This window comes from Vulpes vulpes, chromosome 14, assembly GCF_048418805.1.
Source record: "Vulpes vulpes isolate BD-2025 chromosome 14, VulVul3, whole genome shotgun sequence".
NCBI classification, from domain to species: domain Eukaryota; kingdom Metazoa; phylum Chordata; class Mammalia; order Carnivora; family Canidae; genus Vulpes; species Vulpes vulpes.
The window spans coordinates 42465426-42588548 of NC_132793.1; the positions used below are offsets into that span (position 1 = coordinate 42465426).

At 44.7% G+C, this 123123-nt stretch overlaps 2 protein-coding genes and 1 non-coding gene across 7 annotated transcripts; 1 reads left to right on the forward strand and 2 right to left on the reverse strand.

The window, feature by feature from the left end:
* Positions 1 to 66261: 66261 nt before the first annotated feature.
* Positions 66262 to 91568, reverse strand: SNX5 (sorting nexin 5). 5 transcript variants are annotated; one of them, XM_026002374.2, is made up of 14 exons: positions 91410 to 91568; positions 91085 to 91163; positions 80400 to 80504; positions 78833 to 78943; positions 77723 to 77844; positions 76439 to 76562; positions 74521 to 74616; positions 73229 to 73334; positions 73068 to 73143; positions 72120 to 72159; positions 71948 to 72034; positions 70085 to 70244; positions 68210 to 68295; positions 66262 to 67087 (listed from the first exon to the last, which is right to left on the reverse strand). In XM_026002374.2, the coding sequence occupies exons 2-14, from the start codon at positions 91133 to 91135 to the stop codon at positions 67037 to 67039; spliced, it is 1215 nt and encodes a 404-aa protein (XP_025858159.1). In that variant the 5' UTR covers positions 91136 to 91163; positions 91410 to 91568; the 3' UTR covers positions 66262 to 67036. The 5 variants fall into 5 exon arrangements, with proteins under 5 accessions (XP_025858159.1, XP_025858158.1, XP_025858156.1 ...); XM_026002373.2 differs by having other exon boundaries at positions 91085 to 91167; XM_026002371.2 differs by lacking the exon at positions 91085 to 91163 and having other exon boundaries at positions 91410 to 91541.
* LOC112922784 (small nucleolar RNA SNORD17) lies at positions 85052 to 85289 on the reverse strand. Its single transcript, XR_003235525.1, has one exon. It is a non-coding gene; the product is annotated as a small nucleolar RNA SNORD17 (small nucleolar RNA).
* A 14-nt stretch (positions 91569 to 91582) lies between the features above and the next one.
* MGME1 (mitochondrial genome maintenance exonuclease 1) lies at positions 91583 to 107351 on the forward strand. Its single transcript, XM_026002375.2, has 5 exons — positions 91583 to 91835; positions 92437 to 93013; positions 97255 to 97471; positions 105528 to 105660; positions 106237 to 107351. The coding sequence occupies exons 2-5, from the start codon at positions 92503 to 92505 to the stop codon at positions 106408 to 106410; spliced, it is 1035 nt and encodes a 344-aa protein (XP_025858160.1). The 5' UTR covers positions 91583 to 91835; positions 92437 to 92502; the 3' UTR covers positions 106411 to 107351.
* Positions 107352 to 123123: the final 15772 nt, after the last annotated feature.

Below are 123123 nucleotides of genomic sequence, written 5' to 3' on the forward strand. Positions count from 1 at the left end.
CGTGTAAATGTCCATCACTGTGGCTGTGGCCCCTTCTGCAGCCACAGGCAGCTGAGACCTGGGAAAACCCGGTTGACAAAACTCTCTGACTTCTCCACAGAAGAGAGCAGCAAGGAGGAGTGGCATGAGAATCAAAATCCACCTTGTTTCAACTTCTTGGGAAAGGCAGGGCAGGGTGAGCCTGGCTTGAGGCAATGAAGCCAGTTAGTCCCTTCCTTCCTTATATTGTGAAAAGCTGGGTTGCCCTTCCCATAGTTAAAAACTCAGGCCCAGACTGCCTGGGCTTGTAGCCCCATCCTCCTACTTCCTGGTTGCGTGGTCTCAGACAAATTACTTAACCTCTCTAAGCCTGAGTAACAGCATCAATAAAATAGACATAGTAACAGTGAGCTCTTCATACTATCATTATAGTCAGCTGAGATGCAACATGTGATGTTCTTAGCATGGTGATGATCACATGGTAACTCAAGTTAACATGATTTCTGCTGCTATTATTTTATTACTAATGATAAATATCGTAATAAATATCTATTATGGCTCATGAGCTGATGAGTGGAGCCTGATACAAATTTTCACAAATGAATTTCAGTCTGAGGTCAAAAGGGTCAAAAAAACCAATGAGAATTTTCTGGTCATTTGTATAATATTCTCCTTCCCCCCTCCTTACTGACATTCCATGTTGGAAAATAAAAGGATTTTTTAAAAACACATTTAAATGGTGTTTTAGCTCATCTGAACAGCTAAGACATGAGGGCCATGTTCTCGGTTTAGGCTCTTTTCCAGTTGCGGTGTTTTTCTCATTGATCAGAGAGAAATCCCCAAGGTCTGGCAAAGGAAGCTTTTAATTGCTCTGGATGGACTGATTTTTGGCATAGCTGCTCAAGCATATAATTGAATGAGAGAGAGAGAGGGAAGGAGAATGAATCACTTCGAGATTGCTTTGAGATAAATACATAGTCAGATCTCTCTTTCTGACCAGACCTAAAAGACACCCCAGCCCAGCTCCCAGGAGCTCTGGGGAACACGAGTGAGCTAGCACAAAGAGGGAAGTGCATTTTCCTGATTCTTATCAAAACAACAATGGGTGGTAGCAACTGTAGCTATCCTTTGTCATTTGTCCTTGCCATTCTTGGATTTCCCCAGAAGCAGACCCTGAGACAAGTGTTGCGGCCAATCTAGTTGACTTGGAGGGAATCTTGGAAGCACCAAGAAGGGAATAAGAAAGTGATGCAGAGAAGGAAAGTCAGCCAGTAAAGAATGCGTTATGAAGCAGGTTACTGCCAGGAACCTGGACCTTAGTCCCCTAGGAACTGTGGGGGCCTGCAGGATTTATAACCCAAGCCCTATGAGTCATTGAGTGAGGGCTGCTCCCAAAGGGTATTTATTCCAGCCATCACAGCACAGAAAGCCCTGGGGTAAAGAGTTGCAAGGAATATCAGGGCCTTCTAGAAAGGGGATGTTGCAGGGGGAGGGCACCAACAGTGCCCAAATAAAAGACAGTCTCCGAATGAGATGACTCCCCAATATCCCCATTCAAACTATCCAAAGGATTTATGACCTAATTGAATATATAATCTTTTTTAAAGTAGATGGAATAGTTAAATACCTGTCTTTTTTTTTTTTAAGATTTTATTAATTTATTCATGAGAGAGAGAGAGAGAGAGAAGCAGAGACACAGGAAGAGGGAGAAGCAGGCTCCCTGGGGGAACCTGATGTGGGACTTGATCCCAGGACCCCAGGATCATGACCTGAGCCAAAGGCAGACACTCAACCACTGAGCCACCCAGGCATCCCTAAATATCTGTCTCTAATAATTAATTTATTATTTACTGTGCATGCCTACGATCACATATGTTATAATATGTTAATTTACAAGAGTTGCTTCCTTCACCGTCATTCTCTGACTCTATTTTTTGCCAGCTCCTCCAACCTGTCTTGGTGCTCAGGGTCTTCATCATCATCAAAACTCCCTTCTGAGTCATCTGAGTGTCTGAGCACATCTTCCCTTCCCTCTTGGCTCTTGGCAATACAGCATTTTTGGAATCTGGAGGATGCTTTCAATGAAATTCTTTTTTTTTTTTTAAGACTGTATTTATTTATTCATGAGAGACACACAGAGAGGGGCAGAGACACAGGCAGAGAGAGAAGCAGGCTCCCTACAGAGAACCCATGTGGAACTGATCCTGGCACCCCAGGATATGGCCTTAGGCAAAGGCAGACGCTCAACAGCTGAGCCACCCAGGCGTCCTGAAATTCTTCATCCTAAACCTAGAGCACCTCTTTGCACACCATTAGGGCAGTTGGTTGTTCCATTCATCCTGGAGATGTTAACACGCCATCTTCATAATGTAACCACTGACGGGATGGCTTTCCTAAGTGTCCTTAAAAGACTTGTTTACACTCCCCTTGCAAAGCTATGATGCACCTTTAGGAATTTAGGAACTAGTTCCAAATCTGGGTTAAACTTCTTAGCCTCCTTTTATCAGTTCCTTCAGATGACCTCAGTAAGAGGCCAGAGCGACCACCAAGGGAGGTTGATTCAAGTTACATGTCTCACCCAAACAGCACATGGCTGTTCAACATAAAATAACTGAGAGCACCCCATGACATGAAAGACCTTGTGAGATAATTTTCTAAAGTCAAGAGCTTCTTATCCCAGGGATCATCCGAGGAGTGGGGAGCTTCACAGAGAATCCAAGAAAGTGGTCTTGGTGTAATGCATAAACTCATCCAATCTTTACAACCACACACCAGGTGGGCTCTTTTACCATCCTCGTGTCACAGATGGAGAAACTGAGGCTCTATGTGGCTCAGACAGCTGTGGAATGACAGTGGTGGATATGACTCCAGCACATGTGTGCCCTCCCTCTCACTGCACTGCCAGCCCTGCCAGGTGAGCATAGCTACACCCGTGCACTTAACTAGTAGACTCCCTTGCCCATCAAGAAACCCTCAGCAGACACAGCAGTGTGGCAAGGTCCTCTCTCTCTTCTCCCTGGTCTTCCAGGGAGAGCTAGGGAAGCAAGAGGCAACTTCCACCACATCAGCTGAAAACTTCTGTGAGGAAATGCAAGGATGGTTTTCTATCTGCAGGGATCTGGGTCTCCTTCCAAAAATTAGGCCCAAGACCATTTCAAATGGGCAAGCAAATGTCCACAAGGGTTTTAAAAATAAGACAAAACAGAAAAACCTCGATTCCCCCTTTTGTTTCTGTCTTGCTGGTCAGTCGGTCACTGAGTGACAGAGTGACACTCTGTGACAGAGCAAAGGACAGGGAAGGATTGTGACAGGGAGATGGAACTCAGCATGATGTCATAGGAAGACTGCGGGCCTTGGAGCCCCACAGGGTTGGGTTCACCACGTTCTGGCTCGCTCAGCTTTAGTTTTGCCATCTGTAAAATGGGTAGTAACCCCTACTTTGAAGAGCATGATGACTATTAAAATAGAAGGCAGGGACGCCTGGGTGTCTCAGTGGTTTAGCGCCTACCATCAGCCCAGGGCATGATCCTAAAGTCCTGGGATCGAATCCCATGTTGGGCTCCCTGCATGGAGCCTGCTTCTCTCTCTGCCTATGTCTCTGCCTCTCTCTCTCTATGTCTCTCATGAATAAATAAAACCTCTAAGACATGAAGGAATTTTCCTGGGGTCACACTGAAGTGGCAGTGGGGTGATTTGAACCCAGGTCTGGCTGGAAACAGAAGAGAGAAGGGAGGGATAGTGAGGGCCACCTACAGGCTGCATGGCACAGGCTGGGTCCCTTGAGCTGGGGGGTCGGGAGGTGTGCCTAGATGGAGTGAAGAAAGCCATATCAGGAGTAACAGGGAGCCAGACACCTGGCTTCCTGCCCATGGCCTGGCAGGGGCATCTCTGCCAAACCCCAAGAGTCTCCCTTGGGTGGCCGACGATGTGCCTGTCTGCCAGAACTCCTCCTCCTCACTCCGCTGGGGAGCAGTCCAGTCCAGGCTGGGTACCAACAGTCAGGTTGTGTGTGTGGCGTGGGGGAGGGGCACCCTGGTATCCCCAGGCCTGGGGATCTGGGATGTCCAATGGACTCACTTGCACCCCCAGGTAGAGCTTCTCACCTTCTGGAAACCGAGATGCATTGGGGCCACAGGCCGAAGAACCCCCACACAGAGCTGTGGGCATCCCAGGGGACCCGGAGTTCCCACTGGAAGGCTGCCCTTCGCCTTGCTCTCACATCTCTTCACAGCTGTGATGTGCAGAGGCTTCTTAAGGGCAGGGTTTCAATTTTGCAAATGGATCCTCAGAAAATTGTTGCCTCCCAGCTCCCCACAGCCGGCCACGTCAGCAAAACATACCCCTGAAAAGCGGTCTGCTGCCAGCAAAGCTGGGAAGTGGCCCAGAAGCCGAAGGCGACTCAGGCTGCTCTGTTTTAAATTAGCCGATGGCCGTGCCCTCCCCCTGGTGACAATAACCAGATTTGAGGGGGAGCAGGAGTGCCCTGTTTTATGAACGACTTAAGGGCAGTCCCCAAGGCACACTGTGAGACCGGGACCGTCTCACAGGCCACACAGAACCTGAAGCTCACACAGCTCAGTGTCCTCAAGAGGAACCTAAGAGGATCATGTGAGGTGGCTTCTGGGACCCTGCCCCCTTCAGACACTCTCTACTTCCAGCTTTTCCCTCAGCCTCCTTTGTACTATCTCCACAAGGTCTGCCAGGCTGGGCCCTCAGAGACGCCCTCGCCATCTAAACAAAGGAGCCTGTGTACTTCACGGTGATGGCACTTAGGGACGTCATGATTTGGTTTCGAGTAGACAGCTGTCATCTGGGGCAGCCTTTTCCTATCTGGGGGAGAGGGACTCTCCCATCACACAGATCTGGGTGGGAGATAGGCTCCTGCCTCCTCCCTTGGCAGGCCAGGCGGGGCAAAGGCATAGGTTTTTGCCCAGATGCTTGGATAACCCTGGCAGGCCTTCAGATGTTGAGAGATGAAAACGATCGGGAGCCGATCAGGAGCCACTCAGTGTTCATTTCATGGTGGTGGCAGCTTGTGGCAAAGGTCATGGTCGGTGGCCACGGGCAATGATGTCCAGCAGTGGTGGGGTCCAGAGATGGTCTCCAAACGGGCCCATCCTCTGCTTTCACCTGTAGTCCTGCTTTAGCTCTAGTCCATTTCCCAAGTCCACAACTTTGGGCTCTCTGTAAATTCTGTAAGCTACCCGATAACCTCCAGTATATTCTTCTTTTTTTTTTTTTTCTTTTGCTTAAAGTTAGCTACCATTGACTTCTGTTGCTTGCTCCCTTCCAATGCTGACTGATGCAGTGTGCCAAACCATTCTTTTTTAATTTGAGTTAAATAATGTCAAATAATAATTTGGGGTGGGGGGCACCTAGGTGGCTCAGTCGGTTAAGCATCTGACTCTTGATTCTGCTCAGGTCGTGATCTCAGGGTCCTGAGATCCAGCCCTGCATCAGGCTCCCTGCTCAGGGGAGAGTCTGCTTGAGGATCCTCTCTTCCTCTGCCCTTCCCTCTGCTCATGTGCCCATGCACTCTCTCTCTCTCTAAAATAAATACATCTTTTTTTTAAAAAAGAATCATTTTGGTGAAAAAAGGAATAAATTATGACTCTCATAAAAGTATGAAAATTTTATTTAATTCATTCATGAATGAGGGATTGAGTTGAGGTGTTCTAACAGGCTCAAAGGGTATTTCCAAGAACCACACACATACAGGTAATCAGAATGCTGACATGACTTTACAACAGATGCAGGAGTCTGTCCACAGGGCAATAATCAATTGAGTTCCACTGCACGCAATTAATTTCTATTTCTATGAACACATATCATTGGCATCATTATTTGTTTTCTATGACTAACAGGGTTGTAAAAATAGCTTTTCAAAGACAATGAAAGGCTGAGATAACCTGGAAGGGTGCCCAAGACAGGACATCCAGTGATCTATTTCTCCTGTCCATTTGAAAGTCTTTCGCTGATTTTCCCTGACAATCATACAGGAGATGACCACATGGATGGAAAAGACAACGAAGGCAACACTCAGAGGATCCCAACCACTTCAGGGTAGAACAATGTGGAAAATTCTTGGAGGAGACAGAAACTGAACTGGGTCTTCAAGGCTGACCAAGAGTGAAGGGAAAGGCATTCTGGGTGGATGGGACAGTGTGAGCAGGAGTCTGGGAGCAATAAGGAGCCTGGCATGTTCCATTGGCAGAGTGCACCCGTCCCCCCAGAAAAGCTGCTTTATGAAGAAACTGGCAGGTGACAAGTTTCAAAATATAAATCGGAACATCCTTGGGGCTTATTACTGTGGCCCTCAGAGCTTATTCATAGTCTTAGGGTAAGATAAATAAGGTGATAAAGTTAAAATAGTGTGCAAATATTCATTTGAAAGGGATGTTTGGAGGTACCCTATCCCTTAGTTTGCCCATAATACACAATTTTGAGGTGTCTTCCTAATGACTGTCTTTTGGGGGACTTTCCCCCTTCTTTGCTGAGGATGAAGCAGCAGTTGAAGCAGATGACCCCACTCTTTGGAGGGGAGGAGGGGGAGTAGATTTAAACTCAGAAAGACCCAACCACCCAGTCAGGTGATGCTGACCCAAGAACATATAAAATTGGGGCTCCAGTTGTTACCATGGCAACCCAGAGCCTGTCATACACAGAGTTTGGGGGAACAGAAGCACAGAACCTCGAGGATATAGTCAGTATGTGGGGAAATGGGAGCAGGTTGGCAAAGAAGTGACCACAGCCCCAAGTTATCTGGCAACCCCCAGTCATGAGCCAGCAAGGCTCCTCCTCCATTCCAGGTGCCTACAGGGGATCATTTCTCCCTTGACTCCACCTGAAAACGGCTACCCCTCTTAGCCCCCAGTCTGGCTTCCAGGAGTATGCCAAACCCAGAGCCATTTCTCCCCCAATATCCACTCTCTCTGTGTTGTGGGCAAAGTATGCAGGAGCATTATTGAATGAAGATCGAATGAATGAATGGACTATAAATTGTACAAAATTCTGTAATTTCACTTCTTTAGGAAGACCGAGGACATTCAACTTCACCTTTTTCTTGTTCATTAACAAAACATCAATGGTGACCTTTCACTGGGCACTTACTATGTGCCAGGCACAATGCTAAGTTCTGCGCATCTCAGAGGCAGCAGGTAATGACAGGTTCAGAGCTGAGCTCTGAGCCAACTGCCTGAGTTTAAAGCCTGGTTCTGCCTCTTTACCAGCTATGTGACCTTAGGAAAGTTACTTAACCTCTCTAGTGTGGGTTTCCTCACTCACAGAATGGGAACAATAACTTATCTGCCTCAGGCTGTTGTGGAGATTCAGTGAGTGAAAACAGGCGGAGTATCGAAAATGACACCTGATACAAAGTGAATATTAATATAATCTTCAAAATACTCTTCAAAGGTAAATACTCTTATTATGCCCATTTCAGAGAAAGAAAAATTAAGTTTAGAGAGGTGAGCTCTTTTCCTAAGCTCTGACTAGCAGTAGAGCTGAGATTCAAACCATGGCTGATTCCAGAACCTGTTTACAGAGCAATTGTGTTGTGCAGCTCCAATGTTTATTGTGTGTCTACGAAGTACACAGCACAAGATCATAGAGATACAGATGTCTCCAAGACACATCCAGTCCTGGCCCTCATGGAACCTGCTTCTCCAGCCCCCAGTGCTCACTGGAGGTGGAACCAGCTGGACCTTCAGGGCAGCCTTTGCTGGAAACCTGTGCTCCCTTGATGTGCCACAATGTGCACCCAACCCAGCCCCCTCTGAGGACCCAGGTCTGTGGTAACATGTCAAGGAAGGAAGGGGAAACCCACTGCAGAAGGGAACCTTCTATGGGTGACCAATGTCTCCATGAGCCCACTGCCTCATTCACTGAAGATGGCAACATTCTTTTTTTTTTAAAGATTTTATTTATTCACTCATGAGAGACACAGTGAGAGAGGCAGAGACATAGACATGGGGAGAAGCAGACTCTCTAGGGGGAGCCCGATGCAGGACTCGATCCCAGGACCCCAGGATCACGACCTGAGCCAAAAACAGATGCTCAGCCACTGAGCCACCCAGGCATCCTGGCAATGTTTAGATCTTTTAGTAAAATATGGTCTGGCCTGGAGTCAAACTGGTGGGGACCCTGAAGTCCAGCTGCATGGCCCTGCCTGTCTCCCAGCTAGTTGGTAGCAGAGGCTTAAGGCCAGCAAGATGCACGTAGCATAGCCAGCCTCCCAGTCTCTAGCCCATCCCACCTCTCAATCTGCTTCTCATTAGCTTCAAAAGTGAAGCCTGGCTCCCTGCAGGGCTGGGAGGGACAACAAGGGCTTGGCCTGGCTGTTCACTATGAAGATGGACCAACCCACCAACTGTCTGGCCTCCCTGGGCTTGGTTTTCTGCGCCCAACCCAGTCCATCAGCACAGCCGACCGCTTTGAGGCCCCTCTTACTCCCAGGACTAATTGGAATTTAGAGCATTAATCTTCCCAAGGAAGGCCCTGTTTTCAGGGACAGGAATTATGGTTTCGTTTTAGGATAACACAAGGGAGTAGGAGGCTGGAAGGGCCTCTCTAGATATTCTAGATGCCTCAGAGGCTGTCAAATTCCGCAGTTTACATTTGTTCATTGAGCATTAGGGAGCACCATCCCCGTGCCAGGCGCTGTACGGGGGACCCACAGCCTCTGGCAGATCTAGGACTTCTCAGAATCCAGAGGCAGAAAGACACGTAAAAATAAACAATCGCTAAGCAACAGATCGCTGAAGGCAATACGGAGGAGTCCAGAGCGCTGCAGAAAGGGAAGAGGAAACAATTCCAAGCTAATGGCGGGGTGGTGGGGGGGTCAGTTAGGGGACCTCCCTGGGGTGACGGGGAGCTGGGTCTTAGAGGAGGCCCCCCGCGTGGACCGAAGGCACCCCTTTTCCTTAGCTCTGGGGTGGGTGACAGGTCTCATTTGCTCTGCAAATGAAGCTCCATGCGGCTGATGGAAAAGTAGAGGCCCTGAGCGAGTGGCGCCCTCCCCAAGAGCTGAGTAAGGGGTGTTCCCTCCCATCCCCAGCCACCTCTTTCTGCTTTCAAACTGGGTGGGAAGTTTGCCAGGAAGGGCAAGAAGACGATGGGGAGGAGCAAGGCTAGGACGATAAGCGTGGAGCCGAGCAGGGGACCTGAACTTTGTCCCATGCAGGCACAGGGAGCCTGCGTGGACTTGCCCACACTGCCACACTGCTCCCACAGTCACAAGGCCAGATTGTGTCCGTGTCATTCCCGTAACTGCCCCGAAGCAGGACTCCTCACCACTACATATAGTTTAAAACCCTGTGATTTTTAGAAGGAGCCCGCTCAGGGAGAGAGGGGGCTGTCCCCTGCCTGGCCCCTTGCTGTGCCAGTGAAGGGAGTGGCCGGGAGGACCTAAGGGGCGCTACTGTTTACTGGACACTGAGCTACCCAGGCCCCCTGCTGGGACCTTCGCAAATATCCATCCCCTTCGCCCTTAAAGACCCCTGGGGCAGGCATCATCAACACCAAGCAGAATGAAAACATCGGAGGCAGAGTGGCCTGGAATGACAGTAGCACAGAAGCCCTGCTCTGTCTCAGCCATATGGACATCTCTGGGGTGAGGGAGGTGGATTTTACCCCCACCCCTCTGCTCAAGACTGCAGGAGGGCAACATGGGGAGGGCAGGCTAGAGAGGCACAGGGTCCCCTGCTTTACTCTGACCCAATGGGTTGGGTAGCAGGGCAGGAACCTGCTTGGTAAGGTTAGGGTCAGATGGAGTGGGAGGCACTGACCAGCTGCAGGGCAGCCGGACTGAGCAAATAAAAATAGAAGATGCCTGACTACATTCGAATTTCACATTAACCAGAAATGATGTGTAGTATAAAGTGTCCCACAGTCTAGGCCATGGCAATAGAGATGAAGAGAAAAGGCAAATATTAAGATCTGGTTTGGAGGTAGGCTCTGTGGAGACTGGCCGTGAATGGATGCAGATGATGAGGATGTGGGGAAATCAAGGATGACCCCCAGGCTCCAGACTGGAGCACCTAGTGGCTGATGGGGCCACTGGGTGAGAAAGGGAAACAGAGCAGGATCCGATTAGCAAGGTGGGGTGCAGGCCCTGTTTCTGCTGATGTTGAAAAGATATCTACCCAAGCTTTAGTGGAGGTGCAGGGCTTAAGGAACAGCTTGTCTGGGAGCTACCTGCCGGGGATGGCATTCGAAGCCAGGGTTCCGGATGTGACAGCGTGCAGAGTGAGAATTCAGACAGCAGAGACACGGGTTAGACCCCGGCTTTGAAGATCCTCTGTGGGTCACTCAGAGGAGGAGCACAGCCATGGAAACTGAGTCAGAGCAGCCAGGGAGGCAGGAGGAAAATCCGCAAGATGGGTAAGAAGGCAACAGAGCAGGAAGTTTCTAGAAGGCTGACTGTGTCAGGTACCTCAGGCAGGCCTGGAAAGAAAGGGGAGGAAACCAAAGACAGCCTGCTGTGAATTGAAGAAAGAATTCTGGACAAGCATGTAGAGACAGGAAATGTCCCCGCCATCCATCCTGAAATCCTGCAGCGCAATGGGGCTGAAGGCAGGGTCTGGGCAGGTTTCCATTTGTGACCTTTGGGGGCACTGCCCTGCCGGGAGACGTAGAGATGGCTCTTGACCACCCTCTAACCAGCGGTGGGACCCCAGACAAATCAAATGGAAACCATAAACAAGGGCCTTTTAAAAAGTGTATCTGGGGCACCTGGGTGTCTTAGTCGGTTAAGTGCCCGACTCTTCATCTCAGCTCAGATCTTGATCTCAGGGTCATGAGTTCAAGCCCCGCATTGGGCTCTGTGCTGGGCATGGAGCCTACTTTAAAAATAAAGGCAGTGGAGGCAGGGGGAGCCTATTAAGTGACATAGAAAGATGTGAGGGAAAAACCCACCATGGTACCCACACACACAGTATGCCCGATATCCACAACAGTATGGATGGATTTCAAAACCATTATAGGGAGTGAGAGAAACCAGACTCAAAAGAGCATCTGTGGTATGAGTCCATTTATAAGAAGTTCTAGAAAGCAAAATTAACTGATGATAAAATAAAAATCAGAAGAGTAGCTGCCTCTGGGGGCAGAGTGGAGATGGATTGGGCAGGAACATGAGGGAAACTTCTTCGTGATGGTAGTGGTCTGTATCTTTATAGGGACTGGATTCACACAAGTGTGTGCATTTGTCAAAACACAGTACATGGTGCGTTTTGTTGCATGTGAATTCTACCTGAAAAAAATGAACTACATTTATTCAACTCTACCTAATGATATATATGTTGAGGTGTTTAGGGGTGAAGTGTACTGAAGTTTGCAACTCCCCCTTAACGGAATAGAAAAATAATCTTGATTCTTGGGTAGACAGAGAAATGGACAGATAGACGCTGAAGCAGAGTAAAACGTCATCCAGGTGGTGGGTAGAGAGGGTGTTCACGCAATTCTTTTCAAAATTCACTCAAATTTCCTGTATATTTGAAATTTTTTACAGCAAAATGTTGAGGGGAAGTAGAAAAAAAGAATGTGAGAATACTCATCATCTAACCCAATGATATATGTTGACAGAACAGTTGGTGGTTGCCCAAGGTGGGGTGTGGGGATGAGGGAAATGGAGGAAGGGGGTCAAACACTACCAACTTCTAGTTCAAAATTAAATAAGTCTCAGGGATGTCATGTACAGCATGGTGGCTGTAGTTCACAATATTTCACTGCATATTTGAAAGTTGCTAAGAGAATACAAATTCTCATCACAAGAGACAAATTATAACTGTGTATGGTGTTGGATGTTAACTAGACTTACTGTGGTGATCATTTGCAATATATACAGATACTGAGTCATGCTGTACACCTAAAACTCATATAATGGTATATGCCAATTGCATCTCAATTTAAAAAATAAAGATACACGTTGAGTGCACACTGTGCATCAGGTGCAGCAGAGAAGTGGTGCTGACACAGATGCTCAAAGCTGTGCCACGAGGTGCCACCTGGTGATGGCCAGCTGAGCTGACTCCTTAGACCAGAGAAATGTCATTGTCCCTTCTCAAAGGAGAGAAGCAGGGCCAGAGGCCCAGGAGTGAGATTAGGGTAAAGGAGAAAAGTACACATAGGTCTGCCAGGAACAGATTTAAAGAAATAAGCCACTGGATCCTGTGGGGAGAGCAAAAAGCCATGTGGCCTGACCCCCGGGATAGGGGATTGGGGTGTTCGGCACATACTAGGAAAGTTAAATGCACTCAGGCTTGGAAACAACAGCTTAAACCCCACAGTAGAAATATGCCCCTATCTAATTTGCCTACTGCTTGGGGTTTTGAAGAACCTTCCGGCCCTTCTCTCTATACAACAGGAGAATAGGAAACCCAGAATCTCCCACCACCCCACCAGGTTGTGTCCTTAGAGATGTTTGTCACAGCACTGTTTTAAGGGTGAAAGTTTGCCAACAGCCAAGGTGTGCATGGTGGGAGCCACTGGTTAGTTCCTTTATAATGGTTTATAAATGCAGCGCAATTCTATACAGCTATTGGAAATGAGTGAGGTAAATCTATATATCCTTCGAATCTTAATGCGAAAAAACAAATAAGCATATATATATTATATATATATTAAGATATGTATATATATATGTTTTTATTTATTTATTTATTTGAGAGAGAGAGAGAACGAGCGGGGTGAGGGAGGTGGGTGGGCAGAGGGAGAGGGAGAAACAGGCTCCTCGTTGAGCCTGGAGCCCCATGCAGGGCTCAATCCCAGAACCCCAAGATCATGACCTGAGCTGAAGGCAGACGCTTAACCAACTGAGGCACTCAGGTATCTCTATATATTTATTTTATGCTTAATATATATTTTTTTAAACAGCGCAGATTTTAAAGTTGTATATATGTGTGTGTATGTATCCCATTCATATACAAAATATGTGGCTAACTATGTATGGATATTAATATAAATATAAATTAATTAACTATAAATTGCATGTTACAGACCCCAAATACATATGCTAAAACCCTAACCTCTAGTGTGATGGCATTAGGAAGTGGGAACTTTGGGAGGTAGTTAGGTTAAGACGAGGTTGTGAGGGTAGAGCCCCCAGGATGAGATTAGTGTCCTTGTCTGAAGAACAAGAAACTAGGGGCTGCTGGGTGGCTCAGTACATTAAGCGCCTGCCTTTGGCTCTGATCATGATCCCAAAGTCCTAGGGTGGAACCCTCCATGGGGTTCCCTGCTCAGCCATGAGTCACTTCTCCCTCTCCCTCCCTGTGCTCATGCTCTCTCTCACTCGCTCTCACTCTCAAATAAATTAATTAAATATTAAAAGAAAGAAGAAGAAGAAAGAAGAAGAAGAAGAAGAAGAAGAAGAAGAAGAAGAAGAAGAAGAGACTAGAGCTATCTCTCTGCCACGTGGAGAGAACACAGAGAAAGAAATCAGGAAGAGGGCACTCACCAGACATCAAACTGCCCGTACCCCAATTTTGGAAAATACTTCTGGATAGAAGACAGCTAGCTCCATTCGACCTAAGGAGAGTCCGAATTAGTATCAGAATTTAACTCTCAGCCTCTGGATCTGTGAGAAATAAACATTTGTGGTTTAAGCCACTCAGACTAGGGCCTGTTTGTTACAGCAGCCCAAACTAAAAGTACATAAGTGCACATGCACAGCACCATAGCAATGTGCCTCGAAATGCTAATAATGGATTTATATTATATGTTGGCAAATTGAATTTAAATAAAACATTTTTTAAATAATAAGATTTTTAAAAATAGTTACTTTTCCACAAGTGAATTTGAATCATTTTTCTTCACTTTCTTCTTGATGGTTTTCTTACTGTTTAAAATTTTCACAATCAGCAAATTTAATTTTAATGAAACCATCATTTTTAAAGATAATTTGGCAGGAGCTGTTAGAGTAAACAGATGTTTGTGACGTGAAGAGACTGTCGCTTAACCTCAAAGGTTGACAAAGACCTCCTCTAGTCCTACCCTGAGTCAGGGACTGGGGCAGGTAGTGACTTCACAGATGGTGGGTGAGCAGAGGACTCTTGCTGGGCTGTGACTCTGCTCCCCATCCGTCCCTGAGCCCTGAGACAGGAACAGCTACATATTTTGTGGGACCCAATATAAAATGAAAGTATAATGCCTCTTGTACAAAAAAAAAAAAAAAGAATTTCAAGATGGTGACCAGTAAACTAAGCCAAATTAAGCCAAGTGCGAGGCCCATCAGAAACCAGGGCCCATGCGACTGCACAGATTGCAAGCCTGTGAGGCCAGCCCCGCCTCGTGAGAACTTCTGAGCAATTACAGAATATTTGCTGCCAGAGAAACAGCCAGAGAGGAGGCCAGGAGACATGGTCAAGGAGGAGCTGGTCAGGGCCTCAAGACTCTGTGGCCTAAGTGAGAAAGAGTTCCACACAGGACACTTCAACTCACCAGGAAGTCACCGGAGCTAGCAGGATGAATATTCACAAGGTGCATTTGGAACCCTGGCCTTTTGAGATGGGTAAGGCTCCCAGGCCGGCTCCATGGGCCCTGGGTGCCAAGTCATTGTAATTAGTAAGGGGGCAGTCAGGAGAGCCTTCAGGTCAGGCGAGGCATGTGACAGCCACCCCCCCTGTGGTGTCCCCTGGCTGGCCCCAGAGAACCTTCTCCTGGGACGGCCCACACCCTGGAAGTGAAAGGCACTCCTTCCCGCCCCAGCTGTGTGGGGCCTCAACTCTGCACACCGCTGCTCCACGGAAAACCTGTCTCAGAGCCTCCCATCCTCCTTCCCCACCCCCGCTCCCCAGCTCCTGGGTCCCACAAAGAGAGCCTGTGTTGGGGCCAGCGGCGCTGAGTGCGCAGACAGCCCACACCTCCCCTGTGCCACTCAGCACAAAGGCCGGTCTGTGCGTCCAGCCTGGAGGTCCCACCGCCTCCCTTCCTCTGCCAGGCACTGGGACACCGCCACGGGAGTCTCCCAGGAGGCTCAGCTCAGGGTCTGCAGCAGGCCAGGTGGCCCAGGAGACAGAGCCACGCCCAGGTGAAGCACACCGGATGGCCTGGTGGGGCTGGTGTGCTCGGAAAGCGGCAGCGGGTTCCAGGCGGGCTGGCAGAGTGTGAGCCGCCTCCAGCCTCTCTGAGACCCCTTGCTCTCTCCGGTTCGGTCCTGCTGGCCGCGGAAGGCTTCTGTCGAGCTGTCCTGTCCGCTAATCGGGATCCCCACCGGCAGCCTTCCCACATCCCCCCAACCCACCCTAAATAAGAGAGCCATGAGGGATACAGAGACCTGCAAGGCCCCCACTGTCTGCGGACAAAAGCCAGCACGTCCCCAGGACACCGCAAGTCCTCATCTCCAGCAGCACTGCCTCCTGCTGCCCCCTCCCAGGCCCCTGCAGCCCCAGCCCCGTTTGACTTGGAGCTCCTAAGCTACCTGTGCTTAGGGGGACCTGGGGGCCTCAACAGCTCTTAAAGGCCTTCCCAACCATGTCAACCATTCAAACCCAATGCCCCCCAGTATTCTCAATTCCCTCCACCATGAGGAACATCCTCTCAATAAACCTTTACTGAGCACCTACTGTGAACAAAGCACAGTCTCTTCTACAAGGTCCAAGAGCGCTTTGCATCTCTGCCTTAGCACCTCTAGGACCTGGGTGGGTGCCTCGTCCTATTCCCTTCTGTGCACCCACCAGGTGCTTGAAGGTGGGTTCTCAACTGAAGACACCATTTGTCCTCCATGGAGCCTTTGGCAGCTCTTGGGCACCCCCCACCCCTCAGCCCTCCTGTGTGCTCCCTGCGCTTAAGCAGACAGTTTCCAAGGAAGAGTGTTGCTGTCACCTCCGGCGCCTGCATGGCTGTCCTTCTCCAACTAAAAGCCTCTCTCAGCTGTTCAGCCTGTGCTCAGAACAGCCCAGAGGCCGGGGATTTAATGCTGTCAGGAGCCTGCCACCTCCCACAAGAGTGAGGAGTTGGTGGATATATCCTGCAGCTGCCCCCTCCCAATGAGACCATCCTAAGGTACGTCCTACCTGCTTCCTCAGGTGATCCCAGCAGAATGGACTCCCAGGTGCGACGCTGGTAACTGCCCACGAACGCACCTGCCATCAGCCTCCCCCTTCCTGTCTCCTTTCCCCACTCATTTCCCCATGCTTCTGGAATCTTATAGCAAACACACTGCCTGCACTCAGGTCACTGCTAGGGGTCTGCTTTGGCAGAATAGAATAGCATTCCAGGCCTTCCCCAGGCCCCCAAACTCCCCCTCCCCCTGCCTGGTTCACATGGACTACAAACATTTGTCACCTGCCTGTTATGTATGAGGCAGTAGTGATTTGGGGCAAAGAAAACATTCTGTGTGCCCCCTGTCCCCTTTCCCCTAGCTCTCATTGTGAGGGGAAGGGGGGGACAAAGAAAACAGAATCTAGGAGAGGAAGATGGGGAAGAAAGGGCAAGGGGAAGGGGAGAGAAGGGCCACATGGCAGGGCGCCACTTCTTGGGGGACAGGTAGGAGGATTTCTCCCTGGGGTGAGCTGCTGGGTCCTGGCGTTCAGGCACCCTGGCTGCCTCTCCAGAAAACCCCTCTGTCCTTGCTTGTACTCTGCCTCCCAGATCACTCCCCGCCCTGCTGGCACCCTGGAAAGCTGAGGCTGGGGGATTGTGTGACCTGGGCATCCTGTTGTCTTGCTGTTGGATCCAGCCTGCAGGACACTCAGGCAGGAGATTGGCGGGCAAGGTGGCGGGGAGCCTGCAGAATCATCCCGACCCCCCACTCCTCCGTCAGTCCCCACAGCCTGGCAGGGGCTTTCCAGCCCCTGACCCTTCAAGTGCAGCAGGTAACATCTCCCACAGCTGCTGGGGCACTCAGTGCCTGATGCTGGTTCCCTTCACTCAGCCCACCGGGCTGTCAGCCGCCCCTCCTTCCTCGTCCCTGCCGAGCTGCTGTGCCTGTCCTGTTGCCCTGAGCCACAGATCTGGGCGACTTCTGTCTCCAGAAAAGTGGCAAATGTTCAGCATCCAACTCAGGTGACCTTGGTTCGAATCACCACTTACTTCCAAGGTCTTGGCTTCTCTCCACCTGTATTTCCACATCTGGAAAATGGTTATGATCAGAGCAGGGCTAATCGCCTCAGCATTCTCAGTGTGGCAGATAGCAGCCCGTGAGAGAAGGAGGAATTACGGGAAGGCACTGGGCACCCCAACAAAAATAAGGAACTAGCTCGGTGCTCACCCCTGGTTCTTTTTATCTCTCTGCGTCCACATGTCTCTCCTGCTTCCCTTTCTGTTATGCCTCGCATGGGGTCAAATACATCTCAGCTCATGAGTTCCTATATTCTAAATAAATACAGACTTTCTGCGCAAAAATGGGCTCACTTGTATACCGCACTGCAACCTGCTACCTTCGCTACCGGCGCGAAGCGGAGCACCGCATCGGGCAGCCCCCTAGGGTTCCTCCGACTCTGGGCCTTACCTCGGGACCTGTTCCCTAGCCTAGCACGTTAGCATGTTTGTGTGGCAACTATCACTGGCGTCCCTTCCAGAGCCATCTCCCAGGATCCCTTTTAAAGCGGGGGACCCACTCACCCTCCGTCTCCATTCCCCCTTCCCACCCCCAGCGCTGATCTGGCTTTCGTTGGAAGCCCACCCCAGCCAGTGCGGGGGCAGACAGGGCATCCTCTCTTTCCGTCCTGCTTGGACTCACTCCAAGCTTTCCGAAGATGTCCCCCTCAGGGACGAGCCCACCGTGTTCCCCGGCAGCTGTGACTGAAAACGCAGTTGATTCCCGCACTGAAGATAGGCACAAAGCCACTCTTCTCCCCTTCTCCCAAGGCCAGCTCTGCTTTTTAAGTTCAAAAAACAGCAATTCTATTGAACACACACATCCACTTCTCTCCTGAGGCCTTCGAGAGAGGGAGAGGATACCACAGGGCTTTCTAAAACACTGCACAAAGTATGACTTCGAATATCACGTCAGTCATGGTCCCCGGGGACCCAGATGGCGGCAGTCAACCTGGACAATTTGAGATGAGTTTGAGAAAGACACCATTTAACAAGGTGCAGGGAGGATTTAGGGAACCAATGCAGGGACTTGCAGAGCCCGGTGCCAGCAATCCAAGGGTGAGGGAGTAATCACTGGAACCTGGAGAGGATGGCAGTGGGGAGGGGGCTCTGGACGGGAGCTGGGGCCTTCAGAAGACAGGTGCGCCCAACCTTGGGGTCCCAGACCCTAGCTGGGCGCTGGGGCAGGGGGGTAGTACAAATACCGAGATGTCACTTTCCTATTCCCTCCAGATACCCTCCTACTGGGTGGACCCAACTGGAAGCGAGATGTGATGGCTGCCTTTGATACAAGCTATGTGTCCAGGACACAAGTCAGAGCAGACAGGGACCAGGGAGGGCTGGGAGAGGAGCAGGAAGGGAGAGCTATGGAAGATAATTTTCCACATATGCTTTGAAAGTATGCAATTCAATTAGAAAATATGAATTTAGTGAGCAGAAACTGGGGAGTGATTATTTGTGCAGCTAAATGATTTTTTATGGGGATCCCTGGGTGGCGCAGCGGTTTAGCGCCTGCCTTTGGCCCAGGGCGCGATCCTGGAGACCCAGGATCGAATCCCACGTCGGGATCCCGGTGCATGGAGCCTGCTTCTCCCTCTGCCTATGTCTCTGTCTCTCTCTCTGTGTGTGTGTGACTATCCTAAAAAAAAAAAAAAAAAAAAAAAAAAAAAAAAAAAAACTAAAAAAAACTAAAAATAAATGATTTTTTATGGCTTTACAAACATTTTCAACTAGTTGCCTTTTTTAAAAAAAATTATTTATTTATTGATTCAGGACAGACACAGAGAGAGAGGCAGAGATAGGCAGAGGAAGAAGCAGCCTCCATGCAGGAAGCCTGATTCGAGACTCGATCCCAGGACCCTGGGATCATGACCTGAGTGGAAGGCAGATAGATGCTCAACCACTGTGCTACCTGGGTGCCCCAATTAGTTTAAATAACAAACTTCCCTCTGCATAAAATATGGTTCCACTTCTGGAAAATTCAGCTTATTCAGAGCTGTTCAGGACTCCAGACTTTCAGGTAAATGCAAGTATGGCACAAATTTGGGTTGGATTTCAGTTAAGGACATTTCCTGCAAATGTCCCCTCCAGCCACCTCCTTAATTGCCAAGTTGAGGAGAGCAGATAGTTCCCAAGAAGGACATGCAAGGGGAAGCAGACTCTGGAAGGCCACAGAATGCCAACCATCCATTCCACGAAGGCACAAATTAACCTGCAAAGGTCACCCCACTGTCAGTGCCTGAGCCCCGATCGAAAACAACAAGCTGTTCTCCCCAACAATTCTCACAGATATTCCAGGTGGCCTTCCACATTGAACTGTGATCTTTAAGCACCCAATCAGCAGGGGCCTTTCCCAAAGATGTTTTCTCTTGATGTTCCCATCAAGAATACCAGATCTACCATATGCACCCTCTGCCTTGGGTGACCTGGTACCCGGCAAGTATTTTCCAAGGCAAGTCTTTCTAAGGGGATATTTCTTTGCTCTGCTCTCAGAGTCCCAGACATGAGACATCACTGCAAAGTCATCCTTCACTGGTAATAACTGAGCATATGACACCAATGGGAATAGACTCCTCCTTCAGCTGAGCCTTCTGCTCCCATCCAAGACCCGAGACACCCCTAGAGCCGGGGCTAGCAGACACATGGCTGAGCCCGCACCCCGGCTCCCAGCCCAGGACAGCATGTCAGCTAGCACTGTGCTGGACACAGGATCTCAAGAACAGAAGTCAGGAAGCAGACCAACCTCAGCGTGCCTGCCCAACTCCTTTAAACACATCATGCTCAGACCCACGCCTTCTGGTTCCGAATCTCTTCTGGCCTTCTGCTGATGGAGAATGATGGCTTTGTAAACTTGGAAAATGGATCCAACAAGTGCTGCCCTGGACCCAGCAAGGACAAACTGCAACCAAGGTCAGAAGACACTGTGTGTTTAAAAAGCTGTTTTGAACAATTGACCTTTTCTGACAAATTCCAACATTTAAATGTCTCCCTTGACATCGTCTCTGAGACAGTAGGTCAGGAGGGTGTGCAGGGCATGGTGGCTTCTTGCTGACCCGCTCAGCAATACCTCCTGTGCCCTCTTGAAATATCTATTGTTTCCTGACGTGGTGGCCATGGACTGGCTGGTCCATTATGTCATATTTCCTCAATGGAGACCATTGTCTCCTGCCGGCAGCTCCACGGCTTTGGTCTTCACAATGCACTGCCCTCACCCCAAGCCCTGCTCCATGGGCAGTGTAATGTGATCCTGGCAGGGCTCAAAGGAGGCCTCCACTCCCTCCCAGCACGTGCAAGAGTGCCACTGGCAGGACCAAGGATGGGAGATCTCTGTCCCGGAGATCTCTGGGCCCGAACTTGGCCAACTTGAGCGAGGGCAGATTTCACCACACCCTCCAGCTCTGGGCATTCCTGATTCTCTTCTGGCCGCCTCACACCCCCACCCACTGTTCCTGAGATAGCAGGCTTCCAGATGGACCCCACCTCCTGGCCATCCGGCCCTCCTGCGGTCACCTCCCACACCCCATAGGGCTGGCCTGTGTGATGGGCTGTGGAAATGCCAGCATGTGACCAGGTTTTAGCAGCCATTGAGGCTGCCAACTTGTTCTCCCGGGGGAGAGCCAGCTGCCAGGTTGTGAGGACACTCATTCCGGTGGTCCTTAGGGTGGAGAATTGAGGCCTCTTGCTAATGGCAGGTAGGAAAAGCCGTCCATGGGAGTGAGCCATTTTGGAAGCCGATCCTCTGGCTTCAATCAAGCCTTTGGATGAGTGCAGAGCTACTGCATCTTGATGTCAACCTCATGAGAGACCCGGGGCCAGGCCCACCCTGCAAAACCACTCCTGGATTCTGGACCCACAGAAACTGAGAGACATTAAATGATCATTGTTGTTTCAGGCCCCTGTGTTTTGTTACAGGGGATGATTTCTTTCACAGCATTGGCTAGCTTAATATTTCTGGGTGATAAAGTCCAAAGAGGTCAGCCTCTAGAGGCTCAGAGCATAGTGAAGATGGCAGAGAGCAGACATAGAGGGGCAAACTAATTCAGCATGCTTGGTTTCCTGATCTTTTACCATGTGCCTCTCATTTGAAAAAAAGAAAGAACGTGTTAAAAACTAAACAATGTTGTTCAACATGCTCCAGCCAGCGGTGAGTATATACGACCATTCCCTTCTATGAGCCAGGCACTACCCTCCCCACAAAGAACTCCAAATTACGTCCTTATAAAAAACAACCCCCCACCATGGACCACTAAAACCATTGACTAATAAAACCTTTTCGTGTAAACTACTGCCAGGCCAGACATCTTCCACCAGTTCTGTGCGTGGGCAAAGGATTTCTCTTTAAAATCTAGCTTTCTTGGGATGCCTGGGTAGCTCAGTGTTTGAGCATCTACCTTCTGCTCAGGTCATGATCCCAGGGTCCTGGGATCGGGTCCCACATTAGGCTCCCTGCAAGGAGCCTGCTTCTCCCTCTGCCTGTGTCTCTGCCTCTCTCTCTGTGTGTCTCTCATGAATAAATAAATAAAATCTTAAAAAAAGAAAAAAAAACATAGCTTTCTCTTTCATGAGTTTCATCTCAACTTTATTCTAAAGTTCCAACCTCTCAAAATAACTTTCATCTTGATTCAGTCAGTTAAGCGTCTGACTCTTGATTTCAGCTCAGGTCATGATCTCAAGGTCTCGAGATCAAGCCCCACCTCAGGTTCTGTGCTCAGTGGGGAGTCTGCTCGGGATTCTCTCTTCCTTTCCCCTCTGCCCCTCCCCTCACTGAAAAAAAAAAAAAAGTCAACTGAAAGAGTGACCTGGACAGAGCTAATGCCAGAGCCCCTTTGGCACTCCTCTGTGGACTCTGCCACTGCCCAGGTAACAGAGACCCCTTAATGATGTACACTTTGTACAGAGTTGTGGAGCCTGCCATAAATCTCCTGGAAACACTCTCATTATAAATGGGTTTGCCCAGCCTTTTTTAAGATGCGTTTACTCATCCCATCCACCAGCACTGTCTACAGAGGAAGTTCCCTTGGCTGGTGTATTAGCTTCCTTCCATTGCTATAACAAATGACCACAGACTGAGTGGTTTAATACAGGAGAGATCCATTCTATCACAATTCTGGAGGTCAGACATGTGAAATTTAAAGTGTCTGCAGTGCTGTGCCTCCTCTGGAGGCTCTAGGGGAGAATCTATTCCCGCCTCTTCCATCTTCTGGAGGTCACTGGCATCTGCTGGCTTGTGGCTGCATCTCCAACTTGCAAGTCCAGCACCTTCCAATCTTCTTCTGCTCTGTCTTCACATCACTTTCTCCTCTGCCTGAGTGTCAGGTCCCCTTCTGCCTTTTTCTTATAAAGATACTTGCAGTGGCATTCAGGGCCCACTCTTATAATCCAGGATAATCTACATATTTCAAGATCCTTAATCACATCATCAAATATCCTTTTTCCTTACATTTGCAGGATTCAAGGATTAGATCCTGACACCTTAGGAGATCATTATTTAGTCCACCACAGCTCGGTACGGCTCACCACCTCCATCAAGCTTTCCCACGTGGGCATGGTGTTCTTCTCTAAAGGTTACAGATAAACTATGTCATGCTCTGCTCTATCATCTTCCAAAAAGTTAACATATACATCACCTGTCTCTGCCTCTTGGAATCCACTTGAGATCTGTATTTCCCCCAGTCACATCAATGTAAAAATGAGAATGGGTTCATAATAAGCAAAACCAGGATTTCTCAAATTTACCATTATTGCTGGCTTTCTAGCCTCCTAGAAATGTCAGGAACCCTGGGTTGCCTGATTGGCTCAGTTGGCAGAGCATGCAACTCTTGATCTTGGGATTGTGAGTTCAAGCCCTATGTTGGGTGTAGAGATTACTTAAAATTTTTTTTAAAAAACCTTTAGAAATGTCAGGAACCCCAGGATGTATCTCTTAAGAGGAGGCAGCCTAGAAATTGAGGTCACAGTTTCTCAGCTCAGACTGCCCTGGTTTAAATCCTGGCCCCGTCACTGTGGCCAACTGTATTTTCCAAAGATGGCCACAAAAATATCTCTCATCCTACACATTCTTCTGCATCAAGCAGCAGCACCCATTTCTCCACCCCCTTGAATCTGGTGAGCCTCTAAGTGCTTTCTCCAGTAGAATATGATGCACTTGACATAGCCATGTCCATAGAACATGATGCACATGACACTGTGCCATTTATAGGCAATGCTTTTAACTAGCCTAGCATTTTCCTATTCACGCCTTTTAGAATGTTTATTCTTGGGATGCTGCTCTCTAAAGCCAGCCAGCATGCTGTAAGAAAGCCCTTGTCACACAGAGAGACCACTTAAAGATCTCTGGCTAACAGCGCCAGCTGATCTTCTTGCATGGGAGTGAGCCATTGTGGGTGTCCCAGCCCAATAGAGCCTTCAGATGCCTCCAGCCCCACCAACATGTGCCTGCAACCACACAGATCCTAAGTGAAAACAAACAGGCTGAGCTCCATTGATCCACAGAATGATGAGTGATAATAGGGTGCTGTCTTAAGACATTGAGCTTTGAGGTGGTTTATTATATAGCAATCGACACTCAGATGAGCCACTTAAGAATTTTGTAACCTGAAGCAAGTGATGGGCGTTAGTTAAGAAGCAGACCTGGCAACAAAGACTTGGTGTGTGTCATTTATCTGAGTGGTGGTTACTGGAACTACAGGTGGGAGAGTAGGGGAGTGAAAACAGAAAGGAGGAGGCAGGAAATAGAAAGAGAACATTTACGAGCAGGTTACCACTATGATCAGTCCTTCTGGGGACCCTCTGAGAGAGTTCAAAACTCATCTCACAATTGTCTCATCAAGAAAATGGTGCAGCCACCATGGAAAACAGTATGAAGGTTCCTCAGAAACTTAAAGATAAAATTACCATAGGATCCAGCAATCATATTTCTGGGCATATATCCAAAATAATTGAAAACAGGATCTCAAAGAGACATTTGCATACCTATGTTCACTGCAGCATTATTCACAAGAGCCAAGAGGTGGAAGCCACCCAAGTGTCCATCAGTGGATGAATGGATAAATAAGATATAGAATTTGCCTACAATGGAATATTTTTCAGCCTAAAAAAGAAGGACATTCTGTCACATTCTACAACCCAGATGCACATGGAGGACATCATGCTAAGCGAGATAAGCCCATCACAGAAAGACAGATACTGCACGATTCCACTCATATGCTCTATATAAAGTAGTCACATTCATAGAAACAGAAAGTAGAATGGTGGTTGTTAGGGGCTGGGAGGGAGGGGGAAAAGGAGAATTGTTCAATGGACACGGGGTTTCAGTTTTACAAGAAGTTCTAGAGATCTATTGCACCAAGTGCATATAGTTCATACTTCATACTGTAAAAGTACTTAGGATGGTAAGGCTTATGTAATGAGTTTTTTGACACAATAAAAAAAGTAGTCTTATCAAGGAGCAAACAAGTTGGGGTATCCACCATCAATTCCCTAGTTGAGAGTTGCTCTTGGGTTATTAACTCCTCACACCCCAAAGGACAGAGAACATCCCTGAAAAGAGATGCAGGAAGCTGTCAGCACAAATGGAGATCTTCTAGGGTGCCCTCCAGGGGGCCGAGGACATTGGGTGAGACAGTGGTGGGATCTGCAACATCACTTAGGTTGGAGTCTTGCTTTGTCTTTAAAACAGAAATGAGAAATACCCACCTGGACAGACAGTTGTGAAAGCTATTTTGGGTGATGCATGCTCCCTGCCTGCCCCTGCCCTGTGCCCCCACCTCAGTCTGAATCAGGAGCCCACTTGGTCTCCAGCTGCCACCTTCCCACAGCCACACACCATGCCTTCATCCTCACTCTTATTTTTAGAAATCAATAAAATATTGCCCAGCTCCAAACTTCTGGACCAAGCTTCTGATTTCTGAGTTTTGCAGAGATTGGGGCAGTGGCTCTGGGCCCTCCAATCCACCCCATGGGTCCTCCCTGGGCTAAACTTTCCCCTTCTCGGCTTACAGACGTTGTCCTGGCTGAGTGAAGAGGACACACAGGCAATCCTTGCTCCCCAGCCTTCGCTAGCATGACATCACCTTCCCCAGCGGAGAAGACTTAGCTGTCCCTTATTTTGTTTCGTGCTCCAAGCACAACTTTCAAAGCCCTTTCTGGAGGCTGAGAGGAAATGTGCCAAAATATTAGCAGTGATTACAGCTGGTTGTAGGGCTCACAGAGTAGGTATTTTCTTCTTTCTGCTGTTTGTGTTTTCCACAATAGACACATTCTATTTTTTATTGAAGGAAAAACACATTGGTGTTTTTTGTTGTTGTTGTTGTTTTGTTTTGTTTTTTTACATTGGTGTTTTTTAAGCAAGCAATTTAAAAGCTTGTGCAGATGTCTTCAGGAGGTTTCATAGCCTCCACTGATTCTGGGCATCAGCTTTCCAGACAATACTCTCTCCAATGTTTCCCTCTCTGCCTTGAGTCCTCCTCTTCTGCACCTTTGCTCCTGTCCTTTGAAGATCTGAGCTCATTGCAGCTGCTCATGCAAACCACACCAACCTCCCTATATGCTTTTTGATTTTCCTCCTCGCTGGGAATATTTATTAATCCAATTTGTTTTAAAATCTCCTCAACTAAGAAATTGACCTCATTCTCCTGATATGATGATGTACAGAGAAGAACCCAACACCCCTGTCCTATTATTCTTGCCAAAATATGCAACGTGGGTGTACTCATGAGGAAATGTCAGACAGATCCACCTGAGGGGCTCTCTTCAGAAACACCAATGTACTGAAAGACAAGAAAGTCTGAGGACCAGTTCCAGCATGGAGAACAGAGTGGACAGTAAAGTGCAACATGTGATTAGGAATATTGTTTACACATAAAGGACATTATTTAGACCCTTAGTGAAATCCAACCCTGAATAAGGTTTATAGATAGTTGTATTGAATTGACATAAGTTTCCTGAGTTGGGTAATTACACTGTGGTTACATAAGAGAATATCCTTTATATTTTTAGGAATTATACAGTTGGAGCTTTGAGAGGTAAAGGGCATCACATCTGCAAGTTATTCTCATATGATTAAGAAAAAAAATACACACCACACAGAATCTGGGTGAAGAGTAAAAAAATTCTTTGTTCTATCCTTACAGTTTTCCTATAAGCCTGAAACAATGTGAAAATAAAAATTTAAAAGATGAAAACAATTGGGCAAACCTCAGGCACCAGTGGCTTTCACCCCTAGGGACTGTCCTATCTTCACAAGTGCGAGGAACTCCATGTCAAAGACATCTCTGTCCTGTCTGGAGGCTCATCCTTCTCTCACCCACCACTCCAAGTCCCCACTGAACCTTCAGAGCTTCCACTTGGGGCTAAGAATCCCTTTCTCTAATGAAGACAAAAAGGCCTTTCCCATCCAGCTCTAAAGCAGGAGTCCCCCGCTGGCGATCCCCATCAGCTGAAACTGTGGGTCTCAACCTCTGGAGACGTTTACAACTCCAAAGCTGGAAAACACCCTAGATCAAAACCTCTGAGGGTAAGGCCCCAGCACCAGGGCTTTTTAAAGCTCTCCAGGTAATTCGAGTCAGTAGGCAAGACTTTAAAAAATTGACCCTTCATCCCACCCAGAGAGACTTAAAAATGTCTGGGCAACATTCCAGATCAATCAAACTGGAAGCTCCAAGAACAGACCTTTTTTTTGAACTCCCCAGAAATTATACCTTAATGATGCTGACTCTGTTTTTTTTTTTTTTTTTAATGATGCCGATTCTTAAAAACAAACAAACAGGGGCACCTGAGTGGCTCAGTCAGTTAAGTGTCCAACCCTTGATCTCAGGTCTTGATCTCAGGGTTGTGAGTTCAAGCCCCCACATTGGGTTGTTCCACACTGGATGCGGAGCCTAATTTAAAAAAAAAAAAAGTAATAATACATTTCATTTAATTTTAAAAAAGAAACAATCAAAAACAAATTTTAAAAGGTAATCAACTAGAAACAGATGATTCCAAAGAGCAGATATGGGGATCCCTGGGTGGCTCAGCAGTTCAGCGTCTGCCTTTGGCCCAGGGCGCGATCCTGGAGTCCCAGGATTGAGTCCGGCGTCGGGCTCCTGGCCTGGAGCCTGCTTCTCTCTCTGCCTGTGTCTCTGCCTCTCCCTCTCTCTGTGTGTGTCTATCATGAATAAATAATTTTTTTTTAAAATCCCAAAGAGCAGATATGTTTTTGAATCAGTGATTGAGAACAGTGATTCTCAAACATCATCTGGCATCTGAATCACTGGCAAGGCTTGATAAAACACAGATCACTGGGTGCCACCCCAGAGTTTCTGATTTAGTAGGCCCAGGATGGGGCCCAAAGAGTGGGCTTTTCTACAAGTCTCCAGCTAAGGGTGTAAAGCTGCTGGTCTCAGGACCACACGTCAGAACCACTGATGAGACAAACTTGCTATTTAAAGTGCGGTGCTGGGACCAAGCAACATCAGTCTCACCTGAAAGAATACTAGAAATGCAGACTCTCAGTAACACCCAGATCTCCTGAGACAGAATCTGCATATTAACAAGATTCCCAAGTGATCTGTGTCCACAGGAAATTTTGAGGAGCCCTGCTTTAAAGGAAATCCACATCATCTCACACACATGTGTATTAGAGACTCAAGTACTTAGGAATCTGGATGAAATGCATGCAGGTAGGGAGAACCCCCAGGGATCTCCCAAAAAACCCTCTTTTCAAAGAGGTGACAAGTGGAAGCAGCCAATCCACTGCACCCAGAATGGGAGTTTTAGCTGGTACTGTTTGTCCGGCCCTGATCATGGTAAGGACGCTGATGGGGAAGGAGAGGATAGAGCCTTGCAAGGGTCCACTATCCAGAGAACACAGGTGGGGGTGAAGACCCTGCCCCCTTGGAAGACAGCTCAGCCCCCTGGCTTGCCCCTGGATTTTGATCTCTAGATGAATGAATTTACATAGCAGCCTGACTCCTAGGTGACTCCTAGCCAATATTTTTGCTTGATATTCTTCTTTTTTTTTTTTTTTAAGACTTTATTTATTCATGAGAGACAGAGGGAGAAGCAGGCTCCACACAGGGAACCCGATGTGGGACTTGATCCCAGGACTCCAGGATCATGTCCTGGGCCAAAGGCAGGCACTAAACCACTGAGCCACCCAGGCTTCCCTTTGCCACCCAGGCTTCCCTTTGCTTGATATTCTTAACCTTGGATTGTGTCCTTACTCTGATATAGCCCCAGTAGAGACACTTAGCAGGAAGACCACCAGTTCAGAGCTGGGTGGTCTGTCACCATGCCATCATTACCAGCAGGGGCATCTGACTATGTGCTGGTGCTGCCCTAAGGACTGTCCTTCACTCACTTCTTGCTGTAATCTTTTTTTTTTTTAAATCTTTTATCTATTTATGATAGTCACAGAGAGAGAGAGAGAGAGAGGCAGAGACACAGGCAGAGGGAGAAGCAGGCTCCATGCACCGGGAGCCCGACGTGGGACTCGATCCTGGGTCTCCAGGATCGCGCCCTGGGCCAAAGGCAGGCGCCAAACCGCTGCGCCACCCAGGGATCCCTTCTTGCTGTAATCTTGAGGTTGGTGTCATTATCCCCAATTTACAGATGAAGAAACTGAGTCACAAAGAGATGAACTCATATGCCCAAGAACATAACAGCTATTAAATGGCAAGGCCAGAACTGACTCCCAAATTTCTGTGGCTCCACAGTCTTACACTAAACCACCCTGAAGTGGAATCGTCATCAGAGATATTGTTGAGAAGAGGATTTATTGGACTCATCTGCCCTGTTTCTGCATTTCCTCTCTTGTTTTTCCTTTGCCAAAATGATGGGAACAAAAATTATTCTAAAGCTGTGCTACCTGATACAGTGACCACTGGATGCATGTGCCTATTTAAATTTAAATTAATTAAAATTTTAAAAGTTTAAAATTCAGTTTCTCGGTCACACTAGCCATATTTCAAGGCCTCTGTGGTTACATGTGGCTAGTGGCTACTGACAGTGGACAGCTCAGATTGTAGAACAAATTGCCAAAAGTTCTATTGGACAATGCTAGTCCAAAAAAATGTCTCTCACCCTTCCCTACCCAACGTCTCTTCATTTAAAGTTACCTCTTTTTTTTAAAACAAAACTTCAAATCCACAAAATATACTTTTATACTCTTCTCATATGTCCCAAGGAAACCAAAATTTTCAGCAGTAGGAGCATCAGGTGTTAGGAGGGAGGCACCTACTGGCAGCAAGTGGGATTACAACCTAGCACAATCAGACACTGGAAACTGGCCAGAGATGGGGTGGGGGTGGGGTGGGGGGGTCTGATAGCCATTAGCCAGAGAATCCACAAGTGAGGCCGGAAACCTATGCCAGGAAAGGACAAAGATGAAGTGCTGGGAGGAGAAACTGAGTCATAAAGTGCATCCACCAGACTGAAATCCCCAGTATTGTATCCCTCATGGCTAGCACCAAGGACATACATAATAAATGTCAGTTATTTAAATAATTAATTGATTTGTTGATTGATTGATTCTGGGGATTCCAGAACTGAATCACCGTGCATCTTATCCTCAACATTTTATTTATTTTATTTTATTTTATTTATTTATTTATTTTTTTGCCAGTTGGACACATCTCTTATTTTGAAATCAACAGAGAAATAGGATTTACTGGGGGTGCCTGGGTGGCTCAGTCAGTTGAACATCCAACTCTTGATTTTGGCTCAGGTCAGGGTCTCGGGGATGTGGGATCAAGCCTGTATAGAATTCCATGCTGGACATGGAGTCTGCTTGGGATTCTCTCTCTCCCTCTATCTGTCACACACACACACACACACACACACACACACACACACACATACACACACACACACACTCATGTGCACACATATACACTCTCTCTGGCAATTTCTTCTCTTTTTTTTTTTTAAGATTTTATTTATTTGTTCATGAGAGACAGAGAGAGAGACGCAGAGGGAGAAACAGGCTCCATGCAGGAAGCCCGACATGGGACTGGATCCCAGGTCTCCAGGATCACACCCTGGACTGAAGGCAGTGCTAAACCACTGAGCCACCGGAGCTGCCCAGCAATTTCTTCTCTTGAAAGAAAAAGAAAGAGGGGATCCCTAGGTGGCTTAGCCCTTTAGCTCCTGCCTTTGGCCCAGGGTGTGATCCTGGAGTCCTGGGATTGAGTCCTGCATCGGGCTCCCTGCATGGAGCCTGCTTCTCGCTCTGCCTGTGTCTCTGCCTCTCTCTCTCTCTATCATGAATAAATAAATAAAAATTTTTAAAAAAAGAAAGAAAGAAGAAAGGAAAGAAAGAAAGAAAGAGAAAGAAAGAAAGAAAGAAAGAAAGAAAGAAAGAAAGAAAGAAAGAAAGAAAGAAGAAAGAAAGATTTACTGTTTCAAACAACTTAGCTGGGGATCCCTGGGTGGCGCAGCGGTTTGGCGCCTGCCTTTGGCCCAGGGCACGATCCTGGAGACCCGGGATCGAATCCCACATCGGGCTCCCGGTGCATGAAGCCTGCTTCTCCCTCTGCCTCTGTCTCTGCCTCTCTCTCTCTCTCTCTCTCTCTCTCACTGTGTGCCTATCATAAATAAATAAAAAATTAAAAAAAAACAACAACTTAGCTGACACACAAGTGTTCAAGACACACAAGTGTTCAATCGTTAAGGGGGATTAGGACTTCATGAAATCATCAAGAACAAGATGTCAAAATTTTCAAGTCTGGTAAAACATGAAAAGATGGTCCTGTTTTTTCCTTTGGCCCAAGGTGGCACTAATGAGAGACAGATTGTCTGATTGGGAGATGAATCAGGCCCTAAATCACTCATTTATCCATTCAGTTCACAAATCCTGATTGGTCCACTTGGGAGCCAAGTGTAAAGCAGCCTCTTGCTTTAAAGCAGCCTCCTGTGCACACAAATGAACATAATGCATCCAGAGTTAATCACCAGTCTGGAAATCACTCTGGGAAGGGCAAATGTTTACAAAGACCTGAGCTGGGGAGGACAGCCTGTGGTCTCTGAGGAGCTGTTTGGGGATCCAACCATCTAGATACCAGGAGACTTGTGCGTTTGGATGCAAATCTTGACTCTCAAGAAACTGGAGTGTAGATAGTGATACAATCCCAGGGATGTGGAGGACCCCTGTTACTGGGGAGGTTGTTCATGGGACCCAAGAAGGCTGATCAACAGATCTTGATAGCAAGCTGGCAGCCTAGGGCCCAACTGAAGAAGGATAGATATATTGTCTACAGCACACAAGGAAAATGAGCGACTTGCTCTTACACACAATAATAGGGATGAATCTCAAAAACAATGTTAAGAGAAAGAAACCAGATATGAAAGTTCACATCCCGTATAACAGTATATATGAAGTTCAAGAACAGGCAAAACTCACATATGGTGCTAGAGGTCAGAATAGTGGTCACCAGTTGGTGCAGTGGGAGGTAGGGATTGACCAGAAAGGGACTCAAAGGAACTTACTGGAATGAGGGAAATGTTCTCTATACTGATCTGGGTGGTGGTTACACAGATGTATGCATAGGTAAAAATTCATCAAACTGTCCACTTGAGATTTGTGCTGGATGTAGGCTAAGCCTCAATGAAAGAGGAAAAACAATTAAAAGCTTTGGGTGACCACGCTTGATAGAAGCACAGCTGGACACCAAAAGCTTGTGTGTAATACAGTGGACATGGTCATCTGGGGATTTAATAGAACAGTCTCCAATACAATCACTTCCCAAAATCTTTGGCCACAGTTTCAATCCTTACTGCTCTCTGGCACCAAAAGAATAAACAGATGCATTTCTTTCCAGGCAAGGAGGGTATGGTCCTGCGCAGAGCTTGTGAGGGCCTCACTCCCCTTGAGTTGTCCTCTTACTGCTCCCACAGCACCCAGGGCCAATCACATGCTGCCAGCCTGGCCTGGCATTCCAGAAAGCCAGGCCTGCCCAGAGCTCCCAGGAGGGCCCCACAGGTCTGTAGAGGGAATTTATGGTGATGTGAGCACATTGGGCACACAGAGCTAGCATACAAGAAAAGACCAGATGAGGAAAGAAGCCCTGTGGGAAGATTCTGTTTTCAGGGCGCCACTTATACCACCAGAATTACACAGGTCAGCCCGTGGACCAGGAGTTACTGATCTCTGCTTCACATCAGAACCCCCGGGGACCTTTCAAAACATAGGCTTCCCCCAGGCTCGCCCACCTAGTCCAGGCCAAAGGAATCAGGACCGCCAGCACAGTGCTTCTCAAAGTAGATTCCAGAAACAGGAACTTGTTAGACCTGCACATTCTCAAGCCTACTCCAGACCTGCTGGATTCTGGAGCTGCCCCAGGAATTTCTGTTCTAATTGTTCTGACAGGCCCTCCAATTTGATGCATGCTCCAGGGTGAGGCCCACTGCTGTGGTCAGAAATCTGCATTTCTAGTGGGCTTCTAGGTGATGCAGCTGTTGCAGCTCTGGGCACCATGCTTGGAGACCCACCACCGTCTCATGGGCAGAGGCAAGCTTGCGAACAGAAAGGGAGAATTAAAAGCTACCCAAGTAAGTGACTCCGATGCAGACGAAGGCAAGCAAGTGCTTCCCTAGACTTTCATCCTGTAATCTGGCAGGAGGCCCACATCTGGGCAGGAAGCCCATAGAGGTAAGAATGCTACAGGAGAAGAAAAATGATTTGCTGCTCAGCGTGACCTATCTGGGGCCTCTTTTTATCCCATAAAACTGCAATGTGGGGTTCCTGGTGGTGAAGATTTACTTTCTAGGTGTCCATCCCTGAGAGTTTGTCCTGACACTACTGGACCTAGAGAAATTTCTGGTAGGAGACTTCACAGAAAAGTAAATTTGCCCCCAAATTGGGAAAATTTCCCCTCAAATTGGGGAAACACTTGATTTTACCCTTAAAGGTTAATCTGTGGTCCAAGATAGATGGAAATCAAAAGCAGGGGAAATTAAGGAGGAGCAAAGGCAGTGAACAAGAAGAGATTGTGTGCAGGACTGGGTGAGAGGCAGGGAATGAGCGGGAATGGAAGGAGAGAGAAGACATAGCACCTCAGGTGAGAAGGGCAGAAAGCTACTCTTCTTTTAGAAGAGGCCTGACTCGGTCTTTTTTTTACTTGAGCACTGAGAGAGGTTTTGTGTATAAGTGGATAGAGGAGCTGGGCAAGCCAACCTGCAAAGTAAGAAAGGAAGAATGTGAAGTCAATTGAGGGTAACCATCAGGAGTCAGGGGGTCAGAGAAGCCAGCATGCCATGGAGGAGGGTCAGCCATCATCAGCATTACAACTTCCTGCTCTGAAAAGGCACACCAACTCCTGGGAGAAAATATTAACAATACATATATCTTTAAAAAGAAGAAGAAGGGGATCCCTGGGTGACTCAGCGGTTTGGCGCCTGCCTTTGGCCCAGGGCACGATCCTGGAGTCCCGGGATCGAGTCCCGCATCGGGCTCCCGGCATGGAGCCTGCTTCTCCCTCTGCCTGTGTCTCTGCCTCTCTCTCTCTATGTCTATCATAAATAAATAAATAAATCTTAAAAAAAAAGATTTAAAAAAAAGAAGAAGAAGAAAGGGAAGAAGAAGAAGAAGAAGAAGAAGAAGAAGAAGAAGAAGAAGAAGGAGAAGGAGAAGGAGAAGGAGAAGGAGAAGAAGGAAGGAGAAGGAGAAGGAGAAGAAGGAAGGAGGAGAAGGAGGGAGGAGAAGAAAAGACACCTGGGTGGCTCAGTGGTTGAGTGTCTGCCTTCTGCTCAGGCCGTGATCCCAGGGTCCTGCCTGGGGTGGAGTCCTACATCACGGTCCCCACAGGGATCCTGCTTCTCCCTCTGCCTGTGTCTCTGCCTCTCTCTCTCTCTCTCTCTCTCTCTGTCTCATGAATAAATAAAATCTTAAAAAAAAAACACATGTTATCTTAAGAAATAAAAGGTTTGTCCAAAAATGTGCACTGCAGCTTTATTCACAATTGCTAATAACTGGAAACAATCCAAACATCCAACTAAGAAATGGGCAAACAAAATTTGGTGTATCTACAGAAAGGGATCATAATATAAAGGATGAAATTACTCACAGATACCAGGTGCCTGGGTGGCTCAGCCAGTTGAATATCTGACTCTTGATTTTGGCTCAGGTCACAAGATCAAGCCCCAAGTCTGGCTCCAGGCTCCACAGGGAGTCTGCTTCTCTATCTCTCCCTCTGCCCCTCCCACCATGCGCTTGCTCTCTCTCTCTCTCTCAAATAAATAAATAAATCTTTTTTTTTAAAAAAGGACCAAAGAAATTACTCATAGATGCAACAACACAGATGAATCTAGAAATCACTGTGTAGGATACAAGAAGCTAGATGCAAAAGAGTGCCTACTCCATGATTCCATATAAAAATTTTAAACAAGTAAAACTGATTTAGAGAAAACAAATCTGGGCTTGCCTGGAATTGAGGAGATTAAAAAAAGAAACTAAAGAACTTTCTGAGATGGTGGACAGGCCCTTTATCTTCGTTAGATTCTAGGCATTGGTCAAAATTCATTGAACTGAATACGTAAAATGCATAAATGAATCACATTGCAAGTAAATTATACCTCTAGTGAAATAGCAAAAAAATTTAATGAGGCGTACCTCAGTTTATTGCACTATACTTTATTGTGCTTCACAGACACTGCATGTTTTTGCAAATTGAAGGTCTATGGCAACCCTGTGCAAAACAAGTCTATCGGTACCATTTTTCCAACAGCATTTGCTCACTTAATGTCTCTGCGTCACATTTTGGTAATTCACCCAATATTTCACTTTTTTAATTATTATTATATTTGTTATGGTGACCTGTGATCAGTGATTACAACTCACCGAAAGCTCAGATGATGGTTAGCATTATTTAGCAACAAAGTATTTTTCAATTAAGGTACTTACATTTTTTTAGACATAATGCTATTGTTTGCTTATTAGACTACAGTATAGTGGAAATGTAACTTTTATGCACACTGGGAAACCAAAATATTCATTGGACTCGCTTTATTGTAATATTCACTTTATTGCAACAATCTGGAACAGAACCTGAGAAATACGTCCAGTGGTATGCCTGAGGAATTGTCCTTCATTTCTGTAGAGTGGTGTTAACTATAGTCATCGTGTTGTACATCACATCCCTAGAACTTATTTATCTTGCAACTGCAAGCTTGTATCTTTTGACCACCTTCACCCATTTCCCCTACGTCCCACCTCTTGCCTCTGATAAACACAAACTTGGTCTCTTTTTCTATGAGTTTGGGGTTTTTTTAGATTCCACATAAAACTATTGGAATGATACAATTTTGTCTCTCTCTTTTTGCTTTATTTCATTTAGCATAAAGTCCTCAAGTTCCACCCATGTTGTCACAAATGGCGGGATTCCCTTCTTTTTTATAGCTGAATAGTATTCCATTATATCTATAGTTTTATCTGTCATATTTTCTTTACCCATTCATCTGTCCATGGACACTTAGGTTGTTTCCATTGTAAATAATGCTGCAATGAGGAGTAATTCTTGAGAGAGATGGGCTGACAAGTAACGATGGGGGAGAAGGGAGCAGGGAGTGCACCTTAGCCAAGCAGGTTTTGTCAGGATGCTTGAGGTAGGAGAGAATGGGATCCTAACAGAGCTTGCTATGAGAGTCCCCAGGAAAACCCACCTGGTAGCCTGAATTTCCCAACATCTGTTATGTATCAGTTCTTAATTTCTACAGAAAGATGGACCTTATTTTAACTGCCACTCTGGGGCAAAGCATGTCAAAAGTCCCCATGCCCTTCCTCTATAAGGACTTGTCCTATATTTGCTCTGAGAAAGGCTGAAGAAACTAGGTGAATTGTCCCACCTTGAGTTCCAGGGTTAAGACTGCCATGCTCATCTAGGTCTCCTTTCCACTCATTTGTGTTGCTGGTGGGAATATATACTGGTATATACTGGTATGGCCTCCATGGAAGACAGGTTGGCAAAAATCTATCCAAATTACACATGCATATACCTTACACTTCTACCTCAAAATATTTATTTTGCAGAAAAACTTGAACACATGTGAGACCATGCACGTCCATGGTTATTTATTGCCTCACTCTTTGTAACACTGCTTGGCCAGCAACAACAAAAATGCCCTTCAGTAAGGTCATTAAATAAACACTAATATTTATATAATATTGAATATATTATAATTGTATTCTTATGTTTATATTTATTATATTTATATTTATTTCTTATGTTTATATTTATTATTTAATATATTTCTTTTTTAAGTATGGAACATACCAACAATGGATACAATTCTGGTTACCAAAAAAGTAGTAAAGATGCTCTCTATGTACAGACATTGAGTATTTCCAAGATACATTTTTAAGTGAGAAAAAAAGCAAGATGCCTAACAGTTGTACAAAACCATTCACATCTAAAAAATAAATAAAAGGTACATAAGTCATGGAGCACCTGGGTGGCTCAGTTGGTTAAGTGTCTGCCTTCAGCTCAGATCATGAGCTCAGGGTCCTGGAATCAAACACTGCATCAGGCTCCCTGCTCAGCGGGGAGCCTGCTTCTCCCTCTCCCTCTCCCTCTGCCCCTCCCCCTGGCTCCTGCTTCTGCTCCCTCTCTCTTTCTTTCTCTCAAATAAATAAATAAAATCTTTTTTTTTTAAAGGGTGCATAAGTCAGATTCAGAAGAATATATCTCTTTATAAATCCTCCCAAAAATATCATGGTCAGAGTCCTTTAACAAACTCTTAGGTTTAGTGCATGGGGGCCTGCATATTAAACTGACGAGAGACATATTAACAAGAGAAAAGATAGCTTATTAACACATGCAACATATATATACATGCATTACTCATTACTCATGCTCATTTCCCAATATGAGTGCCTTAAAGTGGTCATTAGACTTTGAGCCATATATACTTATATACCTAACTTCATAGGGAAAAGGAAAGGAGAGAATAAAGGCTTCTATGAGATGAGCAAATAGGTTTCTTTAAGAATGACAAATGGGTTTTGAGAACAAACTGGAGATCAGAAAGTTTGTGATGTTTGTTTATGCAGGTGCAGGTGGTCTTTCCCTGTTCTTCATGGCCATAAAACTCTCCCAGAGAAGGGACTTATGACAGGCTTACTCTTGGTCTCTCTCCTGGACATAGAAACTGCTCCCAAGAGAGGATTTACAGCAGTCCTCCTTTCTCAGAAATTTCTACTTTTAGTCAGATAAGGGAAATTCTGAAGGCTTTTTCTGCATCTGTTGAATCTCAAATGCCTTCAGCTTAAAATAATCTTTATAACAACTCTGGGATTCTGAGTGGGTCCTCGCAAAGCTACACCAGAAACTGATAACAGTGGTAATGCCTTTGTAGGGCAGGGCAGGGCATGGCGGTGAATAGGAACTGGGAGGCTGGGGACAGTGGTGTGGAGAAGACTTTTTGGGTACACTTTTTTATCTTTATTTATTAAATTTTAGCAAAATATGAATGTGTTGCCCATTCAAAAAAAAATGAGTTCTAAGTATGTTTCAAATCTATTTAAGGAGTGGTTTCCCACACACACTCTCTTTAGAAAAAGATAAGATTTTTGCCTCATTAGCAAGGCCTAATGGGATCCAGCCCTGAGGGAAATGCAAAGATTTTTATCATCATTGGCTGCAATTTCTACCCAGAAAGGTTATAAAACAGAGTCAGTGCACCCTTTCCACTTTGCTGAGAGGGACCTTACAAGCTGAAAGTCCCAGGACCCTCTCACACTGTCCCACTCCAGTCTCCAGGAACACAAAGGCAACTGCGGAGGATGGAGGGTGGGAGGGAGCTGGCCGTAGAGCCAAGACCCAGTGGACAATGGAAACCTGCCCCCTTCAAACAGATGTCAGGATTATTACTGGGGCTTTGCACGTGGTGGAAGACAAAAGGACTGTCAGGGTTCTGACAAATGCCTGCATCTTATTCTAACCTTCTGACTCATTGCCCATAAAAGAATCAAAGTGCTTTCTAGCTCAGAGAGGAAGACATTCCTGATCTGAAGATTCCAAAATAAGAATTCGAGGTCAGTTGAATGTTTTTCAGATAGAATTCTTGAGCAGACACTATGACCCAGCAATTGCACTACTGGGTATTTACCCAAAGGTAGATGTAATGAATGATGGGACACCTGCACCCCAATGTTCATAGCAGCAATGTCCACAATAGCCAAACTGTGGAAGGAGCCAAGATGTCCTTTGACAGATGAATGGATAAAGAATATGTGGTGTACCCTCTCCAACAGAAAGGACAAATACCGATCATTTACATGGACGTGGATAGAACTGGAGGGTATTATGCTGAGTGAAATGAGTCAACTGGAAAAAGACAATCATCATATGATTTCGCTCATATGTGGAATATAAGAACTAGGGAGGGACGCTTGGGTGGCTCAGTGGTTGAGCGTCTGCCTCCAGCTCAGGGCATGATCCTGGAGTCCCGGGATCAAGTCCCACATTGGGTTCCCTGCATGGAGCCTGCTTCTCCCTCTCTATGTCTCTGTCTCTCTCTCTCTCTCTCTGTTTCTCATGAATAGATAAATAAAATCTTAAAAAAAAAAAAAAAAGAACTAGTGAGAGGGACCATAAGGGAAGGAGAAGAAACTGAGTGAAGAAAAATTAGAGAGGAGGACAAACCATGAGAGACTTCTAACTCTGAGAAACAAACAAAGGGTTGCAGAAGGGGAGGTGGGGGGGGGGGGATGGAGTAACTGGGTGATGGGCATTAAGGAGGGCATGTGATGTGATGACCCCTGGGCATTATACTATATGCTAGCAAATCGAATTAAAAAAAAAAAAAAAAAAGAATTGATGAGCAGATCTTAAATGCCCTAAAATTCCAAAAAACAAGCCAAACAGGGAAAGGATCAAGATTCTGTTCTGGGGGCACATCTCAGTTGCAGAATATTCCAAGCACACTCCCACCTGAGGGCATCTAAACCAGCTGTTGCCTCCACCGAGAATGTTCATCTCAATCTTCCCACCCTGGCCTCAGCTTCTTATCCTGATCTCAATTTACACTCCCTCTCCTCAGGGAGGCCTTCTCTGATCACCCCAAATATAAGTCCACCAAACACTCTCAAACACATACATCCCCATTTTCACTTATTCTCTTCATAGCCTTTACTACCATCAAATTCTATATCTGCTTGTTGGCTGTTTCTCCCAGCTGTAATGTCCTCCAGTGGTATAGCCATAAGTAGCTCATTGTCCCCACATCCCTAATGTTTAGAACAGTTGCCTAGACCATAGTGGGTGCTCAATAAATATTTGTGCAGTGATAAAATCACTGAAAGTTAACTTGAGATGTCTGTGTAATATCCAAGAAAGGATGTGAAGTAAGGGAGTTGTTGAGTTGTCAGAGTGGGGAAGATCCAGGCTGGAGGCTCATATTTGGACATCATTAGAACAAATTCAATTTTTAAATCCATAGGAATTGATGAACTCTCACCCAAGGAGAGACTTAAAAAAAAAAGGGGGGGGGGGGATCCCTGGGTGGCGCAGCGGTTTGGCGCCTGCCTTTGGCCCAGGGCGCGATCCTGGAGACCCGGAATCGAGTCCCACGTCGGGCTCCCGGTGCATGGAGCCTGCTTCTCCCTCTGCCTGTGTCTCTGCCTCTCTCTCTCTCTCTCACTGTGTGCCTATCATAAATAAATAAAAATTAAAAAAAAAAAAAAAGCCAAGATCCTGAGCTCCAAGGAAGCAAAAATTGAGAGGTTGGAGAGAAATGGGAGCAAGCGAAGAGTGAGAAGAGACCAGCAAGGTAAAAGGAAAACTAGAAGCAGGTGTCCGAAGGCTGAGAATCCAGGGTTTTTCGAGACAAGGAACCAAGCCATCTGTGTGGAACGCTGTCCTCCCAGCTGCCAGCATGGATGCTCTCAGGACAATGAGGAGAGTGACCAGTTTGGGTGCAGTGATGGGAGAAGCCGGCCAGAACAGATTGAAGGATCACTGGTACATGAAGGAGTAGAAGTGTGGCTGAGTTGGATGGCAAATATGCCCCATGTATCAAGAGGGAAGCAGATATGGATCAAGGGAAGGTTCTTAGTTGCTCAACTTTTTATTTTGAAAAATATCAAGTCTGTAGAGCAGTTGAAAGAAGAGTACCATACACACCTCTTCACTCTTTCTCTTCATGCATCCTTTGTAAAGACTTTGCCACATTTACTTTCCACACACACCCATATATATTCATTTAAGGGTGAATCATTGGAAATAAAACTACAAATACCTCTAAATACTTCAACACGCTTTTCCTAAGAAAAGAGCCATTCTCCTGTGTGACCTCAGTGTCATATCCCATCTGAAGAAATTTAACATCGAATCAAAAATATCATCTAATAAACCATATTCACATTTCCCCAACAGTTTGGAAATGTCCTTTTTAGCCATTTTCTTTTTCCCTGGCCTATGATCCAATCAAGTTTCATGCATTCCATTTGGTTGCCACGTCTCTACATTCTCCTTTAATCTGAAACAGTTCCCAGGGTTTTTTTTTGTCTTTCATGGCACTGACATGCTTAAAGAGTTCAAGCCAGTTGTCACGTAGCATGTCCCACATCCTGGATTTGTCTGATTGTTTCCTCATGATTGGATTCAGGTTAAATACTTTTGGCAAGAATACCTCACAGATGATGTGAACTTCTCAAAAGAGAGGGGTTTTTGTTGTTCTTGTTTGTTTTTGTTTTTGTTTTAAGATTTTATTTATTCATTAGAGACACAGAGAGAGAGAAAGAGAGAAGCAGAGACAGAGGCAGAGTGAGAAGCAAGCTCCATGCGGGGATCCCGACATGGGACTCGATCCAGGATCTCCAGGATCACACCCTGGGCTGAAGGAAGCGCTAAACTGCTAAGCCACCCAGGCTGCCCAAGAGAGAGGTTTTAAAAAGGTGGAAAATACTCAACCTACTTAAACTCTAGTGGAAATGATTCAGTAGATGCAGTAGATCAAAGATGGATGATGGGGAAGGAAATCAGAAAAATTAATGAAATTTTTGAATTGACAGGAGGGGGCTCAATTGGTTAAGCATCGGGCTCTTGATTTCAGCTCAGGTCATGATCTTGGAGTTGTGAGATCAAACCCCATGTTGGGTTCCATGCTGAATGTGGAGCCTGCCTAGGATACTCTCTCTCTGTCTCTGTCTCTGCCACGACTCCACACCCCTTCTCTTATTTTTTTAAAAGACTTTATTTATTTATTCATTAGAGACACACAGAGAGGCAGAGACATAGGCAGAGGGAAAAGTAGGCTCCCCGTGGGAAGCCCAATGAAGACTCAATCCCTGGATCCCGGGATCATTCTCTGAGCCAAATGTAGATGCTCAACCACTGAGCCACCCAGGTGTCCCTCATACCCCTTCTTTTAAAAAAGATGAATTGGCAGAAGGGTAGTAAGTGGAATTAGATGAAGAGATTTGTCCAGACTGGCAAATGACATGTCTCTGTGGTTATAGAAAATAGAAGATGGTGTAAATGAATAAATGCAGTCAGACACAGGGAGAATGAGTGTGTTTGGACTTGATGACTTCTAGTCTCTCAGCAAAGTGAAGCAAAGCCAGCTGTGGAAGGGGAGAAGGGAGCTTTGAGGAAGGAAGATATAGTCTGATAAGGTCATTGGTGGAAGTGGCAAAGTAGGCTTTCCCAGGATCCCAGTATTACTTCCCAGAAATATCAGAAGTTACGCAGTACTGTTGTGACATGGACAGATCCAACAGGACATATCCGTATGTATGTCCAAATCAGTACGGGGATCCCTACTGATCCCCACGGTGGTGCAGCGGTTTGGCGCCTGCCTTTGGCCCAGGTCGCGATCCTGGAGACCCGGGATCGAATCCCACGTCAGGCTCCCCGTGCATGGAGCCTGCTTCTCCCTCTGCCTGTGTCTCTGCCCCTCTCTCTCTCTGACTGTCATAAATAAATGAAAAAATTAAAAAAAAAAACAAATCAGTATGGATATAGTTGGACCAATAGCACCACATATCAAGTGGATATAAATGACATCCTTACACTACTTCAACCAACAATAGCACAATACACATTTTTCTCAAGCTCACAAGGAATATTCACCAAGATAGACCATATTCTGGGCTGTAAAATACACGTTAACAAATTGAGAATTGAAATAATAAAATGTCTGTTCTCAGACTATAGTAGAATTAAACTAGAAATCAATAATGGAAAGATAACTGGAAAATTTCCAAATATGTGGAGATTAAATAATACATTCATGAATAACAATGAGTCAAAGAGGAAACCTCAAAGCAAACTTAAAAATATTTTGACAATGAAAATACAACTTATTAAAATTTGTGGGATATAATGAAAGCAGTACTCACAGGGAAACTTATAGAATTGAATGCATATATCGAAAAAGAAGAAAGATCTTAACAATCTAAGTTTTGGGGCACTTGGGTGGCTCAGTCAGTTAAGCATCTGCCTTCAGCTTGTGTCATGATCCTGGGGTTCTGGAATCAGGCCCGTGTTGGGCTCCCTGCTCAGTGGGGAGTATGTTTCACCTTCTCCTTCTGCCCCCCCCTCCATGTTCTCTCTCTCTCTCAAGTAAATGAATGGAATCTTAAAAAAAAGAACAATCTAATTTTCTACCATTAGGAAACAAGAAAAAGAAGAGTTAAATTAAATCCAAAGTAAACAGAAGGAAAGAAATAAGAGAGCAGAAGTCAATGAAATTGAAAACAAGAAATCAATAGAGAAAATCAGGGCAACCGAAAGCTAGTTCTTTGAAAAGGTCAATAAAGATCAGTAAGATCAATAAAATAAAATCTAGCCAGACTAAGGAAAAAAAGGAAGAAGACACAAACTTCTAATATCAGAAATGAAAGAGAAGGGCAGCCCAGGTGGCTCAGCGGTTTAGCGTCGTCTTCAGCCCAGGGCCTCATCCTGGAGACCCGGGATCGAGTCCCACGTCAGGCTCCTGGCATGGAGCCTGCTTCTCCCTCTGCCTATGTCTCTGCCTCTCTCTCTCTAACTCTCTCTCTCTGTCTCTCTCTCAATGTGTGTCACTCATGAATAAATAAATAAAATCTTAAAAAAAAAAAAAAGAAATGAAAGAGAAGACACCACTACAGATTCCATGAACACTACATGGATAATAAAGGAATACTAGGAACAACTCTTTGCCCACAATCTAATAACCTAGATGAAATGGACCAATTTCTTTAAAGACATAACTGCCAAAGCCCATGTAAAAAGAAGTAAACTATCTGAATTGGACTATATCTATTATAGAAATTGAATCAATAATTAATACACTGCAAAGATAGAAAGCATGAGGTCCAGATGGTTTCACTGGTGGATTCTATCAAATTTTTAAGTATGAGATTATACCAATTCTCTACAAATCTCTTTCAGAGTATAGAAACAGAGTGAATATTTCCAAACTCATTCTATGATACCAGTCTCCTACCAAAACCAGATACAAATATTTCAAGAAAACTATAGTCTCTCGTGAACATAGATGCAAAAATCCTCAACAAATAGTAACCAATTAAATTCAACAATATATTAAAAAAACTATACACCACAAACAAGTGGAATTTATCACAGGTATGCAAGGCGTGTCAACATTTGAAAATCAATTGATGTAATCCATATATCAAGAGATTAAAAAAGAAATAAAACACATAATCATATTAGTACATGCTGAAAAAGGCTTTGACAAAATCCAACACCCGTTCATTATAAAAACTGTCAGTAAACTAGGAATAGAAAAGAGCCCTCAACTTGATAAAGAATATCTACGAAAAGACCCACAGCTAATATCATACTTAATGATGATAAACTCAAAGATTTCCCACAAAAATCAGTACAAGGCAAGAATGTCCACTGTCACTACTCCCTTTCAACATTGCGCAGGAGGTTCCAGCTAACACAGGAAGAGCCAAAAAAAAAAAAGGGAAATAAAAGATATACATACTAAGAAGGAAAAATTAACACTAAAACTGTTTGGGGATGACATGACTGTCTACATAGAAAATCTGAAATACCCAACAAAAAGACTCTTGGAACTAATAAGTAATTATATAAGGTTACAGGATACAAAGTCAATATGTAAAAGTCAGTTGCTTTTTTATACACCAGGAATGAACAAGTAAAATTTGAAATTAAAAACACAATTATCGGGATGCCTGGGCGGCTCAGTGGTTGAGCGTCTGCCTTCAGCTCAGGATGTGATCCCCATGCAGGGATCGGGTCCCACATCAGGCTCCCTGTGAGGAGCCTACTTCTCTCTCTGCCTGTGTCTCTGCCTCTCTCTGTGTGTATTTCATGAATAAATAAATAAAGTCTTTTTAAAATTTTTTAAATAAATAAATAAATAAATATAAAAACACAATTATCATTGGAATTCTAGGACAGATCCAGGTACTGGGTGGGCCTCCAGTTTGAGCCCATCCTCCCAGACATGTATTCCCCAATTCTGGATCTTCTCCAGCCAATTCACAATCAACAAAGAAATCTCACACCCTCTTGTTCCTTCCCTGTCCACTCCCTGCCTCTGTCCCTGCCCCAGTGACCACTAGACCACTATCACTTAAAAAATGTTAAGTCTAAAAAAAAAAAAAAAAAAAAAAAAAAATATATATATATATATATATATACTTAAAGAGTGGGGGGAAAAAAACAAAAACAGGAAAAATTAATCTGGAAGAAATGAACCAGTGTAGGAAACAGAAAAAAATTTCTCTATTATTACCTGATTAAGCATCAGAGAGATAAGGAAATAATGCAGGGATGCCTGGGTGGCACAGTCAGTTAAGTGTTCAACTCTTGATTTCAGCTCTGGTCGTGATCTCAGGGTTTTGAGATCAAGCCCCTTGTTGGGATCCACACTCAGCATGGAGTCTGCTTATGTTTCTCTCTTCCTCTGCTTCCCCCTCACCACACTCACATGCACGTATGTGCACATAATCTCTCTCTCTCATTAAAACAAATAAATAAGTCTTTTAAAAAGAAAAAATAAAATAATGCATCCAAGAAACAAGAACAGGATATCAGGGGAAAAGGTAGCCATTAGAAAACAAGAAAGAAATTAAAAATATTATAGCCAAAAGGGTTTTTTTTAATATTTTATTTATTCATGAGAGACAGGCAGAGACACAGGCAGAGGGAGAAGCAGGCTCCATGCAGGGAGCCCGACGTTGGACTCGATCCCGGGACTCCAGGATCACGCCCTGGGCTGAAGGCCGTGCTAAACCGCCGAGCCACCCGGGCTGCCCTAGCTGAAAGTTTTAAATTCAATAGAAAAGACTTTTGTTGCCAGGAAGATGGAGTAAACATAATTCTCCTTATTCTTCCTTCTGCATATAACTAAAACTCCTGAACATTAAATATAAAAGAAAACTGTGAAAGGTAGAGAGAAGAAGGCACATGATTAGGGGACATGGAACACAAAAAATGACATGGCAGTAAGTTTCTTGGTTTTTCTTTTTGCCTTATATATATATAGCTTCCTGAGAAGCCCACAACCCAGAAATGCAAACAGGCATACGCCAAAAAAAAAAACAAAAACAAAAACAAAAAACAAAAAACAAACAACAACAACAGAAAACCTCTGTTCTTTAGCCAAAGGACTGGGGGAAAGTAGCCTTGCAAGAAATTTGGAAGATAGAACTGTAGAAATTACCCAATCTGAGGCACTTGGGCCCTCAGTTGGTGGTTGAGTATCTACCTTCAGCTCAGATCATGATCCCAGGATCCTGGGACTGAGCCCAACACTGGGCTCCCTGCTTGGTGGGGAGACTGCTTCTCCATCTCCTCCCCACTCATGCTAACTCTGTCACTACCTCTCTCTCTTAAATAAGTAAATAAAATCTTTTTTTAAAAATGCTATAAATAGGGACATCTGGGTGGCTCAGCAGTTGAGTGTCTGCCTCTGGCTCAGGGCATGATCCCGGGATCCAGGATTGAGTCCTACATCGGGCTCCTTGCAGAAGGCCTGCTTCTCCCTCTGTCTGTGTCTCTGCCTCTGTGTGTGTGTGTGTGTGTGTGTCTCATGAATAAATAAATAAATAAAATATTTTTTTAAAGTAAATAAGTCAAGATGTAATTCAAAAAATGTTCAAGCATTTTGAACATTTCAAGGGGAAAGAAAACAGGAACAAAAGACAGAGATAGCAACAGAAAATAAAAATAAGACGGCAGAGTCAAACCCTAGCATATCAATAATAATATTAAATGAAAATCATCTAAATATACCAATTAAAAGACAGAAATTGGTAGAGTGGATCAAGAAATCTGACCCAACTATATGCTATCTACAAAAAAACTCATTTCAAATATGAAATACACAGAATATAAAAGAATGCATACATCAGATAGTTAAGGAAATGGTAGTACACCCCTATCATGGAATACTACTAAGCAATAAACAGGAATGAACTATTGGTACAATCAATAACCAGGATGTGATTCCCCATTGTGTGATTCTATTTATAATTCCATTGTTGAAATGACAAAATTATAGAAATGTGTTAAACAAAAAATGGTTGCAAGAAGCAAGTGGGCTTCAATAGTGCTACCAGAGAGATCCTTATGGTGACAGATGTGTTTTGTGTCTTAACTGTAAAAATGTCAATGTCCTGCCTGTGATGTACTATAGTCTTGCAAAACAGTGATGTGGGAAAATACGTTATGGTTCAAAGCCGACGGCCAAGAATGAGTTCTTGAGATGTGCAAAAAGATGATTTTTGGTGCAGAAAGGTGATTTTATTAAAGCACAGGGATTGGTCCCAGGGGCAGAAAGAGCTGCCCTCCAAACGAAGAGTGACTCCTTTATACTTTCAAGTTGGGAGGGGGTTAGGGAAAGAGTAAGTCTCTAAGGAATTTTGGAAGCAAGGTTTCTAGGACCTTGAGGGGACTGGCTCTTGTTGGGAAAGGGTCATTTATTACTGTCTACTAAAACCTAAGTCATGAGACCCTTTGGATGTATGTCGGTGGGTCATATTCCTGGGGGATGATTGCCAACACGTATCTTGGGGGGTTTGAGGATAAAGGAAATTTCTCAAGGAATTTGATACTTCAAAGTAGACTTACAGGGGGCAGCCCCGGTGGCACAGCAGTTTAGCGCCGCCTGCAGCCCAGGGTGTGATCCTGGAGACCCAGGATCAAGTCCCACATCGGGCTTCCTGCGTGGAGCCTGCTTCTCCCTCTGCCTGTGTCTCTGCCTCTCTCTCTCTCTCTGTGTGCCTCTCATGAATAAATAAATAAAATCTTAAAAAAAAAAAAAAAAAAAAGTAGACTTACAGGATCCCAGGGGTCCAGCTAGGGTTGCCTGTTGCCCTTAGCAAAGTACTAACACTGAGGCAGTTGCCTCCCTAGAGGTAGGTCAGTCTGCCTGTTTCAAGGACTCTCAATGGGCTGTAGGCAGTAAGGAAATTTAATAATTTCTCTTCTGCCTTTGTTTCCTACATCAGTTACCAGTAGAGAGAAGGATAAAGGGTACACAAGATCTATCTGTATTATTTCTTACAACTACGGGTGCATTTACTTGAAAAAACAAATCCAATAGAAACATTAGAAAATGAAGTTGAGGAACACCCCAATGGCTCAGCAGTTGAGCGTTGGCCTTCAGCTCAGGGGGTGATCCTGGGATTCCAGGATAGGGTCCCACATCAGGCTCCCTCCAGGGAGCCTGCTTTTCCCTCTGCCTGTGTCTTGCCTCTCTCTCTCTCTCTCTCTGTTTCTCTCTCTGTCTCTCATGAATAAATAAATAAAATCTTAAAAAAGAAAAGAAAAGAAAATGAAGTTGATGGGCCACCTGGGTGGTTCAGCAATTGAGCATCTGCCTTTGGCTCAGGGCATGATCCTGGGGTCCTGGGATCGAGTCCCACATTGGGCTTCCTGTGGGGAGCCTACTTCTCCCTCTGCCTGTGTCTCTGCCTCTCTCTGTGTGTGTCTCTCATGAATAAATAAATAAAATTAAAAAAAAAAAAAGAAAATGAAGTTGATGACATACTCCAAAAAATAGAAGAGCAACAAAAAATGATAACCTAGAAACCAAAAAGAAAACATAAGAAAAATACAGCATTAATGCAGATGGTCTGACATCCAGCTAAGAAGAGTTCCAGAAAAAGAACAGAGAAAACAGTGGAGGGAGATTATCCAGGAAATTATACAATGTAACTGCCAGAATGGAAGGAAGTGATTGTCCATATTGAAAGATTCACATAAAGGTAAACCATCACAAAATGTCACAACTCTAGGGTCAGAGAACCCAGAAAGGAGAAAATAAAGGAGCCTTCTGTGGTGTAAGTCATGTCACTTGGCAACCCCCACCGCTGACTGGGGATCCTGTTGTCTCCTGTCCACTGGGTCTGTCAGCGACTCCTCCATGAGCCTTCCAGCTCCATTCTCTCCATCTTTGTTGAATTTTGTCTCTCTTCACCGTCATTTGAATCAAGATTCAGGAGGGAGCTACGACTGGATGGATACCTGTGCTCAATCGACCCTCAGCTCAGAAGTCAGATGCTAGAGTTCTCCTTTATGTTTGAATCTCAAAATCCAAATTCTCTTTTCTGCCTCTGACCACCTCACAGGCGGCTCATATGCAACCAACCACCCAGTCCCTCTGCCCCCTCGCAGGCTACAACTGGGCTCAGACGCCATCTTTTTCATGTGAGTTTGCCCTCGATACTTACTGTTCGTTCAATCCATATCACACCCACGTAGCAGAGTGCATCGTGTGTCCCTCTCTCGGGGGCTAGGGAAGAATTCAGGACATTTGGTTTCCAGTGTAACTTTGAGGGGTGGGGAGAGGCTTTTGCTTGCCTTAGATCAACCTTGCCTGGATGCTAAATTTGTTTTCATTATGCAAGTAATATTTAAATGCATTATTTTCATAAAAATTAAAGCATTATGAAAGATTCCCTCTCTACCCACCACTCCTGATAACCAGCAGCATGCATTTCCAGTCCCTTTCCGTACATTTTCCTACATATTTATGTACCCATAGAAAATACCGAGTGTTGTTTGTTGTTGTCTTTTTTCACTCAATAATAATGTGTGTCAGCCACATTTCCATGTCAGGAGTCGTGTCTTTATATCTTACTATTGCGTGGATTTTATAGCATGGACATAAAATGTTTTATGTATTGATAAATATTTAGGTTCTTTCTGATTTTGTTTGTTTTGCAAGCAACACAGCAGAGCAGCCCTACTCAAAGACTGGGGTCCAGCACCTGGTGATAGCCCCTGAGCTATTAATTAGCAGTCTATGATGGGATACGAATAGAAACTGAAGGCAAGGGGTGCCTGGGTGACTCAATTGGTTAAGCGTCTACCTTCAGCTCAGGTCATGATCCCAAGGTCCTAGGATCAAGTCCCACATCTGGTTCCCTGCTCAGCATGCAGTCTGCTTCTCCCTCTGCCCCTCCACTGCTTGTGCTTGCACATTCTCTCTCGCAAATAAATAAAATCTTTTTAAAAAATGTTTTAAAAAAAGAAACTCAGGGTAAGCACTGAGAAACTTTTATTTGACAGAGTGATGTTATGTTGAATCCCATAATAAAAATCGCAGGCTTGTATTTTCTAAGCCTTGAATTTTAAAATTTCATTCTCTAGCAATTCATTGTTATTGTAAAATAAAAAATGTACATGTTTGCAACCAATTGGAAATAAAAAGCCTACAGATGGTTGAGAAGTGCTGCTTTGGTGAACAGCCTCATGCATACCTACTTCCTTATGCTAGGTAGTGTGCAAGGGTCTCTCTGCCATAAATTTGAAGAAGTGATTCTCTGCATTTTGGATATGAACATTTTTTTATTGTACAGGCATACCGCAAAGGTATTGTTGGTTTGGTTCCAGATCTCTGCAGTAAAGTGAGTCAAATGAATTTTTAGGTTTCCCAATGTATATAAAAGTTATGTTTACAATATTCTGTAATCTATGAAGTACGCCATAGCAGTATGACTAGAGAAATAATGTACATGCCTTAATTTAAAAATATTTTATTGCTAGGGACGCCTGGGTGGCTCAGAGGTTAAACATTTTCCTTCAGCTCAGGGTGTGATCCTGGAGTCCCAGGATCAAGTGCTGTATTGGGCTCCCTGCATGGAGCCTGCTTCTCCCTCTGCCTGTGTCTCTGCCTCTCTTTCTGTGTCTCTCATTAATAAATAAATAAAATCTTTAAAAATAATAATAATAATAATGAAAAAAATTATTGCTAAAAAATGCTAACCATAGGAAAGTTGGTTAGAGGGGATGAGTAAAATATGGGGATTAAGGCTATGGGGATTAAGGAGTCCACTTGTGATGAGCACTGGGTGTTCAATGGAATTATTGCATCACTATATTGTACATCTATAACTAATATAACACTGTATGTTAACTACACTGGAATTTAAAATAAAATCTTTAAAAATGTCAACACTTAGGGATCCCTGGGTGGCGCAGTGGTTTGGCGCCTGCCTTTGGCCCAGGGCGCGATCCTGGAGACCCCGGATCGAATCCCACATCGGGCTCCCGGTGCATGGAGCCTGTTTCTCCCTCTGCCTGTGTCTCTGCCTCTCTCTCTCTCTGTGTGACTATCATAAATAAATAAAAATTAAAAAATAAATAAATAAATAAAAAAATAAAAATGTCAACACTTAAAAGACTAACAAAGGTAGGGATGCCTGGGTGGCTTAGTGGTTTAGCACCTGCCTTTGGTCCAGGGCATGGTCCTGGGATCCTGGGATGGAGCCCTGCATCAGGCTCCCTGCATGGAGCCTGCTTCTCCCTCTGCCTGTGTCTCTGCCTCTCTCTGTGTCTCTCATGAATAAATAAATAAAATATTTTTAAAAATTAATAAAAGTAAAATTTTAAATGCTAACCATCATCTGAGTTTTCAGCAAGTCATAACCACTGACCACAGATCACTCTGACAAAGTATCATAAAAATGAAAAAGTTTAAAATATTGCTAGAATCACCAAAATATAATACTGAGACACAAACTGAGCAAATGCTTTTGGAAAATGTTGCCAATAGACTTACTTGACTCAGGATTGCCACAAGCCTTCGATTTGTAAAAAATACACCATCTGCGAAGCGTCATAAAGCAAAGCACAGTAAGACGAAGTATGTCTGTAATACCTAGTGTCAACTTGCTAGGTGGACAACTTCCCCCAAACTCCAGCATGTTTTCTTAATTCACCTGTTCCTGAATACCAGTGAGGTGGGGCTTCTTTTTATATGCTTATTGTCTGTTTACGTGTCTCTTGAAGCCTCAAGCCCACCAGCCAGGCCCTGGGTGGTGACAATCCTTTTGTAAACTCATCTGCTTTGCTGTTCTGGGCATTCCTAGGAGGTGGGCTGGGGAAGGGGAACTTCTCCTTCAACACTCTCGATTCCTCCCGGGGGAAACGGAGGCTGGGGCTGCACATGTGTATCTATCGGCAGAGCCCAGGTCCCCTGACCCACATGTCTCTCTCCAGACTCATAAGGATGGCCTAGGTGCAAAAGTTCACCAGGAGAACAGGCTGGGAATATACAGATGGTCTGGCAGTCAGAATAAGAACCAGAAACAGATCTGTGAGGGAGGAGGAGGAAGGGGGACAGTAAGAAATGGTGACACACCCCAGTGGATGTACTGGGAAATTGTAGCTTATGGAGATGTCAGAGGAACCCTGGGACTAGAGATTAAACAGGTTCTCTGTCAGCCCAGCAGTCTAAGCAAACAGGAAGCCAGGAGTTTCTTTTGTCTATTTGCCTAATCTTTTAACACAGCTTATTGGTGGGTTGATGTAACTCAAGCCTCCTGAAATAGTACAGGAGCTTGTCCCCATCCAAGCTAAACAATGCATGTACGATTACTAAGACATTAAACCAAAGCATCACTCATTCTGATGGGATGTGACATTGTGCAAATGTGCACCCATTTCCTAGCCGGTCCACCTTGCAGCAAGTGAGCAGGCAGCAGAGGAAGAATTTGCCAGAAGAAGCCAAGGGAAAGGGAGATTTCAGTGTTGAGGGGAAACTTAGAACTATTTAAGCACAAATCACAGCTTTAGGTACCAGCCCTCAGTACCATCTCTGTGAACCTCAGTTTCTCCATCTGTAAAATGGGGATGTGCTTGTAGTGGGCGTTACTGGTGCCTCACCTGTGTCCTGGAGAAGAAAGACCCTTACCATCTCCAAGCACAACTTTGCCACTCTTGCCTGCATCTTAGAAGTGCTAGAGAATTATCATGCCCAGGAAGAGTCCTCAACCAAAACCTAATGGGAGTTGGTGGGTTCCTGGGTGGCTCAGGCAGTTAGAGTTTGCCTTTGGCTCAGTCATGATCCTGGCGTCCTGGGATCAAACCCCACGTCCTGCTCCCTGCTCAGTAGGGAGTCTACTTCTCCCTCTGCCCCTCCCCCAACTGGTGCATGTGCTCTCTCTCTCTCTCTCTCTCAAATTAATTAATTAAAAAAAATTAAAAGTGGATATCTATAGATTTCAGGGGCTCTCATCACACACACACACACAAAATAACAAAAACTAACAGGAGTTGGTATATAAATACCCCAGCTCCTGAGGGACAGGATTACTCTTAAACACGTGTTCTATACTGTCTCCCTCCAGGTTCTACAGCTCCAGGGATGCATAGTGATAATATGCTTGATACTACAGTGACAGCTGCCCTCCATTCCCTGTCTCACTTCCCCACTCCCCACTGAGATCACATCCCAAAGCAAATACTTGCACTTGAATCCTTATAACAAAATCAGCTGAGAGAACCCAAACTAAGAAACGTCCCAGCTTTCTCAGTTGTTGGTAAGAACAGGTCTTAGACAAGGGCCAAGGTTATCATCATAAAATCTTGACCCTATTCTATATGCCAGGCAAAGGGAGCTAAGGGCAGTATGAGTTGGGTATTCTGGGGCTTTTGAACTCTAGGCATTCACTGTGGAGCAACATCCAAGCTCCAAATGGTGGGAATTTCTTCCAAAGAACCTGCTCTGCCAACACATCTCTCAACTAAGGAGTAGGTTTTGAACACAATCTGGCCCATAATTGATATCAAACAGAAGATGTAATTTGTGGCTGCAGTAGATCACGATGTATGCAGAACACCAAGAAGGATACTGAACAGGGTCACCTGGGTGGGTGGTACAGTCAGTTAAGGGTCTGACCCTTGGTTTCAGCTCAGGTTGTGATCTCAAAGGCATGAGAGATTGAGCCCTGTGATGGGCTCTGCTGCCCGCATTCAGCATGGAGTCTGCTTCTGCCCTCCTACCCCGCTCTCTCAAAAAAATAAAAATAAAATAAAATAAAATACATCTTTAAAAAAAGAGAAAGAAGAAGAAGAAGGATCTCTAACAGCTGAGTGAGGCCAGCAGCAAATCCTGGAACTCTGAGTGAAACCATATATTGAAAGAACACAGGAGCTCTCAGCAGCCAGGGTTGGAATCATCTGAACAATAAAATAATGATAGTATTAGAGTATAATCTACAGAATAAAATATCCATGAGTCCACACTGATCTAAATAATTGCTGAAATAAATCGATGGAGAAGTGACAGCTCTTTCTTGCAATGGAAATGAAGAATAAATGTGGAAGGAAGGAGAAAAGGTTAAAGTCAGCACTGGGCAAAAAGATGACTGCTATGGACCAGATCTGCTGATAGATGCTAGAATCTTTGGAAGGTTTAAGAAGAAAAGGGATTCGAGTTGCCTCAAGACATCTCTCTTAGTTTGTTAACTAGTCAGGGAGTGGCAAGTAGATATAATCCCACAGAAGAAAAACCCATCAGAGACCAAACTGACCGCAGATCCGGGCCATCAGCGCAGAAGACACATCAATGCCATGACCCCACAACATGACACATTGAGCTGCACACTGCCCTTGCCTGGGATGCACGACCTCCACCCAATTGTGAGACGACCCAGACAGGCCTGTACTGAGGGACATTCAGCAAAGTAGTTGATCAATACTCTCTGTGGGCATCCAGATCCTGAAAGACAAGGAATGACCCTTGCAGACAGCAGCACAACAGAGGGAAAAAAGCCAAGTAATTGCAAACATGGGTTCCTGAACACTTCCCTGGAACAAAAGGAGATTAGTGCAAAATCATGGGAGGTTCTTACAGGGGCTTTAGTTTGATTAAGGTGTTAATACCAAGGTCAATATTTTAGTTTTAATTGCTATGCTATGGTTTTGGAAGTTTGGGGGGAGGTTGTGGGCGGGACACAGGGTAACTTGGATTTTTGTCAATAAATACAGTACAGGACCGTAAATGTATTTTCTCTTCCTTATGATTTTCTTAATAGCATTGTCTTGCCTCTAGCTTATTTTATTACAATAATACAGTATATAATACTGTATATGTATAACCTACACAATGTGTGTTAATCAACTGTGTATGTCATTAGTAAGGCTTCCGGTCAGCAGTAGGCTATGAGTAGGTAAGTTTTGGGGGAGTCAAAAGTTATATGTGGTCCTTGTGAGGGGGTTGGAGCTCCTAATCCTCCATTTTGTCCAAGGGTCAACTGTATTTTGAAATCCAGGAGTGGGGAGGAAAGAGCCAAGGCATTCTCTGAAACATGTCCCTGAGGTTCAAAGGAGACAAAAATTAGAAGATCCCTTGGGGCACCTGGGTGGCTCAGTGGTTGAGCGTCTGCCTTTGGCTCAGGTCATGATCCCAGGGTCCTGGAATCAAGTCCCACATCGGGCTCCCTGTGGGAAAGCTACTTCTCCCTCTGCCTGTGTCTCTGCTTCTCTCTCTGTGTCTCTTATGAATAAACAAAATCTAAAAAAAAAATTAGAAGATCTCATCTGAACAGATTTGGAAAAAATCAATGTTCAGTGACATGTCTAAGGGCTTCACACATTTATCAGTGGCTCTGTGGCTCGAGTTCAGGTCTTCCTGGCCTCACCCAATACCAGGATCTGATTTCACAGAAAATGATGCTCCCATCTTCCTCAAACCACACAGCCTTTCACCACAACGACCTCCCCATGGCTTGTTCAGACTTGGATCTGGAGTCATGCTGTAAGCCTGGAGATTTGGGGAACATTTAGAATGTTCTGAGTTCTGGGCCTGTAGTCCAGATGTGATGTGTATGGAGCCAGAGGACAGGTTCAGGGGGTCTCTGAGGGGAAGTGGAGTCAAGGGTGATATGAGAAAGCTCTCTTCAGGCCTTGAGCCCCATGCTGGAGCCAGGGGCAGAGGCAGGAGGCCAGATGATTCGAACATGTCAAAGACCAGGTGGCCCACACAGAAATGCCAGGCAGGAAGCAGAGAGCAAAGTTGGCCATGTCTGTTCCTGCCCTTTAAGCAAATACCAGGCTGCTGGAGGCTGGTAAAGAAATAAATATTGACAAAGGTGAGGAGCAGCAGGAGGCCTGGTGGCCGAGGCTGCAGAAAGAAGCTGGCCTAGAGAGGGTCCCCTGGAGGGAGCTCCGAGAAACGCCCAGGCCACCGAGCTCCCCTTCCCTTTCTCCCCAAGGTCCTTGATGCCTTTCAGCTGATGCTCCTGGACCCCTGCAGATTCTGAATCAGGCCTCCAGGGTGGGGGGCCCATCCCCCAGGGCTCCGCAGCTTGTGTTTGGCAAAGGTGTAGCCCCAAGGGGCCACCTGTAATCTATGACGAGTGCCAGGGTTGGGAGGTCCTGGGTAAACAGTGTCTCTGCTTCAGTGGGTACTTGGTGGGTCCAGGTCCAAAGGGCCTGCTGGCAATCTCAGGGATTCAGGAGGAGCTTCTCAGGGCATGGGTGCCAGGTGGGCATGCACATTCCTGGGCTGCAACTACCCCACACCCACCCCTTGCGACACTCCAGGATGAAGCCCAGGAAGGAACCTGCAGTTCTAGCACCTTCCCTGGTGATTCTGATGCCTACAGCTGTGAGGCCTATTAGACCCATTTGATGGAACAGTAAGCCAAGGCCTACAGGGAGTGATGGCGGTGAGGGAGGAGAGCCCCAGCACCCTGGCTTCTACTTCTCTCCACAGCCCCCGGGGAAGGGAGCAGTCAGACGTGCTTCTGTCACTTTGGCTGGGAATGCTTGCTCCTGCCTCCCACCCAGACTGTCCAGATAACCACTGCAAGCCAAGAAAGTCTCAGTCCCTTCCCCTAGGAAGGCTTCCCTGGATCCTGCCCCACCCTCTAAGCCCTGGGCTTCCCTCTCTTCTGGCACTGCAGTGTGACAAGCCAACCACCCGTGGGTGCCCCACAGCAGCATGGTGCCTGGTACATGGACACAGGTGCAGGGGCAAGGTCATCAGGGGTCTTGCTGCAGTGGCACTCAGGTCAATCTGGGGTGATGGCGCTTACTTAGGGTGACGAGGCACGTCACCCAAAGGAGAGAAGGCAGCTGGTAGGCAGAGCCCAGCACACATCCACATCCAGCCCACCTCCCCACCTCTACCTCCCCAGACCAGGGCCCATCCATCATGAGGGCTGGCTAGTGATCAAAACTCTTCAGAATTGAGTCCAATCCCATCTCCCTGTCTCTCTTACACCCGCTTCTGCCCTTTTAGTGCCACACGGAACAACCATTCCTTTTGTTCGTCTTAACGGCCCTTAAAGGGTCTGCTGACAGCTCTCCTGTCCTCCACCAACCACCCCAACGGCACTCCCATTGGCACTCCCATTGCATCGGTGTATCCCTGGTCCTGCACTTCCACCTCCTCTGCCCAAAACTCCAGACCTTTCCCCTGCCGGCTGCCTGCCCAACACTGGACACCTGCTGTTCGTCACACAGGAACCACTCCCCCGCTCCAACCCTCAGTGTACCCCAATACCTGCCACCCCAACCCTCACTGTAAGAGCCATCTAAACCAGGCCCCAAATAGAACTGACAGTCATTATGCCAGAAGCCTTTCTGATTATTTATAATGAAAAAGGTGAATATCTCTAAATTCTCTGACCCTCCTAGAGACTGGACCCACTCGTGGGCACTCTTTTCTTGGGCAAGCTCCCAGGACAGCACGTGGAAGCTCTAGGGAGCCTGCCTGACTGCTGAGAGCACAAGCCTGGCCTCACCCACTGCGGGGCAGGGGATCCCATGGAGCAGAGGTGAGCTCTCCCAGTTTGGGCCATTCCAAACCACCAGCCCCAGCCCACCTGGCAGGTGACCCCAGACAATGCAAGGAAGCCTCGCTGCCAGAACTGCCCAGCGGAGCCTGCCCACTGAAAATAACCAGTGCTATTTTAAGCACCAGGGTGGCTTGTTATGTAGCAATAGCTAACTGATCGCACAAAGATGTTCCCTACCTCAAGACCTTTGTTCTTGCTCTTTCATAGCCTGGAATCTACCTGTTGGGCAATGTCATGGTTCCCTGGTCCCTGCTCAGTGATGTCATCCTGGCAGGTCTATATAAAATAACAGCTCCGCCGCCATTCACTCTCCCTGATAGATACCTGGCCATAGCACGGGTCACTTCACCTCTTATACTGGCTTATTAGTGTATTGTCCCTCCTGCCTCAACACTCCCAGCAGAGTATGAGCTCCATGAGAGGAAAGATACTGTTTTCTCCATGCAAGTCCTGGTGCCCAGCCCGTAGTAGGGACTCAGCTGCTTGTGGAACATGATAGAATGAGTTCATCTCACAGACTGATGATTCCTACCTGCTGGGAATAGTCAAGCACTCAGTAGATTTATTCTGGGCATCCCCCCACCTCCCACCTCGCTCTTGGCCCTCAGTTGCCCTTAATCACAGTGGTCCTTGCATTTAAATAATCCCGTTAGCATGTAAAGGGACCTCCACATTCCTCTGTTTGGTCCTCCACAATCTGCCCGTGGGGGACACTCTCACTCCTCTTTTTTAGATGAGAAACCAGAGACCAGGCTGCTTGGTGTATTCTGAGGCCCATCTTGCCTGGAGCTCCCTCAGATCACGAGACAGAGGTTCTTCCTGCTACGGCCCCCACCCAGACTCCCGGGCAGGAAACCCAGCTCTGAGCCTCTCTCCTCCTCCCAGCAGCACTGGAGCCTGCCTCCTGTGCAGACGAATGCCCAGCCCCCAGTAAGAAGCCAGCTGACACCCAGCCCCTCATTAAATGGACTATCGAGTTGTTTAATGCCAAGTGAGCAAAGGAAATGGGAACAATAGGCTAACAAGTCTTGGCTGTGGGCCACTCCACTCAGAGCTTGAGAGACTAAGAGAGGAAAGGAAGGGGCTCCCCTGCAGCCTCAGGCTGCTCCCACCTTGCACCTCAACCTCCTTCACTCCCTGGTGGGGGCCTCAGGGAAAATGCTGGGAATTTGGGAGGGAAGCCGCAGAGAGCAAGTCTCTGGAATTTGCCTGCCGATACTTTTGCCTTCGCGTGGGCTCCTTCCAGAGTGGACACTTTGCTTGGGAGGTAGCCTCAGGAAGTCCGGCAGGGGGCATGAAGGTACAACCGAGTCCTTGAGGAGGGACTGTGTAGAATCCACCTTCAATTCATCCCACTGAAGGATCCCGCCTCTCGCCAGGTGAGGCTCACTTGTCGGTGCCACAGGCAGGTGTGCCCTGGGCCAGAGAGCCAGGACCTGAGGTAGAGCCAGCCTGTGTGTGCAGGGACCCCTGAGGTGGCCTCTGTGTCCAGGGTTCCAGGGAAAACTGAGAAGCCAGAGTGTGTATCAAAGAATGGTTCCCTGGTGAGCCTTTCTACAGAAAAGGCCAAGGCTTGGCCTGGGCAGGGTCTCCTGTCGGGGACTCTCCACCTTCAGGCTGGGTGGGGCATTGTCCAGGCTGGCCAGGCCAAGCAGCTTGGCCTGCAGAGGCACAGGTGCAAAAGCAGAGCAGGGCCCTGGCTGCTGCGGAAGCTGCCTCCCAGCCACAGAAAGCCATGACCTGTTGCCTCTGGTTATAGGCTGAGAACTCTTCTTTGGCAGAGATGGAATTCCTAGAATCATCCCCCAGGTAAATGGCTCCAAAGGAAAGCGCTGTGTGCACACACCCCTGTGTGCACACAGCCAGCAGCCAGGAGAGGGGCAGGGACCAATCATAAGACAGTTACTTATTAGGCACTGACTGTGTGCAGAGCACCATGCTTATAAGGCTTTACGTGGACTCCCTCGAGCCCTCAGACTGGTCTGAATTATCTTCATCACAGATGGGACCGATGCCCCAAATGCCTCTGAGGTGCAGGCATTGGGACCAAACACTTCACCAAATAGACCCCTTTATGGTGCTCGGAGTAAAGTTGCCCCATGCCACCAATGCCCAAGCAGTGAGCTCAGGAGTGTGCACTGTCACCCTACCTGGAAGTGAGGCAGAAACCTACTCCTGCAAGGCCTGGATGATGCCAGGACCTCACCAAATCCTTTCCTGCCGGAGCCACATTTCAGTAGGGTAAAGGAGACCCAGAGGAGGGTGAGCAATAGAAGTTACACCCCAGCACAAACCGGTCACTGGAGAGGTGACAACCCGGAGCTAGACGGTGGTCCCCAGATGTCCTAGCCGCTCCTGCCCTGGTGGTGGGCCCCCTGCGCTCTTTACAGATTCTGGCCAGTTTCTAATAAAGTGTCTGAAAGACAAGTGGCCCTAGGTGGACAGAAGGGGTTGCTGCCTTCTACCCTGCAACATTTGCCACCGGATTCCCACCCCCTCCCCCCCAGGGCTCTAGGGCTGCAGTCCCTCCCCCTCGGGACAGGCTGGAAAGCAGCCCCTTTCAGGAGGCCAGGGAGGGGCCTTCCACCGGAAAAGGAGCCCCAGGCCTGGGAAACTGCTGAGGAGGCAGTACAATTAGAGGGAAGGGCGGAGAGCAAATTACAGAGGGGGAGCGGGCAGGGCCAGAGAGTCTCTCATTAGCCTGATGAGCTCGAGGAGGGCCTGGATGGAGGGAGGATGGGCCCTGGAAGAGGTGGTTCTCGGCCTCCAGTGGGATAGAGGGCCCCTCCCAAGCCCAGGGCAGGGATCGGAGGAGGGTGGGGGAAGAGGGGTGCGCCCTAGCCCCAGGCCCCTGCCTTCTGGGGAGGGGGAGGACCAAGGGACTGCCAGATGCAGCATTTCTCACCCTTAGCCTCTGGGTACACAGCAGAGCTCTGAGCCTCCTTGTCCTCATCTGTAAAGTGGGGCTGGCTCAGAGGCAATAACCAGGATTCATGGAAACAAGTGCTTTTGTTATTTTTAAAATTTTATTTATTTACTCATGAGAGACACACAGAGACCTAGGCAGAGAGAGAAGCAGGCTCCCCACCAGGAATGCCATGCGGCCCCGATCCCCAGAACTCCCAGGATCACATCCTGAGCTGAAGGCGATGCTCACCTGCTGAGCCACCCAGGCGTACCTTTTTTTTTTTTTAAAGTATCCTCCACCTCCACATTGGGCTTGAATTCACAACCCTGAAGATCAAGACCTGAACTGAGATCAAGAGTCGGATGCTTAACCACTGCGCCACCCAGACCCAAGTGCCCTTAAACAAGTGTTTCTAATCCTTCCCTATCTCAGAACAACCAGGTAAATTCTGTGAACTGCCAACACTGGGGCGTACCCTGTACCATCAAAAGCAGAACCTGTGGAGGTGGGCCCAGGCACCAGCATTTAAAAGAACTTCTTCCACAGTGATAGGTTGAGACGAGACGATGCCTGTGAAAGTGGCTACAGCTCCTGTGTTCATGTCACAAACACCACGTTCAATGACCAATTTGAGGGTGGCCTCCCTGACCCTAATCCTCTTAAGAGAGACTACCTGAGGACATGGGCACCTGTCATGGGGACCTCTGTACCCCCAGGTCCTGGGACAGTACCTGGCGTGGAGTGTTTGTTGAATGAATACTATTAACTGGGAGTCTAGGGACAATGAACAGCACAGCCATATATATATATTTTTTTTTTTTTTTTTCAGCACAGCCATATTTGAGAGGCATCTGGAAAGATGGCACCTGCTCATCCACTTAACACTTTGTCACTCATTCCACCAGTATCTACTGAGTACCGCTTGTGTGAAGGGCACTCTTCTCAGCATCTGGGGCACATCAGAGAACAGGGAAGGTGAAGAGCCCAGCCTACCCTCCTTGATCTCATAGTTGAACAGAAATAGATGGAAAATAAATATATATATATATATATATATATATATAGAGAGAGAGAGAGAGAGAGAGAGAGAGAGAGAGACAAGGTGGAGAGGTTTGTGAAACTTTTATATAGAGTAAGGTAAAGTGAATCAGGAATTATATAGGGCGGGGTCAGGGAAGGCCTTACTGAAAAGTGAGCTTTGAGCAAAGATTGGAATCAGGAGAGGGAATGAGCCAAGGGCATAAAGCAGAACATTCCGCCCGGGAGGAGGTGAAGCAAAGGGTGGAGGCAGAAGTGTGCCTGGAGTTCCCTAGAGTGGAATGAGGGAGGGGCCTACGGAGGGAAGGTCGGAGAGGCCAGGGGAGTTCCACTGCTATTGTTGAGAGCAAACCCCCACAATTTCAGTGGTCATGCTTCAGGACAGGGTTTAGTGGGAATGGCTTGTCTGTGTTACAAAGTTTGAGACTTCAGATGGGGGGATGTGACTGTCTTGGGGTGACAGAGGGACTGATCTGGAGCTCTCTTGAGTGCTCTGTTCACTGTAGTAGCCACCAGGCACTTGCAGCAAATCAAATTAAAATACAAACAAAATTTAAGTCGCTTTCTCAGTTGCACTAGCTACATTCCAGGTGCCAGACTTAGCCAGTAAACATGCAGGAGGCCCAGGGAATTTGGATTTCAGATACACAATGGATAATTGTTAATGTAAGTATATTCCAAATAGTACATAGGACATACCTACACTACAGAAATATTTACTGATTAACTTAAATTCAAATGGAATAGAGTGTTCTGTGCTCTCTCTACAGCTTAGCTAACATACAGCTAACAACCATCTTATTGGACAGCACAGGTACAGAACATTTCTATCACACACAAAGTTCTATGGGACACTGTTGATCTAGAGGCTTCTAGAGACTTGTCTGTTCCTGGGCTGGGATGACTGGAAGGCTGGGCTTAGCTAGGACACACCCAAATGAGGCCTCTCCCAGCTTAGCAAATGGATTGAGGAAGAAGAGACAGAAAGAGAAAGAGGCCCTGGAGAACAAGGATCATCCAGAAAACAGGGCTTCCTCTGGTCTATACTGGGAGGGTACCTCCCCACATCACTTCTGTCCCCTTCAATGGTTTAAACAGGTGTCACTAAAGCCAGCTCAGATTCAAGGAGGCAATTCCCGTGACAGGGCAGCGGCAAGGTCACATACAGAGCACAAGGGACTGGAAACATCATCTTGAAAAGTTTTGGAAAACACCTCCTTTAGGACAGGGATGGCTAATCAGGCAGGACCTTGTCCTTTGAAGAACTTGGGCTTTTCTGTTGCATCAAACTGAGAGTCATGGAAGGGAGAGAAGGGTCTTAATCAGACGTGGGTTTTAAAGCATAAGGGGTGAAGGAAGGATCGGGGGTGGGTATCTAGCAGAGCGAGGCTGCGTACCAGCCCCTGGCAGGACCCTGAAGTAGGTGCTGCAGGGCCGACCCGCACTCCTCCCAGCCTTCCCCATGGACCCTTGCAACACACCACAGGGCGTCTCCATTTCCAGGCAAGTCACTTCTGGTCAGGTCCTGTCCTCTGCCCCTCCTAGTGGGACGAGAGCTTCCCAGTGCAAAAGGGGTGCAAAGCACTGCAGACACAAAGCAGACCTTAGAAAAACACTGTGCAAGGCCCGTAGGGACCCAGCAGGTATTTCCAGCATTTTCCTCTCTGCCGCCCAGACGGGATTTCCTGTCTTCTGGGGCATTCGCTGAGCAGGCCAAGATCAGCTTCACGGAAGGACTGGGGCTTTATCCTTCGCCTATCTGCGCACGCTCCCTGGCTCCTTCTCCTCTGGCTCCCTGAGGATCCGGTTTCTGTATTCTTCCTCCTCCTGCCCCTTTGTCTGCCCCCAGACACAGGCTCGGCCACCTGGCTCCCAGCATGACCAAATTATGGGCTCATGTGATACAGCCAGCAGCTCCAAGGAGCAGAGGCCCTGGGAGCCACAGCTGGAGCCAGCTGGAATCTCGAAGGCTGACTCTCGTTCGAAGTTTCCACACTGAGCAAACCACTTTGCAGAAATCTCCCTTGTGCTGGCAGGACGGCAATGAGAGTTGTGACTTCCACCAGCTATGCTAAGAATGACCCTGCCTATCAGGCCAAAATCAGGAATCACTGGTACTAGCCTAACGCCCCCAGCAGCACCTTCTCTTTGCTATTCTGGAATCTTGCCTCGTGTCTTGGGTTCATCATCAGGGTGTGAAAAGTTCCTTCTGTGGGTTTGTGGTGTGGAGGGGACACGGCAAAGAAAGGACAATCTCTCTTCCTCTGCAAACAACTCTAAAATGATGGGAGAGATCTGCGACGCGGCAGCTAAAAAAAATAAGACCTGTCACAGTTCCCGAAACACAAGCTGCCAGCCAGCTCCAGCCTCCACTACGTAATTCTGGCAGCAAAATTCAGTGGGAGTCCTACGCCCCGACCTCCAGATCCCTCCCCTCTGAATTGAAGCTAAAAAATCCCCACCCCCGTAGTTTAGGGGGCACCAGATGAACTAATGCAAGGGCTGGAAGGCAACCGTCGGAAAGAAAAATGGCCATGGGCTGGGATCATGGGTCTCCTTTTCCTGTTTTCAGTATTACAGGTCCCACAGTTTAACAAGCTGTAAGGAAGTTTTGTAAAGCGGAAAACTAAGACCCAATTAAAATTAAAATCCTCTAAAAATGGCCACGGACTTCATTCACAGTCTAAATTAACAAAACCTGTGCGGGGCAGGGCGGGGCGGGGCGGGGCTGTCTGCTGACAGGGTGGGCAGTGGAAAGACAAGATAAGATGCCAGAGGTGTTCAGGCGGCAAAACCTTGGAGATCAGTCCAGAGATACTAAGCAGCTAGGAACCTCCAAAAATCACAACTCTGGCATCCCTAAATTGTTTTCCATAAACAACACTACATGGATGGCTCAAAAACAAAACAAACAGAAACCCATCTAATAACTTTTTAAAAAGTCTTTTGGGTAATCTCTTTACTTTTTGGGTAATCTCTATACCCAACTCAAACTTATGACCCCAAGTCACTCACTTCCAACTGAGCCAGCCAGGCACCCCTAATAACCGACTTTTATAAGATAGAAGACTTTCTAGTTTATACATACATGTATTGCTCAGCATGTATGACCATTATAGTCTGAAATAAAGATCAGAAACAAAAAGCAAATACCTTTGGTGACAAAGCAAACTTCAGATGAGGAATCTGCTCTGCCCACCCAGGCAAAGGGATCCATGCATTCAGGGGAGGAGATGTGAAAGGGTTCTCCCGGCCTTCATTCTGGGTAGGTCACTTGGTCCAGCTCTGAACCACCTCCCCCATGCTCCCCTACCCCCGCACGTTACCCCACAGCTTTGTGTGACACCAGTCCCGGAAGGCAAATTCCCAGAACTGGAGCAGCTTCAGCAACAGACATTGTCTTGGGTCACCAGGGACCAGAGGCCCACGTCCTGAAGAGGACTGCTGGTCTGGGAACACACCATCCAGAGTAAGTTGAAATCTTTGGTCCCATGACATTTCTCTTCCTGCCTCAAGATGATCCTTTGAGCAGCCCTGCAGGACCACCAGGCTTTCCCCCTCAGCTGCCCCGAGGCCCCACAAGAGGGCGTGTGGCTGCCCTGGGAGCATCTGCCGCCTACAGGCGGAAGCCTGATGGTGCAAGGTGCATAACTTCCCAGTCTGCAGGAAAGAGCTTCCATGTGAAAAGCCAGAGTTTCAGGGCTGGGTCTAGGCATTCTCTAACCTTGCAAACGCAAAAGGTGGGCAAGGCAAAAGCTGACACTCAGAAAAACAGAGGTGGGTCAAGTGAACCTGTGGGGAGGCAGCTAGCCTACAGCTAGTGCTTAATGACCACAATTTACAGACTATGGTGGTCTTCCCTAGTCTATCTGTAGGGAGGATGCATCACCTCTGAACAGTGGCTGCATACGCTACAATGCAACATCCCTGCAATCACTAGCGGTCAGGCTCACTGAACACCCCCACAGATCATTCTGAAGTGACCCCAATTCACCCACTGGGCTTACATTTTGAAATGCCCAAAGCCCACGATCCCTCCTAGGTTCCTCAGCAGCTAGTCTCCCCCTGGACTTTCTCCCTGAAGAGGCCCACACAGAAGTGGCCTTCCCTTTGCTCTGCACCCCCCCCCCCCCAAGCTCTGCAGCTGGTGGGACACACCAGCACCCAGCACACCACCTGCCTTCAGGTTTCCAGGTGTCAGCTACTGCTGCCGGTTGGCCTGGTTCCTCAGGAATACTGAGCTCAACACAGCACAAAGGCAGGGTTGGCTCTGTGGAAATACTCAGAACCCAATGGTTTCATGGAAAGGACTGGCAGACCCAATTGCGACTCAACTATCCTTGAAACCAAGAGACTGCAGAAGGCGCACACTTGGAAATGTACTCAATTGTACTTGAAATCATTGGTATAAAATTGAGAGGTACGTGAAGAATGGCTTCACTCAGCATGCAGGGCCAAGACTGAGGACCCCAAGTGTCCTGGCTGCTTATCTGACACCCAACCAGACCTAGGTCAAAGTGCAACAAGGCCCCAGTGAAGCATGGTGGATCTACAGCTGGAGCTCCTTAGACAAGCTGTGACCCAGGGACAGTTACCCACCTCAAGCACACATAATTGCCTTTGTGCTACCATCAACAATATGGGGCTGCCAGGTAAGCAGGAAGACAAATGCAGGCGGAAATCCAGGCCAGAGCTACTGCTGTATATAAATCCACTCATTTTGTGTACCAAGCTGCCTAAATATTAACAGAGAAACGAGCTAGGTCTGGCCCGTTTAGTACATTTAGGTATCTGGCCAATTTTAGTTAACTGGCTGGGTGGGGAAGCAAGGCTTGAATGCCATTTAATAAAAAATGTTCCCTGTTGTGTTCAAGTATCAATATTCTGGTAACCCTCCTACCAGTTACAACTAATTAAAGAAAAGGGTAAAAGTGGTAGGTAAACACCTTTTAGTCTCAAAGATCTTCCCAATAGTTACTTACAAAGGCTAAGATGTGAAACTTCACAGGGAACCCCTGGCAGGCACTACCTTGAGGAGGACAGATTGAACCTCTCTGAGGACACAGCCATCACTTACTCTAAGCCTGTCAAAAATGCAAACTTGAATCAAACTGAAAGCAAACAGACAAACCCAGATCTGGGGACCTTCTAAAAAAACTGGCCATCGACAGTCTCAAAAAATGTTAAGATCAGAACAGAGGCTAGGACAATGGGCAGAGACCTCGGAGCTGTCACAACCATCAAGGTTTAGCACCAGCTGCACGCTTGGGGCACACCTGGGCTTTGTTTTCCACAAAAACACTCCATATGGTAACATGATTATTTTATTATACACTTTATAAAAAGTCCAAACACACACATACCCTCCCGTTATGATCAGGAAGGGGGCTCACATCTTTAATGTAGACTGCCCATCTTCTGAAGTAGGCCATATATTTGTTTTTACACAAGATACTTCTCTCCCCTAAAATATTTACAACCCAATTACACGCACGTGCGCACACACACACAAAATGACCTGTAAAGGGTATATAAAGACAAATGAGATTTTCTTGCTCTTGTTATAGTACAATCACTTAAGATGTCTAACATACCATAAATGTAAGAAGGGGGAAAAAAAATCACCTTAATTAAGGAATGGAATGTTTATGTTACCTGCAACTAGCAGCAGGCATATTCGTTGTCATTGGCACCTACTCTAAATTAACTGGTTTGTAGGGACATGAGCACATGAAACAGTGAGACAACATGTGCCAGGCATTGCTTGTACTTGTTTCCAGAAGGCACATGTTTCCTGCACTCTTTAATAACTAAAGACAAGTTACAGGAAAACTTAGCATTTAGATTCTGCCCACTTTGAGGTATTAAATGCATAAGGAAAATATTAGTTATGTCCAAGTAGCATGCAATAGAAATATTTTTAAACCAACATGGTTAAGTGTTAAGATTTTAGAAATCAAAATATTTATTCACATAATTTTTAACTAAAGTGAAAGGTAATAAATCTTCTGTGGTAATGATTTAAGTGCAAGTGATACTGGCTTTCTTTCACATTCGTGTCCTTCATTCATAGAAAAGGCAGATCAGTTGTTCTTGAACAAGTCAATGCAGCTCTGCAGGAGGGAGACATTGTTCTGAAAGAAAGATAAAAGTCAAGGTAGACCAATGAATCTCTGGAGTCCAGACCTCCTACATATCTCTTAAGAATTCAAATCAAAACCACCGACAAGCTTTTCACAAGAAATTTTTTTAAAGCCAGTGCAAAACTGGGTTGTTCCTTTTCTTCATTAAATCACAACTGAACCTCAACCTACAACCTGCACCCTCTCCTTCTGAGGGTCTAAGACTGCTGCCTGAAGAGGCTCAGAGCTCCACCCAGGTTTGTTCTCAAATGCAGTCACACTAATTTTGCTTACTGTGACTTAACCTAAATGCTATTTAAGATTTGTGTTTTGAAGTTGAAGGCCTTGAGAAGACCAGATAAAAAGGTGCTAATTATACGATTATAAATGATAAATATCCATACAGAACTTAGCACAAATACCGTTACAAAATTCTCTTTAAAGGAATTGAGAAAACTCAGAACACCCAGAACATTATGGGTACGATTCACGTATACATGACACTCTAAAACCACAGATGAAAAAGTCGTAAGACAATAGGACTTGGACTTAATCAAAAAGTAAATGTTGTAGTCAAAATAAATTCTAAGTACATATGTATGTTCAAAGTCTTTCTGCGTAAACCAATGTTGATTGGCCAGTGACAGTTCTCTCCTACAGCAGCTTCCTGCTGATCCTGCTGCCCTGGGCCAGACAGTACTTCTAGGCTCCCATGCACTATACTGCAGGAGCCATGCCCAAAAACTGAGTGAATTGGTCTGTGCACCAAAGTCCTTAAAAGTTCATTAGTTTTAGTATGTACCCAACACTGAAAACCATTTTTCTCCATCTTTTCTCTGTACCAAATTAAGCTACACACATTAAATATAGAAAGTTCTCCCTTTCTAAATAAGAAATCGGTATTAGAAGACACTAATATGCTCTTCTCAAAAGCAGTATTTCATCATTATCTTACAGAATTTTAGTTTGCAGCAGAAAAAAATATTCCAACAAGTAACTCCCACCTATGTCACAGGAGATTAAAACCACAAAGGAAACTCCATCTGCCCAATGACACTGATATGGTGAACTGGGAAATAACTTGGGAAGGGGGGAACCTAAAGTTTCTGGCTTAATTTGAAGAAAAACACTCACCCTGGCATGCTTTATTTCCAGTTCAGACATTTCAATTAGATTCTTTCTAAATGCTGCCACTCTCTTTCGTTTGAAATTGATTAGTTCTAGAAAAGAAAGTTTACCAATAAAAGCTGAACAATTCTTAGGCTTAACCCCAAATATCATTCTTGCATATAATCTCCAGAGGCAAACAAGTTTAGACCCATTCATCACAATGTTCTACAGAATAGTGTACTTTTAAAAAAATATAACATACCCAAGTTTACATTTTTAATAAAGAGTATAAAAATCTAACACAGGAACAAATCTTAGGCAAGAACGACAGGCCTAAAATGTGCATTCAACTTTGCTTTGTTGCTTTTCTTTAATCTCCCCTGAATTTGTCAGGGCTACAAAACCCTGGCCTGTATAATAACCTAAGATTTCAACTCAGTAGTTTCAAAGTCTGTTCTTTTCCTTATAAATCTTTCCTTTTTGCTGACACATCCGAGGGCCGCTGAGAATTGCCAAGCAGCGAGACCCCCTTCCCCAAAGAGAAGACTAAAATTTAAACTCCTGTTGTGAAAATGAAACACTATCTCCCAGATAAAGTCAAGACATATTCCCCTACTCTGGACTAGGGTAAGACAAGAAACTCCAGGCTATGGACTTGGATTTGGGTTACCACCATGGACTCATGATTTCTGAAAAGAGTGAGTTAGTTACACACCCCTCTATTTCCTCAAGGTCCTAAAGCAGACATACCCCAGGAGGAATGAGCAGAGCACTCACATCTTGTCACAATTCTGTTAAGTAAACAGAATGTGGGCTTCTGGAAGAAATGGTGATTTCCAGGGCTAAGGAAGGACAGAAAACCTCTCTACTCTGTTCAAAACACTGGGGGATATATCATAAGCACACACCAACCTAAAGGTGCTTCTCTTTAAGTCTGGACAAATTGAGCACCAACATAAAGAGTACAATAATGAATTTAAGAACTATTTTCAAAAATAGAAACCCACGACTCTAATAATGACAAGGAATGGAATGTGGGAAAGAAGGGAAGGCTTGTGCTTAAAGGGTAATGATGCCAAGGGCTTGGAAAGAATGCTAGAACTGGGGAAGAGGAACCACCTCTCCACAACCATCACAGTAAAGGCTGGCTAGGGCAAGAATCACAGACTAAAATTTAGGGAGAAGGTATGAGATGAAGGGCAGGCTATTGGCAAGGTCTTAAATTATCTCCCCATACATTGTTGATTAGTGACATGGGGGAAAAAAAACTCACTACCCAGTGGAGAAACTGGGCAACACCTTGATTGGGTAATCAAATTTAACACCACAAATAAGAGGAAAACGGAACAGACAGAACATGCCTTCAGATATGACACCTGAGAGACACATTACTCATTATTCTGCTGGAAATGCATAACTACAACCTATTCATGAGAGAACAGCGCATCCAAAAACGAGGAACACTATTTGAAGAGTAACTGTGGTCCCCAGGAAGGGTTCCTTTCAAATTAGAGACACAAGAGCTATGGAAACCTAATGGGAACCCTATATGGGAGAATGTTATTGGGATAAACAAAATGAGACTATAGAGAACAGGTTGGAAATGTATTGTACCAAAGTTTACCAAAATCAGTAACTGTTTAGGGATAAAAGAATGATACATACAGCTTAACTTCAAGTGGTTGGAAAAAAAAAAAAACCACCCATGCCATGCATGTATAAATACATACCTGGCACCACATGTGCATGTGCAAGTGATGAAACAGAAAAGGAAATTGGACAGCTAGGGGATTCGAATAAAGAATGTATGGGTGTTCTCTGTACTGTCTGCGCAACTGTTCTCTGTAAGCTTAAAATTATTAACTAAAAAGCGAAAAGTAAAGAATAGCCCTGTTCAACCTTCTTTTGCAGATTCAGAAAGCTGTTCAAATTTCTGGCAGCATTCCTGCTGATGTGACTCAGCCAACTTGACATCTTTGCTTTTCAACCGGGCCTTATCCAAGGCTTTATTTGAGTTCTCATAGTCTGTGAGGGCTTTGGTGCGTCTATATAAGAGATCCTGAGAAGAAAATTAACAGATATGACATGGTAGTTAAACGTATCCTGGAAAACCGTCAGAGAACAAAACAGGAAGACTAAATATCTAAACCACTCTATTAAAAAGCAAACGATGAAACAAGGCCCAAGTACCACAAAGTCAACGCACTGCCTGAAATGTCAGAAGGCAACAATCTAGTTCACTTCTATTTCCCCCTTCCATTATGAGATTTTTTTTTTTTTTTTAAATATCAAGATTAGCCTGGGAACAGCAATCCTCACCGCACTGTTGAGAGCTTTTTGGAATTCTTTATATGGACCAAAACAAAGACAAAACAAAACCCCAACAACTGAAATCTATAAGGACTAAGTCATTCCCATGATTCAATCATGGAAAGCAGTTTCAGAAAATTAATCACCTTATACCGAAAGCAAAGCTGGCCATGTCAAATGATGCTACTAGAATGCAACTGGGCAGTGAGGCAGAAAAAACATTCTACTAACCCCAACAGCCACAAGCCCATGTCTGGAATCTGTCAGAGGATTTCATCTGAAATAAAGACTATTTGCAGTCTTCAACAAAGTACAAGTTACCTCCGTATTTAAAGTAAATATGGGAGTTTGACATACAAGTTACATGTTTCTGTGTACACTCAAAAAACTTGTGCATCATCAGCTCTCAATTCCATTACAGTACAAAATAAGAAATATAGTCTAAAGCACATTAAAAAAAAATACCCAAATAGAAGACTAAGGAAACAGACCAAAATGACAAATTAATTAAAAATGAAAACTATGAGGAAAATAATGAATTTCTACTTCCTAACATCTCTAACTTTATGTGGCCTGATTATATACATTTCATAGGAAAGTAATTTAAAGATTCCTGTTCAGGGCAGTGTTATGCCCTGCAAATGCAGGTTTCATCCCCAAAGGTCATCCTGCTTACCACTTCGTCTTGTTTTTGATAAATAATGGTTATAGACTCAAAAACTGCAATTCAATAAAAACATACAAACCCTATCTTTTTTTTCCCCTCAGAAATAGTCCTTTAGGAACGTATTCCATTACACCCGTATACAATAAAGTCTAATTCCCCAAATAAGTATCTGTCCACTTAGCACCGCCCCTACTGATGATACAAACTAGAGAAACAATGCCACAAAAACGTATGTTACTATAGAAAGCTTTCAGTCTGAAAATGGAACTACAGGCTATGAAATGGAGATTCTCACGCACATGCCCTCAAAAGAATGGAACCTAAAATCTAAAGGACTTGTTTACAAATGTCCAATTTATAGGCGACCCAGAAGAGATAGACTTATCTCCTGATTGATCAGATCACTCACTCACTTCTTGGTACAAACATCCTTAAGCCAATGATTGTATTCATCAGATTCTGGCCGGATGTCCCTCTCTTCACACTCCTAAACACAAGCCCAGGCCAAACCCTTAAACGCACGTGCCCATAGCTGATAGCATGTGTTTCGGGCACTGCAATTCCTTTGCTATTCCAGAATCAACTCCATTTCTGGTCAAACTGGTCTCAGTTTACCTCTTTATTCATTTATTCAATCAGAGTTTGTTATACAAACAATCCTGGATAAATTCCTATCTTCTTTCATTTTTGACAAAAAGAATTCCTCTCTAACATGAGACCTCTTCTGGGTCACAGCAAGGTGGTCTTGCCATTACTCCAGCAAGTTATAATGACTCCTGCCTTACCTTAGCAGCCTCTATGTTGAGCATATAGTATCGGAGAAGCTCTGTCAGCTTTAAGTCTTCATCTGAGGAGACTCGACTTTCTACTTTCTATTTAAAAAGAAGTAAAGGTCACCATCATCTAAGCAGAAATCTACAGATTAAATATTATGAAGACCAATATAAAAATGCTTACCCGAAGTTTTTCAAATAGCTCAGCAACCTTCAATAGGTACCTGAAAATATACACGTGATTTTGGTTTAAGGTCTTAAAATCATGTATGAAATAGGACCTTACAGGACCATAAGACATGAATGAGTGAATGCAGGAGTCCTAGCCTTTGGTGCTTTAGAATTAAATTATCAAAGTAATACTTCATCATCAATTGGCCCAACCTAGTAAAGATGATGGTAACAGAAAAGAGCACATTTACGTAAAGTGCTACACCTGCGGCTATCAGCCTCTCTTGGTAGCTAGCCCCTCATTCACCTTGCCATGCAGTGTCCCAAGATGGTCTTTAACCAATGTCAAAGCTATGTTAACCAAGGACAGATTCTAGTGAGCTGTCAGAGCTGTCACTGTGGGTGTCTCAAAGACATAAACATGCTATTTAAATGAAAATAAAAATTTTTTAAAAGCTGCTTTAATTTGGGTTTTGACGGACTTCCACCTTCAAATCAGAAATACTACCACCACCTGTTATACCAAGTCCTAGGTGTTAGGTAGAATGCAGCCTCACACCAGAAATGCCCAGGATGGAGAAACTATGAAAAATTCATACAAAAAAGACCAAAAGCAGATGGGGTCATTGCATTATCCTTAAGACCATGGCATTACCAAATGAAGCACCATTTGACAGAGAATATATAAGGCAAGCCTCATAGACAACTCCAGAATTAAATCAATAAAATAAAGGCTTTAACAGCTATCCTGTTTGGTACAGAAGTCCCTCCTGATTACCCTACAAACACCTTAAATGTTTCTATGTTCAGAGGGTGTGCAAGATTTGAGTGCTGGAGACTATTATCTAGTCTTGATGAGCTGATACTCAAAAGTAGAAGTGAAACTATATAGTCATTCCTCATACCACCCAGGAATTTTCAATTAAGGGAGAAAGGAAATGCTTTTCCAACAAAAACCTACTTTTTGATGACTGTTGGCTCTTCTAAAGCCAGGCTATGCAGGCAGGCTGCAGTGTGGATATAGTCATCTGCAACATCTGCAGAAACAAGGACAGCCCTTTTTATATGAACAGAGCTAGCACATTAGCAAAGCTAAGTGGCTGGTGGGTGAATGGTATTTACTTTTATGAGATCGAGTCATTTTGTCAGCTTTTGCACATGAATCCTTGATCCTATTATAATAGTTAATGAGGAAATTCTTCTCTTGCTCAAAGAAGTCATCTACCTCCTAAAAGAGGAAAAAAGAAATTTAAGAAGCCAAACTTTTAAAAATATGAATGTATTTTGTATTAGAAGGAACATTAAGGAAGTAAGTTCATGCATAAGAACTTTAACCTCTATGGACCAGGGAAACCCAAGCTGACAAGATAGCATTGATAGCATTTCATATTCAAGATTAGCAGAACTCAAGTGCTGTCAGGAAACGTCAACAGAGAAAACCATTTTCAAGAACCATTCAACATTGTCCAGGAAAACTCTGGTATTCTCTGACATCCAGCAATCCTGGCAGATAAGTGATTCTGCCTGGTAGGCTGCAACCTAACGGTGGATACCCACATATGTGCATATGGGTGGGGGGTATACTTGGTGGGTGCCAGTCAGGGACTGATATACAGGTGGGTACAGGACAGCCCCATACACCTTAAGAAAGCACCAAGGAGAAATTACCCTCCAGTTTCCAAATTTCTGACAATGCCCTCTACTCAAGAGCACCTGTATTCTGGGCTCCTGGCTCAAGCCCTCAGCAAGTGGCAAAATCAGACACAAGATGGTAACTCAGTTATAAAGTGGCTGGGGGGCCAAGAAGTCAGGAATTTTCCCCTATGAGGGTAATGAAACACTTGTATAGTAATTCAGTCTTTTAAAACAACTCTGTCCAACAGAAATAGGTAAGCCACATGTGCTATTTAGAAATTTTCTAGTAGCCACATGAAAAAGTGAAACTACTTTTAGTATCTTTACATTCTTTTCTTCACATCAGATCCTTAACATTTTACACATAAATAAAACGGAAAATCTGGTGTGGCTTGGACTACCAAAATGGACACTGTAGTTCTGAAGAATGGCATGGAATATTAATCTTGTAGCTTTTCTTATTAAGAAATAATTGAGTGACCACTCTATTCACAGAAAAGGAGAAAACGAAGAATTAAGTGTGAGAATGTTATCCCCTTCTCTAAAAAAAAAAAAAAAAAAAAAAAAAAAAACTTTTTTAAGCATGTAAGTGAAAATTCAAGGAATGGATAATAACTAAAATTTGAAAATAAATAAATAAATAAATAAAATTTGGAAAAATTATTTATATTTCTGTGAAGTTTTAATACCATATTTCACAAACATCTCTTGTGAAGAAATAAAAAAGTCACGCATTCACATGAAGTCAAAAGTTTCCTATAACAGCTAAAAGCCCTTACCTTAACTCCAGAAAAAAGGACCTCATCCGCACTTTTCACCACACTTTTGAAAAAGCCACCAAACATCTCTTTGGTATTTTTCCGCCTAACACTTAGCTGAAAAAAAGACATAATAATAATACTAAAAAAAAAAATCCCCAAAGAACAGTTTATGGTACTCATGTTTCTCTAAATACTTTAAGCCCGAAGTACCTTCCAAGTGATACTGTCTACTAGCATAGGCACACACATGAGATACCTTTAATTTAGCCACCAGGTCTAAAATACAAATAAACAAGAGTGCCTGGGTGGCTCAGTCAGTTAAGCATCTGCCTTTAGCTCAGGTCATGATCCTGGGATACTGGGATCGAGCCCCACATCTTGGCTCTCTGCTCAGTGGGGAGTCTAACTACTCTCTCTGCCCCTTCTTCCCCCCATGCTCATGCCAACTCACTCTAATAACCAAAATTAAAAAACAAAACAGAAAAAACACCCCACACTACAACAAAACAAAACAAAACAAAACCACAAATCAACAGCAAAACCTAAGTACAGTCTTAATTCTAAAAGCACGATCTAAAGGTATTTTGGAAAAATAGTTGGCACCAAGTCTCAGTGGCTTTTTAAAAAAATCTTTTAAAGTAGGCTCTACACCCAACATGGTGCTTGAACTCAGATGCCAAGATTAAGAGTTGCATGCTCTTCCAACTGAGCCAGCCAGGCGTGTCTTAGTGGTCTTTAATACCTTGGCTGAATTATTGTACTGTCCTATGCTGTTCACTGAACTTCATGGGTTAGAAGATACTGAGGAAATTTTTTTTTTTAAATAAGAGCTTGCCTTGGGACGTCTGGGGGGCTCAGCAGTTAAGCGTTTGCCTTCAGCTCAGGGCATGATCCTGGAGTCCCAGGATGGAGTCCCACATCGGGCTCCCTGCATGGAGACTGCTTCTCCCTCTGCCTAGGTCTCTGCCTGTGTCTCTCATGAATAAATAAAATTAAAAAATATATATAAATAAGAGCTTGCCTCAAACATAATCTTAAACACATTAAAAAAAAAAAAAAAAAAGGCAAAACCCCTCCCAACAAACAGGTAACCAGGAAGAAAACAAATGTGACCTGAAATTCCTCTTAATCCCAAAACTGGGTTGCTTGGGTGGCTTAGTCGGTTGGGGATCTGATTTCAGCTCAGGTCATGATCTCAGGGTCCTGACACTGCACACCCACCTCAGGCTCCCTGCTCAGTGGGGATTCTGTATTCCCTCTGTCCCTCTTCTTGCTCTTTCCCCCCTCAATAGTCTTTAAAAACAAACAAAAATCCCAAAATCAACGGAGAGCAAAAAACTGGTCCTTAGTAAGGAAAACAAGTAAAAATCTTTAAGCAGCATTTTATAAAAAGGTCTTAAAATGTATCTATGGGGGAGATGGAAACAGTATCTAAAAAAGGATTCCATTTGCCATTAAAAAATTCAGTTATTTTAAAAGTCAATTTTTCAGAAAATGTATCAGGTCATCAAGTATGTATTTTTATTTATTTTAAAACAATCTCTAAAAAAATAAAAAAAATAATAAAACTTTATTATTAGCACCCAATGTGGGGCTCAAACTCAGGACCCCAAGATCAAGAGTTGCATGTTCTTCCAACTGAGCTGAGCCAGCCAGGGACCCCTCAAGCATATTTTTAAAAAATAGTCATGGAGGGGGTGGTTACCTGGGTGGCCCAGTTGGTTAAGCATCCACATCTAGCTCTTGATTTCAGCACAGGTCATGATCTCAGGGTTGTGGGATCGAACCCAGCATCATGATCTGTGCTAGGAGGGGAGTCTGCTTGGAATTCTCTCCTCCTGCCTATGCCCCACCACCCTCCATAAGGGAAAAAAGGAAAAAACTACAGTCATGTACATTTTCACTGGATCATGAAAATGGAACAAAAATGCCTTACATCCTGATCATATTCCAGGAACACATGGAAGTTGCGATCTTTACTGAGAACAGGGTGAGAAGAGAGCCGCTGCAGAAAGACTTCATGGGAAGATACAGTCTTCTTAAAGACCGCAAGATACTCACTGGAAAAGAAGCACACAAGGCCATCAGCTGGCACCACTTGACTAAATGACCAGTACTGGTCCAGGTTATCACCACTGTTCTGCTCATGCCACTAAGCAAAACACCTGAACCAGACCAAAACATTTTGGTATAACCTTTTGTCTAATTAGTAACAAGGCATCTGCCATTTGGGAGCCTGTGGAATAAATCAAAAATAGGGAAAAAATAGTATTATAATTGGAGTTCAGAGAGCAAGTCTAAAAGCCCAAGCCTACATGCAATTATTGCTAGTATTTAGCAGCCACAGAACATTGGTTTCTGTAGAACAATGAAAATCCCTTTGTCCTGCAGTCACATACACAGCACTGAAGTCTATTAAGGCTTGTAATTAACAGACATTATTAAAGTGACTTTATCTCAATCTAGGCATTGAAAATCACCCAACTTCTCAATGGTAGGACTTCAGTCTGTTGCATTCAGTACCTTATCCTCAGAACAGGCCAATCAGGTACTACAGCATTTTACAGGATGACTTAGTATCTGGAGGCATGTGAACACTGGCTCTCACAATATGGAAGGGGGGCGCAGCAGAGGACAACTGCGGCAATGGATACCACGCTGATGGTAGAGAGGGGAGGGAGGCAAGATAAAGAAGTACAAGGCAAATTTCCTAAGCAACTATAATGCAAATCCCCAACTGGGATATATTTTTGTTTGAAATAATTATAACCCAATTAAAATATGCTTCCTAGGGACCTGGACTTCTTTTAAACCATCACTATGATTATTATTCAGAATGCTTCTTTGTGACAGCATCATTGCAATCTAGTTTCAGCTATACTCCTGGTAACCAAACTTCACAGAATAAGCCTTTGTACATTATCAGCAGCCTCAAGAGCTCTTTATCTATAAAGACACAAAGGCTTACTTCTTCACTATGACAGACCAGCATTCCATAACAAGTATGGTCCACGTGGGGGAAAACAATCAGTCTATGCAGTTATCAGTAGCCACCGGGGAATTAACATCTGAAGTAAAACTGCAAAATACAGTTCTACAAGAAAGCACTAGGCAACTAATTAACTCCCATACTTTAAGAAAACCGCCAGGCTTTCCTGATTTCTGTACACATCACTACTTGTTCTCAAAAGATACAGCTATATCAAGAAAATCCACTTACGCTTCCAGCTCTTGCTTCATCTTAGCAAATTCTTCTTTGGTCATAGATCCTTCACCCTCTCCCAACTTCTGCATCTTTTCTCGAGGGCCATCGAAGTCAGGCTTTGTAGGAGCAGGTGGGATCTGTAGGAGAGGCAGGTTAACTCGTGAGCATTCCTGCCCCAGCAACCATCTTCCACTCAGTGCCAGTATATAAGGAGGCAGCCGCCAGCCCAGTGGGACTAACAAGTCAACCTCTGTTTTTCTCTTAACTTTATCCCTTTTGGCCATTTAAAAGAAGTCTCCTCCACACAACTGGGCACTCAGATTATAATCATTTGTTCAAGTCACCCATTATGGATGATTTTAAGGGGATAATAGCGTTTTTAGCCTGGTCAATGCCAGCTACATATATACATAGGTTTTATATATTATATATTAAAATATATATTAAACACTAATAATTAAAACTATTAAAATACGTTAAAATATTATATGATTATATATTAAAATTATATATTAATACACATGCTTTATATATTATATATTAAAATATATAATATATAAAACAATCATGCTAAAATGAAATCGAAGCACCATCAAAATTTGTCTCTGCACACGTAGATAATTTTTAATTACAGAGGATAATCAAAAGATTACAATTTTAAGTGAACACAGTATTCTCAAACACAATCTTTAATACTACTCTTTTGTACTTTTGTCAGCACGACTGCTTCCTTTACTCCTTGAGCACACTACAACACTTTTAATAAATCTATTGTACACCATCACCACTACTATTGTTTCCATAGAAATCAATTCTACTTGACGCCTGAGGTAAAGTACCAGAGAAATATCAAACCCAAAGGTAGAGAAGATTCAAACTATGAAACCATTTAGCCTCTTATATTGTACAGGTTGTAAGACTATGTGCTTCACCTCACAGCTATAACCCAATTCTTATGTGTTTCAGCCTTTACCAATAGCACATGCTCTAGCTGGTAGATGAAATCAGACAGTTTTCACAATCTATTATAAAAAACGTTTTGGTAAAAGTCTGTTTAAACAAAATGAATAATAAGGTAGAAGAAACTGGCTTCAGTACTTATCTGATCTTCCAACATACACTTACAATAAGCCCAGCATAGTCTGCAGTTTCAATAAGAGTGTCATGTAGCCACACAAAGTCTTCATGTTGCCTTGTAACAGAAAACTCTGGGCTCTGAAACGTGGGCAGCGTGGTCTGTAAAGAATAGAGTTAAGAAGTTAACTGGTAACCACCACTTTTTGATAAAGTGGGTTGGGTTTCCTGGGCTGCCCTATGGGAACACTCTGCATAACAAAACATTTCAGTGAGACCCAGTAAAGAACAAAGCAACATATGATCTCCCCACTAAAAGTCATCACAAAAGATTCAACATGTTCTTTTAAAGAATTCTTTTCACAAAACTCTACCTCTCAGTCAACTCAGGCAGATACAATCACGTAGCTAATCAAGCCACCAAGGCATTAAGAGAGGATCTTACAGATAGCAGGTCCATATGCTGGAGATGGCACGTAAACCCAAAAGCTTTGTATAGCATCAAACTGCCTAATTCAAATTGTGCCTCAGCCATTTATTTTACTTAAACCTGAGGATAATGCAGTATCATCACAAGGTTATTATAAAGAGAAAATTAATCTTTTTTTAAGATTTTATTCTTAGGAGACAGCGAGCGAGCGGCAAAGACAAAGGCAGAGGGAAAAGCAGGCTCCCTGTGGGGAGCCGAATACCAGAATCAATCCCAGGACCCCCAGATCATGATCTGAGCAGAGGCTCAACCACTGAATCACCCAGGTGCCCTATAAAGAGAAAATTAAATCCATGCAAACCTTTGTAACGATGTCTGGCATAAGACAAAGATTCAATACATTTAAATTACATTTACTCTCCACATTTTTCAGATTGGCATATTGCCTTCCTCAAAAATGTCAATTTGTGTATGGGATACTTCGGTGGCTCAGTGGGGGAGTCTGCTGGAGATTCTGTCCCCCTGCTAGTGCTCTCTTTATCTGAAATAAATAAAATCTCTAATAAACTTTGGAGGGACATCTGGGTGGCTCAGCGTCAGGTTAAAGTGTCTGCCTTTGGCTCAGGGCGTGGTTCCAGAGTCATGGGATCAAGTCCTGAATTGGGCTCTGCTTCTCCCTGTGCCTGTGTCTCTGCCTCTCTCTTTCTGGGTCTCTCATGAATAAATAAATAAAATCTTAAAAAAAACTTTGGATAAAGAATAAAGTGTTTTGAATCACAAAAAACAGGAGGGGGCAAAGGCAGTAACTTACTAAATATGGGAAAAAGCAAGCACTTCTCACTCATGCAAATAAAAACAAAGGTGGAAGATTTCAGCTGTGCAGGTAGGTGGCTCTACACATCACTATGCCTAGTTTGTTTCTTCATGGAGAAGAGTATATATAAGCCACACAAACATCAGCAATACTCACAGCCCTAAGGCTTCACACAGTAGAAAATGCTGAAGCAAGAGCTTATTTGATGCTCACTATAAGCCAAGATGAAGATGAGGGCTGTTCTCACTCAACAGTAGTGCCATACTGCAAACAAGCAGCAACCATTTCATTCAAGACATCTCTTCTTGCCCACTGTGAATCATAAAGATGCAATGTAGCATTGCTTTAATTATTGAAATCATTCTGTCACTTACCTTGGTGTGCACTGTAAATTTGACCTTATCTCTCTCACTGAGTGCATCAGGTATGTCAATCTGAAGTGAGGGATCAACATTCAGGTCCACAGATACAGATCTCAGCTGAAATACATTTTTTTGGCTATTAGTCTCAATTTTACTGTAGTGTTAAACCACATGGTTCTATGTCTATGTGAAAAATACATTTAACCAAACAAAAACTTCAACTAAGGTGGCTTAGAGCCAGAATGAAATCTTAAACTTCTCACATATATGCCCCAACTACAAAGAATATTCAAGAAGCATTACCAGAGAGGACACCACTGAAAGAAGTTAGAGAAGACAGAACAGTCATGTGGTATGGGATTCTGGAGAAGAGAAGAAAAACCAGCTCAAGAAAACCAATTTATACTCAGGAATTGATTCAAAGAGAGGAAACTAGACACAAGGTGTGGATTATAACAACATAGGCCTCAAAATTAGGAAAATCCCATTGTGGTGACACAGGAGGACAAGTGTGAACACTGCCCTGAAAGCAAAAGCAACTGATTTTGTGATTTGGTAATTCAGAGGAAAAGAATACCCAGTTTCTTTTTGCCAGTTTAAGTATTTTGGAAGAACTAGACTGTTTGGGGGGGAAGGAGTGTTAAAACGATTTTCCTACTAAGTTTAAAATATGATAAATTTCCTAATTCTTAAAGCATATAAGCTGATGGTCACTCTGAAGATCTGACACACAGCATGACAGCATGCAGAACAAGCAGCTCATCGCCCTCTCACCCAACTAGTAAGTAAGTGTCACAACTCTCTACATTACTGAACCTAGAGAATGCCAAGTGAAGACTGGCATTAATAGGATTACAGAACAGGAAATATGAAAGTATTTCCCTTTGGATTCTTTGCTTCAAACTTAGAAGCTCAACACCAAGGTTTAACTTCTGAAACTAGAGTATCTGGTTCAATCAGGTCTATAAACATATTCATATACAAAAAAATGATTACTGCTCTATCTTGGAAGTAGTCAGTACTCTCCTTTTCCTGAGAGCACTGCAACTCAACTTTAAATTGCAAAAACCACTCAGCCCTAGAACAATAACTCTCCTCTAATAAGCCTCAAAGAATAAAGGAGAAGTAATTCTTATTCAAAGAAAGACTTCAGGTATTAATAGGACCACAGCATACTGAACAGTCCCTGACATCTGAACCTCAATACACCTTCTAAATGGATTCTTGATGACTCCCATGAAATATTTGCTTGTTTGGCTTAATTTTCACATGTCCGTTTATGAAACCTCTGCAGAGATAAAGCCTCAAGGTCAGGGATACTTAATTTTACCACATCTGTGACTCTAGCACTGACATATTTCTGATAAAAGCTTCCTTCCTTCTGTTCATTTCCTACTAGGCAAATACGTGTTGGAAAGAAAACACCTCAAAATACTCACAAAATTTTTTTAAAAGTACACACAAAATTTGATTGCAGAGAATACTGACCATCCCACCTATCTTATGTTTGTACTCTGTAGACCAGAAAATAAAGTAGGCCAGATGTAAAAGAGGCAAGAGACACTGCTGGAAAGACAGGGTAGCCCATGGGATGGGTCAAAGGTGCATTTAAACAACTGCTGTTGGGATGCCTGGGTGGCTCAGCAGGTGAGCATCTGCCTTTGGCCCAGGGCGTGATCCTGGAGTCCTGGGATTGAGTCCCATGTCGGGCTCCCTGCATGGAGCCTGCTTCTCCCTCTGCCAGTGTCTCCGCCTCTCTCTCTGTCTCTTATGAATAAATAAAATCTTAAAAAAAAAAAAAAAAAAAAAAACCTGCTGTTTCCTAAGATTCACGAAGAGTCCCAAAGAAGTCACAAATCCTGGTTTCTAGCCAGCTCTCAATTTCTGAACACACTGACGATCCCATTTTAGCTCACTACAAGTGAAGCCTACAAACTCCACACGAACTTTTTGAGTTAGGATTGAAGAGAACCCAAGAGGAATGTAATCTAGTAAATGGGGTTCAATTAAGCACCACAGTCAAAGCTGCAATGGACTTTCCCAACTGCTTTTTGTTCCACTCAAATTATTCTGGTTTCCTCTCTTCCCATACTCTCAACCATAGAGGTAAAATCCCAGACTATTTATTACTACCTTCCTTTCTTGTCAGCATAGAAGTATCATTTTTTTGCAGTGAAGACAAACAGCGAAAACTACCAGAGGTTTCAAGGCTTTCCACCATAGCAGGATATCAAGCATCCAAGCTTCACCAGCCAAGTAATCATTTTTGCCAGGAAACATCACCCTCGAAAGGGACTCAAACAAAAACCCAACCACCTGATATGATAGTCTTAGCCAAACACACATACAAAACAAAAAACACCAAACAAACAACAAAAACAAAAAAAACAAACAAAAAAAACCAAAACACCCAGACAATACATTAAGTCTGCATGAGCCTTAAAGAACTCTTGTCTGAAAAAGATTCTAGCATAATTCTAAGCATTGAGGCCATCACCAAATCAAGAGTCCTCCCTGCTATTAAATGAACTTTCTTGTATTGAAGAAGCATAGAACTCTCCAGATAATAAAGCAGATACATCATCAAGGAGTAAAAAGTTCTGAAATGTTCAAAGCTCCTAAGTCAGCATTGTATCCTAACTCCAGAAGCACAAGTATGATTAAAAGGTCAGCATTCCTTCTTCTGCATAGTCAACAAAACACTCCACAGCCCCATGCCACAGTACTTGCTAAATAAACCACCAAGATGGAGGGTATAAGGAGATGGCATCTCTCCATAAACTTTCCCCCATTCACCCACCTCCACCCCCTATTCTAAATATTCAGAGTACTGCTTAGCAATGCAGGCCAACACTGTCAGTCTTTGACTTGAGCCACAGATGTCAAAATACCTAGAATGGTTGTTTAAATCAGCAAGGAAGCAGACTTCAGAACTATCTGACCTAGGCATTATTTTTTGTTTCCCAGTTCCCTTAGGTACCTGAGAATGGAATTTAAAATGTATCTACTCTCAAACAATGTAGTTTTAAAACTTTCTTTTGAAAAAGAAAAAAAAAGAAAAAGAAAACAAAACTTTGTTTTGTAGGTTTCTACTGCATCACATATCCAAAGTTACAGATAGGAGTTTCCACCCCCAAAGTACTTCCCTACCAGATCCTTTTTTTTTTTTAAACCAGATTAATTCTTACAGTTAGGATTACAATAATCTTTATGAGAAGGGTAAACAAGCACTGTTCCATTTAGAATGCAAATTTTAGCTGTTTTTTTTTTTTTTAAGTCGGAATGCCTGGTAAAAGAACCTGGAAAGGAAAAAAACGGATTCAGAATCCCTGTGCATTCCCTCACCTGCTCATCACCTTTAGAACTGGGGTGATGAGCCTGACACTGCTACAGGACAATTCTGCAGAGTCCTGAGATGCTAAGGACTACTTTTGGTCCAAATCTTACTTATGATTCACCCTGGTACAAAATACCACCATCTATCTGCAAAGCTCCTTCCTCAAATGGTTTAATGGCTTACAGATGGCAAAGGGTACCTATGTGACTGGACAACACAGAAAACTGGATTCTAAAATTCAGAACCCACAGGGCGAATAGGAGAAAATACTTACAGAAGGTATAATAAAGGTTAGGGTGACTACAGATTCCAGTATACCTTAGCGCCATACAACCAAAACGACAAGACAACATAATGGGAAGAAATTATCTCCCAGTAACTGTTCTGCTAGAATGGGGGCTAGCTGAACAGCCATTTACATGAAACTCTGTTGGGGGCAGGGGATGGGCTAAATAAACTATGAGTATTAAGGGAAGGCACTGGAAGGCACTTGTGAGGAGCACTGGGTGTTATTCTAATCGATGAATCACTAGATTATACTCCTGAAACCAAAGTTACACTTTATGTTAACTAACTACAATTTTAAAAAAACTTGAAAATAAAAATAAATAAAACCAGTTTAGCACACAGGAAGAAGTTGAATATGCTAGCGTATGTGACATAATGTATCTTCTCAAACTGTTTATTTGAAGCCTGCCTTGTAAACTAGATTTTAATTTTAATCACGAGAACTAAGAAACAGGCTATTTCAGCTAGAAAAGTATGCATACCTTGACTAACCCAATACTCAGTAGTGAGGAAATAAATCAAAAAATGATCAGCTGCAGACTTATTCTAGATTTGCATTAGTTCCAAAAACAAGACTCATATGATCATACTTAATAGATGCTTTGCTACTGTTTCAATTCATTCGTAAGAAGTACTGTATTAGAAATTCTATTACCCTACCTTCCTTGAAACCCCTCTTTAAGATTCAAGTATTACTACTCCCAAGTGTTTGTTACTGTTTTCTTCCATCCTGAAGGGTAACCAAAACCTGCTTATTATCTGTGTTCAGTTCCAGCTTTTTATCATAGCACTGGCGCATGAAAAACAATTCAACCAACTGTAAGCAATGTATAAGCACTGCTTTTACAGATACTTGTCTTCATCTCCTGTCTCCCTCCCCCACCAAGTGGATCTCCCCTTCCTGGAATTCAGGGCTGCCAATATTAGTCCTCAAAAATAAAGGAATCGAAGACTTCTGGAAAATTTCAGTCTATGAACACAGGTAAGAAGTATGGAAATTAGTCAAATGCTTTAAAAAGCAGATAAAAGGCTGCAGCAAGTGATCAGATTTCCACCACTCATCTTGGTGAGATGGGACCCAGAGGGACCCCATCCCTACTGACACCAACCATTCTAACCAGTAGTCTACCGACACACAAGCTGTCCACGGTAGAACACCGCAAACTGCAGGGCATTTGGAGGCTACGTAGCCCCGAGTTCCTAGAACAGGAACCAAGGCTTGGAAGAAGGTCAGTACAGTGCACTCAGCGAATGGATAAACTGAATCATCACTTCACAAAGCTGCAACCCTATGAACAAGTCAAATTCCAACAAGGAATCAGAGATTAAATTGAAATACTGGTGTAAATACATTCATTTCAAGAAACCCACCTATGTGCCAGATACCTGAATTATTTTTCAAATGGGTTGAACTGTATGATCTGTAATGATCTTCTAGCAGAGTCTACTCAGAAGCAATACACCAATGCTGCAGAGGTTGTTGGCAGCACCAACAAATCCATTCAAAGCTCAAGTCCTCTGCCTCCCCACCAAGACTGGGTCCAGCAGTTCCCAGGTCTATCAAGTCTAGGGCCCTCTGAAACAAACCTGACATTTTATACATTAGTCCTGTTGATGAGGGTGTTTAGGAACATTCATTACCCAATCCTCAAGATCTTACTTTATGATCAACCCAAGATGAAATGGATGTAGGTTTAAAAATAAAAAAATTTACTTTCGCCACCAATGAAGATGGTTCAACAGGGGCAGAGCTGAGTTAAGCTTGTGTCATCTAAATTTGAGATACAAATGCTAGCATACAAAGAGAAGGCAAAGGCAGCCTGTTTCATGGTTGGATTTCTGCTTTGAGTCAGAGGTAAAGCACATTTCCCAGATCATTCAGATGTAAAGTTTACAATACCTTATTTACCAGCTCCGTGTTTCCATCCGCATAACGTTCAAGCTTTGTAGTGCTCTCCACAATAGGTCAAGCAAAAGCCTTGGAAACTGGGGACATCTGCATTTGTACTCTTCACGATTTACACACTAGAATGAAAACTTACAGGCCTGCCCCCCTCCCCCAAACAAGCAAATCATAAACTCTTCAGGCAGAAAATGCACACCACAGGTTAACATAAGCACCTATCTTGAGAAAATTACCCTCTCTCTCTCCAGACCACAAGTAGTACCTTAAAAGCTTACACCAAATTTGTGAAAGGAAAAGCAGGAGGGATCAAGGCAAACACCCAATTTCTTGGGACACTTGGGTGGATCAGCGGTTGTGTCTGCCTTTGGCTCAGGGCATGATCCTGGAGTCCTGGGATCGAGTCCCACATTGGGCTCCAGGTATGGAGCCTGCTTCTCCCCTCTGCCTATGTCTCTGCCTCTCTCCCTGTCTCTCATGAATAAATACAATCTTTAGAAAGAAAAAAAAAAAACAATTTTTTTTAAAGACTGTATTTATTTATTCACGAGACACAGAGACAGAGAGAGACAGAGACAGAGAGGCACAGACACAAGCAGAGGGAGAAGCAGGCTCCATGCAGGAAGCCTATCGTGGGTCTCCAGGATCACACCCTGGGCTGAAGGCGGCGCTAAACGGCTGAGCCACCCAAACCGCTGGCTGCCCAAAAGACCCAATTTCTAAATGGAAAGAAGTTCAGTCCTTTCTCTGTTCCTTAACTACAACTTACACAATCCCACCCCCCCTCCCCATGTATTTATGGTTTGCATTTGGGGTATGAAACCGCAGACGAATTCCACATCCTTCTTTTAGGGGGAAGATCTCTTAAGAGTAATCATTGGCCAATCATAAATAGGTGTTAAGAGATGAAGCAGCTTTTTAGAAAGCTAGATCATGCAGAGAAATTTCAATTTATGCTTGTGAGGGGCAGCCCCGGTAGCGCAGCAGTTTAGCGACGCCTGCAGCCCAGGGCGTGATCCTGGACACCCTGGATTGAGTCCTACGTCGGGCTCTCTGCATGCAGCCTGCTTCTCCCTCTGCCTGTGTGTCTCTGCCTCTCTCTCTCTGTCTCTAAGAATAAATAAATAAAATCTTTTTAAAAAAAATTTATACTTGTGAGAAGTTTGCCACGTTCACAGGAGACAAGATGTCCTACAGCGGTCTTCTTACGTTTTCAAAGACTGAAGGCAGAATTTTATAAAGCTCTAAAATACTTTCCTCAAAAGAACTGGATTCATTACAAGTTAGGTTGCTTCCTTAAATACTACCTAACTGCATGAGCCTTTCACCATAGCCATTTGAAGCATGGAGTGCTAACCACCTACAGAACTACTCTTGTCTAATTTCCTCAAGCATTCAAGCCCCGACAAAGCAAAGATTTTACACAAGTTCTACCCACAGCACACTTCTCTGTGAGCTTGCATCCGGGTCCACAATGCTCTGAGAGCAAGTGCTGTGTCAGAGCCTTTGCAGTCTCAGGTTTCCAAAATGGTATTGAACTCCACCATGGTAAACACACAGCTGACCTCATAACCTTCAATTGTCCAGAACCTGCTAAGAAAACCATATTTTACCATCTTTTGGTAAATATGGTTCCTCAAAACTGAGGAGAAAACTAATTCCGAACACGGTCAACAATGCTTGTTTCATACAGCATATTATTTCCTTAGGATTTATCAATCCTAAATCTGACAAAATTTGAAATGGGTTTACTAATAATTAGCCTCTGGAACATGACCTAACCCACACACACCATATCATCTTAGGGAGAAAAATTAACAAGTGATTCTCAATCAAGGGACACTTGACAATGCACAATTTTACTCACTACTGGAGGGAAGGGAGCAATCACCTAGAAGAGGCCAGCAATACTGCTGAACACACTAAAATGCACAGGACAGTTCAGAACAAAAAATTATCAAGCCCCAAATGTCCACGGTTATTTAAGTTGAGAAACGCTGCTTTACACTAAAGCTCTATATTAGATGTTTAGGTCTCACCAAATGAGAATTTAATCTCAAAATATAGTTAATTCTCCCTTGGCCATTTCTTTTCATAGCCAAAAAAATTTGAGCAGATTATGACCTGCTAAACTAGAATTCACAAATAAGGATAAGACATGATGTACAAGTTACTGATCCAGAACTAAGGTCTGGGAGGCTCTGATTAAGTCCTACTTCTGGAGCATAGAAAATTAAGGGAAAAATGAAGTCAACCATTTACGTATTAACTTCAAGTCCACAAAAATTAGTAAATGCGGACTTGCTATAAATCGTTCAAAGTTCAAGACTGTTCCTTTTTGTAACACAAATTCTAAGTCACTCTTCACCAAAGCTGAGGTGAGGGTAGGGTCTCTACAACTTCCACACCAGTTAAAACACACACACACACACACACACACACACACACACACACACACACACGGCACCTGGGAGGCACAGTCAGTTAACACGTCTGACTCTTGGTTTTAGCTCAGGTCATCATCACAGGGTCCTGGGATCAAGCCCCACACTGGGCACCACACTCAGGGTGGAGTCGGCCTGAGATTCTATCCCTCCTTCCTTTCCCCGTCTAAGATAAATAAAACTTTTAAATAAGTAAAAAGATAAAAAATAAAAATAAAAAAACTACCTGCAAGCTAGAGCAGCACCATAAACATTAATGACTGGCTGAGGAGACACCATCCACCCAAAGTCCACAAAACCAACTAGTGAAAAGGTCAAGCTATAATAGCGGTAGTGGGGAGGGGGTATCACCATGCACAGCTTTTCTTAGGTGTTAAAATTTAACCACTCCAGCAACAATTTAAGATTAAAAAAAAAAGTGGAGAAGCAATCAGGACCTACATTCAATTTACCATAGGTTTGCTAGACTAGCAGGAAAGAGACTCATCACCTTAGAAAGATATACAATGAATGTGTTAGTAGAAACTCAAACATGCTGCCCACCTATTTTAAGGACTTTGGCAAAAAGGCGGCCCAGGTTAACTATTTCTGCAGGAACAACTTTCTGCATAATCTTCAATTGTATTCCCCTACCCACAAAAAACTCCAGATAAATACAATCTTTCCTATCAGTAGAGGAGTTAAAAAAACAAAATCAATCCTGTATCTTTTCTCCCTAACTGCTTTCTGGGAAAAGAGATATATCCTTACACCCTCAACTAATGGATATAACTAAACGGAAATGTCAGGCTACCAGATACAAACCAATATGCCTTTTAGTTTTGCTAAACAAGCAGAAAAGAGTACTTACTACTCAAGCATTCAAAATACTTGATTATGTTCCCTACTTTATTAGTGGATCTAAACTCCATGAACCCCCTTCCTCATGTAAATCCCTAAGTAATTAGGGGGGAAAGTTTATTTTTTTGTAAAAATATAAAATAATTCAGTCAATTAACAAAGCTATATTATGGAAATAGTTTGCCTAAGATTTGACTTCCTGTTATTTCACATTTGTCCCAAACTCCCTTTTGCTGAAGACTGAAAACCCCCTAGACTTGATCCACAGCACAGAGCTACTAGCATCAGATACAAGAAAGCAAAAGGAAGCCAAGAGTTAAAGTAATATTTCATTAGGCTTCATTATTTCCCAATTTCTGTAACTTAAAAAAAATAATCCTTTCCTGTATCCACTAAAACAGAAAGAAATAGCCTTTACAATCCTTCAATTCTGTTGGGAGCATCACAGTGGTAGGAAAGTTATTTTAAAAGCCAGCTACAGGGGGATCCCTGGGGGGGCTCAGCGGTTTAGCGCCTGCTTTGGCCCGGGGCACGATCCTGGGGGCCCGGGATCGAGTCCCGCGTTGGGCTCCCGGCATGGAGCCTGCTTCTCCGTCCGCCTGTGTCTCTGCCTCTCTCTATCATAAATAAATAAAAATAAATATTAAAAAAAAAAAAGCCAGCTACAACATACTGTGGTAGCAAACAGGTCAGTTGAAGTTGCTAAGTCCTTTTAAATAGCTGTATGAAGCAGATTCCGGATCAAGAGGAGAGGTTACCAGGTGGGGAAAAAATATTGCTGTCAAAAATCCCTGAATTTCTATAGAGAAAACTACAGAACGCTACAAAGAATCACGATCTCGAGTTTCCACTTCTAGTTTGGTCAAAAACAAAAAGCAGAAAACACTACTTCAACTTGGGGTGTTTAGATCTCCTTTCGCACATAAAGTTGCATTTCCAGAACGCAGCACGGATACTCTTGTTGGAAGAATCCAGCTGGCTGTGTCACCTGCGGCACCCACTACACGTGCGGCGGATCAAAGGTTGCTTTTAACCTCCAAGTAGATCTAACTAAAATGCCTTCCAGATTACTCGCATTTGAGAACGCTCTGTATTCTTATGATTTTTTTCATTTTCTGTCAGAAACACTTTCCTGGTGATGATTTTGCACCTAACGTGGCTCGTACCCACCTCTATCAACTGTGAAACTATCAAACGTAAATGACCAATGAAAGTAGAGACCTCTCCTAATCGTTAATCGGCTACAGTATCCTAAACTTACTGCATTAGTTATCTCTCAAACCCCAAGATTTAAGGGGCGTGCGGGCAGCTTACATAAGCAGTTTTTAGAAGGAAAAAAATAGTTCAAATATTCGAGCACCTACTAAAAAACGGCAGAATTCCCGCAGTGACGCATTTCGTGCTTATAAAGTTCTAAAGATGTTAACATGCTTCAGATTTGACTTGATATATTTCCCCAGTATCTGGGCCAAAAAGCTTCGGGGCGGGGGGGAGGGGGGGGCACGGCTCGAAGGCAACAGAACCAAAAGCTGCCATTTACTGCACGTCAAGCGGGTTTCAGATTCCCCATCCAGTCTTTACAAAGCCGCAGTTTTCACAACTTTCCACGTGAGAGCACGTCCTCGAGCCCCCCGAGAGAAGCTCCGGAGACTCGCCGCGCGCCCTCGTCAAGCGGATCCCCGGCCGGTCCTGCGACGCTGTTTCTCGCCTCGGGTCTGCGGCCCTCGAAGAGAAGGGAGCGAAGGGCGCGCGGGGTCCGGGGAACGGCTCTCGTGGGGACACAGGGCTGCACGAGCAGCCCCCGAGGGACGGGGGGAGGAAGGCGAGGCTCCAGGAGGTCGGCAGGGCCTCCCGTCCTGGAGCACGAGGGCGAGGAGGGCCTCACCTTGCTGCGATCCTCCTCTTGCTGCTGCAGCAACTCGGGAACCGCGGCCATGGCGACGCGGGCCTCGAGCGGGGGCAGCCTGGCTGTGCGAGGAAAGAAGAGGCTGGGCCGCCGCCGCCTCCGGAGAGCCTCACGGGGGCGGCCGCGGCCCCGCCTCCGCCAGCCTCCCTGCCCGATGGCAGCAGGAGGCCTCCGGACTCCGCCACCATCCCAGCAGCCCCGGGAAAGGCCAGCAGCGCGCGCCACGTGCTCCCCCAGAGCGGCCTCCCCCGTCCCCGCAGCCGTCCATCTTGGAGCCGGGCAAAAAAAGCTATGCGTGGCCTACCCTCGCTCCGGGCCACGCGGAAACCGCCGTCCGCAGGGCCGCGAGAAGGACTCGGAGCAAGGAGCACTCCAGCAGCAAGGCGCCTCTCAAGAAAGCCCGCGCTCTCGTGCGGGGGAATTTATCACTCAGCCAGAGTCCAAGATGGCGACGGGCCGTGACGTAAAGAAGATCTCGTGAGAGAGTGAGGGCGCGATTTGGAGGAGCCCGCGCGAACGCTCGAGGGGAGGGACTCCCCAAGGATCGCGGGAGCGTCTCCGGTGGTGAGGAAGAGGCCAGCGATGGGGCGTGAGCGCCGCAGCGCATGCCGGGATCGCCGCCCCTTAGGCGGGGCCTAACTCGAGCTCAGAGCGCGGGACCGAGGAAAGGACGGGTCCCGAGAGGGCTGTCGGCGCTCTGGAAGTCGAGTGAAGTGTGGTGGCTTTTGAGGTACCTCCCCGGGCCGTGAGCGGTCTCTTCCCCAAGCCTGACTTCCACACGAGGGGCCCGGCCGTCCTGTCCCGCCGCGCTTCTGCACGCAGGGCGGAGCGGGAGGCCCCTCTGACCCCCTTCCCCCGCTCCTTCCTGGGGCGGCCCTTCTGGAGCCCAGTTCCCGCGACTAACACGGTGACGGCGCGGCCCTCGTCGAGCCCCCCGCCTAGGCGGACTGAACACCGGGGACGTCTGGCCCCGAGCTGTGCTAGCTCACGTTCAGCAAGTGCTGGTTCTTCCGGCTTTTTTACTTATTTATGATAGTCACAGAGAGAGAGAGGCAGAGACAGGCTCCATGCACCGGGAGCCCGACGTGGGACTCGATCCCGGGTCTCCAGGATCGCGCCCTGGGCCAAAGGCAGGCGCCAAACCGCTGCGCCACCCAGGGATCCCTCTTCGGGCTCTTAAAGAGAGTTTTGCTTTGGAAATAGCTTTGTCCAAACATGTCGAAAAATGTTGATGGAATGCAGTTGAAGGCACCTTGTACTGATGCGGCTACATTTTCGCCGTTCACATATTTAATACATGTGTTATCTAATAACATTTTTCTCTTTCATAGGAGTGCAAAACTAAAACGCCTTCGATGTTGCAAGTAGATTAGAGGGAAGTGAGAAAGCTTCTAAAGATGAGGGCGTTTCAGACCATCTGCAGGCAGCTCAGAAGCTCAAGGAGGTTTTCTCTAGAACCAGCCGCCCATGTGGATTTCTCCACTTCTTCTTGCGCCTGTAGCCGAAAGAAAAAGGTGAGCGCTTACCAGGAAGTGGACCAAGGAAAGTACTCCGATTTAGTACAGTCTGTCTTGTCGTCCAGAGGCCTCGCTCAGACTCCAGAATCCTTATTTGAGGAAGATAATTTACTGTATGGCCCTGTGAGTAAGTGTAAGCCCCCAAAGCAAGATGAGAAAGCAAGAGTTCCAGGAAACTGGTGTCCTCTCTTCAACCCAGAGAGAATAAAGCTAAATGCAACAAGTACTCCTACAATCCCTTTGAAAATCCCTCTGCAAAGAAATATGATACCAAGTGTGACCAAGATCCTTCAGCAGACCATGACATCGGAACAGATTTTCTACTTGGAGAGGTGGAAAAAGCGGATGATTCTGGAACTGGGAGAAGATGGCTTTGAAGAATATTCCTCAAGTAATTTTCTCAGTCCTGGTTCTATACAGTTACTGTGTTTTCTAGAATATAGAGCACCAGTGTCAAAAGAGTAAGGGTGTTTTTTGACCTGAACCAGTGAGGCGCTTTCAAATGATAATTAGCATTAAGTAGCACCCTGTGCATATTAACTAAAACCTCATGAAAGCCCTATAGGTATACTATTCTCATTTCACAGATGAAACCGAAACACGGCGAGCAAGTAATTTGACCAAATGATGTAGAAAATCCTTTTATAAACTGCAAACTTAAATATTAGAGCTGCTTGTTTTCTTTAAGGAAAAGAATCAATCACCTGATAATGGAATTCTACTCGTTTGCCAGGCATTCTAGTCAGAAGGTAGTAAATACCCCTTGCTCTACTTATCCTCATTGACATGTAAATTTAAACACTAGCGATAAATCAGAACACGTGATTTGTATTTCGATTTTGGTAAATTGAGATAATCTGATGCTCTTGATTAGTAACAATAAACTTCAGCTTTCAACTCCTAATTTACTAACTTGTTAGGCAAGGAGAATAGCTTCCTTTAAACAGGTTCCATTCAAAAACAAGGTGAAAAAGACCGTTGGTACAAGTGAATTAGCTGGTCCCACTCAGGATTATATGGTTGTCTTTTGTTAAAGCTAGGTTTTACATTGATCAATCCGTAGCCCCATGCTTCTCAGCAGTACGTATACCCCTAGTGGTTTGTACAGAGCACTTTTAATTTTAAGAGAAATGCACTTATTTTGTACCATCTTAGAAAAAAACTGTGGGTAATACAGTAAATGTGTGGTCACGTGTTTTAAGTATTTATGTAGACAGCACCTGGATATGGCAAAAAATGGTCAAGGTCCAAACATTCCTCAGCTGTGAGGAGGGAGGAATCTATGCAGGAGCTAACTGCCTTTAGGTATTAAGTAGCAACCATTAAGCTTTCTAAACAACATAAAATGAAATCTTTTAATGGCATCTCACATTTTTTATTTGTACCTCTAGGACTTAGAATTGACATTGGTTCCTCATGGGAAGTTGTTTTTGAATTTCCTTAAAGCTGGGTTATCAAAACTTGTGGAATCCTGAGATCATGGAGAAGAAAAGTAAAGGCAGAAACCTACTTAGGACTTTGGGAACCTAGGACTTGTATGTAGCCCGTGGCACAAAGCAGAAAAGTACTCTGGAGGCCCCCTTGATATAGAGAAAGAGTTTCTTTTGGGAAGGTGAAGGTGCTCCATTATCCCAAGCAGAGAGAAAACTGGTTGTTTTCCATATAATCAACTTTGTTGATCTCGATGATTTCTCTGATGTGTTTCTCAGTTAACTCAAGATCAATTTTAAGAAACGGGCAGAATCACTTTTCCCCCCTGTAAGAGGCAGTCATAGGAAGATTAGTATCATGCTCTTCCCCAAACGATAAAAAAGGGAAAAAAAGAAAAACCATGTCACAATCCACTAAATTGATGAATAGGTCAGGAGAGACAGGTTTTAAAATACTGTATTGATAAATTCCTGTCCTCCTGCTCTCCCCAAAGGCTAGATAGAGCATAGAGATGTGCCCAGAGCTGGCATTCTCGAAACATTTAGTCAATATCACAAGCATCAGCTTACCTTTTGAAGATTGCCAAGAATAAGAAAGTCTGACTTGGATTTTATATTTAAGTGTTGATCATAGTGGAAAAGGCTTGGGTTTATTTTTTGTTTTTTACTGCAGTGACTTTTTAATCTTGAAATATTATCCATCATGCCAGTTTATCAGAATCTTGGAGATTAATGGAATATTTTTTTATGCACTTTATAATGCTGGGACTGGAAAACATTTCACTTTCATTCCTTTTATTGAATGAGTATTCTGACTTGATGCTATCTGCAATAAATCATGTGCCTTTTAAATTTTACTTTGATAAATTCAGTTATATTTAATGTTCTGAGCCTTACAATCTCGCAGATCCTATAATCTAGATTCCAATGTTTGTTGCCTCTTCTATGTGAAGGACCCAGCCAAGGGTTAAGCCTGCAGTGGAGAATGAATTGTTTTTTACTTGGCATTAGATAAAGCAGTTTGTTTTCTTCCTGTTTTGACTATATTTGTGTTCTGCTTCATTAAGCTAGTTTATAGATGAATACTGTACTCTTACTTAGGTTTTAATTCCATCTGTCTTAAATTTTTTGTAGGCCTTTCATGTGCTAATAATCCAATTGAGCCAGGTAAATTTGGAGTGTAATAATTCAGTTCTTTAGTTGAATTTCATTTAAATCCACAAGAAATTTCCCAGAAGTGATTCCAATTTTTTGCCAGTGGTAGAAGAACTGACCTTTCAAAATATTGGTAAAATAGTATTTGACAAATGTAATGTGCTTGAAATTACCCAATTAGATGAGATTTTCCTTATTTTCTGGGGGTCTTTTTCCCTACATCAATATTTCCGACTCTGCTTCTGTGTGTATGTAAATGATGGTCCCTAATTTTGCCATCCTCACTCTGCTGTATGATGGACTGGAATTGAACATGGTCTCTATTGCCAGGCTGCTAGTCTACCTTTTTTGCTTTCGGGCAAATTAAGAATATTGTGTGGGCCTCACTCGTTAAACTGGGAGTAATGATTCTTATCTTGCTGGATTGTTGTGTTTGAAAGTTAAATAATATTTTGAAAGCGCCAAGATCACTGTTTAGCACAGTGCCTTCTCTTTGTTTCCTTCCCTTTTCAAGGGTCAAGTGAATATGTAGAATTTCTTGGATTTGTTTGTGTTGTCTTCAGAGTGAGGATATACAGATATCAAATCATTTTTTTGTATATCTGAAATAAATACAATCTCATGTCAGTTATACATGAAGTTTTTTTTTTTTAAAGATTTTATTTATTCAAGAGAGACAGAGAGACAGACAGAGGCAGAGACATAGGCAGAGAAAGAAGCAGGCTCCATGCAGGAAGCCCGATGTGGAACTTGATCCTGGGACTCCAGGATCACACCCTGAGCCAAAGGCAGACGCTCAACTGCAGAGCCACCCAGGGATCGCTCAAAAAAATTTTTTAAGCATATGAGGAAAAATTTCAGGACAGAGCTACTGTTTAAGCTGTTCTAGTCCCCTCGAAAAGTACAGAAGAGTGTTACATATTTCCTCTCCTTGCCCCCAAGTCCCAAAACATCCAATTTGTTTTTAATTTGTATAAGCCTTGATTTTCATTCCTTGTCTATTAGTAAAAAGATTCCCTCTACCTATGTTCATTAATTCAGTGTTAGTCATAAAAAGAACTGTGAGGGATCCCTGGGTGGCGCAGCGGTTTGGCGCCTGCCTTTGGCCCAGGGCGCGATCCTGGAGACTCGGGATCGAATCCCACGTCAGGCTCCCGGTGCATGGAGCCTGCTTCTCCCTCTGCCTGTGTCTCTGCCTCTCTCTCTCTCTCTCTGTGACTATCATAAATAAAAAAAAAAAAAAAAAAAAGAACTGTGAACAGAAGCCCTGTTCCTTCTTTCTAATAATTATCATAACTAGTTAAGTTACTAAAATGGACACTTAAATTCATAGTACCATACATTACGTGTGGTCTTGTTATCCCCAGATCTTCAACTGTAGCTTTGGCCTAATTCTACTAGAAATTTTTCATTTTAACTTAATTTTTTTATTCAAACCATTTTAATCCCTTTGGTTTTCTTTTTTCTTTTTTTTTTTTTTTTAAGATTTTATTTATTAATGAGACACAGAGAGAGATTGGCAGAGACATAGGCAGAGGGAGAAGCAGGCACCATGCAGGGAGTCGGACGCAGGACTCCATCCCCAGTCTCCAGGATCACACACTGGGCTGAAGGCGGCGCTAAACCGCTGAGCCACCCGGGCTGCCCTCCCTTAGATTTTCAAAGTACATTCTTAGACTTCACAAGAGGCTAAAATGTGGTATCTTAGCAGTTATCACTTAAAGATAATTTATGGAGGCAGCCCGGGTGGCTCAGCGGTTTAGCACCGCCTTCAGCCCAGGGCCTGATCCTGGAGACCCAGGATCGAGTCCCACATCAGGCTCCCTGCATGGAGCCTGCTTCTTTCTCCCTCTGCCTGTCTCTCTCTCTTTCTTTCTCCCGCTGTGTCTCTCATGAATAAAAAAAAAAATCTTTAAAAAAAAAACCTAAACATCTAAAAAAAGATAATTTATCTAATTTCTAATTTTATTGTTCAGAGGGTTTTAAGTATTTGTTTTTTAGTACTAGCTTTTTGTTTGTTTTTCTTTTTGCCCTGATTTCTTTTCAGACATATTTTTACAAGGGAAACGGTTCCATAAAGCCTTGGAAAGCATACTTTCACCCCAAGGGGACTTGAAAGAGAGAGATGAGAATCTTGAATGTGGATATGTTGAAAGTGTCCAGCATATTCTGAGAGATGTCAGTGGAGTGCGAGCTCTGGAAAGCGCTGTTCAACATGAGACCTTAAAATATGTGGGTCTACTAGACTGTGTGGCTGAGTATCAGTAAGTATCAGAATTTTTTTTCCATCAAAGTGTGGAGATAAATTAATGCAGGTAGGACAGATGATGCCTGTCAAACAGTATTTTTTCTTCTAACCTGCTGTTTCAAGATATAGCCATGTGAAATAACATATGTGATACTATAAAAGAATTGGGTATGGGGCAGGAGGTAAAGACAGATACAGGAGGAAGAGCCTCATAATTCTTGTAAATCTGTGTTCCAAAATCAAAGTGTGTGTATGGTGGAGAAAAGGTATAATTTTTCAATATCCAGCATGTTCCTCCTCCCCTAACCCCAAGCAAGCTACCAACCACTAGATCCAATTTGCTGGGGCACCTGGGTGGCACAGTCAGTTAAGTGTCCAATTCTTGGTTTTACAGGAGGGGCAGGTGCTTAGGTCCTGTTCTCAGGTTCATGAGATCGAGTGCTGTATTGGGCTCTGTGCTAAGTGTTGAATCTACTTAAAACTCTCTCCCCCTCTCTCTGCTCTCCCATGTACTTGTATGCACACACTGTCTCTCTCTCTCTCAAATAATTCTTAAAGATCCCATTTGATTTCTGCATTCTCTTTCCCATTTCCCTAAAAATAGCACCTTGATCTGTTAGCCCTGAAAATCATTTCTTTCCCTGGCTTCCATGCAGCGTTTGCCATGGATAGGAACTCTGAGCTTACTTAAGCTTCCTGTGGTTTGTAAATTGCTGCTGTGTTACTATTTTTCCCACATACTCCAGATTCCAAAAAAAGGATGTAAGCCACACACCATGATAGGTTAAAAACCTGTGAATGTAACTCTTGGAACACCAGTTAAAATTTAAACTAAAACAAATTGACAGAATATGTATGCATTAATCTAGAAACTGTTCAAGCCCCCTAACAGTTTTGTGCCATAGCTGCCTCATATCTGAAGAACTCTATGTGCCTAGAAATTCAATAAGCTATTTTTAGTTGCCCTGTAACCAAGGTGGCCATACCATCCGTTCTACCCAAGGCCTACAAGAAGTTTGTGACACCAGACACTTCACACAGTGCTGTCCATAGTACCAATGTTTGTTTTCTGCTTTTTTTTTTTTTTTTTTTTTAAATTCATGAGAGACACACACAGAGAGAGAGAGAGGAGGCAGAGATACAGGCAGTGAGAGAAGCAGGCTCCATGCAGGGAGCCCGACGTGGGACTTGATCCCGAGTCTCCAGGATCACATCCTGGGCCAAAAGCAGGCCCTAAACCGCTGAGCCATCCAGGGGTCCCTGTTTTCTGCTCTTTAAGTGGAAAGCATCAACACTGAAAATACTAGATCTAGTTGGCTTATTGTGTTGTTTTAAGTCCTTTATTTCCATTAGATCTAGTTGGCTTATTGTGTTGTTTTAAGTCCTTTATTTCCTTACTTACCTTCTGTCTGGTTCTATCCATTATTGAAAATAGGTATTAAAATCTCCAACTATTATTATAGAACTGTATTTCTGGGGCACCTGGCTGACTCATTCAGAAGAGCATGTGACTCTTGATCTTGGAGTTGGAGTTAGAGTCCCATGTTAGATGTAGAGATTACTTAAATAAAAATAAAGTTTAAAAAAAACCTATTTCTCCCTTCAATTTTGACGGTTTTGCTTCATATATTTTGCTAGTCTGCTACTAGGTGCATAAATGTCTATAATTGTTATATCTTTTTGATGTAGTGAACCTTTTTATTAAATATAATGTCTTTTTGCCTCGTCTTTTTTATTTAAAGACTGTTTTGTCTGCTGTTAGAGCCATCTTTGCTTTCTTCCAGTTTCCATTTGCACAGAATATTTTCTCTTTTTACATTCACCCTATTTGTGTCTCTTGTAGACAGCATGTAGTTGTTGAATCGTGTGTTTTATCCATTCTGCCAATCTCTCTTTTGATTGAAGAGTTTAATCTATTATATTTAAAGTAGTTAGTGATAAGGAGAGACTTCTGTCATTTTGTTATTTGTTTTCTATAGGCATTCTAGCTCTTTTGTCTCATTTCCTGTATGTTACTGTCTTCTTTTGTGTTTTGTTTCCCTTTTTGTAGTGAAACATTTCAATTCTTTTCTCATTCCCTTTATGTATATTCTGTAATATATTCCTTGTGATTACCATAGGGATTACATTTAACATCCTAGTTATAATGCTGTAATTTGAATTTGTACCAACTTAACTTTGACATACAAAAACTCCTTTAACAGCTTTGTCCCTATCCCTTTCAATTATTGATGTTACAAAATTGTCTTTATATATTATGTGCCCCAAAACATAAACTAATAATTTTTTTAGGCTTCTTAATCTCTTATATTATGTAGAAAACAAACCACTGATCCTCCACTCACCCATCCATGGGCCCCTTCCTCTCATTGCCAGCAACAGAATACTACTGGTAGGATAAGGTTAAAAGTTAGAAAGGGAGTCAGTATGTCTTCAAAAGTACTTTGGAACATGTCTAACTCAGGGTCTTGCAAAAGTGGCAAGAATTTGCCTGGTGGATCCAATAGAATGTGTAGTATTATGGATATACAAGTGTAAGGAAATGGACTGGAGCAACTGAGACAAAAAAAAAAAAAACTTGGAGCATAAATGAGAACTAGCTCTGATGGGGCAGGAAATGATGCAGAGACTCAAGTCGGAGGAGCTCCAATTTCAGCAGCAATAGCTGATACTCCAGCTGGAGTTGAAAGTGCAAGAAAAAGCCTAGGAGAACTGCAGAGAGCTCAAGAACAATTAGAGAAGGAGATGAATGGGGCACCTGGCTGGCTCAGTTGGTTAAGCACCTGCCTTTGACTCAGGTTATGATCCCAGAGTCCTGGGATTGAGCCCCACATCAGGCTCCCTGCTCCACATCCCTGTCTGCTTCTCCCTCTCCCTCCACCCCTACCCATTCCCACACTCTTACATACTTTCTGTCTCAAAAAAACAAATAAAATCTTCAACAAAGAAAGGAGGAGATAAGAATGAGTATAGAAAATAAGAGCTAGAGCACCTGGGTAGCTCAGTGGTTGAGCATCTGCCTTGGGTTCAGGTTGTGATCCTGGGGTCCTAGGATCGAGTCCCACCCACATTGGGCTTCTTGCAGGGAGCCTGCTTCTCCCTATGCCTTATGTCTCTGCCTCTCTCTCTGTGTGTCTCATGAAAAAATAAATAAAATCTTAAAAAAAAAAAAAAAAGAGCTAAGGTGTTTCCCATAGAGAGATAGAGCAGCAGAGTCTGGCCAAACAGTAGTTGAAATTTGTGATATGGGGCAGCTCACTTGAGCAGAGTGGAAGAACATGATGAACCAGTGCTATCTGATGTTTCATTAAACACTGATCAAGATTTGTATGATCAACCAACCTAAGAGTAATAAATTTTTCTCCTTGTTTCAAGTTTAAAAAGAAACTGTAGAAAATAAAAAGTAGAGTTAACAAATCATTGTTAGGGCAGCCTGGGTGGCTCAGCGGTTTAGTGCCACCTTCAGCCCAGGGCATGATCCTGGAGACCCAGGATTGAGTCCCATGTTGGGCTCCCTGCGTGGAGCCTGCTTCTCCCTCTGCCTGTTATCTCTGCCTCTCTCTGCCTGTGTCTCTGCCTCTCTCTCTCTCCTCTCTGTGTTTCTTATGAATAAATAAATAAAATCTTTAAAAAAAAATCGTTACAATAATACTCGCTTTTATAATTGCCCATATATTTACGTTTATTGAGGTCTTTGGGCATCTTTAAGACTAAAAAGGTCTTTTTCTAGTAGATCTATCACATCTTTTTCAGGGACAATCTCTGTTGATTTACCTTTTTTCCTTTGAATGGGACATACTTTCCTGTTTCTTTGTATGCCTTGTGATTTTTGTTGTTGAAAACTGGCTATTTGGGATGCCTGGGTGACTCAGTGGTTGAACATCTGCCTTCGGCTCAGGGTGGTCCCGGGGCCCTGGGATTGGGTCCCACATCAGGCTCTCTATGGAGCCTGCTTCTCCTTCTGTCTGTATCTCTGTCTTTCTCTGTGTTTCTCATGAATAAATATATAAATTTTAATTTAAAAAAAAAAACCTGGATATTTGAATCTAATATGTAACTCTGGAAATCAGGTTCTAGCTCTACCCTACGGTTTGCTGGATTTTGTTCATTGTTTTTGTTCGGGGTTTTATTATTCTTGTAGGCTATCTCAGTGCTAAGGATCAGCCTGAGGTATAAGCGTAAGGTCTTCTCAGGTCTTTTTTGAGCCTGTGCCTTTCCCTGGACATGCATAGACACTTTCTGATTTTCCCCATATATGCAGTTTTGTTGGTTTTTTTTAAGATTTTATTTATTCACGAGAGGCACACACAGAGAGGCAGAGACATAGGCAGAGGGAAGAGAAGCAGGCTCCATGCAGGGAGCCCAATATGGGACTTGATCCCAGGACTCTGGGATCATACCCTGAGCCAAAGGCAGACGCTCAACCACTGAGCCACCCAGGGGTCCCTGTGCAGTTGCTTTTGGATGTTGTAGTCTTTAGTATCTAATTCGCAATAGTAGAAGAAGAGAAAAATGAAGGATTAGGGGAAAAAATGGGCATTGGTCCTTTAAATCTTCTGGAAGTCATTCAGCTGGAGGAAGAGGGGCTTGCTGCAGTGAGTGGAGGGTACAGTAACAGTGGCCACCCTGCTCTGGTCTACTCTCTGTAAACAGAAACATCAATCAGTGATGAGAGCACAGATCCTTGACATTTGAAGAATGGGGTCCTTTTTGTCCACTCTCCTTCCCACAAGTTGGGATGTGTGCATGCTGCTCCAGGGTGGTGTGCAGAGCTACCAGCCCCATGAGAAGGGGTGGGGAGATGGGTAGCTATTAAGAGCCGAAATTGACCAAAATTAACCACAGTTTACAATCCAAACCTTCAATAGTCTCTAGATTTCCAATAATTATATCAGACATTCTGCCATTGCCATATTATTTAGGTGGACCTACAGATTTCTGGTGCTTCCTAACTCTTCCATCTTCCCAGAATTCTCCACTCCCACTCTGATTTTAAATTCTTGTGATCTTGGAGTACCTGGGTTGCTCAGTCAGTTAAGCATCCAACTCTTGATTTTGGCTTGGGTCTCGATCTCAGGGTTGTAAGATTGAGTGCTCCATGCCCAGCATGGAGCCTGCTTAAGACTCTCTCTCTCTCTCCCCCTCACTCCCTCTCTCCTAAAAATAAAGTGTTTTTATTTTAAAAAAAAGGATCCCTTTTTTTTTTTTAAGATTTTATTTTAGTTATATATTTATTAGAGAGGAAGAGAGCCCCATGCAGGCCTCAATCCCCAGATCCCAGGATCATGACCTGAGCCAAAGGCAGACGCTTAACTGACTGAGCCACCCAGGCACCTCAGTTTTTGTGATCCTGAGATATTTTATGACTGTATGTACAATAATTTGTCCCCACCCCCACTTACACAGAGTTCCAAACCCTGCTTTTTATCATTTTGAAAATATTTTAGAGGCCTTTCCTTATTAGTATATAGATTTCCAGTATCCTTTTCTCTTTTAATAATTTTCCATTACTCAAAATTAACAGCTATTAACAGTCATGTTTGCTTCCATTTTTTTTTTTTTAAATATTGTAAATTAAGCTCACACACTTGTAACCATAACCACATCTTCCCTCCTCTCACAGTTCCCTGGCCAAAGACAATCACTATGATAAGTTTGCTACTGTATCTTTTTAGGCTACTTCCTATACTACTAAATACACCCACAACACTATATAATGCATGCCCAACACATTGCCAATCTACTTTCTACATACACATACTACACTATAACACACATACACAAAATACCATGTATTGTTACCTGCATGTCTATGAGAGTCACAATATATAGACATTTCTCTGTGCATAGTATCACAAAGCTGGTAAGATACTAGGCTCTAGAGCCTGGCCGGCTGGGTTTGGTTTCTGACTTTTCAGCTTAGCCTTAGGCTAGTTAGCCTCTCTGTACTTTGTTCCTCTGTAAAATAAAACAAGTAAAAGGACTTACCTCATTGAGTTGTTACAAAGATTAAATGAGACATTCTCTGTATAGTACTTAAAATGTATACAATATACTCAACAAATGTTAGCATGATGATTTTGACCTTGTCCTCTCTATTTAACTGTTGTTTGGTATTCCTTTATATTAATGAGCCATATCCATTTCCCTTTTGGGAACATTCAGTTTATTTCTAGTTTTTCACAATTACAAACTGTAGCAGTGTTCATGGCTCCGTATATACAGTGTTGTGAGAGTTTTCTGTAGGCAAGTCACTGGTTCATTTGTTGGTTTGTTTTGGTAGATGATATATATAGTTTGGATCAATTCAGTTGGTCTGAAATAGGCCAGGATCGGAATACTTAAATTTTTCAGGCACTTGTCACTTGCACCCAGGGTATCAAACCATTGCTCTCTGTGCATACCTAAAAGGGAAATTGCTGGGTGATGAAAGGGTATGAGCATTTTAATTTTTCCCAGGTGTGAGTGTGCTGATTTGGGCACACCTTTAATGACACAGTGTTAAACACAATTTATTGACATTGTCAAGACTTCAGTGGTTTCGACTGCATTTGACTTAAGTTAGGCTGAGCATCTTTTCATTTTTATGAACTAAGTGCAGTTTTAATTTGGGTTTATACTAAAATCTCTTCCACATTATTAAGCTCTGCAAGTTATAATATATTGCAAGAAACAGTGGTCCGTGTAAGAAATCTTTATTTTTAGGGTATTTTGATATATTTTAGGTTGAGAATTAAGAAGCGTCCTAGGGATACTGGGGCCTTCTCTTTATTTGCATAGATTGTAATTGTTTCGTAATATTGCAAAGTTTGACAAAGCCAATAAAACTACCTCTAGACCTTCACTGTCCAAGAGGGCACCCACTAGCCACATATGGCCATTAAATACTTAAGTGTGGCCAATCTAAAGTATGCCACATTTATAGCATATAAATATACAAAATAGTTTTCAGTGCCTTAGTACAAAAAAGAATGTAAAGTATCCCATTAATAACTTTTTTACATTACATAATGAAACGATAATATTTTTGGTATGTTGGGTTAAATAAAATATTAAAATTTCACCTCTTTTGATGTGATTACTAGAAAATTTGAAATAACATACATAGCTTGCATTTTCTTTCTTCTAGACAGTGCTACTCTAGATTGGCTTTATAAAATACCTTGCATAAGTTGTAATTCTAGAGCCAAGTTGATGGTGGGTAATGTGCATACTTTGTACAAAATATCCCTCTAAAATGGTTTTGAAATTGAATTTCATGAAAGCCAGAATGAACAGATAGTCACCAGTTATCAGTTTGCTCACCCTGTGATCCTTCTGATAGCTGCACTTCACAAGGATAAAATCCTACCAAGAGAGGGGTAGTGAAGAGGAATGTACTAGTTGCTTGACTTTTTTAGAAAGTGGCAGGAATTTTTTTATTTTCCCAATATTCTTCATAGTAAGACACCCTACCCTGTATGTAAACTTTTAGGGCAAGGACCAGGTCTTCTTATTTGTATTTCTGCATATAATTGGTGCCTATTAAATGCTGATAGATTTGAATCTCAGCTTTGATTTCTGAGCAAGAGAAATTCTGAAGCACCATGATGCTTTGTCCTTTGTAATGGGGACTCTGCTACTGGTCTATTGTGGTTCACCTCGATAGATATTTTAAATGAGATCAACTGAGATAGTGATAGACATAGTTTCAATTCCCATGTCAACTGTTAAAGGAAACAAGGCCATGGAGGTCCAAAGGAATTTTAAGACAAGTTTAGAAACTGGACTGTGGAAAAGTTCCTCAGCACTTCCACATGGCCATACCTGTAGTTCTCACCAGTGTACTTCAGGAAGCACTTCCCATCATACCCCTGACAGGCCCATTACTGACCTGAATATAGGGCTCAAAGGAACGAGAACATCACACTTCTCTAATCCTCAGAAGTAAAGCTCAGAAGAGCTGTCTTTTTGAAAAGTGGAGAAGAGAAGCAACAGTCATTCGGTGATAAGTAGTAAATCATACCTAAGATGCTTAACCTATTAGAGTTTCTCATTTTGAACCTATGAAGACTTCTTTGGTGTCTCTTTAGGGGCAAGCTGTGTGTGATTGATTGGAAGACATCGGAGAAACCGAAACCTTATATTCGAAATACATTTGACAACCCACTGCAGGTTGTGGCCTATATTGGTGCCATAAATAATGATGCCAACTACAGCTTTCAGGTCAGGACACTGAACCTCTACTTATGTAAAGCTTTGCTTGATGCTTATTTATGGCTACCTAACTCCTTGTGATTTTTTTTTTTAAGATTTATTTATTCATGAGAAACAGAGAGAGAGAGAGAAGCAGAGACACAGGCAGAGGGAGAAGCAGGATCCATGCAGGGAGCCTGAAGCGGGACTCGATCCTGGGTCTCCAGGATCACACCCTGGGCTGAAGGCAGCGCTAAACCGCTGAGCCACCGGGGCTGCCCACTCCTTGTGATTTTTATTGTTTGTGTCCCACTGCTTACTGTTCCTTGTCTTTCTACCACCTTAAAAAGCACATCCCCCTGTTGTGAGCCTTCTGTCATTGCTAATAGTGCTTTAGTGTTTACAGTCCAATCTTCAATATCTTCCTTGTCATCTTATATATGTTCTTATATATCCTGGTGTCCCTTGTCATCAATCCCTCTTAGAAACAGTCAGGAGATATTACTGTAGATTGTTTTGTTCTGAGTTTGCCCCAGAGGAAGAAGGAAATGAACCTCAACTCTGATCCTACTATAAATATTGGAACTGCGCTGTGTTTCTTCCTAGGTTCAGTGTGGCTTAATTGTGGTGGCCTACAAAGATGGATCTCCTGCCCACCCACATTTCATGGACACTGAGCTCTGTTCCCAGTACTGGGCCAAGTGGCTTCTTCGACTAGAAGAATATACACAGAAGGAAAAGAACCAGAGTATTCAGAAACCAGATCAGGGGACAGAGTGATGTTTGGGAAGCTCTATTGCTGTTTACTATAAAGATGCCACAGGATCTGAGAGCTACATAACACAAGTGGAAGCATTTGTTGAAATGTATTACAACTAAAAAGTTCGAAAGCCAGAAAAGTTTAGATCTTAAGGATTGGACTTGGGCACAGGAAAGAAGCACAAGTAGGCAATGTCTGTCATTTACCTGGAAAAGGGCAAGCAGGCACTGGTGGCTCTGGGACTCCCCCTTAGAAGTTTCTGTATCCCAGGCAGGATGCTCAGTCCTTGAATTGAGATTGGAGGGTGGGAGGTTTGGCATGCAAGGAGTTCCCCAGGGCACCCCAGGAGGGAAGGGTCTGCACACCCCCAGGCTATGTGTAGAGGGAGAACATAGGCCAACTCTTTCTGTCAATGTGGTTTCCTAAAACTAGTTTTATATGTTGAAGTTTTCTATATATTTGGGGAAGGGGGAAGCTTTCATTTAACGTTTTTGAAAAAATTCATTTTTTTTCATATTTAATGTGATTCTTTAGCCTTAAGTAAACATTGTTCTCTGGAAAATGGAGCATTTTCACGTGGTTGACAATCCCCTTAGCATATCAGTAAATAACCCCCAAGAGTAGCCAGACCCAAGTTTTGAGATTCATAATTATGGATATTTTAGTAGCTCTATTCTGGTTTGAGTCCATGAGCCATGTACATAAAGTAAAAGTATCGTTTGTGAGATTCTTCAGCTAGGGGGAGCAATAATTTTTGTGTTTTTGGTAAGTAATAAAAAGTATTAGTTGTCACTGAGATGCCCACAATAAATCCCTACTATAGCTTTGGGGAAAGGCTCCCTGTTTTATGGAATGGGATAGCATTTAAGTTACAGTTGTGGTCTTAGAATACTAGGGTGCTACAATTAATTTTTTCTTTAATTAGCTATTATAAGAAATAAAATACAAGATGTGAGTAAAATAATGAGGCTTTGGTTCTGTTTCTTTTTATTTGGATTTGTTACATATAGAGTGATCCCATAAACCTGGAAATTGTTTACATTTTGTATTTAGAAGTTGAGAATTCACAGTTTTGCCACTGGCCCAGGAGCATTGGTGTGTGTTCTACATAAGCACATACAAGAAGAAGGCATCCTCCACCAGGGTCACCTGGCAAGGAAAGTTAAGGTTCAGATGGGAGGGAGGATTATGGGGGACCTTTTACTGACTGTACACCTCTGCATTCTCTTCAAGCAGCAGGTACTCATGTAGCCTGTAATTTCCAAAGTCAGAAATCAAGTGAGATCATTAAAAGTTTTAACAGCAGATTTTTCCACACTGCTTTTAATAAGCCTCCCTCCAGAATTTAGGAGACTAGGTTCCGCAAGACTGCATTTTAATACAGTTCTCTAGGGTTCATATAAATGCACCTTGGACCTGTCACTTTGTACCTACTCTTCCAAGCTAATGGCATGAGGAGTTCACGTAAGACCCTCAGAGTCTGACCAGGCAGACAGGGTTGTATGAGACCAACCAGAGTTAATCCCTGGGCAGGCTTCTCAGAGACAGAAACACACCAGTTTCTCACTATAATCTTGACATTCCTTGGATCTCACCAATTAGAGAAATCTCAATCCTCTTAAGAGGGAAATGTCAATGAAAAGTTATTTTCCCTAGAAAGGCTTAGGAGGAGAAAGCCAAATCTGAGTTTCTAAGTGAGACAACTTTTCAAGAATTACCATGTATGTTACTAAATTGTGGGTACCACTTTTTCCCCCTAAGTGATAGGGCATATTAAACTCCAGTGAAATGAAACAAGATTTATGATAAGGAGGGATTCTCTAAAATAATTTTTTTAAATTTTGAGAGAGAGCACAAGATGGAGGAAGCCAGAGGGGGAGGGAGAAGCCGACTCCCCACTGAGCATGGAGCCTAAAATGGAGTTCGAACCTAGGAATCCAAGATCATGACCTGAGCCAAAGTCAGATGCTTAACTGAGCCACCCAGATGCCTCCAAAAATTTTTTAAAAGGAGGTAGAAATTGCTTTTGTGGAGGAGGCTCCCTCATAGTATAGGACATAGTATTACCATTTCGGGCTTTGAGACAATCCATTAGGTTCAAAGCTATCCACATATCCTTTTCCTCTGCAGTTCTACATTCTTAGTGCATTCAGCAGCTGACAAAAGCTCCATGCTGGCCAGCACTAAAAACCAATTTTCGATTTTATACGAAAAACTTAAACCTTCTGCCCTCCCATCCTCACCCCCAGACCTGGCCTCTTGCTCAGAGCCATTATCTCTTTTTAATCTAAGAGCATTAACCTCTATAAACCTATTATAGTTCTAGGAAAACTTGTCAGCGTATGACCTCTGGTTTCATATATGTTGATTCTAGTAAATACAGGAAGAGAGTTGGTTATGTCGTTGTGCTTCTAGGTAACCAATTTGCCTACCGGCTTTAAATGGAATTGGAGAGGGGTAATTTGTTTGAATCACAGTGTCTTTCCACCTGAACAATTACACATTTGATTATAACCTGCCTTCCCCTCCTGCACAACACACAAAAAAAGTGAAGCAAGGGAATAGTCGGAACTTTACCTGAAAAGAAACACTTCATTGTTTGGAGCTGGTGCCCCAAGGAGAACCACTGTCTTATATCAATCACTAAGCAGCACAAGGCAGAACTGACTCTTCCTGTCTCTCTCCCCCTACCTTCTTTCCAGCCTCAGAGGCCTACTGGTTTGCCTGCAGTAGGAAGTTTGATGTAGGGAACCTCGAGTGCTTGACACTAAGCAGGAGCTTGAGAAAAGTGCTTTGGGGAGATGCCCCTGATGGAGTAAAACATTTGGTGGTTGCTTGACAATAAGAGTTGCCAGGTTTGAGGAATGCACTTATGAGGATCCAATCATAAAATGATATTCTGTATTAGATTAGGGTTGGAGCTTTAACCTTTTTGCCAAAGAGAGCAGGTATATGACAATAATACAGATAAAAGCCCTTGTCTGTTGTCTGTGTCCCATTTCCCTCACCCCTGAGACACCATCATAAATTTGGTGTGTATCTTTCCAGTGTATCCTTTTATAGTTTTACTTTTGCTGGTCTCCATGAATAATATACAGTTTGCTTCCTTTTTTATTTTTGCTTGCTTTACTTTATCTCAACATTTGTTTCTGCCGGTTGACCACTTCTAGATCTAGTGCGTGGCTTTAAACTGCTCTGCAGTATTCCCTCAGGTTTTCCTGTCTCACTAATACAGTTAGGCTAACACTGTTTTGCAACTACAGACACTGCTGCAGGGAGCACCCTCCTGTGTGTGTGTGTGTGTGTGTGTGGTGTGTGTCCAAGTGTACATGAGGCATGTGCAATATAGTGGAAGCAGGGTGAGCACTGGGGCTCCTTCACTTAAGAGCTCTGTAACCTTGGTCAAGGTGCCTGACCTTTGTGTGCAAATTGGGAGGGAAATAATTGTACCTGCTGAGAGCTGGGAGGATTAGATGAGGTAAGCACTTAGAGCAGGTCCTGGCACATAGTTGGAACAAAATAAACGTTAGCCACCACCATCATTCTCAGATGATCAAATCCAGACCTGTCGGGGCTGGGTCACACTGTGCACAGCGTAAATGTTACTGCGAAATTCCTCCAAAATGGTGCTATCAACTAAGGCTTCCACCAATGCTTTCTGAAATTCCCTGCTTTCCCACATACGCACTGACACAAGAGTTTTAAGACTTTTTTTCCATCAACATGATGGGGTGAAAACAGTTACAGCTTTATTGCTTGAATAAAATTTGCTTTAAAACGGGATTGCCATCTAGCGGTAGGAAAAGTAGACTGCACCTCCATGGCACAAGCCAAACCCGGTGGATCTACATGTATCTTGGCATAATCTGGACATTCGAGTCACTACCTCAGGTTTGGTTGCCCATAAGTCCCCTGTGTAGAGGTTTTTCTATTATCTTCCCCATTTTTAAGCAGCTCGTGATTTTCTCCGGCGTGGCAACGTGGAGACCTGTCTGTACAGCCTCCTGTGTGTGGCCTCCCAGTGGAATGAATCTGGGTCACTGGCTCAGAAAAGAGAAGTGAGATAAATTAGGAACGGGGCTATTTACAAACTGGCAGGAGACTGGCTCCCAGCAGGGCGGGCTTTCCTCGAGTGAATGATCCCAACTCCCCAGTGGAGAGGTGGTCAAGTGCCTGCATTAGCCACGTTCCCTCAAACCTCCACAGAGGTCTGAGCAGAGTCCCAGTGAATGTCCTTCCAAATCAGGGGCTTGGACTGTCTGCTGTGAAGACTTAAAATCATAGTCTACAAAGATTTAAAAGTACATGACAGTGTTAGATGTTAATCATCAAAGACGTAGGTATATTTTTAAAGATCTGTACAAAACTGTTCCATGAAAGAGAAAGAGGTATAAATAAAGCAATATTATTGGAAAGCTTATACATCATGTGTTTAATTAAGTACTGTTACTAAACTAATGGGATATTAAAAATTAAAGAAAAGTCTCAGTAAAAACAAGCAAAGGTCAGCTGTGATTAGAACACCGACTCAGGAGTGCCTGGGTGGCTTAGTTGGTTAAATGTCTGCCTTTGGCTCATTTCATGATCCCAGAGTCCTGGGATGAGACCCATGTTGAGCTCCCTGCTCAGTGGGGAGCCTGCTTCTCCCCCTGGCCCTACCCCGCAACTTGTGTGCACATACTCTTTCTGTCTCAAATAAAATAAAATCTTAAAAAAAGAAAAGAGGGTAGCCTGGGTGGCTCAGTGGTTTAGCGCCGCCTTCAGCCCAGGGCGTGATCCTGGAGGCCCAGGACTGAGTCCCACGCTGGGCTCCCGGCATGGAGCCTGCTTCTCCCTCTGCCGCGCTCTCTCTCTCTCTCTCTCTCTCTGTCTCTCTCTGTCTCATGAATAAATAAATAAAATCTTTAAATAAATAAATAAGAAGCCCACTCAGGCTTATTTGACTGTCCCTCAGCACCAGGCTCGCCCATTTCTAAGCTATTATTCGTGTGCCTTTGCCTAAAATAACTTCCCTTCGTCCCTTTGTTCAGCCAGATCTTAGTTTTCTAAGTGCTTGGGCCTGAACCCCAGTCCTCCCTCAAGTCTTACCAACAGGAAAGGAGATGGTGTAGTGTAGAAGGCACGAGTCTCAGAAGCAGGCAGACCTTGAATCCGGCCTGCTGCCTGTTTCTGTACAATCTGAGCTAACACTTGTTTTCACATGTTGAAATGGTTGAAAAAAGTTAAAAGTAGACTATTCAGTGACACAAGAAAATTATAAAAATTCTAATTTCAGTATCTAAAGTGTGGTTAGAGCACGGCGTCACCCACTTGTTTACATATTGTCTCCGGCTGCAGAGTTAAGTGATTGCAACAAAGGCTGTAGGACCCGCAAAGCCTAAAATATTTTCTATCTGAACTTGTTCAGAAAAAATTGGCCAACTCTTGGTCCAGATGAGAGCTGAGGGTGGCTTGGGCAAGAGAGGTGGCAGGAGCTGCTGGTCAAGAGCCAGGTCTGAGATGTGGCTGAGAGGGAGCCCTGCCTGGCTGTTTGATGAGTAGGATGAGGAAAAGGTAGGTACAGAGGTAACTCCTTGGTTCGGGGCTTGAGCAGGTGGGTGTTACCTGCTGGAATGGGAAAGACAACTGAGAGAACAAACCAGGCAAAATCCTAGCTCTTCCCCTTGCTTACGCGACCAGCTAGTTTTGCTGTGTTACAAATCACCCCCACATTAGTGGCTCTTAAAACTTACTTCTCATGAGTCCAAGGACAGGCTCTGCACTTCTGGTGTGTGTGGTGGGGGACTCAGCTGGGGCAAGATGATCTAGGATGGCCCACAGTTAGCTCAGCACCAGCTGGAGCCATGGGGATGCCTGGCCCCGAGTCTCCTGTCCTCCACAGGCTAGCCTGGCTCGCTCAGAAGGCAGTGGTGGAAGGGTTCCCGGGAGCAGCAGCAGAACAAGGCCCAGAGCACTGTGCTTTTCAAACTTGTCTGGGTCATGTTCACTGCAGCCCTAAGGTCCAAAGCAAGTCATGTGACCAAAACAAGATGCATGGAGGGGGACCGTTAATTGCATTTATAGCCTCTAGGTGAGAGAAGCCAAAAAAGTCACATTGCAAAGGGGTGTGGCTTATTTACACAATATTTTTCTTTAAAGACGTTTACTCTTTATTTAAAGAATTTTATTTCAAAAGCAAACTTTATCTCACTACCACAATAAAATAGGCCATGGCTTATCATAAATAGAAGCCAACCATAATATACAGTAAAAACAGCAGTGCTCTGATTTCAGCTTAGGTCGTGATCTCAGGGTTGTGAGATCAAGCCCCTCATCAAGGTCTACGCTTAGTGGAGTCTGCTTTCGATTCTCCCTCTCCCTCTCCCTCTGCCCACAAACTCTCAAAAAAAAGGGGGGGGAGGGGATTCAAGAAATAGGTGCCAAAGAAAACCTACAGAGGTTTTCTTCTCCATATAACCAGCAGGATGGAAGACTCTTTCACTGTGTGCTCCAGTGTTATCTCCAGAGCAGCACTTAGAATGTGCAGTACAGGAATGGTCTGAAGTCATTTAGGAAACACAAGGGCAGACCAGAAACAAGAGGAGAGAATTGTTTCCCACCCTCATGAAGGCCCATAGGCCTCTGAAGCATAGTAAGAGGAGGGAGACAAAAGGGATCTGGGGCAAAGACCCAGGTGTGCTTCATGGACCTGCCACTTCCCACCCATATAACCTATGGGCCTTTGGGGCCAACTGATTGGCATTTGGGGGACCTTGGTTTCCTCAACTGAAAAATGCAGTAGGAACATCATACCTGCCTCATAGCGCTGCTGTGAGGCTCAATCATGAGCCTGTGTGTCATGGTGCTTCTCAGTCTACAAAGTACCATATAAATACAGCAGATGATAAGGCTATTCCCTGAGGTGAGGCATGATGTGGGCACGAAGAGGAGGGTTGTAGAGGAAGGGAGAGGTTATCAGCCACCAACAGGGCAGATTACCACATGTTGGCACATTCCCCTCCGACATGGTCTCAAAATCAAGGAGCCAGCCAGTTGTAGAGCAGGGGTGGTGGGAGAGGGCCAGGGGCCTCCCCAGCCGCCTCTCAACTCTGGAACCCTCTGATTCATCACCGGGGCCATCAGCCAGCTGTCCCTTGTAGCCTGGCATCTTGGATGTTACCAGATGACATGGCGGTGACCAAGTAGGCCTCGGTAACCTTCTGTGCTGAATGTCCAGGAACAATTTACTGGTTAGGAACTCCAGGTGTCCGACATCACAGAAGGCAGCCACCACCTGAGTGCAGTACTAACCGTGTGTAACCCCAAATTCATATCTGGCTCTCAAGACACCACCCACGTTCCCTGCTCTGCAGAGGTTCCGGGACCTTCAGTGGTGATCTGCCCCCCACAGCATTTGACCCAGGTGTCTGCATCAGTCACCAGATCCACTGTATATCCATCTCCCCCACTAGACCACAAGCCAGGGTCCAGCTTAATATGCATAGCACCTGACCAGGACAGGCGACAGTAGGCCCTTGGCACTCACTGTTCCAAATGATGGTGCAAGGCGCTGAGGGTTTCTGTCCCCCCAGATTCATATGTAGAAATCCCGACGTGATGGGATTTGGACATGGGGCCTTTGGGAGGTGATTAGATCGTGAGGGTGAGCCCTGTGAGTGGAATTATCAGTGCTCTTCTATTTTAAAAAATCTTTAAAGATTTTATTTATTTACTCATGAGACACACACACACACACACACACACACACACACACAGAGGCAGAGACATAGGAAGAGGGAGAAGCAGGCTCCATGCAAGGAGCCCAATGTGGAACTCGATCCGGAGACTCCAGGATCATGCCCTGAGCCGAAGGCAGATGCTCAACTGCTGAACCACCCAGGTGTCCCCTATCAGTGCGCTTCTAGAAAGAAGCCAGACAGTTAGCTTGCCCTCTTTCCACCAGAATACCAGAAGTCAACAGAAATCTGTAGCCTGGAGGTGGGCGCTCCCTAGAACCTGACCATGGTGGCTCCGTCTTTCAACCTTCCAGCCCCCAGGACTGTGAGAGATACAGCTCCGCGGTTTACAAGCTGCCCAGGCTATGGAGCATGGTCCTAGCAGCCTTCTTCTGAGAACATGACAACTGCCTGAAGGTTTGGTCTGGCTGCAGGGGAGGCCAAAGTGCCATGAACTGAGGTCCTCTGGGGCCACCCTTGGCCAACAGGAGAAACAGGAGTTGGTGGATGAACACATTTGGATGGGACAGCCCTGTGCGTGCTGTGCACAGCAGCCCCCAGTGGTCACTTGCCCGCTGACACGTTACCCCCGCACCCCCCCAGCCCATGTTGCCTTGCTTCCCTCCTGTTTCCCCTCCTTGCCACCTGTCTCGGGGTCGGCTTCTGGGACAGTTGGTGAGTTGGTTGATGGAGTGTAGAGGATGTAGCAGCAAAGGAAGAAATGGAAGCCAGCTTGCCCAATGTCCCCAAGCACATGCTGCTGCTTCCGCAGCGTCTAGACTACGCTGGAGCACGCGCACAGCCAACAGCTCTGGCACAGGAAAAAGCACTTCTCAGCTGTCCCCACCATCCTGCTATTTGTCATCCCATCCATCTGCTGTCCCCACGAAACGCTCACCCACGTCAGCTAAAATGGTGCACTGTGCTTGGAATCAGTTGAGAAAATGTCAGGCCGATGGAACAGAGGAGAGAGAACCGAAATAGCAACTGCACGGACCATGGGGACGGCACAAATCTGCCCCTTCGCCCAGCAGGCAGGACTCCTGGAGCTCAGAGGCCTCTCCTGGGGGGTTGTTATGGGGTTGGAGTACAGGGCAGGCCCTGAGAACCACGAGGAGCAGGGGCAGGTCACTCGATCCTCCACATGGCACCTGGGTGCTCTTTGCTCCTTCCTAAGCCCGGCTTTGGGTCAGCTCCTGCTTCTTGCCCCCTCTTGGGGGCCACGGGTACAGCAAGGGAGGGGCTGGGGGGTTCCTCAAACACAGAACTGGATTTGTTTAAAGTTGCTGCTTATTTTTCAGACGTTCATGTTAGTCTTTCAGAGTTCCACGTAGAGAAAGTTCATTCAGTAAAGATGTGTAGGTTTCACGCCCAAGGTCCGTCGCCAGATCCGTCTCCCAGAACTGGGTGTGCCCTTGTGCCCCTTATGTGCTGGGGGTCGGATGTTCTCTCTCAGAGGAAGAGGGCCCTTCTGAAAGCAAGGCTATTCTGATCTCGGAAGAGTGGATACTTATTACATTCATTCAACACATTCATTCATTGTCACCCATTCACGGGTTATTCTTTTTTTTTTTTTTTTTTTTAATTTATGATAGTCACAGAGAGAGAGAGAGAGGCAGAGACACAGGCAGAGGGAGAAGCAGGCCCCATGCACCGGGAGCCCGACATGGGATTCGATCCCGGGTCTCCAGGATCACGCCCTGGGCCAAACGCAGGCGCCAAACCGCTGTGCCACCCAGGGATCCCATTCACGGGTTATTCATTCATGGGAGTGCGTCTCACCAGCTAGACCCTGTCCTGAGCTCCAGGAATAAAAAAGCAGTGAGCAAAGCAGAGGTTCCCCACCTTGCAGAGATCATAGTTGGGTGGGAGAGATATGGCAGTAAACAAACGGACGTAGCAATGTCAGGAAATGTGAAGTGGGGTGAAGGAAAAACAGAGGGACGAACGGGACAGAGGCCACAACTGGAGTCGGATGGTCAGGGAGTGTTGCGGGCATCTACCGCTGCGACAAACCGCCTCAGAGCTAAGTGCTTGAAACAACTATTTTTTTTATCATCTCCCAAAATTCTGTGGACTGAGTGGGCCCAGCTGGGGGGGCTCCTCCACTCCCCATAGATTTGCACTGGGGCTCTCGTCTTCCGAGGCCTCACTGAGTCAGAGCATCCGAGAGGACCCACTCACGTATTCGGTGCCCTGACAGGGAGGCCAGGGAGGCCAGGCTCCACTGAATGTCAGCACGGCTGGGCCCCTCTCCTTGGGTCACCTCAGGGCCTTTCCCTGCCCAGGTGGCCTATCCGGACAGCCCTTCCCTTCGGCCTTTCCAGCAGGGTGACCAGACTTCCTCCACGGGAGGCCAAGGCTCCCCAGATTCAAAAGAAGCTGCCAGGCCATCTCAAGGCTCTGGCCCAGAGTTGGCGCAGCCTCACCTCTGACACACTGTGTTGGTTCAAGTGGGTCACAGGGCCAGCGGCAGGGATTCGTGTGTGTGTGTGTGTGTGTATGTTGTGCATGCACGTGCGCAGGGGGCTGCACAGGGCACTGGGCACAGGGAGGCATGGATCCCTGGGGGCCAGTCACCCGGAAGGCCTCACTGACCACCTGCCATTTGAGCAGACACCACAATAAAGTCAACGAGTGAGACATGCAGCGACCCAAGGGCGTACCAGTGCCCGGAGACAGGAGTGTGCCTGGGCTGTGTGACAAGAGCAGAGTCCACCATGGCAGGAGCCGGGCAGTGCACCACGGGGCCAAGAGGCAGCTGGAGGCTGGACCACCTCGGCAGCACAGGCCAAACGGAGGGACCCGGGAGCAATCTGCCTGGAAGCACGGGGGCAGCTGTGGTGCAGTGTCACCTGATCTCTGCGCTGCCAGGTCCTCTCCTGGGTCACGACTTCCCCTCAGCTTCTCACCCTGGCCTCCTAGGATCACCCTATTTATTTATTTGTTTGTTTGTTTGTTTATTTATTTATGTATTGAAAGATTTTCTGTATTTATTTGAGAGAGAGAGTGAGAGAGAGCATGAGTGAGGGGAGAGGCAGATGGAGAGGGAGAGGCAGACCGCTGAGCAGGGAGCCCGACATGGGGCTCGATCCCAGGACCTCAAGATCATGGCCTGAACGGAAGGCAGATGCTGAACCGACTGAGCCACCAGGCACCCCGGGTCACCCTGTTTAAACTGCGACCTCCCTCCCTTCCTGGCACCTTCTCTGCCTGCTGATTCTTCCCCAGCACTGAGCACCAACTACGTACTTGACGTTTACTCATTTATCTTAGCTATTGTCTACTGTGATCTAGCCTTTCCCTCTAGCGTGCACACTCAACACAGGCTGGGATTTTTATCTGTTCTACCTGCAGGCCTGCTGCCAATATTTGCTGTATGAACGATAATCAGCTGGCTCTGGTGCATGGGTCCTGAGGGGACCGTGTGCCTGGTAAGTACTGGACTACTGAATTAATTTGGCACCAACTTTTATAGTTCAACTGCACTTATCTAGAAGTTACCTTCCAGTAAGCAAATATCCAGGGAAAATGAAGAAGAAAGGAAGAAAGCCTTCAAAGCAGCCTCACTGGTGACCAAAGGTCACAGGACAGCCCCTCATTTTATGATTCTGGTGTGCTGAATGATAAGCCAGTTATCGAGCAATTGTGGCCTGGCAAGATCTGGATTAAAGAGGGAGGGCCTATGACAGGACAAGAAGGAGAGGGACACCTGCCAACAAGGGGAAGCAGGAAAATACAAATGCACACAGAAGGTTCGGAGCCAAGCAGTCCCACCGCAGGCCTGCGGGCTGCAGGAGTCGTGTCTACACATGGTATGACAACAGGCCACATGCATAATGACGACTAAGTCATTTTCAGAGGATCAGATTGTGCTCAGTCTTTTGTTCAAGATGAGGGGGTACACCTGAGCAAGATGTTCATTCATAGCACCCCTACTGCCTCTCACCGCATCCCCCCCTTTCCTAGGCAGCCCCTTCTTATTCTCCATGGGAGTTCTTCTTCACACCCCAACTTCTGCACTGCCGTGCCCAGGGTTCTTCTCATGGCCAGAGGACGACCATGGCAGCCTCCTGGATTCATCTTCATTCATCTTTCTCTAGTCCAGTAACACTCACATTGCATCTCCACCTCAGACACCCCACCACCTACTCACCTAGTCCTTGTGCTCACAAGACACTTGGACATCTCTGATTCCTCCTGATGCCACCCCTCTCTGACCAGCAATTTGCGGTCACTCCGTCTCAGTAAATGGCGCCATGATGCTTCCAGTTGCTCAGGCCAAAAACTTTTTTTTTTTTTTTTTAGGATTTATTTATTCATGAGAGACACAGAGAGAGAAGCAGAGACATAGGCAGAGGGAGACACAGGCTCCCTGACGGGAGCCCTATGTAGGACTCAATCCCAGGACCCTGGGACCAGGACCGGAGTCAAAGGCAGATGCCCAACCACTGAGCCACCCAGGCCCCAGGCCATACACTTTAAAGCCATTCTTGACTCCTCTCTCTTTTCCTAACTAGAGTGCCATGTCATTCATTATATAAACAGGCACTGTCCAAGACAAACCAGGATGTGTAGTCTGTCCATTAACCCACATCTAATTCATCAGCAAACCCAGTTGGCTCTATTTTTAACTATGTATCTAGCATCCGGCCATTGTCCCACCTCCTACTTTATTGCCCTTGGTCCAGGCATTCATCCTGTCCTGCCTTGATTTTTACAATGGCCTCCTAACTGGTCTCCCCACTTCCACCCATGCCTCCCACCTCCAAATCTGTTCTCACAGCAACCACAGCAAGCCCATTAAAACATGAGTGAGATCACGTTACTCCTCTGCTCAAAAGTCTCAATGGTTTCCCAGTTCATTCAGAGGAAAAGCCTAGGTCTTTATACAATAGCTTTGCCTTTGCTGTTCCTTCTGCCTGGAACGCCTCCACCAGGTAACCACTAGGCATGCTCCCTCACTTCTTCCAGCCACGCGTACTCACTCTCTATATAAAATGTCAATAATCTCCACCAACATCACTTATGCATCCCTAACCCAACTCTCCTTGCCTGATGCAACACACTGCATTTTCTAAAAATGGCCATAGAAATTTGTATGGTCCTACAAACTCTTCTAGAACCACTTCTCTCATCAAAAGGGAGTCTTATTCCCCTCCCCTTTGATATGAACCAGCCTTAGGAACTCCCTTCTAAACAGATAAAATGTGACACTACAAGCCTCCGGAGGTGGGCTCCTCACAGGTGCTCATCCTCCTCCTGACTCTGTCTCTTGGGACCTTCTCCCTGGGAACCGATGCCAGAGGAAGCCCAAACTAGCGCACACAGAGAGCCCAGAAGGGCATGAATCAAGGCCCCAGACAACAGCCACCATTAACCACCAGCTGCATGAGCGAACAAGCCTTTAGATGGTTCACAGGCCCCAGGCCTCAAGTCTTCCAGCTCAGGTCCTGGACATCATAGAGCAGAGGAAAGCTACCCCCTTGTCCTGTGCTATGCCTCCAATCCGAATCCCTGACCCACAGAGCTCCTAAGTTTTCACACTATTTGTTACACAGTCCTAGTAACTGAAACATCAAACTTGATTTTTCTCTCTATTAGCTATCGCTGTATATATTTGCTTGCTGATTTCTCATGTCTCCCCGGAAGAAAATGGGAACTCCTGAAGGGCAGGTACTTGTGTCTATTTTCCCCTCACCTCAGTATCTATAAAAGTACCTGGCACACAGTGGGCCCTCGGTAAATACTTGTTGAGCAAATGAATCTTTGCTAATTAAAGAAAACTGCTCCGTACTATAATTGCAACACCTTCTGCTGAAGCACGCGACCTTTTCCTGAAGAAAGCGTTCTCTGGTGTGTTTTGGACCAGCTCCCTGTTAAAAAATATCTCTTGTCAGCCATCTGGAAAATGATAAAGTTGGATCTATACCTCCCACTATACGCCAGGAAACAGTCCAAACGGATCAAAGATTTATACGTGATAAAACGAAACCATTAAAATCCTAGAAAAAAAGGCACGACAGAATTCCGATATAACCTTGGAGTGGGAAGGCCTTTCTAACGACGACTCTCTCACAGCCATAAAGGAAGAAGATGGATCAATTCAAAGTACATAAAAACCACAAAACTTCTGTTTGGCCGAGGAAAAGCAGCATGAGCAAAATCGAAAGATAAATGACAATCTGGGAGGAAAGCCAGTAGCTTCCATCACAAAGAGCTAAACTTCCTGATGTATTTAAACAAACAAACAGACTCCTAGAAGTTGACAGAAAAGGAGGCCAATAAATCAGTAGAAACATGGCCGTTCGAGGCAGTTCGCAGGAAAGGGAACGACAGATGACCCTTAATCGTAGGGAAAAATACTCAACATCCTTTCTCTCACATATAATGAGAGAAATATGAAGTAAAACTACCCTGAGAAATTATTTCTCGCCTAACACATTGGCCCAAAATCCAAATCATGGCAAACGATGCTGGCAGGGTAGTGAGAGGGCTGGTCTCACGTGTTGCTGGTGGGACGGCAAACCTGCCGCGTCATCCAGTGTTACGGTGGGTATGCCCTGTGGCCTAGCAATGACATTTCTGGGAATTTATCCCAGATCAGTTTGCGCATATGTGAAATGACATATATATGAAATCACTCATATAGCATTCTTCATAGTAGGCAAACACAGAAACAGCATAAACGTCCCTCAGTAGAAGATTGATAGCCTACATGATGATATATGTGTGCATACAGCACAACACCAGAGAGCTGTAAAGAAGAATGAGAGCTTTGTTGTCCTATTATAGAAAGAGCTAACAGATGCATCATAAAAAAGGAAAATGCAAGGTTCCAAACAGTATGCATAATGCTATCTGCTAATTAAAAAAAAAAAAAACCCAAAGAACAACAATACTCATATTCCTGTTTGCTCATATACAAGTAAAGAAATTCAAGAAAGTTACGCAAGGGGCACCTGGCTGGCTCAGTCGGACAAGTGTGCGACTTTTGATCTTGGGATTGAGTTCAAGCCCCATGTTGGTTGCAAAGATTACTTAAATAAATAAATAAATAATCCATGGAGAAACAGCCAGAGCCTACAGACTTCAAGCTTTTTCACCCCTAATAATCCATTCCTGTGATTAAGCACCCAGTTGGTTAGAGCACTGGCAGCTAAATAGCCCAGTGATCATGTCCTTTACCCCCTCCCAACCAGGGATTACCCAAAAGCAAGGACTGGTCTCCCAGCCTCAAGGAGGACCAGCGTCTATGGTGCCATTTACCCTCCAAGTCCCCGTGAGATCAGGCTGAGGCTAGACTCCAGCTGAGCCCACATCTTTGCCTGGTTTCTTCCTGTTGTAACTGGTTTCCATTTCATCCCTACTGGCTTCTCCTGACAACCTCCCCCAAGAAATCACTCAGCGCAGAATCCCTGTCTCAGGCTCTGCTCCTAGAAACTCAACCTAAGACATCAACCAAATAAACCACATTAACTGATAACAGATCCCTTCCTCCAAAATGCACCACCAGTCAGCACTTCTGACCAGCACATGCATAATTTTCCACACTGTGCTGGCCTAATACCAACCAAAAGCAAAAATACTGCTGGCGGGACTTCATACAAGTTAATACATGGTTTCTAAGGAGGGATATAAAATGTTGACTGTATTTTTATCCCCACCACCCATGGACCTAAGGTCCTGAGACCCCCCAGCCTGAGAACTCGTTCTGGCTAAATCATGATTCCAGACATATTCGCTGGATTTCCTGACCACTGGCTGAGAGCAGGAAAGGCAAACAGGATTGGGAGGAGGCTAGGGTGGATGTCAGCTGGCTTTGCCTGCCGTCGCAGACTTCGAGATGTCCACCCCAATTCATTCCCTGGTCCTGGCACACAAGAGCGTAATCCCTGAGAAGGCTGCATTTCCCCCCCTTAGGTAATACAGCAAAATCCTCACCGTGGAATGGGAATGGAAGGGCTATATGCCATGTCTGGGCCAGCAGCCTCGGATAGTGGGTGTGACACTTTCACACCTACACCAGACCCATGCCACATCCCATACACCCTACTCAGGTCTCAGCATTCAGCTCTATGTGCTGAAGACTACTTACAGTCAATCCCCGTGACTCTGCAGAGCTTTTCCAGTCATGTGAAGCATCCTTGACCAGGGCAAGTTGGAAGGGCCCGGAAGCGCCCTCAACTAAATCCCAAAGGACGGGAAGGTAGTGGACAGATGGTTTCCTATGCTCTCAAGTGGGGTAATGCCAAGGCATGTCTAACTGTTTCCCAGAAATCCCCAGTAGGGTCAAGCTCCAGTTGCCACAGTAGTAACTTCCTTGATTATATTCCACTTATCAGCTATCTGCTCTTTCTCATCATGCTTCCCTACTCCCACTACAGATGCGTCCTGGGATTGCCTCCTAAGCAGTTGCCTTGAACTTGAAACCTTGCCTCAGAATCTGTGGAGAAATCCAAACCAAAACGATTCTACCAGCGGAGAGATCCAGTTTCAACCATGCATATGTTAAAAGCACCCTGGGGCAATGAAGGAAAGAAGTCCAGGTCTCTGAGTGATGGCATGAGGAGAGCCACCGCCAATCCAGAACTGCTAGGTGAGAAACAATCTTCTCTCTTCTTTAAGCCACAGAATTGGTGGGGAATCTTTGTTACGGTAGCTGTGGCTTGTGCTAGTTAGGAAACCTGCCCAACATCCATTTCCTCTCTGGTCATGGCATGGCTTTTCTGCTCAGGAACCACTTTCCTACTCCCCTCCCAGATATAGCTGACCTGCTCATGCCACCCCGGCTTCAGGGGAGGCAGGAACATATGGCTCAGGCCTAGGCCCACAAAGCCCCTGTCTCCCAGACCATAGTGAAAGGCTTAGGGGAGGACCCAAGAGCCAAATCAGGCCAATCAGAGACAAGAAGCATCAGCCAAGATCTTTGGCTGAAAGACAAACCCTTCTTCTGCTGAGCTGCTGTCCAATAGGACAGAAGTCCAGAGCAATGAACCTGTACTTGAGCCTGCCTGG

Bases quoted from the DNA above. Each gene is read 5' to 3' on its own strand.
- MGME1 (XM_026002375.2), top strand. From the start codon at position 92,503: ATGAGGGCGTTTCAGACCATCTGCAGGCAGCTCAGAAGCTCAAGGAGG. The intron at 97,472-105,527 runs GTAAGTATCAGA...GTGTCTCTTTAG, and splicing joins GACTGTGTGGCTGAGTATCA to GGGCAAGCTGTGTGTGATTG. The intron at 105,661-106,236 runs GTCAGGACACTG...GTTTCTTCCTAG, and splicing joins ATGCCAACTACAGCTTTCAG to GTTCAGTGTGGCTTAATTGT.
- SNX5 (XM_026002374.2), bottom strand. From the start codon at position 91,135: ATGGCCGCGGTTCCCGAGTTGCTGCAGCAGCAAGAGGAGGATCGCAGC. The intron at 80,505-91,084 runs GTGAGGCCCTCC...AATGTATTTCAG, and splicing joins AAGAGGAGGATCGCAGCAAG to CTGAGATCTGTATCTGTGGA. The intron at 68,296-70,084 runs GTTGAACAGGGC...TTTCTTTTCTAG, and splicing joins TTCTGAATCTGCAAAAGAAG to AACTAATCAATTTCAAACGA.